General features: G+C 36.2%; 4 protein-coding genes across 25 annotated transcripts; 3 read left to right on the forward strand and 1 right to left on the reverse strand.

Moving 5' to 3' along the window:
* Nucleotides 1-4,935: 4,935 nt before the first annotated feature.
* On the forward strand, nucleotides 4,936-14,481 carry LOC120766361 (28S ribosomal protein S9, mitochondrial-like). The gene is made up of 4 exons (XM_040091791.1): nucleotides 4,936-5,047; nucleotides 13,839-13,864; nucleotides 14,159-14,321; nucleotides 14,390-14,481. Exons 1-4 carry the CDS (start codon nucleotides 4,936-4,938, stop codon nucleotides 14,479-14,481), a joined length of 393 nt encoding a protein of 130 aa, XP_039947725.1.
* Nucleotides 14,482-14,502: 21 nt separating this feature from the next.
* Nucleotides 14,503-16,961, reverse strand: LOC120782818 (probable arginine--tRNA ligase, mitochondrial). Of its 2 annotated transcripts, none has more exons than XM_040115331.1 (4): nucleotides 16,842-16,961; nucleotides 15,304-16,444; nucleotides 14,858-15,227; nucleotides 14,503-14,792 (listed from the first exon to the last, which is right to left on the reverse strand). In XM_040115331.1, the coding sequence occupies exons 1-4, from the start codon at nucleotides 16,959-16,961 to the stop codon at nucleotides 14,639-14,641; spliced, it is 1,785 nt and encodes a 594-aa protein (XP_039971265.1). In that variant the 3' UTR covers nucleotides 14,503-14,638. The 2 variants fall into 2 exon arrangements, with proteins under 2 accessions (XP_039971265.1, XP_039971266.1); XM_040115332.1 differs by lacking the exon at nucleotides 16,842-16,961 and adding an exon at nucleotides 16,540-16,633.
* Nucleotides 16,962-16,967: 6 nt separating this feature from the next.
* LOC120782816 (phosphatidylinositol-binding clathrin assembly protein LAP) lies at nucleotides 16,968-67,906 on the forward strand. 21 transcript variants are annotated; one of them, XM_040115310.1, is made up of 17 exons: nucleotides 17,039-17,247; nucleotides 19,464-19,917; nucleotides 39,689-39,831; nucleotides 43,868-43,943; nucleotides 44,885-44,914; nucleotides 48,465-48,567; nucleotides 48,857-48,978; nucleotides 49,141-49,334; nucleotides 49,423-49,559; nucleotides 51,148-51,310; nucleotides 51,767-52,079; nucleotides 52,293-52,379; nucleotides 53,708-53,941; nucleotides 58,778-59,054; nucleotides 61,284-61,383; nucleotides 64,594-64,686; nucleotides 67,513-67,906. In XM_040115310.1, exons 2-17 carry the CDS (start codon nucleotides 19,782-19,784, stop codon nucleotides 67,717-67,719), a joined length of 2,415 nt encoding a protein of 804 aa, XP_039971244.1. In that variant the 5' UTR covers nucleotides 17,039-17,247; nucleotides 19,464-19,781; the 3' UTR covers nucleotides 67,720-67,906. The 21 variants fall into 21 exon arrangements, with proteins under 21 accessions (XP_039971262.1, XP_039971244.1, XP_039971242.1 ...); XM_040115308.1 differs by having other exon boundaries at nucleotides 17,039-17,180; XM_040115313.1 differs by having other exon boundaries at nucleotides 17,039-17,180; nucleotides 67,516-67,906.
* A 7,925-nt stretch (nucleotides 67,907-75,831) lies between these two features.
* LOC120782245 lies at nucleotides 75,832-83,485 on the forward strand. Its single transcript, XM_040114412.1, has 8 exons — nucleotides 75,832-76,204; nucleotides 76,268-76,575; nucleotides 76,692-76,997; nucleotides 77,839-78,092; nucleotides 82,570-82,716; nucleotides 82,785-82,895; nucleotides 82,951-83,108; nucleotides 83,171-83,485. The coding sequence occupies exons 1-8, from the start codon at nucleotides 76,000-76,002 to the stop codon at nucleotides 83,455-83,457; spliced, it is 1,776 nt and encodes a 591-aa protein (XP_039970346.1). The 5' UTR covers nucleotides 75,832-75,999; the 3' UTR covers nucleotides 83,458-83,485.
* The last annotated feature ends 55,486 nt before the right edge of the window (nucleotides 83,486-138,971 follow it).

The raw sequence follows: 138,971 nt of genomic DNA on the forward strand, positions 1-138,971 counted from the left end.
TAGAATAAGCTTCAACTGCTTCGACTTCGGTTGCGTTCAAGCTCAACTTTAATTAAAGAACCGAAAGCAAATCGTTAAGAAAACGAAAACATTGTGTGCATTTTTGTTGCATAAAGAAGTTTTAACACTCAAAGTTCTTTTTTTTTTAAGTAGCAATTCTGTTAAATATGAAAAGGAAACCCGAAATATTTCGAATTAAGAAGACTAACCATTATTAGGAGTAAGGACATTTTTTATGTGCATAATTCTTCACCAATTCGAGCAAACAAATCCATATTTTTTCCCGCATTTTTGACATTTTTCTTCAGTAAGGTTTGCCGTTCCATCAATGAAAGACATACGATCCAACAACGAGTCAAAATTATTAAAATTTATTACCGAAATTCGGAGTCAGTGGCCTCAACTTTAAGGGCGCTACGTCCAATTTATGGTCGTCATAATCGTCCTGTTAGATCAGAGCGTGTAATGGAAAAATTTGAGTGCACAGGCACGGTGTAAAATGTTCACGTGCTAGTGAGTCGAGAATATTACTGCCGTTGACGAATCAATTGAGTAAGACCCGAATCAGTTTCTCACACGTCATTCTCAAGCGTTGGGCATATCTGTGGCGTCGTTGTGACGAATTTTGCGAAAAGATCTTGACCTACATCCTTACCAGATCAAATTGACGCAAGAACTGAAGCCGCTTGACCAGAATCGTCTTATATTCGTAAATTGGGCTGAGCAACAACTTGAAACCGGATTTTCATCGAAAAATCAACTTCAGCTATGAGGATCATTTCTGTCTGAATGACTTTGACAGTAAGCAAAATATGCGTTATTGGTCAGGCAGCAATCCACACGTACTCCATGAGTCACCGTTGCATCCCGTTGCAAAAATACGGTTTGTGTGGTTTATGAACCGACGGCGTCATTGGGCCGTACTTTTGGGAAATGGGAATCAATGATAACGGAATATTTTTGGCTCGAATTGTATGATATGAACTTGACAATATGTGGTTCCAACAGGACGGCGCTTTTATATAAAATTAAAATATTATTACCGTTCGAATTGCATAAAACATTTGCGTCTTACTTAAAAAATTTCATATCTGATGAATGATCTATAAGGGCTGATGTACCTTAAGGGAGTGTCCTAGGTCCAACTCTAAATATTAGGTTGTTGAGCTCAAAAGAGGCTTCTGAAAAGTGGCTGTCTGAGTTCTTCGCAAATAAGGAGGGGGGCTTCTATGAGGGGGGTATTATGAAGTTGCCGTCTAGATGGAAACAAATTATCGAACGAAACGGCGCACATTTGAACTAGATTCGATCACTATAACACTTTTTATAAAGCATTGAATATAGCGCAAAAACGCGGAAGGGAGATATTTGACAACGTAATATCTTATATACAGCGGATGACATAGCCCTAGTAAGACGTAATAAATGGCCCATCAGTGTGTCAGGGGTACTGTAGGAGCATTTAACTTTGGTCGATTTGAATGTATGGGATGGAATTGTGTCTTATGACTAACACTGATATAATACAGAGGTTCCAGTCAAAAATCCTTAACATAGAGGTATAACGGGTTCATCATAGTACATTTGCAATGAAAATAGTCGCAAAAATTTTGTCATTCCTATGGTAAAGAATGAAGTAGAGGGCAACAGAAAAAACTATGAACGTAAGCATTTTATATTCTTGCAAACTGTTGCTAAATATAAATAATCAAAATTAAGAGACGAGTTGAAATCCGTGCAAACTGCAACTTGAGAAAAAAAATTATATAATATGCTTAAGCACGGTATACCGGTTTCCTAGTACAAAAAAAATTACGTAGATGGGCGTAATCGGAGAACTGCCGGACCCATAAATTTATAGGTGGTCTAATTGTTAATTTAATTCAAGCCAAATAATTAGTACAAACTGACTTGTTTTTTACCTGTTACCCTGTTACTCCTTGTCGTATTTCAAGTTGAATACATTTTGAAAGACCTTTGGGCTGAAAAGAGAGTTCTCATCTATTTAAGACAATTCAAATGCAAATGAAAGTTATCATACGAGTATTCATAAGCCTGCCAAACTGAAATCTTATTAGTTTCATATTCGTATTTGCATTTCCATTAATTTATTGACTCATTCGCGTTTGCAAAAGAATAAAATACACACCATTGGCATTTGTTAAGTAAAAACTTCTCATATAACTTTTAAGTAAAAGAAAACATAAATAAATTAAATGCTTAATAGTCACTTACAGAAGTCAGCGTATTCCAATGAAAGCATGTATTTTACGATTTTGTTTATTGATTTTATGGCGCATAAATTAACAAATCTTGTTTCTGCAAACTACATTATTGTCTTATTGTCTACGGTAGTGTCAAATGTTCATCTAGCACGTTACATGCGTAAATATAAATATTTATTGAATGGTAAATAGGTATGTATGATACATACATACATAGATATAACATTTTCAAGGCCTGTTTAGTTATCGCATGCAAACATACATATTTTATATGCCCAGAAGGGAAATCAAGTAGTTATAAACTACTGTACAACTACTATCAGTCGCAAGCTCAACTAGTCAGTTGACTGGTATTTTTTACCTGTTGATACTTTTTCTGACAGATTTTGGTGAATAAATGCTTGTTTTATACTATTTAAAAAGAAAAGATATCTGTCATAGTTCAAGCGAATTTTCCAGAATTTTTTATGAGAATTTATTGATCCAAAAATGTATACACATATTATGGTATTTTTATACCCTTAAGTTTGTCACGAAGTTTGTAACATCCAGAAGGAATCGTCGGAGACCCAATAAAGTATATATATAAATAATCAGTATGTCGAGCTGAGTCGATTTAGCCATGTCCGTCTGTCTGTCTGTCCGTCTGCCTGTATATATACGAACTAGCCTCTCAGTTTTTAAGATGTCTTTTTGAAATTTTGCAAACGTCATTTTCTCTTCAAAAAGCTGCTCTTTTGTCGGAACGGCCGATATCGGGCCACTATAACATATAGCTGCCATACAAACTGAACGATCGGAATCAAATGCTTGTATGGAAAACTTTCACATTTGACAAGATATATTCACGAAATTCGGCATATGTTATTTTCTAAGGCAACAATATAATCTCCGAAGAAATTGTTCAGAACGGTTAACTATAGCATATAGCTGCCATACAAACTGAACGATCTGAATCAAATGCTTGTATGGACAACTTTCACATTTGACAAGATATATTCACGAAACTTGATATATGTTATTTTTTAAGGCAACAATGTAATCTCTAAAAAACTTGTTTAGAACGGATTACTATAGCATATATGTAGCTTCCATACAAACTGAACACGTAGTTACTAACAGAAATGCACCTGTGAAGGGTATTAAGCTTCGGTGCAACCGAAGTTAACGTTTTTTCTTGTTTTGGAGTAATGTTGGTCACCGACTTTTTAAAGTTTGGCCTTATACTACCGAGCACTTTGAAACGGTTTTTCAAATTTGCGTGTAACTTTGAAAATATTCACCGGAACAAAGTGAAATGTTCTGTGTGTATTCTTAAATATGTATACATGTGTACATTAAGAAAATAACATTCGATCTCTCGATTTCTCGAAAATTCTATCTGTATATAACTGCTTAAGATGCCTATTGTCAGAACTTGTTCGGAACAAATGAATCGGAATTATTTACTGAAATATAATTATCAATTAATAAAGCTTTCTTTTATTGCCTCGAGTCTGACGTTTTTTGACTTGTTCGATTTCAGTCCCGAATTTCTAGTTATACTTGTATAGTATTAGTATATTTCCTGCCTGGTTTTATGCTTTGCTACTGCGCACACTTAGTATATGTGTGTATGTGTAAACTAGCTACCAACAACTTTCCGTTTGATGAAGACAGCCATTATATTGCCTCTGCCAGCATCTTGAATTTCATCGCCAGTTTATGACCCAGACACGAGTTTCGTATATGTTGAAGTTTTATAGGTAAACATTTTTGCCGGGTTTCCCCGCTTAACATATTTTTTTTTCCTTCTCAATTATTGTCATTGATTAATTGGCTTAATAAGATTTGTGTATTTTCGTTTGCTGGCTAGATTGTTTTATTGTTCGTTTGAAACACATATGTACATACATACTTGGTTATCAACAATATTTGGGTAGGCAACAACATTTAACAAATTTGATTGCCAAATTCGCACTATTCACACTTCTTTTATCCATATTAGTATGCATTGCAATTAATTGATCAGCGACAGCTAGCAAAACCGCGGCTTTGGCATATTTTCACGCTTGAAATTCGAGTATTAACTACAGCGAAATTAGCGGGCAAAAGCAAAGCAAGAATTCGAATTGGCTTGCTGTGCAATTCTAATGACAAAATGTGGCAAAAACATAGTAAGACTTTTTGATTTCAATTTTTTGCGAGGTTGGCATGACTGTCAGTGACAACTGTGCCAAATCTTACATGAAAATAATCATTAGTGTTTGATATACGCTTGTCTTTCTGAAGCACATAAAGTCCATTCGGGGGTTTTTGCAATGAGTGAAATTACTCAACAAAGAAGTTCCATAACATTTTGCAGGCGGAATCAAATTTCTGGTGTCGAAACGTTCAGAATATTGGAAAAAGCCTTTTGTGTTTGTCGCGAGCAAGTGCTTTTGATTGCTACAAATTATTTAAAGAGCGTCGAGAACGCGTTGACGACGAACCACGTCCAGAACGGCCGTCAACATCAACTGCACATCAAGACGTCAAAAAAAAAAATGAAATTGGTGCTTAAGAATCGACGATTAACAATAAGTAAGATTACTGTCATCGTTAGAATATCGGAGGGATCAGCAAAACCTTTTGGAAAGATCATTTCGGCCTAAGAAAAGTGAAAGCACGATTGGTTCCAAAAATTACTCAATTTTTCATAAAACAGCGTCGCGTTAACGTCTGTGAAATTATGCTTTTCGACTACCAGGATATCATAAAACGTGATATTACTGGTGATGAGTTTCAAATCTATGCTTACGAGCCAGAAACAAACGTTGAATCGGCCAAATATCGTGACAAAGGTGAGCCATAACCGAAAAAACCACGTCGAAGCAATTCAAAAATAAAGGATATGTTGACAGTTTTCTTTGATTATCGAAGTATGTGCACTCCGGCCAAACTGTCAACATTGAGTTGTATTTGAGAGTTATGCGTCGTTTGCGTGAAGCTATTCGTAAAAAGAGGCCGGAATTATGGGCCGATAGCTCTTGGTTTTTGCACCACGATAAGGCACCGTCGGATACTGCATTGATCCTTTGTGAGTTTTGCGCCAAATTTCAACCAATATATGGCCACAACCACCGTATTCGTCTGACCTTTGGCTATTCAGTAAACTCAAACGACTGCTCCGGGGAAACGGATTGAAGACATTAGATGGGAATCGCTACTCGCTATGAGACCTATTCTGGAAATTTACTTCAACTGTTTCGAGGATTGGAGAAACCGTTGGAACAAGTGTATTGCCTTCGAGGGAGATTACTTTGTGGGGGACGACATAGATTTTGAAGAATATGCTAATATAAATTTAGTTGCAAGTTGCCAACAAAGATGTCACGCTACTACATTCCTACTTTAGAGCTTACGACTTGCCGCATTTTACGTCGAGACTTAAATTAAAAGCATACTAAATCAGCTAGTGCAAGAACTGAAGCCGCATGACCTTCCCTAGCGAGATCGCTTCGCTCTATGGGCTCTTGAAAAGTTGCACGAAGATTTCAAGTCAAATTTTTTTCAGCACTAGGCCCAATTCTGGCTCAATGGGTATGTAAATAAGCAAAATTGCTCCATTTGAGGCGAAGAGCAACCTGAACAGATTGAAGAACTGTCTTTCATGTATGCGGACTATGCCGCTTCGATTCAGACGTTGGAGCAAAATATCACGCGTGTCAATCGCTAGTTCCCAGTCGATATGCTCGAACGAGTCATCGAAAATTGTACTCAACGGGTGGACCATCTAAATCATAGCCTCGGTCAATATTTGAAGGAGATAATCCTCAAAAAAAAAATAAATAAATACCACAGAATGTTCTTTAAAATGAAATTTCTGTGTTTTTTCTTTAAAAAAGCAGGGAACCTCGAAATGGATCAGTCTTTACCTAGGAATCATTTAAATTTTGTTTCAAATTATAATTCAGTGCAATAAAAACAAAAATTTGTTTTATTTTAAGCATTGCAATGATTTAGTAATAGTACTTTTCTTAACAACCGTTTATTAAATGTTTTTTTATTGCCTTTGAGCGCCTCGCCATTTAGTGCAGCCTTGTATTTTTCTTGTTGATTGATTATTGCGGCGGCCAAGCCAATTTTTGTTGTTTTTAAATTCAACTATTTTTTATCTACTGTGTACTTAGCTTAGTTGCCCGCCCTTGTTAAGTTGGATTTATCTGGTTTCACTTAAAAATATATGAAACGAAAGCACCGTTACTATTTCTAAGTTATGTCTGTGCAAATGAAATGTAATTGCCAAATAATGGGTTGTCGTTCAGCTTGTATGCCAGTTATATGCTATAGCAATCCGATCTAAACAATTTCTTAGGAGATTGCATCATTGACTTAAGCAATGTTTTCATACAAGCATTTTATTTCCATCGTTCAGTTTGTATGACAGCTATATGTTATAGTAATCCGATATCGGACCATTCGGACAAATGAGCAGCTTCTTAGTGAGAAAAAGACGTGAGCAAAATTTCAGAGCGATATCTCAAAAACTGAAGAACTAGTTTGTAATTGTCTGCAGCCAGGTCCTTCTCCATCTTTTCTTTCCAACGGAGTGAAGGTATTCCTCTTTCTCTTCTCTCGGAAACTCGTAACGTCAACTCATCAGATTTTGGCATCGTCCATGTCTCTGCACCATATAGCAGGACGAGGATGATGAGTGACTTGTAGAATCCGAAGTAGCACTTGTTGGCAAGAGTTATTGTGCGTTGGATTTCGAGGTTGTTGTGGTGTTAATGCTGGTTCCAAGATAGACGAAAATATCTAAGAATTTATGACTGTCAACAGTGACGTTGGAGCCAAGTCCCGAATGCAACGACTGCTTGTTTGATTACATGAGATATTTCGCAAAAAGCAGAACTAACGGCGTGGTTGTTATGGCCAATGATATCATTGTCACCAGTTACACCAGCAGCTGTACGCTCTTTTAGAAGATTGTTCCTGCTCGATTAAGTTCTGCAGCTCGAATCATTTTCTCCAAAAGCAGATTGAAGAAGTCCCACGATAGAGTCGCCTTCCCTGAAACTTCGTTTGGTATCGAACGGTTCGTAGAGGCTCTTCCTGATCCTGACGGAGCTTTTGGCATTGCTCAACGTCAGTTTACACAACCGTATAAGTTTTGCGGAGATACCAAATTCAGACAGCCGCATAGAGACAGTTCTTTTTCATGCTGCCAAATACAGTCTTAAAATCGACGAATAGATGGGTGTGTCGATCTTTTTTTTCACGTGTCTTTTTCAAGTTTTGGTGCATGGTGAATATCTGGGCAGTTGTTGATTTTCGAGGTCCAAAACCACACTGATAAGGTCCAATCCGTTTGTTGACGGTTGGCTTTAATCATTCACAAAGTTTACTTAAATTCAAATCGTCGGGCCTGCTTTCAATTAGCATTTCAAATGAGTGTTTAAGGTCATTTTTCGGAATGCTTTTGAGAATATCGGTCGTCGCCTTTTGGATAGCTGAAATGTCCTGAAATCAGTGTCCTTTCATGGGCAAATGAAGTTTTCCAAATAGGTAAAAATCACAGGGTCCCAGATCAGGTGAGTAGGGTGAGTGATTAATCGTTAATATGGAGTGTTTTGTCAAAAAAACAGTGACAAGCGTCGACCGATGACACGGCGCATTATCGTGCAACAAGCGCCAGGACCCTGCCTCACGGTATTGTGGTCGAGCACGACGAATGCGAGACAAAAGACGCTTCATAACACCAAGGTAAAACACAGCATTAATCGTTTGGCCAGTTGGGACGAACTCTCGGTGTACAATATCCCCGGAATCGTAAAAACAAATCAGCATTGTCTTTATTTTTGACTTCTGAAGACGACCGACTTCTGATCGTCACAGAGGTCCTCACCACCTTCTTGGAATCGCTTAAGCTACTCATGCACATTACTACGGGATAGGCACTGATCACCACAAACTTTTTTCGTCATTTGAAATGTTTCAGTAAATGTTTTCCTAAGTTTAAAACAAAATTTAATATTTGCTCTTTGTTCAAAATTCATTTTACGACCGATGACCAAAAGCTGCTGTCACTTTTTGATCGATAACATCGATTGTAGTTATCCAATTGTCTTAAAATTTTTACGAAATGTCAATAAGAGATCAAACTTTTTATTTCATATACCCACCAATAGGTGGTGCCATCAGAAACAGTTATATTTAAAAAGTTCTGTTTCTTTTGCGACAGACCTTGTATGTTTTCTAGAAATATTCAAAAGCATATAATCAAGTGTTTTGATAAAGAGTTGAGTCACTTATTCCATAGCAAACAATCGGATTCAAAGTTCTTTGCATTTCTTATGAATATCGCTGCAGTATAGCTAGTCAAGCAGCTGTGGTACTACTAGTTCCAGTCCATCGCAACACAGCAATGCAGCATAAGAATTTCCCAGAGCTGCGCCAGCATTTATGTAATATTTTATTACAATGCTAAATATGGTAATTGCTTTGCATAAGTCTTCACTGTGTTGCTGGAAGAATGCCGTTTAACAGCTACGGCGTTGTTTATAATCACTAACATACATATGTATGTATGTATGTGCAAATGTAATGATTATTTGTCACCGGCCAGGTGGATTTTAGTAAGCGGTATTGGCAAAGCTTGTTTGCTGTCACGCAGATTTGGTCGTAATTTATACATTTTTCTTTTTACTATTCATCGATACTTTGCATTTGGCTTTCATTGGTTCAGTTCTCCCGTACGTATGAGTAATATTTAATTACCGTTTGTCAATTCAACGCAACAAAAAGTAATTACTGTTCACAAACACTTGCTTTAGCATAGAATGGAAGTACATTTATTTCCTCGAAGTTGTTTAATTTTTTTTGTTTTGTTCTATTCTCTGTTCGATTGTTTAAAATGTTGTATAACCGTTGAAGCGAAAAATTTACATATGTACATAACTGTATCTCGCATGTGTAGATAAGTGTAGGAGTGTGTAAATGACGATACTCGACCAAAAAATAAGTACACTTTAAGACTTCCATACAAACAAATTATAAAGGGTGTATTTTAGTGGTGAAGAACAAGGAACAGGGAGGATGGAGTGATGTGTATGAGTTCACGTAAGTGAGGAAAGTTCCCTGACCGCCATTGGGAGTGGCCAGAAGCGATTATTTTACAAATGGCTCAAGCAGTTCACGACTTCCGGCCTTAGACCAAGTGTCCTCTTGGTAGACAAAAAATATCCGTTTGAAGGCGAGCTAATGTGAGAAGGCGAACTATCCTTCGCCAGGGTTGTGCGCTGAGTTTGGGACCCGCCACGTAAAAAACACCCCCCGTGGAAAGGCAACAACAGCCTCGGGCGAAAGACTCTCCTTTGGATGACGACCATGCAAACGCATGATTACTGCAACTCGAATTTCCGGTCCCTTAATTGGGAAGTTGCCGCTGCCCAGTGGGCTGATGTCCTCGTAAAGGTGAAGAGGGAAGCGAGACGCATTTGCAGACAAAAAAGAGAGGCCGAAATGCGTGAGTATGAAGAGGTTGACAAGCTGGCCGACAGAGTTAATGATCGGAAATGCTACGAAAAGCTGCGGTGACTAACAAAAGACCGGAGCATACTATTGTAGAACCCCCAGAGGGGATCTAGTAATACTAAAGTTATGGAGGGAACACTTCTCCAAGCTGCTAAATGGCAGTAAAAGCATAACACCAGGAAATGGATAAGTCTCCTCAACATCACATATAATGTTCTATCGAGTGTACTGTGTGAAATACTGAAGTTCACTGTCAACAAACTGATTGGACCTTATCAGTGTGGCTTTAGGCCTGGAAAATTTGCAATCGTCTAGACTTTCACCATGCGCCATATCTTGGAAAAGATCCGAGAAAAAAGGATCGACATAGGTTGTCAAACATCTCCCTGCCGCCTTTTTGTCTTTTGAATTTCGCGGCTATGTATAAAGCGTTACAGAGCTCGTATCTGGCAATACTATACATCTATACAAATTACGCTATGCATGTTTGGTTTGGATATTGTGAAACGCTCCGTGAAATTAATTGTGTTTTGGAGGATGGTACTCTATCACTTCGAACTGCGTAGGAATGATTTCGACGATTCTGAGCGGGTGAAAACGATACCATGAATAAGCCAGCCGGCGGATGACCTGTGACGACGAATATCGATCAAATCATGGAAAACATCGAGTTAGACCGGTATGTGGCATCTCGTGACATCGCCCAGAACATGGGAGTTAGTTACCAAACCATTTTAAACCATCTGCAGAAGGCTGGATACACAAAAAACCTTGATGTTTGGATGCCGCATGATTTGACGCATAAAAACCTTATGGACCAAACCAACGCGTGCGATATGTTGCTGAAACGGAACGAACTCGACCCACTTTTGAAGCGGATGGTGACTGGCGACGACAAAAGGATCACACACGACAATGTGTATGCTTGGTGGGATTGGAAGAGAATCATCCACTATGAGCTGCTCTCATATGGCCAGACGCTTAATTCTACCATCTACTGCGAACAACTGGACCGCCGGCTTCAGGCGATCGACCAGAAGCGTCCAGAATTGGCCAACAAAAAGGGGTAGTGTTCTACCAGGACAACACCAGACCAGACACTTCGTTGATGACCCGTTAGAAGCTACGGGAGCTCGGATAGGAGGTTTCATCGCATCCACCATATAGCCCCGATATAGCGCCAAGTGATTACCACCTGTTTCTGTCTATGGCGAACGCCCTTGTTGGTGTAAGGTTGAACTCAATAAAGGCTTGTGAAAAGTGGCTGTCCGAGTTCTTCGCAAATAAGGAGGAGGGCTTCTACGAGTGGGGTATTATGAAGTTGCCGTCTAGATGGAAGCAGATTATCGAACGAAACGGTGCATATTTGAACTAAATCCGATCACTATAACACTTTTTATAAAGCATTGAATAAAGAGCAAAAAAGCGGAAGGGAGATCAATTCATCAATTTCAAATCTGCTTTTGACTACATGAAAAGGAGCTGCCTTTATGCTGCTAAGTCTGAATTTGATATCCCCTCAAATACGGCTGCGTGAACAACCGCGCCGGGAGCTCTGCTTTCTCAGGACTGTATAAGGAAATGGGTCTGGTAATGAACGAGGATAAGATGAAATATTTCCTTTCATCAAACAAATAGTCGTCGCGCTCTCGACTTAGCTGCCATGTCTCTCTTGACAGTCAAACATCGAAGTCGTAGATAATTTCGTCTATCTTGGAACCAGAATTAACGCCAATAACTATGTCAGCCTCGAAAACCAACGCAGAATATCTTGCCAACAGGTGCTACTTCGGACTGAGTACGCAATTGAGAAGTAAAGTCCTCTCTCGACGAACAAAGACCAAACTCTATAAGTAACTCATCAACCATGTCTTGCTAAATGGTGCAGAGGCATGGACGATGACAACATCTGATGAGTCGGCGTTACGAGTTTTCGATTGAAAGGTTCTGCGAAAAATTTATGGTCCTTTGCACATTGGCAACGGCGAATACCGCATTCTATGGAACAATGAGCTGTATGAGATATACAAAAACTTTGACATAGTTCATCGAATTAAGAGACAGCGGCTACGCTGGCTAGGTCCTGTCGTCCGTATGAATGAAAACACTTCAGCTCTGACACTATTCATCGCAGTACCCGACGCGGAAAGCAAAGGAAGAGGAATACCTCCACTCCGTTGGAAAAACCAGGTGGAGAAGGACCTGACTACACTTGAAATCTCCAATTAGCGCCAAACAACGAAAAGAGTAAACGACTGGCACGCGGTTGTAAACTCAGCTATGTCAGCGGTGTCTATGCCAATAAAGAAGAAAAACAAGATTAACCACCGTTTCAAGTTTAGCTTTCTGAAAAATATTTGTTTAAAAGTATTTTTCCATTTTTTTTTGGTTCCCATTCGGTGGCCAAAGAGTAGCTAACTAATTATTTGGCGACTTGTGTAATTGCATCGGCAATATCAGTGAGGTACCTAGGTATACATACTAATGTATGTCAGTATAAGCAAATGCAATATATGTAAATGCTGGCACAGGAAATTGTATTGTTATGGAAATTACGAATTTTCACATTGCCATGAAATTGAATTTTTCATTATTTGGCATTTAATCGGTCAAATGAAATACTATTTCGACATTCTATGCGCGAATGTACTACTAGTGTACATACATACATACATATGTACTTGTATGTACCAATATGTACAGGCAGTATATGCAATGCCAATCAAAAAAATCAGATTTGAGCAAAAGCGACAGCCTGTCGATGATTAATTGTACTTATCTGTAATTGTTCTGAATTTTGTGGTTGTTCGTGTTCATTGTGAGACTGTCTGCCTTTGTTCCAAAATGAACTGACCTGGGAGAGTGTTTGTATATTTCGCAACAACAACAAGAGTGTTTATATAAATATATTAACTACCTTTTTGCATCACAACAATTTTCCCGTAATTTTCACACATTTGAGTTAGTTGAAAATTGGATGGCTCTCACTTGTGCAGTTCCATAATTCAGACCAAAAGGAGAGGGGCGTCAAATGAGTAGAGTTAGTATTAAGCGTTTTTGGGGCGCACCATGAACTTTGGCATTCATACTTGTCTAACGACATTCTACATTATTAATAAAGGGATGTGAATTTGGAGATTAAAAACTGCTAGATCAGCATAAGCAGACTAAATATGTAAAACACCAGAACTTTTGTTAACTCATTGCCGGTGCAAGCAAGTGAAAGACTGCTATTAAATTTCTGTCCATCCCGAGTAGACACGACAACCGGTTTGATATCAAATTCGTTGATCATATCTCTCGAACTCGAAGAGGTGCGCGGGCTACCATAGCCGACAATTTATATAGCCGACGGTTGCGCAAAACGCCGAACAACTGCGCAACACTTGCTTACGTCGTAGAAGTGGTTCAAGGAACCATCGTTGTATTGTTGGTCAAAACTCATCGGCTCAGATGGCATACACATGTCGATGCTCAAAATTTCAGGCTCGACGAAAGTAAAGCTCCTTACCAAGGTCCTCCACCTGTCTCTAACCAGTCTTCGGATACTCGATATGTAGAAATTCGGAAGAATATCCAACTACTGCAACCTGAGAAACAAGCGCACCATATCATCATATCAGCCCATCATTTTGCTTTGCTTCTCTCGAACTTCACACGCAATCTGATCCCATCCAGTCACCAACCAACCGTAAAATGCACAGCATCGCCATAGCACATAAACGTTCAGAGAACTCATGGGCTTAATTAAAAATCCCCCTTTAAGCGGATCATCCTAGTAGTGGTGGACTTGTCGAAAGCTTTTGACGTTGTCAATCTCACAACTTTACGAGTAGATATCGAAGAATCCAAGTTTCCTACGGGACTGATAATTTCATGTTCCATGAAGTAATCATCTGTGCTATTACGAGTTCGAGCACTGAAATCAGTAACCGTGAACTCCTACATCCTTCATCTATTTCGCATTTTCACGCAAGGAGCCCAAAACTCTCTCTTGCCAAATCTGCACCGACCAAATTTGCCAACTGAACAAAGGAATTCAAACAAGCGTGTACTGAAAGTCATTCATGGTGGAGCTATTCAATCAATACGGCGTATTATATAACTCGCCCATAGTCGTTAAAGACAGTGACATCAACATAGTAAATAAATTAGGAAAGTTGTTGTGCTAACCTTAGAGAGATTGGTGAGGCTGTTTACATCTCCAACGATCGATTAGGATATAGTATATTTTCGGCTTCGGCTATGAAACTTGTCATCAGCAGACTTTTAACAAAATAAAGTTCTTGACGTCGATGCTTATTCGTCGCATCTCTATTTCCATTTTTTCTTTTTGGTAAATTTAGCATTTTACAACAATTATTGTGCTTATTAGATAGTATTTCTGTCAGTTTGAAAATAAATACAGTAATAAATGAACTCTCTATCTTTTTCAGGTTCTTTTCCCGCTTATATTTGCCGAGATGCTTGGAAAAGTTGATATCGAGGCCAACGTAGAAGGCGGTGGGCCCTCTGGTCAGGCGGGTGCCATTCGTTGGGGCATAGCAATGAGTTTGCGCAGCTTCGTGGATCAAGAAATGGTGGAGTCGATGCGGTTAGGTATGTAATCCCATTGACATATTTAATAATAATAAATAATTCCACCTTTTACAATCCTTTTGTTGTAGCTGGTCTCTTGCAGCGTGACTATCGCCGTCGTGAACGTAAGAAGTATGGACAGGAAGGTGCGCGTCGCAAGTACACATGGAAGAAGCGTTAAAAATAGCCTCCAGCCCAAAGCATTTAAAGTGTTTTTAAATATTAAATAAAATCTATATTTGAAAGCACATTTGTAAGAATCATTAGTACAATAAAAATTTATTTGCTTATACACGCAAAATTAAAAAAAAATATTACTTTGCAAAACTAAACGAAAACTACATTTGTTCCAGTGGACGTAATCCCAGTATACGCATGCCTGTATTTAGGTTACGTTTAGCGGCGCTGAATAGCAGCAACCGGTTTTGTTGTTTACTAAGGCTTTCCTCATTTTTGATATTTAGGCGTTTCAAAGCTCGACTAGTTGAGTTGCTGAAATTGTTTTAAAAAAATATATATCTTCAACGTTATTTAAATAGCACCGCTTAAATTTTTACCAAAGTGTGAATAGGTGGTTCACAAGTACGCATGCTTCTAGCTGTTGCTTCGACATCCACACAGCTTGGTCAAATCGAGCTATTTCATGTAATAGGTTTTGTGCTTCAGGCTCCGATAATTGCGCTACATCCACCTTACAGTTGGAGGTATCAACATGTTTTAGATTCTGTAACAGGCTATGTAGTCGGCAATGTGTGTATTGCAGTTTGATTCCCGTGTCGCCATTCACTTGTAATGCCTTTTTCCAATCGAAGTCATAGTCACGTTGTCGACGTTGTTTCAGATCATTTGTGATGACGGCCGACACACCCAGTATATCGGCAACAGTTTTATAATCACTGGATGAACTGGACAATTCCACTTTAGTTGCTGCCAGTTTGCAAATAAAAGACGAAGTGAGAGAAATTAGTATTAAGTTTAGGGAGTGGATATATTTTGAACTTACTAGCACTTTGCAACTGCTTTTCAAGCATTAAATCACGCGCTTCATTCAGTACGTCACGCAAGAACACTACTTTGCCGCTACGCGTGCTCATGCCGTGTATTCGTCCGAATTTTATATGGACCATACGATCTAACGGTATGTCGGTTGTCAGAGCGGCTGTCGTTTTAAAAAGCGCATTAAAATGATCCGCTTGTCCATTTTCCACCACATAATACATTCGTTCAAAGTTATAACGCCGAAATCGATCGAGCACAGCTGCTATGTCTCGAGTTAAGTATAAGCTGGATCCATCACTTTTCACCACCGGTATACGTCTTCCATCCACTTCCACTACCTTTCTTCCATCACTTTCATCTAGCAAAAGTGCATGTTCCTGCAGACGCTCTAAAACATCGCCGATTTCTCGTTGCGAGTACTGCGATTCCCAATCATATTGATCGAAGCGTACACCCAACCGCGCATAAACCATCTCTAGTTCAGTTACAGTGTGCTTACGATATTCTTGCCACTGCCCCGCCAATTCAGCGTCAGTTCCAGTTTCTAGCTTTGTGAAGCATTCTCTTGCTTTCTCCGTAATACTGGGTTCTGTTTTAGCTAAAGCGTTGGCAGCTACGTATGCGGAATATAGTGTTTCAATTGGTTTAGCACGCATCTGCTCATTTGTTATACCAAGCATTTGAACGCCTAAATGTAGCATACCAAATTGCGTACCCCAATCGCCAAGGTAGTTGATGCGTGTTACTTCATAACCCAAATGCTGGTGTAAATTAGAAAGCACATTTCCAATGATTGTCGAACGTAAGTGACCGACATGGAACGGCTTGGCTATGTTGGGAGAACTAAAATCGAATACCACATGAGATCCTACTCGTGGCGCAGGTTTGTCATTCTCCTGTAGCAACGACTCTGCAAATGACTGCATTTGTAGTTGAAATTCCACACGAGCTGAAGTTTTACCACTAGCTGGTAATAGGTTCACCGTTTTAATTAAGGATTTGTCATATTGTAAGTTTGGTATTATTTGAAGTAATTCGTGGTTTATTTCACTGGGCGGTGGAGTCCATTGTAGTATTGCAGAACGTTTTGCCGGTACCTCCAACTCATGGTATACATTATGAGTAATTTGCGTTGCCTGTGAAATCTGAAAGCAGAATTTACCATCAGGCGATATTTGACATTAGATTTTTATGACTCTTTCAAAATTATTTGAATTTTTTAATTAATAACAATAATTACTTTTTCACAGATAGCACTGCGAATTCGTGCACTCATTTTGACAACTCATATTCGAGTTCTTATCAATTCGAAGAAAAACACAGCTGGTGGTCAGAGTTTCAGATTCATGAAATTTTAATCTAATAAATGTAATGATCGATAAATTTTCATATTATAGTCCTCGTTGAGATACTTTTACTTATTTTGCATTTATTAAAACGTGTTTACTAAATTAAATTAGTCGTAATTCTAAATAAAACATATTATTAAAGTAAAAGTCTGACAACGTACTTAACTGAGAAAAATCGGGTGGCAATACATACGATTATAAATGTCAAACGAAACAGAATCCAATTGGAAGTGGCAGCAGCAGCGCAAGCAGAGGAATCAAAATCGACGTCCAGAAAGTTTTTTCTCCCAAACGATTGACACGAATCACACATACACGGCTAAAAGAAATAGTGGAGAGGTGTTGGAACTCAAATTGGAAAAATCGAAAGAATAAAATTTAAACTCACACAAAATTGTGAGGATTAAACTTTATTTGCTATAGCAATTATAAAAGAAAATATTGAGTGAAAGAAATTTGTTGGTGCAAACTAAATAAATATTTAAAGCGCTGTGCAAAAGCCGAAACCAGTTGGTTGGAAAAAGATAAAAAAGTGAGTGTCAATGTGGATTAACAATCAGTAAAAGAAAGAATGTCGAAACGACGTTGAAAAAATAGATGTACGTACATACATATATCGACAGATATGAATGTAGTGGCAAGAAAATTGTTGTGCAAATAAAAATTGAAGAATAATAATTTTAATAGCCTTAGGTCGTGTGAGTTTTCGGTGCTTCATCTTCGCTGGTAACAAATAAGGTCTAAAGAGCAGGCAAGTGCGTGTGGTACGTGGCTGTGGCTATATCGAATTGTGGCCAACCAAAAGCTCTACATATAGCTAGTGGGTATTACAATATATGGTACTTCTTCAGTTAAATATGTTCTGCAATAATGAGTATTCTGCCTTGTTGGCAGTTTTTGTGCCATGAACTTTTAATTATCGTCATTCTTAAAAAAGTGAAAAATATACTACATTTGAAGTTATCATTTGGAAATTGCGAACGAGCACAGGTGCAGCTGCAGCTGACAGGCATTGATTTTTGTGGCGCCACTGCCACTGCCAACGTCAGCGTCAAGCTTGACGCTTTCAACAACGTCAACGTAGCGCTTTGAACTGCGCCAGTTATTCACGCGCCTTGTAGTAAAGTCATTGTGAAAGTATTCTCCAAGACGATGTTGAGGGTGGTTAATTTGAAAAATTTTGGAGGGAGGAACCTACTCTTTTGATAAAGCTAAATATGTGGTTGTACGAATTTAGTCAGAAGCGAAGATTTTATTTCTATTCAAGGATGATACATATGTATGCACATATTACTACGCTATATGTTGACTGTATGCTAGTACATTATGTCTTAAATGTAGGGGGGAGTTTTGTTCTTTAACGGGGCGTCAGTTTGTCCGACGCTTTAGATTATCGATTTCGTTGGCATACATCATGCAAGCTGTGGGAACATAAAAAAACGTTGCCTAACATATTTCTTTTAATTAAATCTAGCTATCATAATTGTCAGAAATCTCCAAATTCACAAACCATTTTGTTGCATTTCTCTACGAGAATACAGGTTCATTTCGGAAACAAATTGTACTCTTTTCTACCCGCTTCGCATACGGTAAATGATTTAGTTTTTGAATGTCATTAATACATAATATATTTTTAGGCAGATGTTGTACATATAATTGAATAATATTTAGTTAATGTTGAGAGCTAAGATTATCTTTTGTTACCCAACCGAAAATATAGGAATATATCTCCTTAGGTAAATTTTAAATTTAAATGTCATGTTCACATATACACTCATGGACAGAAAAATAGTAGCCTTTTAAAATAAATTATTCGAATCATTTTGTAGTTTTGTCAAATAATAGAATCGCAATAGTTTCCTACGTGAGTATAAGTGTAGACTTCCGCAACATATAACTGTAAGCTGATTCCGTTAAAGGATAATGATTTGTGATGATGAAAAGGACGTCAAATTTTGTAAAAAGAGTTCTTAAGAGTAATAACACTATAATACATCTACATACTTATGTATGTACATATGTCCAGACCAAAATCCGCAATTGAAAGCAAACAAATTTTATTAAAAGGGGCTATTGGAAAATATTGTTAATTTTTTCGTACTTATTCCTCAATTTTTGCTATGTTAATGACAAATTCCATTTGTTTTCATTTTATTACACCCTCAAAGTGTGTTATTTCTCTGTCCATGACTGAATATGTTTGTATGTATGTCTGCAGTAGGTATTATAACGCCCCTTTAAAATATTTAACTATCATTCAGATAAGAAAATATTAAAACGGCTTCAACTTACATATGTACATACATATGTACATATATACAGACATTTGTAGTATTTGTACGCCTTGTTCAATTTTGCTAGTTGCAATCAGCGAATGAAGCCTAAACGCCGAAATCGGATCACAAATTTTAAATTATTAACATTTTAGTCAAGTATTTTTATATGCTCAGTTCTTACAAATTTTTTGTAAGCGCTTAGAAATGTTATAAAAAATAAAAGTGCAATATTTGTTACCATAAAAATAAAATAAAATAAAAATAAACAAGTGCTAAAACGTGTTTGTAATTTAATTTATTATTTAGTAACATGTTTATCTAAAGTGAACCAGATCTGGTTAAAGGAGATAAATTGTTACATATTTTCATTTAAATTAAGTTTTGTATATATGTACATACATAGCATGCAAATATATTTTTTGTCATTATTTTTATAAAGAAAATTAGTGATCGAAAATATAAAATAATATCAAAAAAAGTAATATTTAACTATTTCGATAACCTAAAATCACATATTATTCTTAATACCATAACTACAGATTTACTCAATACTCGTGCTATAAATAAAAAATAAATTGTCACTCAACACTCAATAAGTTCAACCTCAAAATAAATCAAACCATTTGAGCTCAATTTAATTCAATTCCCATCTTCGCCACTAAACGTAGGGCGGAAAGTGATAAACAAAAATTTTAAAAAAGGAAATAACGGAACTTTAAGCAAACAGTAATAATAGTTGTCAATCAGTGAATATAAACACCATAACGATTCCAGCGCTGATTTCAAGTCCAACTTCAGCTTAGATCTGCTAAGATAGCACCAGCAAAGCGCACAGCAAATTAAAAAGCGGCAGCATCATGACTATGGCAGGACAGACCATCAACGATCGGCTCTTGGCAGCGCGGCATAGCTTGGCCGGTCAAGGCCTGGCTAAGTCAGTGTGCAAGGCCACCACAGAGGAGTGCATCGGGCCCAAGAAGAAACATTTGGATTGTAAGTACATAAGTATATACATAATTACTCCTTCATATACAGTTGCCGTAGTACATAAAAACTTAAATGAAACATAGTATACCTAAATGTGTATGTATGAATATGCATTCATAAATTTGTATGTGTGGTCAAAAGCATACGCATGCACAATCACATGTTGCTGCAGCTCAATCTGGTAACTGTAAATATGTAAGCAATTCGTATGCATATTTGTGTTTTCGTTTTTAATGTTCGTCTGGATTTGTATGCAGGTTCGATATATGTATGTATGTATCTCAATACACTTTGTATGTGGACATTCGTTCATACTGGTGTATGTATGTCATATGTACATACATAGTACATCTGATGGAGTGTTTTGGCAATGAATCATTTACATTCAACAGTTTTACCGTTGCTGTTAGTTTTTTTTATTACTTTTTTTTTACGCTTGAAACATGTTGATACAGTGTAAAATAATTTTGTTCACCTAAAGCTATATCGTTATATACATACATATGTATGTATATAAATGATCAGAATGTCGAAAGGAGTTGAAATCCGGGTGACTGTGTCCGTCCGCTCGTCTTGCATGCTGTAACTTGAGTGAATTTTTAATCAAGTTCATTTTTTATCTTGATTAAACTTGGTACAAATGTTCCTTGGCAAAAAACTAAGGAGGAGTTCGTAGATAGGAGTAATCGGACCATTGTCACGCCCTCAAAACGCCATTAACCGAAAACATATAAAGTGCTATGACTAAGTACTAAATTAAGATATAAAACTCTAATTGGACCACAGCCACGCCTGTTTCCATTCCACAAATTCCAAACTTTTACTTTCCCGTATATACATACATACATATGTATGTAATACAGAAAGAATTCAAATAAATATCAGGATAAAACTTTGCCCGTACGGTACTTTAAAGTGTGCCATCTTATGACCAAAAATTGTCGTAATCAAACCAAAACTGTTCAAACCCCTAAGTACCGAATTTGTGAACCCCGGTTCTTATAGTTGACTTTTTAACGAAAATATCGGTCAATGTGTAAGATATGTAATTGAAATTCAGTGAGAATCCTTCCTGATAGTAGTATGTCTGAGTGCTACAAATGGGTTGAATGTGGTCAATATTTTCCTGAGCCTCCATATATGTACAATGTACCCCGTATAAAGATTTTCGAACTTCCGGGTGACTTTATACTGCATATATCGGCCAATATTATATACTTCAATGAAAATGGAATTTCCATTGTTTTAATTCTTGCAAGTTACGAGAGTATAAATTGTTCGGTTATACCCAAATTTAGACCTTCATTACTTGCTTTTTTAATATTTTGTTGTCAGCTAAAAATTTCTGAATGCTGCGGCAGCGATATCGTTGAAAAGTGTTGCGCTAGTGCCGGTTCTTGTTTAATGCATTTTGCCAACCACACATTGTTATATACATACATATGTACATATATGTACATATATGTATATTGTGTGGCTCGAACGCATTCTATTTTAATTTAATACCAATAATTCTATTTGGAGGTTGGAAAAATGCAAATGCATTAGGTGGGAAGAGATCACATACATAGGAAGCAGATGCAGTACCACAATGTTAATAAGATTTTATATATTTTAAAAATAATAAAATTACTAAAAAAAATTGTTGTGCTGCGTTGGATGTCAGTATTCTGAAAGCAGGCCTTCAGTCTCTACATACATACATATGTATATACTTTTCCATTACTATCGGTAACTTAATTAGTGCAAACTTGGGAGGATATAGTAATCCGAATTACTGAGTGACTGCCTATCAAATAGTACCATCACAGAGTACCACCGAAATTTACTTTTGTTTAATAAATATTACCTTAAAACACTTATCTAATTTTAATTTTGTCTTGTGAGATCTATGTCCACTCTCAAAAAATACTACGGGGTTTGCTAAAAAATATGATTTTTCCACTAAATCACGTCGCATGTTATGAATAGCACATTCTATATTGATTTTTAAAGCTTGAAGAGAGTCTGATTTATTGCTAAAGACGAACGACTTCAAAAAACTTCATAAAAAGTAGTCTAATGATGTTAAATTCCTGCCAACAAGTGCTACTTCGGACCGAGTAGGCAATTGAGCAGTAAAGTCCTCTCTCGACGAACAAAGACCAAACTCTACAAGTCACTTACCATCCATTTCATGCTATACGGTGCAGAGGCATGGACGATGACAACATCTGATGAGTCGGCTTTACGAGTTTTTGAGAGAAAGGTCCTCTGGAAGTTTTATGCTCCTTTGTGCATTGGCAACGGTGAATATCGCAGTCGATGGAACGATGCTGTGTGAGATATACGACGGCATTGAGATAGTATGTCGTCCGAATGGATGAAAACACTCCAGCTCTGAAAGTATTCGCCGCAGTATCAGCCGTGGTAAGCAAAGGAAAAGGAGACCTCCACTGCGTTGGAAAGACCAAGTGGAGAAGGACCTGGCTACATTTGGAATGTCCATTTGGCGAAAAGCAAGAACGACTGGCACGCTATTGTAAACTGGGCTATAAAGAAGAAGAATCTTTTTAGCGTATGTAACATATACTGCGTTTTAAAGTTTAATTTACGTTTAAATAAAATATTGGACTTCGAAATATTAATGCATAGCATAAAATGAAAAAAGCACATTTTTGTAACACGAAAATTAACGATTCGTTTTGTTCATAAAGTCAATTTATAAACTGCTAACATCACCAGCGCAATTTAAGTCCGTTAACATTTTTTTAAATAACATTACTACACTTTCGTTATTAAGTTCAAGTTGATGTTTTGGTTCAAGGTCAATTAGGCGCGCTTTGCTGGGTAAACCTCAGTTATGCTCTCTAATGGCAGACTGTGCTACAATTTATAATAACAGTAAAAACAAATATATGTACATATGTATATATGTATGTATGTGACGAGCTTTCCATTTCTAAGCGGTGCAAAGCAATTTCATTTGGTTAAATAACTCAACTTAATTTCCTAATGGGTTCTATCAGATATGCGACGCACCGTCAAGCGTTAGCAAAAATGTCATAAAAAACAATAGTAGAAGCAAAACAAGAAATAAAGCGAAAAGAAGCGCGCTGTAAAATTGCCACTTGAACGCATTGTGTTGTTGTGCTTATTTTCACTTTTCAAATCTCTTTATTACGCGTGTGCATGCCTTATCGCGAGGCATGTGTGTATGTATGTACATATGTACCCAATCGTTCGTGTGCAGTGCCTGCTGTTGTCACTGTGATTGTTGCTGTTATTGCTTCATCTCTGTGACAGCTTCTCTTGGCTTGCTTCGAGACGTTTGTGGCAATGTACGCTAAACTTCAACCGAATGCAATGGAATCAAAATTCGACATACCTACTTATGTGCATACATATGTACAGGTATGCACAGTAGCTCACAAAACAATTTTGATTTTATAATTTATAAAATATATACTTATTTACTAAAATATTTATTAATTCATTTGTTTCTCAAAAATTGTGTAATGCAAAAAACTTGTGTGATCCTCTGACACCGTACCCAATTGCATTAGAAGTTGAGTGAGGTGCTGGCATTTATGTATATTGCTATTGTAGTTCTTTCTTTTGACATTGGCGCTGGGGGGTGTGGAATATGTTTACAAGTGAAAGAAAGAAAGCTCGCTCTCTGTTTATAGAAAAAAATATATTTTTATTTGGCAATATGTTAAAGTAGCTTACAAGCGCTTAAGCTATGGTATTACATATAACAACTTTTAAGACATAAGAATACGAGTATAAAATAAGTGCAGATTGCAAATATGTTTGGGTCATATTGCTGATTCTTGATTTACTGGATTTCCGGCTACTGATTGGTATTTTAAACATGTCAAAAAGCATGCTTAAAAAAATGCATATGGGTGTATATTCATACATTATGCCACAAAAGTATCCGGAAATTGGTGATAAAACGCAAAATGTTTATTTTCAAAGTAACCCCCCAGATGTAATAGACTTATGCCAACGATTTCAGTCCACGAAACACTTTTTTTGGGATGGCCTTCAGCTTCTTCAGCAAATTTAGTTTCAACTCTTCGATCGAATGCAAACGGGAGCGGCAATTTCAATTTGAGGAACAAGAAAAGACCACACGGAGCCAAATCTGGCGAATGCGGTGATTGCTCGATGGTATAAATAGGGGTTTTGGCTTTCAATTCGGTCACAATCGTGGCTCGATGCGATGGTGCATTATCATCGTGTAAAATCTATGAATTTTTCTTCCACAATTGCGGCCGTTTCTTACGGATGTTCTCATTCTTATTGACCGTCTGTCTCTTCGGAACAAATTCATGATTCACCAAACTAAAAATATCGAAAAAATAATACACATCACCTATACTATTGAGCGGCTTTAGCGTGGTTTGTTTTGGTTTCGGTTTGTTTTTTCCCTCCATTACGATGATTGTCGACTTGTTTGCATGTCAAACTCATAAACCCATGTCTCAGCGGCAGTTATGATGCTATGCATGAATATGAGATCGGAATTAGCATGATCAATCATATTCAAAGAGATTTGTTAAAGGTATTCTTTTTCAAAACAATTCAGTTTTATCGGGACGAGTCAAGCAAGAACGCTTTTCATACCCAAAATATCCATCAAAATCACTCGCGAGAGATGTCGAGCTCTCTTGCCAGCTTTCGAACACTTGCCTTTTCAAGCACCATGCTCTTCACTTTTTTTAATATTTTCATCACTTAAAGAGTTCAAAGATCGTCCAGAATGAGGCTTGTCTTCAACGATCTCTCAACCGTCTTTGTACCACTCGTTGGCTTGTGTTTTTGATAAAATTGAATCACCGTAAGCCTTTTCCAACATTCGCAACGATTTCACACACGAAATTTGGTTAGAAATACAAAATTCCGGCTGTAAATTGTAGTTAAAATTTTTAAATTGCAAATTACTTTAAAGTTTTTAAATTGACTCCAGCATTTTAAGAAATTATCTATGGATGCCCCTTAATGTTCCTTTTTAATTTAACAATCTTATTCTTATTTTTTATTTTATTAGTTTTCATTTTTGATTTCCTAATAGTCCCAAATGTTTATTGATTACTGTGTTCTTATATTGTCATCGTGCTCATAAATTGTACTTTCATAAATGTCGATAGTTTCATTTCATCCACATTTCCTCTATTTTTAATTCTAAGTGTTGCCAGTACTCTATTCCGATTTTCATAAGTGTGTGCGTGTACAAATTTCTAGCAATACCCTGCACGAAAATTCTTCACTGACTGAACATAGAAGCTTTTTTGTAGACCCTTCCTAACTCTTACCAACTGCTTCATTTTCAAAGAAGATACTTTATTGTAATTTATATTCTAATAATTATTAAATTTTTAAAATTTCCTCACGCATTTCAATTTGTTAAGTCCATCAAGACATAATGTGAATAATCATGTTTGCTGTTTAAAAGTTTAGGTTGTTGTAAGATGGAAAATACAAAACAAATATCTGAAATTTCTTGAATTGCTGTGTAAGAATATTATTCAGGGACAGTGCAAGCTTGTCTTTCAAATAATAAGTTAATAATAATCACATTTCAACCACTAACTACTGCCCGTAATCACCTGATATGGCACCGTGCGACTTCATCCTTTTCGGAAAGATGCATTTGCCCATGAAAGGAAAGCGTTATGCAGACATAGAGGCCATTCAAAAGGCTTGCACCGGCATACTGGTGGCCATACCGGCCAAGGAGCTAAAACACTCGTTCGACATGCTTTTGGATCGTGCAAAAAGCTGTAGTGAAGCAGAAGGAGACTACTTTGGTCAAAAAAATTGATTTTGCCGAGAAAACCATTTGTTCTGTTTTTTTAAGCACTGTTTACTTTGCGAACGCACCTTGTATAATAATAATAATTTCAGGAAAAAATGGTGGATAGAAATTGGACTAAATTCTAATAGTTTTTTCTGTAACATCATTCCATTTTTTCTCTTCAAAACAGACGGTATTTCTCGCAGGGAATTGCTCGGTTTCTTATATGGTTACATACAAGTACACATATACAAATTTTATTGTGTGGCGCCCCTGGCTTTCTTTCATAATTTTTCATTTTGCTCGCTCTTAATCCTTAAAGTATACAGTTATAATTTGAAATTTCTGTCGCTTGACTGGAGCTTTCATTGTCATTTCTTTTCATTAATCTCTTTTATCGGATTGTTTGAGCCGCCACATACAGTTTTCGTTTAAAGCGATTACTGAAGTAGTTTAAAAATATTTTTTTTTAATAGATCATATTTGTTGATTTTGCTGACAGCATTTGTTAGGTTAAATTTGTTTCATTCACTTCAATTTACCTTGAGGCAATTTGGTTTATTCCCCTCTAGTTGGTTTGAAATTACACATATTATCAATAATAATTTTAACTCCGAAAGCTAAAGAATATGCTTATATTTTGTTTGTCTGCCAAGATCATACGATATAACAATTTCTAATGAACAGTGTGCTAAAAATGATGCACAAAGTCGCATAACTGAAAGTTTTCCTGCGACCAAATTCCATGTGTGTATTTGACATCTCAGTCCGGAGTGACTTGTATATCGCTACAAGTGGTCTTAATTAGGCTCGATAGAGACTGTTAACCTGTCTTAGCAATTTCAGATTATGTTCTACCGTAAATAACTTCGATACATTGGACTAGATATAGAAGTGAAAGTAGGTCATTGCTCCACTCGCAAAATGCAAATCAAGATGTTTCGGAGGGTTTCATTGGAGCCGTTGTAAAAGATGAACAATGCCCATGTTTTGGTGAAATCCCATATCTCAGGAACTTCCGGACCGACATATACCAAATTTGGTGCTTAATATTATACCGACATATTTACATAATGACATTTGAAAAATGGAAAGGAACTTGAACTTTAACCACGCCTACTTCCCATTTATCAAATTTTTAATTTCCTTATGAATCTTTCACTTTACAGCATATAAATTAAGCAACAATGAATTTAGTAAGAAACATTGCATAAAAGTGCCTCTAAGGTTTCATGTCTAAAAATTGTCGAATTTAGACTGAAACTTTTGAAGCCCCCATATACCACATATTCGGACTACAATGTCCATAACTGACTTTTTACCGAAAATATCGGTTGCTGTGCAATTTTTTCTAATAAGCCGAAAACGGGTAAAATGCTCCCATGAACGTATTCATGTATATTAGAGTGATACAAAAAAAAAATTTTTTTTTTCATTTGGTACTCGGAAAAATAGATTCAATAGGTTCTTGGTTTTGTAGGAAATTTACTGCTCTATAAAAATGGTCTCCTATGATTTTTCGATTAAGTTAAGCGTTTACGAGATATTTCATCGTCAAACATCAATGCATATTAAGGTGGATCAAAAAAAAAAAAATCCGTTTGGTACTCTGAAAAATACGTTCCTAGACACCTCTAAGAAAGCCTATAAGTTTCATCATTCATAATAATTTTTTTTCATTGAGTTATAAAATTCATAAGAAATATTCTAAGGAACAAGATATTTTTTCAAGTAGTTGGAAGCGAGATATAAATTTTTTTTATCTGATAATAAGAAACAATAGAAAACTGTATGTAGGAGAACCTTCCCGTTCTAAGTCTAAATATGAGTAAAAACCATTTACAGTTGCGTCGAATAATAAATGCTGTATTCTTTCTTAATTTAAAGTTTGGCCAATCCCTGAAGATATTTCCTCGTCATCGATCCATGTAAATTGTTAGTGTTTAAAATGTTCGTTACTTCTCGAACTTAGCGCTTCCTTATTTCTTTGACATTATTATTGCATAGTGTTTTCATTATGAATATAAAGGCAATGTATTCTTCATTTCAATATCCCGATGGTTTCATCTCACGAATTGTCATTGAACTTTTGATTGTTATTATCACTTTCGAATAGATGTAAGTATATTATACATTGTGACTTAAAAGTATTCGTAAATTGTAAATGAATATTTTATTTATTTTTTCGTCTTCAAAGTAATCCCTACCAGATGTAATATACTTATGCTAACGATTTTTTCAGTCCTCGAAACACTTTTCAAAAGCACTTTTTGGGATGTTCTTCAGCTCCTTCAGCGAATTTCCAGAATTCCGACCGTTTTCGACGGATGTTCTCACGCAAACGCCTCAATACGGCCAAATAGAACTCTTTATTGACCGTCTGATCCTCCGGAACAAATTCATGATGCACCAAACAACGAATATCGAAAATAACAATGATTTTTGAGCGGCTTTGGGGTGATTTTTTTGGTTTTGGCTCGATTTTTTCCCTCCATTTCGATGACTGTTGACTTGTTTGGAAGTCACACTCATAAACCCATGTCTCATTGGCAATTAAATTGCTTTAAATGAATGTGGGATCAAAATTCCCGAGCTCTCTTGCTATCTTTTTAACACTTACCTGACGATTTTCAAGCACCATACCCTTCGCAGGACGGGTCTTCAACGATCTCTCTCGTTTTTTAAATTTAATTTTTTATGCTTTAACACCGAAACGGTCTAGCAAGAAGAAATCTAATATTTTTTCTTTGTTTCTTACTTTATTTACTTTCTTTCTTGTGTCTATTTTTCTCCAAAATATATGTATATATATGTATGAATATTTATACATATGTACATATGTACATACATATATGACTATTTAATTATACATATGTACATACATATGTAGCTAGTTGTTCGTTACTAGGGTCACTGTCTTCTTAATTTATTTAGATTTCTATAATGTTAGCTCCCTTGCTGAAACAGTATCTATCTCTTAGTATTTACATGAGTGATGAACATACGCACATGCAGACATACTTACATACTCACGTTTGTCACACAAATTTATTAAATTTGAATTTTCATTCGCTTCTTGTAACTGCTTGTGTATGTCCGCAGTTCGATTTTCTGTTTCTGATATTTGCTAAAATTTGCATTCTACTTTGCGTTGTTAATCACCGACAAATCTACGTCACATAAAGAGCTTTACGCCAACTGTCAATATGGTTTTCTACATTTCAACGCTAGCGCCTGCGCCTCTCATAACGTAAACATGTTCCGCTAATACATATGTATATTCCATGCTCTCATTATGCCATTTGGCGTGACTCACAGACGTTTCAAGTTGTGCTCTATCACTCTCGGCTCTGCCTCGCTGTCGCCAAGCTTCAATAGGCTGCAGTCGTTGCCAACAGTTTGCGTTGAAGTAAAAGTGGGAGGGGGCAATAGTCGCGGTTGCGTCGCTGCTGAGGCATTGTTTGCAACAAAATGTACGATTTTTCTTATCATTTATTTGTTCGCTTTTGTTTGCTTGCTATTTGTGTTTTCTTACGCTAGTTGCTCTTATTGTTTCGTTTTTATTGATTTTATGTATGAGATTTTCTTTTCTTACTAGGCAAAAGTGTTTATCTATTGCTATTTACAACGTTTCCTGCCTTTTTGACAGCTATGTCACTTCCGCTGTCGCCTCGGTTATCTCTTGAAGGGCTTCCGATAAATATCGGTTGTATGAGATGCTGACGAATTTGTTATTATATTTATACTCTTGCAACATGCTGCTACAGAGTATAATAGTTTTGCTCACCTAACGGTTGTTTGTATCGTCTAAAATAGTCGAGTTAGATATAGAGTTATATATAACTATGTACCATATACATATATCACAAATGATCAGAATGAAAGGACGATGTTCCTTAGTTTGGTATTGTAGATGGGCGTAATCGACCAAGTGCCACTCCCACAAAACGCGATTAATCGAAAATTAAAATGAGATATAAAAATATATTTTTGTACAAATTATGGCATTAAAGAGTGGCACTTGTGGTTTGAAAATTTTTAAAAAGTAGGCGTGGCCCGCCCTCTAATTGGCTTAATGCTTATAACTCTCTAAAACCTTCAAGCTATAGCAACCAGATTTTCACATAACAAATCTTTCAAACATTTCACTTTTCTCTAAGACAGTCTGAATTCACGAATTTTCATCGGATGGATTACATCGGGGCAATATTTCTCTTAGTCCACATATACTTCATGTAAATATTGTCGAACACCCGGTTGACTTTATGCCGTATATATTGACCAATATATAAGTTATCGCAATAAATTTGAGTAAGCTTGTTTTTCTACAGCTTTCTGCCTAAAATGGATAAAATCGGTTGAAAACTTTGCCTAGTCTTAATATAACAGATATGACGATTTTCAAACATTTGTTTGCAAGTGTACGAAATGTTTGGTATTGTAGATGGGCGTAATCGACCAAGTGCCACTCCCACAAAACGCGATTAATCGAAAATTAAAATGAGATATATATCTTTTTGTACAAATTATGGCATTAAAGAGTGGCACTTGTGGTTTGAAATTTTTTAAAAAGTAGGCGTGGCCCGCCCTCTAATAGGCTTAATGCTTATAACTCTCCAAAACCTTCAAGCTATAGCAACCAGATTTTCACATAATAAATCTTTCAAACATTTCACTTTTCTCTAAGACAGTCTGAATTCACGAATTTTCATCGGATGGATTACATCGGGGCACTATTTCTCTTAGTCCACATATACTTCATGTAAATATTGTCGAACACCCGGTTGACTTTATGGCGTATATATTGACCAATATATGAGTTATCGCAATAAATTTGAGTGAGCTTGTTTTTCTACAGCTTTCTGCCTAAAATGGATAAAATCGGTTGAAAACTTTGCCTAGTCCTAATATAACAGATATTACGATTTTCAAACATTTGTTTGCAAGAGTACGAAATGTTCGGTTACATCTGAACTTAGCCAACCTATTATTTATAAAAGACAATAAATGAAAAATATAATTTAATTCTGGCAATCGTCGTGACATTTTGGGTTCGTACATGTCCGCAGTCCACTTAACTATTTTTGACTTTAGACACCCAATTCGCACATAGACCAATAAGGACAGCAAACGACGCCATATTTTTACCGGCTTTTTTGACATATCTCTTCAGTAAGATGTCCATTTCATCATGGAAAGATATACGACCCAACAACGAGTCGAAATTATTAAAATTTACTATCGCGCCACAAGCCACACAGCGAGTGTCACAATCGATTTATTGAAAACCAAGTTTGGGGAACGTGTTATCTCACGAAATGGCCGCTTCCGTCGTGCGATTTGACGCCGTTAGACTATGTCCTGTGTGGCTACCTCAAGTCTATGGTTTATGTCAACAAACCAGCCAGCCAGAACTTCGTACGGATTTCGAACGTGAAATTGGAACAGTATTGGCCGGTTTATGCTTGAAATCCATCGAAAATTGGGTTCAGCGACTGGACTTCATAATGGAATAAAGAATTTCAGTATACAAAATTTATCTAATTTGAGTTTTGTAATAATCATTACTGTATAAATTTTCCTTTTAATTTCATTCCCTTTATTTTTTAAAGATTATCTCTTCATCTCTTAAATCTAAAAATTCACAATCATTTAACAATCTACGTGATTTAAACATTTCAATTAGATAATTTATTGTATTAAAGAAAATAGGTGGCAATTACGTGCTGCCATTATAAACAACTTAACGGTGAATGCTTTCTAAGCACGTGCAATTAGGGAAATTACGTTAAAATCAATAAAAATTAAAAGTTATAATAATAATGAAGTTAAGTTTGAGCGACATGGTGTGTCACGTCGCTTTTGCACGATGAAATCTAAAATTATAATGACTTTTAGTAAGAGTTAGAGCAATGCCAAACCTGCCACTCACAACTTGATGCTAAATCAATAAAAAGCTTGCTTTAATACTGTAAGTACAATAAGTATTTATTTTCACCAGATAAATGTATTATCTCGTACACGTAGTATACCGTAAAAGATGTTTACCGTCAAAACTTGTATTTTTTTACCACGTCTGAAAGCTGGTGGTCGTGGGAAATCGGGTAGTTGAATCAAAGATAGATCGCTTGGATATTTTACCGTGCCTCTTCTCGTTTGCTAGAGACCGTTAAAAAAGGGCTCAACGAGTTTCATAGCGGTTGCATATCTGCCTAGATGCCAGACGGCTACCACGGAGGATTAGGTGACAAAAGTATTGAAGGTACGCGAGTTAGTTGGAAACTCAAATAACTGGATATTCTGCATGAAATATTGAGCATGTTGCGAAGACTGTGCGAGCTTACAGAGGGGATGACTACGGTCTTCCAGGTGTGATCTTCATCGATTACTTTTATAAGGCAAAACAACTGAGTGGAGGCCGAATTTGCAGACAGAAAACATATTTTTAGATAGGTTAAAAAAATTTTAGCTTTGCGTCAGGTGTATTGAGCAGAAAGGTGGCTTTGTTTAAAAATATATCATCTTTTTTTTGCTTATCAATTCTAGGTTAAGTATTATTAAACCGGTCTAGAACTTTAATTAAGTATTTAAAATAAGTGAATTGATCATCTATCGATCTGAACAAGCACATCTGTATATACATACTATAAAATATCTGCACTGATTTATGTATGTAAATACGTTCACGAAGTTACAAATACCATATTCAGTATTACTTAATTCATTACGGAGCCTAGTGGTAGTGTTCAAGCACTTACATTTAATTAAGTCGGCGCTCATTAAAGTATAAACGTCAGAATAAGCATTTAGCGTCATTATGGTAATGAGCAACGCCCCTTTAAAGACAAATCAGCGTAGACGGCACGTTGACAACAGCGACGGGAGTTTAAGTAATGAAAATTTTATTTTTATTTTTTACTTGTATTATTTATACTTGTATTGCAGGCAAAGACCCAGTAGGAATGAGAACGCTTAATGATTTCGCAAAGCTATTCTATCTATTCAATATTTAGGGTACACTTAATTTTATTTTGATGATATATAATTCAATATCATTTAGTGGAATTTCTTTAACAATAGTTCGAGGCCATTTCTAGAATTTAGAATTCACTCGAAAGTTTTTTTTTTAATTATGATTTATTTAATTGTGGTCATTTGTTTTAATATAGTCATTCTTCTTGTTCGCTATTTTTAATGGCATCGATGTTTACCACAGTCAACCGAAATATTTATCATTATACTCTCGTTCTAATTTCATATGTTTACCAATATTTTCCTAGTGGTTATGTATTAATATTGGAAATAAATAGAGCATAAATACATATGTGTTCTCTCGTAAATAAAATCGAAGTACTTAAACAAGGCTGTACCCATAAACATATGCATACCATATGTATATACAATCATGGACACAGAAATAACACATTTTGAGCATGTAATAAAAGGACTTTTACAAGGTGCGTTCCAAAGTAAACAGGACTTTTTGAATCTAGCGCCTTCTGGTGGCGCTATCTATAAGTCGACTGGTGCGTTAGAATCTGCTATCTTTATCGATTGTCCAGTGACATTTCATCGATTGGAAGTGCAGTTATTACGTTTTAAGTGTCAGTATGTTTCTGTTATCAGTGCGAAAATGAGCTTCGAACAAAGAGCCAACATTAAATTTTGTTTTAAAATTGGTAAAACTTTTACCGAAACGTTTCAATTGATGAAACAATTTTATGGCGATCATTGCCTATCCCGTAGCAGAGTGCACAAGTGGTTTCAACGATTTCAAAGTGGTCGTGAGGACATAAATGACGATCAACATGTGGGCCAATCAAAATCCGTGATCATCGGAAATTCCAACGAAACTGTGCGTGAATTCATCAAAAATCAGCCGAAATCATCATTGAAATTCATGGAAATGGAATTGAAGATCTCCAAAACATCGATTTATCGCATTTTGACCGAACATTTCAGCTTACAAAAGATGTGTGCACGGTTTGTTCCGCACAAATTGACTGATGACGATAATGCGCCGTCTCATCGATCGACGCTTGTGACCGATTATTTGACCAAAAATCACATTTTAACCATTAACCACACCCCGTATTCACCTGATATGGCACCGTGCGACTTCTTCCTTTTCGGAAAAATGCATTTGCCCTTGAAAGGAAAGCGTTATGCAGACGTAGAGGCCATTCAAAAGGCTTGCATCGGCTTACTGGCGGCCATACCGGCCAACGAGCTAAAACACTCATTCGACATGCTTTGGAATACAGCAAAAAGCTGTATTGAAGCAGAAGGAGACAATTTTGAATAAAATTAACTTGATTTGGACAAAAAAACCATTTGTTCTGTTTTTTTAAGTCCTGTTTTGGAACGCTCCTTGTATTATTAATACAAACAGCAAAAAAATAATTTTTTTCGTTAGCACAGCATCAAGGGAGGAATAAGTAAGTTATGTAAAAAAAAAAGATTTTTCAATATTTTTTTTTTTTAATTATTAAGTTTTCTTGCGTTTAAGCACTTTTTAGTTAATACATTGTAGTTGTCCATCATTTTGCAAAATTGCTGGCACTAACTAACTTCCGGCACTTACTTTGTGGAATTGCCTACCATGTCTCTTGGATGCCCGTCCAAAGTTCTTCGGCATTTTTGAATTTTTTCTTAGCATTATTCATCTTAACATCGTTCCATACATTTTCAAATGGATTCGCAACGGGATTTTGCGCTGACCCACTCAGGATGTTAACACTTTCTACAGTAGCCAATTCTTAACTTTTTAAGCTGCATGATTTTGTTCATTATTATGCATAAAAATCCAATTTACAGGCATTGATTCAAGCGCGAATGATTCTATAGTATTTTTGAGAATGTTAAGGTATTAAAATTGGTTCATTCTACCATATATCCGTACCAATGGTCCAACGCCGGTTTTTGTAGCGCATCTGTAGTTATATGCCTCTCAACTGGGCGGTGGACAAATGGTTTGCCATCGGGTCCAATACCATTCACCTTTGTTTCATAGCTTAAAAGTACTATTTTACAAAATTTGACGTCTTTTCTAATGTTCTTTAGCAAAGTTCAGTGGGGCTCTTATGGTTTTTTTTGTTTGGGCAGCAATGGTTTTCTTCAACTCATTTGTCTAAACTACTGAGCATAATTGCGCCGCCTTCATACAAGTCTAATGGATACGCTAAATCCAAATTCTTCAATTATTTCAGCTATAATTTCTCGAGAAGTTTTAAAAGAACCAGCCTTGCTTTTTCAGATGATGGCTCTGTCAGTATGTTTCGTTGTTTTTTTATGTATCAGCAAATTAGGATCACTTTTTACAAAATGTATAGCGTTTTATGGCATTTTCCTCGAATAATTTATAATCTTGGTAATCCTAGTTGGGTTTTTGCCGTTTTTATGTACATCAGAAATTATTCTTCTTTTTCCAGAGCACAATGCAAATTTCTACCAATTTTTTAAATATTTAAATTTTATTTAACTAGCTGTTAAAACAATGTCTTTTTTCCACGACTGCAAATTAATAATGAACATTTGTACAAATAACCATATGTGAGCTATTCTTGGCCAATCAAATAATCGTTAAATGCGATTATAAAGAGTAACAACAAAAAAGTAACCGCATCAGTTTACCGTTATGTGTTGTTGAAGTCAAGACATAAGTACTTATACTCACGATAGTAATTACGATGCAAGCGCATCGTGCTTGATGTAACTAAAAACTGAATTGAACCGTTTATTTTGAAAGTGTGCTTTTTCTCTGACCATGACTGCTTAAATGTATATACATACCATATGGTATATAGTATATATGTACATATGTATATATTTTCAATTGCACGCAGCTGGTCGATCCAGAGTGTTGCATTATTGCTTTGCGCTTTTATTTTGTTGACAAGCAATGCTCCAAGGGGCGTTCTTTTGTGAAAATATTTATTTAATTGGATGCTCGAAACTAATCATGTAATTTTAAAAGGTTAGAAACGAAAATACCGTTATCAGAAATGCATAATTAATTTTATAATGCATTATTATTCCAGTGATCTATTAGTACAACAACTGCTATGAAGATTCCACGAGATTGAAGATTTGACGTTAACATTACTTGTTTAGTTTTACATAATTTATTGGCTGATAGCAGCATTTATTATAATTAAGTCATCTAGTCAACAAAAAACTTACACATGTGCCGATTTTTTCCTTGCCGTACCCACTACAGTCGGGTCTAAGTGACCGGAACGGACCGTATTTTTATCCGGTCAAGGACTGTCTCGAAATTACTTCAGGAATGTTTTCTGCCGTTGTACGATAAATACATGAATATAAATAAAAAAAAATTGTTTAGTAATTTGTCCTCCTTTCGAGACAAATTAGATCTCGAAGTTATTGCAAGTCAAACAGCAGTAATTAATGAAAATTTAACGCCTTTATACTGCAAAGGATAAAAACCTTAACTTTGGCTGCACTAAAGTTCTAATCTCTTCACAGGTGTATTTCGAATAGCATGAAAAGGTATAAACGGATCTTTATGTTGATTTGGATCGGTCTGTTTGTATAGCAGCTATATGCTATAGTGATCCGACCTGAACAATATGTTCGGAGATTGTAGCGATACGGTAAATTTCGTGACGATACCTTGAATATAGTGGTCCGATATCTCAAAAACTGCGGTAATTCACGTATATACAGACAAATAAACGGAGATGTCTAAATTGACTCGACACACCGATCATTTATAGATATATGTACTTTATAGGGTTTCCGACGTTTCCTACCGGCAGTTACAAGCTTCATGGTCAACTTAATTATATTATATCTTCTTCTTTACTGCTGTAGACACTACTTACGCGGTTATAACCGAGTTTACAACAAGGCACCAGTCTTTCTTCCTTTTCGCTGTTTGGCCCCAATTGGAGATTCCAAGTGTGGACAAATCCTTATCCACCTGGTCTTTCCAACGGAGAGGAGGTCTTCTTCTTCCTTTGTTTTCCCCGGCGGGTACTACGTTGAATACTCTGAAAGCTGGAGCATTTTCATCCATTCGAATGACATAATTTAGCCAGCGTAGCCGCTGTCTCTTAATTCGCTGAGCTACAAGTATATTATGTCAATCTCGTTGTATAACTCGCAAAGCTCATCGTTCCATTGAATGTAATATTCGCTGTGGCCAATGCGCAAAGGACCATAAATCTTCCGCAAAACCTTTCACTCGAAAGCTCGTAACGCCGACTCATCAGATGTTGTCATCATACATGCCTGTGCACCATATAGCAGGACGGGGATGATGAGTGACTTATAGGGTTTAGTCTTTGTTCGTCGAGAGAGGACTGTACACGACAATTGCCTACTTAGTCGGAAGTTTCATCTGCTGGCAAGAGTTATTCTGCGTTGGATTTCGAGGCTGACATTGTTGCTGGCGTTAATGCTGGTTCCAAGATATTATATTATATTTATATTAATTACAATTAACGGATAAGAACGAAAAAATTGCTAGCCCGAGAGGAAACTGTTTAAATTTATTTTTGTGCATTTATCAATTCCACATGTTCCTATGTGCTGATAAGCGGCGGCATGTTATGCGCTTGTAAGTTTCGCAAAGCGAGTGCAATGTAAATACATACATATTTATGTATATAATATAAGTACATATATGCATATGCACCCGTTCGTGCACTTGCATCTCTTAAATTTATTAATTTTTACCAGATAAGTGCTTATGTACATACATACGTAATGTACTATGTATTTGTGTGGCTATAAGAGTTCAACAATTTGAATACGATTTCCATTATATAAAGTTTTTTAATTATTAATTAGGTTTACAGAGGCGATGTACATATGTGTGTACTTGTATATACTTATATGTATGTACATATACGTAATCTTAGACTATTAAAACGAGAAACGCTGGTTCGAAGTATCTTGCACAATTTTTACAGTAGAGGCGGCCTTTTGTTTATTAGTAGGGGGAAGCATCGAAAGTCGCAGTACGGAACTTTAATCCGCTAAACCTAACCTACTTCCAACTCAAGACTCTTCCACGGAACCACCACATATTACTTCGTGGGATTGACAAGACATTTTACGCCTCCTCTATAGCTCGGACAGACTGACGCCTATTCTGTTGTAACTGTCATAATTTAGTCATGATGGAAGTTGCCGCTTCGCGAACAGTTTCCACTCATCAGAGGACTCACACATATGTACAGTAAAATTTTCCTCCTTTAAACTACCACCTAGTGTAATTTCTAACTTTTCCCTTATGTTTAGAAAGCGAGCACAATGGAAAAACATGTGTTCAGAGTCTTCTATGGACTCCGTACACATTGAACAATACGAACTGATGCCATTTTGAAATTTGTATAGTTAGCCTCTGAAGCACCCATTCCCGCTTAATATTTAGGTCAGGTGGAAATCCAGGTCCCCATTTTGTCTAGATATCCACGTATGGATCTCAGATATAAGTCTGTGGGTCCATCATCCTTTGGTTGAGGTTTGCCACCGTTGCTGCCATATAATTATGCTCTTCTTTCTCTCCTCTCTTTTATTGATTTCTGTAATTCGCCTTGACAGCTAAACTCATCTCCCTGGATGTCTAAGAAGCGGCCTTATCTCGCTAGTAAGGCGTTGAGTGTTTGTTTCGTATTGGTCAGTCGACTATTACCTTCACGAAATTCACAAAACATATTCTTATAGTGTCGAATTTCACCATACAATTCGGTCACGAAAAGTTCACATCAATTATATTATGTACCGGGTTTTCCAATAAGGATGATATGATTCCTAAGTGTCGGTTCGGCCACTTAAGTGCCATGATATGTAGTCTTCTTTCATTGTTCCTCAATAGCAACTTTTCGTGTGTTTTTGGACGAAGTGTTGCTGAAGACTGCAATTCGTTTTGAGAAAGAATTTGGGCCCATCCGTATATAATTTTTCTCACTCAAGAACTGAACACAGTAAACGTCGTGAGTATGCTGATTTTGTTTTGGAACAACTTGAAAACGATTACGATTTTTTTTTACAACTTCTCCGATGAAGCTCACTTTCATCGTTTCTGTTGCGAAGAAAATCCACAAGTTATTCATAAACAACCATCACATTAACCTAAATTGACAGTTTGGTGTGGTTTTTGGTCTGGTAGAGTCGGCGGTCCGTACTACGAGCGAAATGGAGCCAATGACAGTATTACTGTCAATGCAGAGCGATATACATATAGTTGATCGATGATAATCAACTTCTTATGGCCAAATTGGGAAGAAATTGATCATGACAGCATCTGGTTTCGACAAGACATGATTACATTGAATGGCCCCCAAGAAGTTGTGATTCAACACAATGAGACTACTTCTAGAGGGCTTATTTGAAGTCATTGGTCTTTAGCAATAAGCCAGACTCTTTTCAAGTTCTAAAAGTCAATAATGAACTTGCTAACGTTCATGACCTACGACTTGTTTTAGTGGAAAAACTACTCGAAAACTGTGTTCATCGAGTTCGTTCCTTCAAAAGAAGTCGTGGAACTATTCGAATGATGTTATATTCAAAACTAAGTTGTATCGATTATACTTCACATTAAATAAAAACCAAAAAAAATAATGTAACTCTTATTGAGAAACCCTGTACATTTTAGAAACGTACTTTTATTACAGACGATTTATGATACCTTTTAGGTACTGGTATAAATTGGTATAAACAGCATCGATATGCTGAGCGAACTTCTCCGGTATAAGTTTATTACAAACGAGTCGAGGTAGAATTCTGATCATTTAGGTCGAAATATTTCAATAAGTATTACTCAATGGAAATACCCATTTGTCCAAAATCGCAGCTTTTAGCTTAACTTATTTCTCGTGCGCATAAAATCAGCGACTTTTCTAAGTTTATTCCCCACCTAACCCTAAACCCTTGCCCTGAACTTCAGCATAAATAGACGTAAGAGACTGCAAGTGTTAAATATATTTAATTTCTAATTTCGTTTTTTTTCTTAACTTGCAGATTTGGTACATTGCACGAACGAACCGAATGTCTCCATACCGCATTTGGCCAATTTACTTATTGAACGCTCACAGAATACCAATTGGGTGGTTGTATATAAAGCGCTGATAACCACTCATCATTTGATGGCATATGGCAATGAGGTGAGTAACGAAATAAAAATGCTTTATGTATGTTTGTATATGTGCTTTAAATATTTCTTCAATATAATGTTTATATTAATAAATAATATATGTATGTAACTAATGCATAAGAAGTAAATGTGTCGAACTTGTGTAGAAACAACTCGGAATCAACAATAATATCGGGCGAGTAATTGTGTTTTATTGATAGCAATGGAATTGTGTAAGAATAGGCGTATGGCAGCACATATGTATGTACATACAAATTCACATATATATGTATAAGTGGTCATATATTGAAATAAGGGGCGTTTTATCACTTGTATTGCTCATATAACTTTCCTTGCTCGTGGTCAAGGTACTTTTTTTTAATAAAATGCACTAGATATTGAAAAATTTAAAATCGAAATTTCCTTTTAGTTCTGGGGTGCTAATCTGTATCTCGATTCGAATATGCATTTTATTCGAAACTCGGATCTGCCTTAGAACTATACGAAAGTTGGACCGCCCTGAGCCAGAAGAAATACTTATATTTTTATACTCTTGCTAAATGTTGCTACAGAGTATAATAGTTTTGTGCACCTAACGGTTGTACGTATCACCTAAACCTAATCGAGAAGATATAAAGGGTTTTTCAATAGGTACGCTACAAAAGTAGACTGATAGGGATAGCAAACGATGCCATATTTTTGCCGTTCTTTTGACATTTATCTTTAGTAAAGTTTGTCATTTCATCATGGAATGATATACAATGCAACAACGAGTCGAAATTATTAAAATTTACTATCGAAATTCAGAGTCAGTGGCCTCAACTTTAAGAACGCTACGTCCAATTTATGGTCGTCATAATCTTCCTGTCAGATCAACAATTGAGCGCCTAGTGGAAAAATTTGAATCCAATGGCACAGTATAAAATATTCCCGTGCCAGTGAGACAAAGAAGTGCCCGTTGTGTCGAGACTATTGCTGCCTTTAGCGCATCAATTGAGGAAGATTCGAATCAGTCTCTCACACGTCGTTTTCAGACGTTGGGCATCTCTGTGACGTTGTTGTGGCAAATTTTCCGAAAAGATCTTGGCCCATATTCTCACAAAATCAAATTGAGGCAAGAACTGAAGCCGCTTTACCACCAGAATCGTCGTATATACGTGAATTGGGCTGAGCAACGATTTGAAAATGATTCGCATTTTCATCGAAAAATCATCTTCAGCGATGAGGTTCATTTCTAGCTGAATGGCTTAAATATGAGTTATTGATCAAGCAGCATTCCACACGTACTCCATGAGTCACAGTTGCATCTCGAAAGAATTACGATTTGTGCGATTTATGAACCGACGGCGTCATTGGGCCGTATTTCTTCCATGATGATCAAGACCGGCATGTAACTGTGAATGAGAATCTCTACCACTCAATGATAACCTAATATTTTTGGCCCGATATGGATGATAAGGACCTGGACAATATGTGGTTCTAAGAGAACGGCGCCACAAACCACGCAGCGAATGTCATATTCGATTTATTGAAAACCAAGTTTGGTGAACCTGTTATCTCACGAAATGTCCTAGTCAATTGGCCGCCTCGGTCGTGTAATTTGACGCAGTCAGACTATTTCCTGTGAGGCTATGTCAAGTTTATGGTCTATGTCAACAAGCCAGCGACGATTGGTGAACTTCGTACGAATATCGAACGTGAAATTGCAGTAGTATCGGCCGATTAATGCTTGAAAACCGTCGAAAATAACGTTCATCGTCTGGACTTCTGCAAGCGTGATTGTGGTGGCCATGCAGAAAAAATCGAGTTCCATACATAATTACATTAAATGTACTTTCACAGGAATAAGGAATTTTTGTTTTATTAAAAAAAACTTTCTTTATTATTATTATTTTTTTTATTTATTTATTATTTTCTTATTGAAAACCCCGTTTTATATAAATGATCAGCATAAAGAGAGTGAGTTGATTTTCTGTCTGTCAAAAATTGCCCACATCCAACCAAAACTGTTCAGGCCCCTATGTACCGAATATGTGGACCCAAGTATCTATAGTTGGCTTTTGACCAACTTTCTTTAATTGCTTTATTTCCGATAGCAAGAATTCATTGTATCACCGCTGCTCATTGAAGCCGGCTTAAAAAACGGCAAGGCAATAATTTTATTTTCGTTAGAGCAGTCTAGGTACAAGTTCCTAATTTTTAAAACCTTGAACAGGGTATATAAAGTTTACCAAGAAGTTTGTTTATTTGTTTATATGTATATACGGGAATCTAATGCTTCTGTTTTTAAGGTGTTTGCACACGTCCTTTTCTCACCAAGAAGCTGCTCATTTGTCGTAACCGATGAGAACTTTTTAATTTGACAAGGTATCTTCACGAAATTTGGTACGGACGGGTGTTATAGCTTTGGTCAGCCGAAATTAACGTGTTTTCATGCTTGCCTTTAAAAATTAATAATGTTGTCATTATAGACATTTTCATTAAGGGGTTATGCACAGTTAGAAGACCGAAAAAAATGAATTTTCCAGATTTTTTTTCTGAAAAAACTTTTAAATTTATTGATCCACAAATTTGCACACATATAAAGGTATCTTTTAACAGTTAGGCAATTCACAAGCTTTGTTGTATGTCTTATGTCATATTTTAATATTCTTAAAAAATACGACATTTGTGAGCACCCTTAACTGTTGTATGTCATATTTTGTCATATTTCTACACTTAATCAGCTGATAGTGAAATATTAAGAAGACAGAAATGCCACGAGAAAGTCAGAAAAATAAAATTATAGCTTCTTTATGTGAAAATCATGCATTGGCTCTATTAGGAGTTGAATCAAGTGAGTATTTGCATACATTTCTTCATTAAATACAAATCAAACAAAGCAAAATCTTCGATGAAACAACCATAAAAGCTTTGAGCCGTTGGTTTCTTTAAAAAAAATATTATTTGACTTTGTTTTGTTTTTTTTTTAAATTAAAATGACAAACCTCGTAACTTCTATTTTCCATTAGGAACTCCACAAGCGCTTTTTCTTCTGCTGCATTCCACTTATGTACTGGGTTGAAACGGCGGCGTTTTGGTTTACACTGCAATAAAATCATTTGCAACCACATAAACATGCAAATATTTTCATATTTCACTTACATACATATATTCAACTTAATTTACCAGAATATCGTGGTTTCCTTCCACATTAATAACGAAATTTATTAAATTTGTTAATTTCAAACACTTAAACGCCAATAATAAGAAAGTAAACAAATACAGCTGATAGAATAGCGAACTCAAGAAACATACCACGCAGCGTTGTATCAGTCATATTTTAATTTTGCATGTGAAACAACAACAGTGTTGGTATGACAGTCATAAAAAAATATGACAATATGACGATATGACACACTATGACACCTTGTGAATACCTTAAGTATTTTAAGACTTAGTATTGTAAAAATATATATTTGGAAAGGAAATGTAGCTGATCTCCGGGAGCTCCTCTCAGAAAGGAAGTTTTGCAGTGACCACTATATCTTTGAACTGAATCCTCCGAAATTAAAAAACCAAACAGATTTCGTTAAAGTAATGTTAAATCTAGCAATTAATAAGAAGGAATAAGCAAAATAAAATTTTATGACAAAATTACGATATCTGAAAAAAAAATTGATTGTCTGTGGGAAAAATGTTCCATTAATTACTAAAAAATATATTTAAGAAGCTCGTGTTGAAATTTGAGACTAATCGCTTTAGCCGTTAACGAGTAATGTTAGTCACCAACTTTTAAAACACCATTTAAAAAAAAACGGGTTTAAAGTTTGGCATGCACTTCCAAGCACTCTGAGACGCCTTTTCAAATTTGCCTGTAATTTCGAAAATATTTACTGGAACGATATGAAATTTTCTGTGTGTATTCTCAAATATGCTATGCACATCAAGAAAATAAAATAAATATATATTTTTTTTTAATTCTGTTTCTATATAACCTCTTAATAAATATTGCTGCGTTTTATTAAAAATTTAACTTCAACCTTTTATTAAATTTAATTCCCTTTTCTTTGTTTTTATTTTCACAGCGATTCATGCAGTATTTAGCGTCCAGCAACTCAACGTTTAATCTCAGCAATTTTCTGGACAAAGGAGGGGTGCAAGGTAAACAAATAAAAGCAAAAAGACTAAAGAAAAAATAAAATCAACTTTGCACGGGTTGGCAATCATTACACAACACTACACATAATCTATTTAGATTTCCACAACTAAACTGCTCTCACGTTGAAAAACATACATACATACCCAGACATTCCCACATAAATATGTATGTATGTATGTTTGTGAACGCAGAACCGCATTATTCTACATATTTATGAAATTAAATTCACTTTCCAAAATGTGATTGGCATTTTCCTATACATACATACATCCACATCCACACTGGCATACAAATTGAATTCATTATTTCATTCACGCACACAAAATCGCACCCATACACATATATACATATGTATACAAATACACAAACACGTATATTTTAAGTTTTGTGCAAATTTTAAATTCAATCATTTGACAGAAATGAATTTACTGAAGCATTTTTCATAAAATAACCGCTTAAATTGTTTGTTTATTTTCAAACGCTTTATATAAATTATTTTAATATTTGCATCATCATTCATTCATTTATCACTTATTCCACTTTGGCTTCAATTATTTATGTATTAACACACTCAAATGCATTTATGAAAAATTAAAATAAATAATTATAATAACATATGCTATATTTTCTTCTCTCTTTTCTTCATCTCTATTCTTCTCCAACATCTACCCGTTAAAATCGGATCTTTTCACATTAAAAACAAAAAAAAAATTTGAAAAATCTCAAACTGCTAACTTTTCAAATGCTGGCTTATTATGTGCATTGAAATGCATTTAAACTTGAATTAAACGAAAACTGTTATTTAACAAAAAATTACGTAATTAATTAAATGCCGCAAACAAATAATACTCTTCACACACACACACACACCACACACACACATAAATGACTAATTGGTTCTTTGTTGTTGTATAATAAATTAATTGTTAAATAATGTGTTAAGATGGCTTGTCGGCACCGGGTGGCAGAATGGGTGAGTACTTCGCTGTTTATAACTAGATTTTAATATCGCAAATTGTGCTTTAGCTGTATATTTGGTTCCTATTAGTTATATTAGCTGAATCTTAATGTAAATTATTACACTTTATCTGTTGCACTGAGGTTAGTGCTGACTGTTTGTAGAAATCACTGATTTCCTTTTGAAAGTCACCGCAACTATTAGATGTAAATAAAAGAATTTAGTTTGCGTTTTTTTATTTAATTGCAATTAATGTATTTTATTGGTGTAAATACATAAAAAATACTACATATAAAGAGTTTTATTAAATACACTCTTAAGTCGAGATTCATTAAGTACCATTTACAGATATTCAAAAAGATTCAAAATGATTTGTCATGTAGTTTTATGTTTTATATTTTAAAATAATTTTTGAGGATCACATTGATATTTTTTTAAGTATTACTTATAAACATGAAGTTTACAATACCAAAAACGTATTACATTTTCACACTTGTGCCAATGAAATCAGTGAATTGCCATAGTCAGCATTAAAATTTGGATTAATATGTTCCCCAAAATTAATATTATTAAAATTCAGTAGAATCAATTTTTTCCAAATTCGAAAATGTTGAAAAAGTTATTTGCAAAATAAAAAAACGATTCTATTCTAATGGAAATTAAGGAAGATAATATAAATAATATGTCTATAAATAAGCATTATTTCGATTGAAAATGTGCAAAATTAACCTCGCCAACATTCCGTATACTGCTGAAAAGGATAACTGTCTGATAAATAAAACTAGAGCTGTAAATTGGGATAAAATTAATTTTCAATTGAAAATTCATCCCAACAAAATTAAAAAAATATACATTGTGACGAAAAAGTACGCGAAAATTATAATTAAATTCCTCGAGCAAACGATATTTCAAAAAAATGTATTTTGCTAACTTGGTAGGTCTATCCTTGTTTACTATGCCAAATATGAGCGCGATCTGTCAACCAGTTTGTTTACAGCAGCTGTTAAGACGTTGCCATTTTTACAATGGATGAAAATAAGGAACAAAGAATTTGCCTCAACTATTTTGTATTTCAAACCAAATTTCGTTGCAAATGTTGGAAAATGCTTATGGTGTTTCAGTTTTATCAAAAACACAAGTTTACGAGTAGTGCAAAGTCTTCAAAAACGGTCAAGAGGTTGTTGGGTTTATGGCATGCAAACAAGTCAACAATCATCGGAGGGGAAAAAACGAGCTGAAAGCAAAAAAAAAACACGCCAAAGCCGCTCATAAATCAAGGGTTATGCTCATTGTTTGTACGATGTTCGTGGTTTGGTGCATCAAGAATTTGCTCCGGAGAGACAGACGGTCAATAAGAAGTTCTATTTATCTGTATTAAGGCGTTTGAGTGTGAACATCCGACGAAAACGGCCGGAATTGTGGAAGAACAATTCATGGATTTTACACGATGATAATGCACCATCGCATGAGCCACGATTGTGACCGAATTCGAAGACAAAAACGCAATGAATACCATCGTATTCACCAGATTTGACTCCGTGTGATTTTTTCTTGTTTTTCAAACTGAAATTGATGCTCCGTGGAACCAGTTTTCAGTCGGTCGAAGAGACTGAATTCGCTGAAGGCGTTGAATGGCATCTCAAAAAGTGCTTATGAAAAGTGTTTCGAAGACTGGAAAAGTGTATTACATCTGGTGGATATCACTTTGAAGGCGATAAAATAAATATTGACGAATAATTAAATATTTTGCGTTTTATATATTATTTCCGCGTACTCTTTTGTCACAATGTAGTCTCATTGCAGGTCATGACTTAAAGTATATTGTATTGTGTATGGCTACTGATCCCAGTATACTTGAAAACATGCACAAAATCCCTGAGTTTAAAGCCCTGCTTAAAGCAATTGAAACTTCAATTAGTGCAAGGGTTAGTAAAATTAAAAGGAAAAAAGGCACCGACTTTCAAGTCATATTTGAAAACTGAAAATCCAAATCCACCGCATATTGGGCATTAGTAGTTGCTCAGTATTAAAAAATACACCAAAACTGGCGACTAATTACTCAGCGTCCTATGATTGATATTGTTTCTTAACGACTATACCAGGTTATATACATTTAGAAGGCCGAAAAAATCGAAATTTTCAGCATGTTTTCTAAGAAAACTTTTAAATTTATTGATCCAAAACTCATAATATGTTATCTTTTAACTGTATTTTAAGACTTAGTATTAGTAAAAATATTTATTTGGAAAGGAAATGCAGCTGATCTCCGGGAGCTCCTCTCAAAAAAGACGTTTTGTGGTTACCACTATATCTGTGGATCTGGTTCCGCCGAAATTAAAAAAACAAACAGATTTCTTTAAAGTAATGTCAAATCTAGTAATTATTCAAAGGCATATGCAAAATAAGATTTTTTGACAAAAATGGGCGTTTCTCAAAGAAAAAAATTACTAAAATTACTAATCAGTTTAGCCATTTTCGAGTAATGTTGATCACTGATTTTGAGGAACCATTTTGAGAAAAACGCGTTTAAAGTTTGGTTTTAGTTACTTTTAAGCACTCTGAAACGCATTTGCAAATTTGCCTGTAACCTCGAAAATATTCACCGGAACAAAATGAAATTTTCTGTGTGTATTCTCAAATATATGTACATTAAGAAAATAAAATAAAAAAATCAATTTTTTGAAAATTCTAACTGTATATAACCCCCCAAACTAATACTAAAACTATCTATATTTTCTCATAGTCTCCAATAAAGGTGTGAAATAAGAAACCAAAATTGGCATCAGTTAGTATATTCAGGGTTCTAGATGACGGCATTCACTAGAAGTAATCAATTAATAGTTCAATTTTGTAGTTTTATGCTCAAAACCTTGTCCATAATGCAGTTATACTAAATTCTATGAAAAACGGTAAGCAGCATTCTTGTGGAACGCAAGTAACATTGTATGTTTTTTTTTGCCGTGTTTACTGTTTTTCACTAATATTTCCACTAACAATTGTTCGAAGTCACAAGCGTTTATTAATAAATTACCGAAAACACACTGTATTTACATACTAACGACATTGTGGGGCAGCCAAAAAAGTTAAAAGTTAATATTGTTATTTATGAAAACATAGTTTAAGCTTATCTTTCATTTTATTCAAGCTTTTTTCTTTATTTATTGCATAAGTAGTGGTTTTTTTTAACAAACTTTGAATTTTTGATTTGAGTTTATAAAATGAAAAGAAAATATTAATTGTACAACGTACAATTGAATAACGTGCGCAGTGTTTAGCGCCTAAAAGTATATCTTATATTTAAATGTAAATTTGTAGTTAATTTTGAAATTACTAAAATTGTATTTGGAGCCGTTCAATTAATTTTTAGAAGTAAAACTTTTGGTTACTGATAAATTAAATAATAATTTATATTAATCTTATGCTGAACAAAATTTCAAATTTCATACTTCTTTGATATGAAAATTCTTTAATAGCCTCATTTTATGTAGCCTCTTGGTTAAAACAAATTTGTATTCTAAACACTGAATGCAAATGCACTAATTTTTTCCTATACATCCCCCCATAGGCTATGACATGTCTCCGTTTATACGACGCTATGCCAAATACTTGAACGAGAAGTCACTCTCATATCGTGCAATGGCTTTTGATTTTTGCAAAGTAAAGCGCGGGTAAGTTTGATATGAATTATCAAAGTACTTGTAGAATATTCTACACAAGCACAAACAACAAACAACTATGCCTGTTTTTATGGCTGTGCGTTGGCATGATTGCTCAAGTGCGCCACAGACTACACAGTCATGCAGCACAAAAATAAATAAATAATACTGCGGGGATTCACGATATGATTGCTGGATTTGCATATAATAAATTCTAGTTTTAATTATAATTTTTTAAATAAATATTTTTGTAAATTTTAATTTAAATTATTGCCAATTTCATTTTTCTTGCCATCCATAGCAAAGATGAGGGTTCTCTGCGGACCATGAACGCCGATAAACTGCTTAAGACATTGCCAGTACTGCAGGCGCAGTTGGATGCTTTATTGGAGTTCGATTGTCAGGCCAATGACTTGAGTAACGGTACGTTTTTGGCATTTTATACGTTTTTGGTCATCAATTTGTTCGACAACTCTCTTTTTGTTTTTATTTTTTTTTTTTGCTTCACCATTCACTTTCGTTGGTGCAATTTTCCTTCCAAACCAACGACTTGCGCTTAACACACACATGCTCACGCGCCGCCAGGTGTCATCAACATGAGCTTTATGCTGCTCTTCCGCGACTTGATACGTTTGTTTGCGTGCTACAATGATGGCATCATTAATTTGCTCGAGAAATATTTCGATATGAATAAGAAGCATGCACGCGATGCTTTGGATTTGTACAAAAAGTTTTTGGTGCGCATGGATCGTGTTGGTGAATTTCTCAAAGTCGCTGAGGTGAGTGAAAATGAAAACAATAACTTTTGATAACACACATATTTACATATCTTTATTTTCCATGTACCTCTTTTTCCACATAAAACAGAATGTTGGCATTGATAAAGGTGATATACCTGATTTAACTAAAGCTCCTAGTTCTCTTTTGGATGCTTTGGAACAACATTTGGCTACTTTGGAGGGTCGCAAAGTATCCGCCGCTAATACACCAACACAATCGGCAAGGTATTTTTTAAAACTGTTAAAATGTTAGCGAGCATATTTTTGAAAAATATTCTATGGAAAATTGGTAGAGTTTAATTCCTTGTGAAGTAGGTTTTATGTGTGAAATCTTTATTTATTGTTTTTTTTTAAAGCTCGTTCGGGTGCAACCGAGAATCGTTGACTCATGTACTTTCGATACAAACTTAAAACATCACACACTGAGTTTCGGAATTGAGTAGTAGAATATCTAAAAGTTTTAATTTCGTATATTACATTACTCAGTTTGAGTTTTTAAATACTCAAAAGATAATACCGAGCATAAAGCATGGTTGAAACCATCTCCAAATCGGTACGCCATCTAGCGGCAGCTGTCGCATAACTAATCATCGAATGCAATCCAGTTTCACATATGGTTTTGACAATTATGGTACTGTTATCTCATAAAAGTTTATTTCTGTGCTGTGATTTTGTGAGTTTTTGTACGTGATGAAAGTTGTAAATCGAAAACTAATGTGCACAAAATGATTGAAAATCAATCTTGGCCTTGTTCGAAGATTTCAAAAGTTCTGAAATTACCAAAAACAACAGTATGCAATGTAATAAATCGATATAAAAAACATTAATTTAAGAGAGAGCAAAAAAAAAAGGGGCAAAACATTTGGTTGCAAGACTCGAACCAAATATTTAGGTCAATTAATGGTAGCAAAGACGCTTATTGCCAATCGTTCAGCATTCAGCACGATCGGATACCAGTAAAGTTTTGGTCAAATTTAGTCACATGTCATTATTCGAAAACTGTAACTCAATGGTACAAAGATAATGGAAGTGATTAATAAAAGAACTCGCAAATTTATTCCATATAGCGATATGTAATTTTATATTTGACATTATCTGAAAGGTGAATAAATATGCTTGGTTTTTGTTACTCTTAACAAAACGGCTTTTACTCATTAAAATATTAACAAAAGTGCGTACCGATTTTCCATTCTTATCGTGAACGAGGTTTACATAAGATAAAAAAACTAAAATATATTGTCATGTCAAATGTGGGTATTTTGTTTTTATTTACATAATCATTATAAATTTATAAATTGGTTTCTTAACAGTACTCCAATGCAAGCTTGAGCAAGTAGTATATTAAATTTTGAGAAAAAATAAACCTTTACATCGATATAGTAAACTTTTGTTATTATTATAGTTTTAGTAATATTAATAGTAATTTAGTTATTAAAAATTTGTTATTTTATTAATAAGTTGTTATTTTCAATAATTTATTTTCAGTAATTTGTAATCTTAGTTTGATTTATTTTTTTGTTATTTTAGTATTTTATGTTTTTTCTTTTCTTATTTGATTCCATATTTTATACATATTGGTCGTTCTTGTGGTCGTCATAATTTTCGTTACCGTTGCCGTTATCGTACAAAATAATTTGGTTGCTATTTATTGCTCGTTTGGTAATTATTTTCGTTTGAATACTTTGTTGTCTGCGATGCTGGTTGATAAACTTTTATTGCCCACATGTGCTGAGTATTTATAAAATGTTGATGCGTCGTAAAACAAAACAAATTAATAAAACCCCTTGCCATATCGGTTTGAGCACATTTTTAGCAATCAGAAGAATGTTAAATCCGCTGTCACTGCCTTATCTTCCACCAGCTCATCCTTTGGCACAGCCGCCGCATCAAGCAAATTCGACACGACCAATGGCATCGATGAGCAATTGAAAGCCCAGGTATTGGCCGAAGAGGAGGCTGCAATGAATCAATACAAAGTAAGTGGTCTATTGTAAAGCGAATTAATACTTTGTGATAGACTCGAACTCGAATTTTATTTATGCTGAATAATTTATTAATTTTAATGACTCAAATGAAAATTGACCTAAGTTTGAATACAAATTTTTGTTATCACTCAATTGAATATCAGCTGTTTAGCGCATATTTACATTGATGAGGCGTTACCATTCATTTCATTTACGATTTCTAAAATATAATTTTAATATATTCGTCTTCTTCCCAAATTGAAAATTGAAATGAAATTAAATTTGAGTGATCTGGGTTAAATTAGATTATTTATTATATAACTATCATGTAGATTTTTAATTCTAATTCTTGTAGGTTACAAAAGGTCCTATTTAATAATAAAATAAACAGTTCCCCCACTTCAATTTAATGTTAGTTAAATTATAATTCAATCGTATTTAAACAAGTTTTCCTTCTCCATTTTACAGCAGTCGAAGGTCTCTTCACCTACTGCAGGCGGTGCTGGTGCTGCACTAACAAATCCATTCTTATCGTCGCCGCCAGCCAGTGGCGCTGGCGCACCGATAGTCGATCTGTTTGGTGCAGCTCCGGCAACGGCTGCCGGCTCGACTGGTGACACCGGTGCAGGCGGCACAAAAGCCTCCGATGATTTGCTACAATTGGGAAATCCATTTGCTGATATGTTCGATGCACCAGTCGGTGGTGCAGGCGCTGGTGGCGGTGTGACAGCAGCAACAGGTGGTGCACAGAATGCCAATAATATTTGGATGCATAATAATGGTAGCATGTCTTTTATTTGATTTTAATTTTTTTCCATTTTTTATTTCTAGTACAAGCTAGTTAATGTGCGTTTTTTTATTGTTATTCCAAAGTTTATTCTCAAAACACGCTGCACTTGAGTAGTATACAAAAAAAAAACTGCATTTGGTTGCATTTAAAAAAACCTTAACACTGGACTAGAGCAAAAATTAACAAAATTTGTTTTCCATTTAGGTTTCAATGGCGCGCCTTCGGCGGCTGCTAACGCCTTCGTCTCGGACAGCAATTTTTCATCCGTTTTCGGTAACACTGAACCAGCCGGTAAGTGAAATTTGTCTCCTGCTTTGAAAAGAAATGTCTATGCCATCCTACTTCAACGCGTATAAATGTCCTTGCGTGTCTGTGTTTCCTGTATTTAATTTCCAATTCCTTATCCTTCCACAATTTTAGCTTTGGCGCTTTAACTACCCAAAAATGTCCTTTACGATTACTATCCAAAGCTGTTGTTAAACAAATTATCCATTTTTTCTTTAATACAAAGTGTATTTATTTGTTTGCTTAACAAAAATATTTTTTAAAAATACTATGTTTCTTAAAAATTGCAATTTTTTGTAGCAATTTCAATGTTTTATTATATATTTTTACTATTTTGGTGGTGTATACATATTACCGTTAAAAGTGTTGCAATTACTCATACATATTTACTAGTATTTAAAAGATTACTAATAACATTTGCAATAACCGGAATTAGTAAAGATGGTGTGCATGCAACTAATTGCTTAGGGTCACTTTGTTTGTGTACTCTTTATGTTTTAACACAAATATTGTGAGTTCTAGAACTTTAGTTTTTGTTTTAAAATATTATTTTATCTCTAGTAATTAGAAATTTCATAATTTTTTTTATCCAGTTTGTATAAAATCTCTTTCAAAATTACATAATTAAGGAATACACATCTTTGCAAACATATGTACATACATTGCAGATAAATTTGAAGGTTTAATATACAAATAGTCATTATTAAAAAATATATATTGTAATATATCATAAAAATTAGAAATACATGAAAGTATTTAAATGTTTATTGTTTCTTTTATGTAAAAACACTAGCAGTTTACTACCCTGGGCTACTAGAGCCGTACGTTGTATTGTCTATGGCTACTGAGCTCAGAATATTAGTACTATAACTGAAATTGTCTTTACGTTCTTCACATAAAATTTGTGAAGTTTAGATTACGCAGAGATTTCGAACTACTTGAGTGCTAGTATTTTAGTTAAGATATGAGTAGGTACGTACAGCATATAAATGTCAATAAAGGTTCGTGTGTTGTTTTTAGGTTAGGTTTAATGCTGAAATTCATCTCAGGAAATGTATTCTAATTTTTCATATAATTATTATTTTTAGGTTAGGTTCGATGCTGAAATGCTTCTCAGGAAATTTATTTTTTTTTTCACATAATTAATTTATGCGAAATTAATTAATTTGTTAATTGAAATTGTGTGCTTTTATTTTCAATTTATGCACTAACTAAAATACGCGCAAAATCATATGCAAATGGCCACTGATAACTAACAACAACAAAAACAACAATTGCAAAAATTTTCCAAAACCACTAACGGAATGTGAACCTAAACTGCTGGTGTCCCACAGCGGCTGCTGCATCCTCCTCTGCCGCGGCGGCCTTGCCAAACCCATTCTTCGACACCATGGAAGCGCCGTTCTTTGGCGCACAGCAACAACAGCACCAGCAAGCGGATTTTTCAACTCACAGCACCGCCGCTGCCGCTGCCGCTGCTTATATGCCACAGGGGGCACAAGCTGCGCAAACGCTCTTTATGAACACCGCAACTATGGTGGCGCCGGCGCCACAACAATTCCCACCAGGTGAAGAGAAAATATACATGCATACTTAATACCTCAATTTACTATGCGTACAAAATAAACAGTTAGCTGAATAAGAGCAGCTGCTGTTGAGCCCTTATACAATTCATGCTCACACACTTGCTCACTCTCATACGTACTCGTATTGTATGTATGTATAGTGTATGTTTGTGTGACGTGTGTGTGTCCGTCGTGTTATTTACACTTAAAGCTTACTGTGTTGCCTTTTCGTTGCTGCCATATTATATTATATTGCATTGTTGCACCCAAGTTATACCATGAATAACAACAAGCAAAACAGCACAATACAAAGTGAATGCAAAAAAACAAAAAAAAAAATTACAAGATTTATGCACTCTTTGCTTTGGGTTGTTGTTTTTCGCTTTCAGTTTAAACATAATAACGCAGAACCTCAACCAATTTTGTCTAATCACTTACTCTACTGTCATTAAACCTAGTTACCACACACGGCACAGTTGCTTTGGTGGCGTCTGGCCAAGAACACAAGCCCACGCCACTCCGCTGCAGTGCTTCCTTGTAATCTTCTCGCTGTACCTCGCTTTGCCATCCACTGCCGTGCTCACAAATGTGTTTTTATTTTGTTGTGCTTCTGTTCGTCTTCGTGTTCGTCTTCTGTTTCCATGCCCGCCAATCAATGTCTCTACCAAATTGCACTGCCAGCCAGTCAGCTTTGCAACGTCCTTCAGCCCAAGGCTGCGTGTCAGTTTTCGACATTGATTTTACTTTGCAGTCTCTTTCAGCTCCACTTGAGTGATTCCGCGCTTTCTGGTATTTTGTGTGCTGCCATCTCGCTTTCGTGTTTTGTTTTCGTTTATACAATATTATATTTATGGCTTTGTTATTAATTAATTTTATAAATATTTTTAAGTGTAGGCTTGATTCCATTCCATTCTTCCATATTATTTAAAAAAAAATGTATTTTTTTAAGCTGTTTATTATGAGTAGTTAAAAGTATTAGTGATTATTTATACATTTATTTTGTTTATTCATTTTATGTGTTCGTTAGAATGTGCTCCAAGGATTAGCAATTAAATGTCTACATTTCATTTTTTGTGTAATGTTGTTGTAAATAGGAGCTTCATTCCAACTTCGTGAATTTGAAATTCGTAGAATAAATTGAAATAGATATTAGGGTAACCAAATAAAATAAATCGAAATTAAAATATTAATTTTTCAAAAAATATAAATCATATCGATCTTCAATGCACAACAGAGGGGAGGTAAAGAAAAAACTATTTATTATGGAAACGGTTCCACTTTCAATATAGCAGATTAAGTCAATTTAAGGTTATGTCTTATACTAAATATCTTATATATCTTATACATCCAAAATCAGAGATACTTCCAGACGACGATAACTTTATTTTAAGTATTTTTGCTACTCTAACTCACAATGAAATTTTTTTAAATATATTTTTATACCCTAAACGGGATATATTAGGTTTGCCACGATGTCTGTAACACTTAAAAGGAAACATTGGAGGATCTTTAGGATCAGCGTGACGCGCTGAGTCGATTTAGCCATGTCCGTCTGTTTGTGTGCCCTTATATTTGTACGTGAATTAGTCTCTCAATTCTATAACGTTCTGCAGTTTTACACAGGTTCTTTTTTGACCAAGAAGCTGCTCATTTGTCGGAACCATAGCCGTTCCCACGGCAGTCGGGTCTAAGTAACCGGAACGGACCCGAATTTTTATCCGGCTAAGGACTGTTAACTCAGCACCATGCCTCGAAATTACTTCAGAAATGTTTTTTGCTGCTACAATAACAACAACAACGACCATAGCATACTGCTGCCATACAAAGGAACGTTCAAACTCAGCTTCTTGTATGGAAAACATTATTATTTGACAAGGTTTATTCACTAAATTTGGCACAGATTATTGCCCACGGCATCGGTACCGGTAACGAAGAAATTATTCTATTCGGACAACTTTAGCAAATAGCTAACATTTAAACTGTCCGATAAGTCACAGTAAAGATTTTTTATTATTATCTTTTTAAGAAAAGTTTCTGATTTTGCTGCTGTGAACTCTCATCGTCTTCGTTAATTATGCAATAAGCCGTTTTTAAGCTTTGATTTTGAATGATTTGTTCGTTAAGAGCTAATCGACGAAGACTAAGTTTACAAGGCTTGCGCACGATGAAATCTGTGCACGAAAAAATGTAAATAGCTTTTGAAATTTTATTAAAAAAAAAACAGTTTTTTAAAAGAAATTTTTATATTTACATTTATTAAAAACATTTTGCAGACTAACTATTTTTTATAAATAATTGAATTTTTTCCAATATAGCCTCTTAATATTATCTTTTGTAACTTGTTGCTCGATGAAAAGTATTTTTTCGAAAAATTTTTAGTGGTGTCAGCAACTTGTTTTTTTGCTCTTCATAACCCTTTTTACTAGCGCCCAATATCAGATAACGTATCTGAACTCTGAACAGTTAGGTGGATTTGCATATCTTGGCACAAAAGCTATATGGCTCTTCTAGTACCACTTAACCGCCGATTTGCTATAACGGCATGAAGCCAAGTCAGGCCAAAAAATGTGAACACTTCGTGCCGTCTTATGAATGGCCAAAAAACCTTTTTTGCAGCATCCCTGGAAGTATAAATCTGTGTTGATAGTACCAGTTGTAACAAAAGAGCTGCCACAAATTGCTTGCCAAACCAAAAACTTCTTTGGAGACTTTGTATTTTTTGTGTTTTAAACTTCTCATAGGGTAATGCCCCTATGATTCGCAACATAAAAATTCGCACCTGGAAGCTGAAAAAAATCCTCAAGCATATACATCTCATCATTCATAATGCAGCAGTAAAAAAATTTTTGAAGAAAATCAAGGTGAAGCCTTTTGGCTCGAGCTCTTGCCATGCTATTCTTTTTGAAACTCCTGCCTGGAACTTTCTGAACTTTGTTAAATTTAAGCCCTTCTTCCTTTTTAACTTTTCTGACAAAAGTTTCTGAACATTGTATGTAGTTTTTCCTCTACCTTTCTCCCCGGTATGTTGGGATTCTTCTTAAAAATCGCTATTACCTTCTTAGCTACGTCAGCGTTCTTAAAACCTTTCGTTCTACCACTTCCTTGCTTCCTGTTGAAAGTCAGACCTTTGCTGAGCGTTTTAATAACATACGGCACGGTATGCCTGGAAACATTTGCTTTTCTAGCAATTGGTTTTCATAGTCCAATTTGGGCTTTGGTTATAAAATCGCATAATTTTTTTTCGCGCACTTCTAGTTGACAACTCATTTTGAAAGCAATAATAAACTGATTTCATCGTGCGCAATCCTTATTATAAAACGCCTCTTTGATAGTAGAAAAATATATTTTTACTTAATTTTTTAATTAAAATAACTGAATAATGCTTAAAACTAGCGGTATTTGTAAAAGTATTAGTTTTATTTTTGCATTTATTAAAATTATTATTTTTTATTATAGTTATTTTTTTTTTATGAACAAAACGCCTACTACTAGGGTCTTCACCTTTATTTATTTTAAAAATTATCTTTTATCATAAACTTGAGTATAGATATGTACATATGTACGATTGTTTGGAATAAAATATTATAATTATTTCTTTTTATTTTTTTACGATAATTTTTTTTTAAATGCCTTGCCTTTTGAAATCGCATTTTTTATATTTTAGTCTTTATTTTTTGAATTATTATTTTTTCTTAACTTATATTCATGTTGCTTAGAAAATTTTATTTTACAATATTTCTATTAAATAAATGTAATGTATTTAAAATAGCTATTTAGCCAAATACTAATAGAAGCCTCCTTGGTGTTGGGTGTAGATTTGCATGTTTGTTGTTATTCGTTTTCTAATTGATGACTCACAACTACTAACCAAACTTAACCCAAACCCGCTTTCAATACACTTAATTCCTGATTACAAAACATTAAAATAATATACAACTCCAACTGCATACCGCACACATACCCTCAAAACATACATATGAACATTTCAAACATCAAATATAATTAAGCTCATTGATTTCTGTAAATGTTTTCTTTATTCGTAACTAAAGCTCACCTAGTTCTTTTGTACTTCTCTCACTTAAATCGAAAAAAAAAAGTTTCCAAAATATTTTTCTTAAAAAAATATATAGTATATTTAACACAAAAATCGTCATATTTATTTATTTTGTAAATGTATTTTTTCTCTTTCTCTTCTTTTTGTTTGTCTTTTTTATGTAAACTCACAAAACATATTTTGTATCATAATTATGGCAAAAAAAAAAAAACCAAAAACATTTTAAACATACCAAACGGAAAAATGGTGGCACTTATAACAATATTGAAAATAATATAAATTGATTCCCAAATTAAAACAACAACAACACAATGTTATGAAACGTATTAAAAATGTCAACGAAACTAATTAAAAATAAAAATCGCGCAAAAAAATAAATTCAACAATTGAACATTTTGGTGTGGTGAAAAATGTCAACTAACTGTACAAAATGCTTTTTATGTCAAAAATAAAATAAAATGCGTCCAATTATCATCATGCCAAAACTCATTTGTCTGTGTTTCGGGGTTCCACTACATACAAAATCCATTTACACATTATAAAAAAAAAAAACAAACACATTATGGGCTCATTAATTGTGTAACCGTTTCTGCAACAAAAATCTGTAAAATAAAAACCCACCATCATCAATATGGAATATGGTGAATTATGCACACCCTAATGTACTCTAATACAAACACCGCTGGTTAATGAAACATTTGTGTGTAAATTGTAATTACAATTGACTACTAAAACCAAAACAAAAAAAAAAAAACAACAAATATATCGAAAAAAATAATCTGAAGGCTTTGATGCTCTGGGTGATGTACTAAAACCTGGCATCACTGCCACGCATCCAGCCGCTTCCAATCAAACAACTATTGTCACTGCAGGTGCTCTGGGTATGGCTGGTAGTCAGCAGCAGCAACTACTCACCCAACAACAACAGCAACAACAACTGTTTCAACAACAACAACAACAAACACAGCCAACTAATACTGGCAAAATACTCACTGGCGATTTGGATAGCTCGCTTATGTCACTTGTAGATAATCTGAATATAAACAAATCGAGCAGTGCAAAGTGAGTAATAGTAATAATGACAAGAAATTCAAATTTAAATAATCACTGAAAATAACACACTTTCAGAGATTGAAAATAGGGCATGCGCATAAGGCATAGCATACTTGAAACTAAAACTGCATTTTATTTTTTATTGTAAGAGCAGCTCATCAGTCATCGCAAAAACTAGATATTTATTTTGTTTTATCAACATAACGGTAAATTGTACATAAACTGTCGGTAATAATCAATATGAGTTTAAAAATAAGTTTGTTTCAGAACTTCTAGCTATCAGAAAGTAGAAATATGCAAGAATTGACAAGACACTCGCACAAAGCGCGAAATAACGAAAGCAAGAAAATGTCAAAATGTTGTTTATAATAAGCACATCATATCAATACTTCAAAATTAATAAGTATACATTTTATTTTCATAATTCAAAGCTATTAAAGTAAACAAAATCAAAGCAAACGCGTTAAATGACGCTTCTTTACACATGTAAACCCAGTAGCTTCCTACCCAAAAAGCAACTGCGAAAACGCTTTAGTTTATTCCGATAAATGATGAGCATGTCGAGTTAACTCCGTCATGTCTTTCTGTCTGTACATACGGGTACTAGTCAGATATCGATCTCAAATTTTGCACACATCCACTTCTCACTACAATCCTGCTCATTTGTCAGAACGGCTGATATCGAATCATTAAAGCATAAGCCTGCCATGCAAACGTAACGTTCAAAACCAGGTTCTGCATAAAAAAACTGTTTTCTTTGACGTGATAACTGCTTGAAATTCGGCATGAAATATTATCTAAGGTAATGCTACAATCTCCGAACAAATTGTTCAGTTCAGATCGTTATGATATGTAGCTAAAATACAAACTGATCGATCAATATCCAGATTTTGTATGGAGAATTTTTGTATATGACGAGATATCTACACGAAATTTGGCACGGTACGCAGATCAGATAACTATAACATATAGCTGTAATACAAACTGATCGATCAAATTCAGGTTCTTGTATGAAGAACTATTTTATTTGATAAAGTTCTTCTCGATTCTTTTTATTACTTAAGTCATTGCTACAATCTCCGAACAAATTGTCCGGATCGGACGACTATAGCATATAGCGGCCTTGCAACGAACCCATTAAAATCAAGTTTTTATGTGGAATCTTTTGTATTCGTGAAAGGTGTTGTAGCCGAACTTAACGGTTTTTCTGTTTGCTTGTGATGGTTAGCCGTTCTGAATCAAACCTAAAATTTTTATACTCTTGCAGCATGTTACTACAGATTATAATAATTTTTGTTAACCTAACGGTTGCTTGTGTCACCTAAAAATAAACGAGATAGATATAGGGTTAGAAAATTTAAGGGATCAAGATGACGAGACGAGTCGTAAACCGGATGTCTATCTGGCCGTTCGTCTATGTATATGTATTATTTGGTATACGTATTCCTTAGACAAAAAGAAAAGACGAATTTGTAAATGGGCGTAATCGCGCCACTGCCACGCCCACAAATGGTCGTCAAACGAAAATTTATAAAGTGTCATAAACAAGCACCTGATTAAGATACGAAATTTGGCACAGGAGGTTGTAGTAGCAAGGGTCACCTTTGGGCTAAAAATTTTGTAAAAAATGTGCATGAACCCGCCCTCCGAAAGGTTTAATTGATTGTCAAATCTCGCTCAGAACAGATATCCTGAGCACCCTTGCTGATCAGATGATTAATATGAAAATTTGCCAACACCTGAAGGGATTTCCAAGGCTTTGATACTTGCAAGTTGCAAGCGTATAAAATGTTCGGTTACACCCGAACTTAGCGCTTCCTTACTTATAAATGTATACGTATCAGTGTATAAATTTTCTGTCCAGTTCCTTAACGGTTATAACAACGGTTATAATAACGGTTATAGTAACATATAACTGCACCTGATGCAATTATGCACAGCTCTCTCTCTTCTAAGGCAGTTAAAGCACTTGAGAAACGTATTAAAAAATGCTCAATGTTTTATATATACAAATACCAAAGAGATCACTTACCTTTTCATAGAAATATCGACAACGTTTCTGGCAGGAAAATATATTCTTTAATATATGGTATTTTTTTTTTTAATTCAAAGTTGAAATTTCATATATAAACAGTAATTGTCACACATTTTAACACAAAAACACACATAAACACTCACATAATAAGTTAATTCATAATATCAAAATGCCATATACCATATTTACTTACTACTGTATAGACCCGTGCAATGGAACTCACCGAAAAATACAGCGAAACCCGGTGCTAATTGGACACCTCAACCAATGGCTGCTACAACTGGTGCTGGCTATCGTCCAATGGTGAGTCTCAATCGCTTCTACTAAACTACTAAAAAGCAAAAAAAAAAGATCTTTTATTTCACGTTTAACTCAGATAAAACAGTACTACTCCTACTCTACTGCTACAGGCACTACTACTACTACTACTACTACTAATTATACAATTCGTACTTGAATATACGATACCAATTTGTATATGTACTACTTACAAAACTACCTATGAAAACACCTATTGTCCAACAAAAGAAAAAATATGTATAATTCAAGCCAAAAGCGACAAATTGCAGAATCGAACAAATTTGTGCCAAATATATAAAACATGTTGTAATGCCAAGCAACAAGTAAACTGAAAAATATTATTGATAAACATACAAGATGTTTGCATAAAAACAGTTACAATTAGAAGATACAATTTTTATTAGTATTCTTTTACACGTTTTGCTATATTTTTTCATAATTCTTTAAAGTATTTTTCACGAAATGTTTTCAAAATGCTGTTTTGTATTTACCTTTGTCACAATTCCCTCAAAATTTTTATTTTTTTGTCAAACTTGTTTTAAATGTATTTTCAATTATTTTAAATGTTTTACAAATTAATGTATTTTTCGTGTCATCTGCTCTAAATTCTTGTTTTCGCTGAATTCGTTGTCGTCAAACACTGGCGCTGCATTGAGCAGTTTACAAGCAGTCTATATCGTCACCTGAAATGCAAAACAACAAATGAAAAAAAAAAAATAGAAATTGAGTTCTTTATCGCTTATTATTCACTATTCATATTACATATATGTATGTACATATGTATGCAGCATAAAATTTTCGGCTGTCGCTGTCAGTTATAACCAATTTATAACCATTTCATAATCAAAACCCAAATTTTCTTTCAATATGAGTGGTTTCATTATATCGCCTTTCCTTCGCTTAAAAACTTATGAAAAGTGATGTTACGTTATTTTGCATTTTAAGTGACGATATATTTTTCAAACAAACTATACGATATTTTAATCACTTATTTTGAGGTTAAGAACAGGTCTTATTCATTTTCATAAACTATTTTAAGTGAAAGGGTGTTTAATATTCAGGAAAGAATTATTTCTAAAAAGCTTCTGTCAAAACCCATACTAAAGGAGATTTCATTCACAGCTACATACATAAGTGTAAAATCAGCTTATAGAAAATGAAATAAATACATACATATATGTATATAATAATAAATATATATTTTTAGACAATCAAAAGCTGTAGATTCTGTTTCTCCGCAGTCTCAAGACTTCAATGTTACTGAGTGCGCGTGCTGTTTAACGAATTACTAACATACCTTGTGACAAAAAAGTACCCGAAAAATGTAAATAAAACGCAAGATATTTAATTATTCATCAATATTTATTTGGTTGCCTTCAAAGTAATCTCCATAATCTCCACCAGTTGTAAAACACATTAATGCAACGATTTTTCCAGTCCTCGAAGCCGTTTTGAGAAGCACTTTTTGGGATGGTCCTTCAGCGAATTTTGTTTTATCTCTTCGAACGACTGAAAGCGGGTTCCACGGATTTGGTCACGATTGTAAGCTTTTTGGCAAAAATTTCGCTTTATCAGGACGAGTCGAGCAGGAACGCGTTTCATACCCAAAATATCCACCAAAATCATTCGAACACGAGAGATATCGAACTCTCTTGCCAACTCTCTAACACTTTTCGGACGATTTTCAAGCATCATATCCTTCACTTGTCTAATATTTTCATCAGTTGAAGAGGTCGAAGTTCGTACAGAACGAGGCATGTCTTCAACGACGTCTTTGAAGGCTTTATACTTCTCATAGGCTTGCGTTTTTGATGAAACTTAATTACCGCAAGCCTTTTCCAACATTCGCAATGATTCCGCACACGAAATTTGTTTAGAAATACAAAATTTGAGGCAAATTTTTTGCTCGATATTTTTATTCATAGCAAAAATCGTAACGCACTGCTGAGGTCTACTGACTTAAGCTGCTGTAAACAAACTGGTTGTCAGATCGCGATATTTGACATAGTAATTAAGGACAGTGTTAGCAATACAACTTTTTTTGAAAATAATTTACCAGGCGAATTTAATTACAATTTCCGGGTGCTTTTTGTTGTACTGTATGGTAAAAAAATTAATTTGAAAATTATAATTAATGTAAAAATTTGAATGTTTTTACCTTCACGATTTTTATTGACAGTTTCTGTAAGCAGTTAAAAATTATAAAGAGAAAATGAGCGTTATTTTGTTTAGTTAAAAAAAAAATAAACAGTTATTTTGTATTTTTCGTTACTTCTCTAAACTCATTACTCTTAAATAGGTACATACATAAACATTTAAAATTTATTCATTATATTGCGTTTACATTTAATAATTTTCAACACTTTTACAAATGTCGGAAGCCACATTAATATATGTACTTAATCTACAAAAACTACATACAATAAACAACAAGTATACAAACTTATATAGATTTCCACTATCACGCAGAACATAATGAAATACGCAAACACTACAGCCGGACACAAAATTTGCTAAGAGAACCAATTTTCGCTAATTGCTTTGAGAACTTGTTTTTTTATCAAATTTTCCTTATCATCTATATGTTTATACATTTGTATATTATCTCCTCTTTTAATTTGACTAATTTAATTTTGTAATTTATAATTTTGTTAATTTATGATTTTTTCTCTTTTATCTTCTCTTTACATATGAATACCACCACCCTATACTACCCCCACTCATACGCTGCGTTCATTCGTTTAACTACATGCACACGAATAATACTCTCGTTCACGCGAAACTCCCGCTCTTGCCAACAAACATACATACATAACCACATATATGCAATAACAAATAATACAAAATTCACATTAAATAATTATATACTCCTTCTTACTATTGCAAATCGAAAAAATATAAAAAAAAATATAACAAAAACTTATTTCAAATGATTAAACATTTCATATTATATTCTCTTAATTTTTCTCTGTTCATTGCATTCGTTTTCAATAAATAAAATAAAAAAATTAACTGCTTTAATTAAATCAATTTCAAACAATTGATTTCCATTTGCCATTCATTGCCGATATTTCTCGTGCGATTTTCACGAATACTCGACACGAATGAATCTCTGTGTGTGTATGTACCTTGTTCACTCGTACCACCTTTACTACCACAACCACCACCACCACTACCACCACTACTACTACTACTACTACCGTGTTAACTTAGGCACATGGCATGACAGTAAGTCCTGCGCCTATCACAATCCAAAACCATCAGTATATACACGCTAGTTATCCTGTTATACCAAATTATATGCAGGTAAGCTGTCTTTTATGTTTTTCATTTGTTTTATATTGCTCCTAATTTAATTGCATTATTTACATTTTTTATTTTGTTTTTATTTTAATCGTTTTATTCGTTCTGTTTATTGCCCATTTGCGTTTAATTTTCACTACTTAACGATTCGACTAAACCTCCTACTCCTCCGATTGCAATTTATGTAACCTTAAGCTTGGTAGTTAGTTTGTTGGTCCCTAACGGCATTTCATAAAGTCAAATAGCGCGTTTGAAAGCATGTCTCCTTAACTATATAACCTTAACACTATCTATATTTTCTTGACCCCCTAACAAACCGTATAGTTTTTGAACAGCAGTGCTTAATTTTTCATTATTCTTACTTACATTTTAAGAAACAGCTCAAATATGCAGTTGAAGTGAAAATTCCTAAATAAAATTGACAATGTAAAGGTCTCGCAACCCTTTGCGTTACTTTGACTCAGTTTATCGAACCTGCAAAGCGGTTTTGTGAAAAGAATTTCAACTTAACCTAAAATTACTTACCGTACAAAAAGCTGACGTGCTCAAGCATGATAAAGATCAGTTTTCGACACCCCACGGCATAAACGAAACGAACTGTCAAACTGTCGTATGTAATTGTAGACAAAAGCTCCATTTCGTTCGTGACCTTAAAAGCTAACGCGTTTTCTTGTCAAAGTTAAAGGGTTTTTCAATAAGAGCGCTACAAAAGCTTGGGATATCAATGAAATTCTTTTTTCCTGTGAAAGTATATTCGATGCCATTATGTATGGAACTCGATTTCTTTTGGCCACCACGGGCACACTTGCAGAAGTCCAGACGCTGAACCCAATTTTCGAGGGTTTTCAAGCATAAATCGTCGTACTGCTGCAATTTCAAGTTCAATATTTGTACGAAGCTCATCAATCGTCGCTGGCTTGTTGGCATAGACCATAGACTTGACGTAGCCACACAGGAAATAGTCTAACGGCGTCAAATCGCACGACCAAGGTGACCAATTGACTGTCATTTTGTAAGATAACACGTTCACCAAACTTGGTTTTCAATAGATGTTGGAACCACGTAGTGTCCAAGTTCATATCATCCAATTCGGGCCAAAAATATTGGGTTATCATTGAGCGTTAGCGATTCTCATTCACAGTAATTTGCCGGTCTTGATCATCATGGAAGAAGTACGCCGCCGGCCCATAAACCGCACCAAATCAAATTTTTCCGGTATGCAATGGTGACTTATGGGGTACGTGTGGGTCACTGAAGATGATTTTTCGATGAAAATGCATATAATTTTCAAGTTGTTGTTCAGCCCAATTCACGAACATACGACGATTCTGTTGGTCAAACGGCTTCAGTTCTTGCATCAACTTTAACTTGTAAGGATGTAGGCCAAGATTTTTTTTTACAAAATTCGCCACAACGCCGTCATAGAGATGTCCAACACTTGAGAACAACGTGTGAGCGACTGATTTGGGCTTGCGGCAGCATTATTCTCGACACTACGGGCACTTCTTTGTTTCAGTGGCACGGGCACATTTTGTAATATGCCTGTGTGCTCAAATTTTTATGCTGAATTGTTGATCTGAAAGGACGATTATGACGACCTTAAACTAGACGTTGCGCCCTTAGACTAATTTATTCGTTGTGACTCCGAATTTCGGTAGTAAATTTGACTAATTTTTACGCGTTGTTGGATCGTATATCTTTCCTGATGAAATGCAAACCTTTCTGAACAGAAATGTCAAAAGAGCGGGAAATAATATAGCGTCGTTGCTGTCCCTATCGGTCTACTTTGCGACGTCACTATTGAAAAACCCGTTAATTTACCGGGTTATACCCAACTTGTTTACCATTTTGTTTACCGTTATTTAACGAGCGTTAAGCAATTTTTTCTATAAAAAATATGCTTATTATACCCGTAGATTCAAGTATTGGATAGCAAAATCTCACATTTGCTAATATGTCATATTTGCTCATATTCTTCTTCTGAAATATTACAGTAATTAAATAAATAACTGTAAAGCTTGTAAGTACGCTTAACTCAAGCATTGAAGCTTAAGGAGTAATTTGTTGAAGTATTCAAACATAAACTTTAGGTTTTCTGCGTATATCCTTATATATCTTTTGTGCTTCTGGAAACTATTTTTTTCATTTTCTTATTTGTATTTTTTCTTTTTTCCCCGCTACTGTTAATTGATTAATGCCATTATTTGAAACTTTGTTCTCATATTACTTTGAAAGAATTCATTTCGATTAGCGAACATTAGTTACGTAAAAGTATCGGAATTACTTATACTACTACTACTAACCAACCACCCTGTAATCACCTAAATAATCAGTAATCAAGAATTTTGCATAGATACAGTTATTTGCAGTATTTAACATTTTCATTGATATTTCTTTCTATTTAATTAGTCGCAAAACTACGTCTCTCTCTCTCTCTCTTTTAACCTCTCTCCCACTTTCTTTACCGCTTATTTTCACTAATTCGTTCTGATTTGAGACCATTTTTGAGTTTAGTTTGATCTGTGACTTTCTTGCCTCATCTGAAGGCAAACTATTTGAACGTAGCTCTCTGACAGTGTTGCCCTTTTTGTGTACGAGAAAACGAAATGGATTATTCTCTACAAAATGCATGTTTCCTTTCGATTCTCCCTTTAGTAAAACTTTCAATAATTACTGCATGGAAATATTTTAATATTTTTGCTAATAAAATGTTTCAATTTTATTTTCTTCATCACTCGACAACAACTCGGAACGCACACACCGTTTGCTGTGTATCTGCGCGCGTTGCCAACTAACTGTGTGCGGTGGTCATGCGTGTGTGTTGTTTAGCAGGGAATGCCGGTGATGGGCCAACCTATGATGGGCCAAGCCCCTTTGACTGGCGTACAGCCGACGATGGCGCCAATGATGGCAGCGGCGCCGCAAGCGCTGCACAGTAGTGCGATAACAATGCAACCGCAATCGATCCACCACCAACCGCAACAACACAATGGCAGTAATAAGGGAGCGCCACCGGATCCATTTGGCGTATTATAAGTTGGCTAAACCGATCGGCCGGACATGAGCAACACTAACAACACAACTACGAATAAGCGCAGCAGAGCTGCTGCATAGACGTGTGTGGCGCCATCCAACAACACTAACAACACTTCGTATAATCAAACCACATCTAAACCGATGGCAGGGGGGTATGCAAAAGAAAAAAAAAAAAAAACAAAACAAAGATTGCTAAAATGGCTAGCAAAAAGCGCTGGCAAGCGGAAGGGGGCGTGGCCGTTAAGTGGGGGTGCGTAGATAGCTTAGCTGTGGTAGAAACTGTTGATGCCTTCCATTTGAAAGGGGACCGGGTGCGTGTAGAGCAAGTTGTGCATGTCATTCATAAGAAAAACATAATAAAAAGTATAATAATAATAACAAAAAACACGTTTGAAATTATAAATTAAATACAATTGAATACTATTATGATTATATTATATTATATTATATACAATTAAATGCAAGCAAACATCAAGAGAAAACAAAATGTAATGAAGCAGCGTTAAAATTAGTAAATAAACAAAGAGCATACCATAAAATACATTATTGTATTGTACTATTTCTTATAAATATAATTATTCTATTGTATTATGTAACTGCAAATACCATTACCAATCACAAAGAGCGTTCAATGAAATGCGTAAATTAGCAAAAACAACAAAACCAACAAAGAGTTATACAAAATAAACGACAAATATATATATAAATTAAACGCAGCATACTTACTATTATTATATATATGTATACATACATATATGAAAGAGATATTCGTATCTAACTATATAAACATACACAGATGTATATGAGTAATGCAAAAACTTCTATAAATTAGTGATGTAAGTGACACTCAAAGCTGGCACGCTAATGTTAAATTACCCCAAAAAAACACATAAAAGTTATATACAGAGAAGCATACGCAAAGAAAGTAGTTCAAAACAACAACAAAAAAAAAGAAAATGATGTGTTATAAGTAAAAGATACTAAAGGTATTTGTTGTAGTTTGTATAATGTAAAGTTGGCGTCAAATATATGTATATGTATCTAAAAGCGTTAATGTATAAATTACATAACACGCGAAAGTAGCAGCAAAGCGAAAAATAAACGCAGCAGCAAATATAGCGCAGAACAAAGCAAAACCAATTATATTGTCCCGTTGAATATATGCAGATTACATTTGTATGTATGTGTATACATAAATTATGTGTGTAAATATATATAAATATATATTTGTAAAAAATGCAGCAACCGAAAGTTCAAGTTGATAAGCTAAAGAGAAACGCTATAATAATTACTGTTGCTAAGTGCAGTGTACTAATCATAAGCATATACCATATGTGTACATACATATATAAATTTTTTTCCATTTTGCATGCAAGCAAATGACCACACAGCATGCGCATTATTTTCTTTGCGCATAACAGTTTTTTGTTTTTTTTTTTATTCAAAATAATTCTAATCAAAATAATTGTAATGCTGAAGCGCCTGCAACGAATTTAACTTTTGCAAAATTCAATTTCTGACAGCGTGCAGCTTTTTCAATGTGCTTGGATTTCTATAAATCGTATTGTAATGCAATTATGACAAAAAATCGTTGAGCAGCGCTGATTTTGACGGTTAAATTACGCAATGGTTTTATGTGCTTTCTACAACTCCGCTGAATATATTCAGCATACAAGTTTAGAAAGCTCTTTTATGCTGAATATGATCAGATATATTAGATACTTCTTTTATGCTAAATTTATTCAGAAGCGTTGAAGAAAGCTGAGATAAAATGACGCATTAATTTAAGTTTGGCAACATAAACACACAAATTGCGCAAACAAAAATCCACAGTGTTTGTTCTGAAGTTTGTGATCATCATGTCAGAATTTCTTCGATACTTGCGCTCAAGCGATTGCAAAATGAAAATACATGTATGTGAACGAGATTAAGTATGCTGACTAAGTAACTCTGCTTTCTTTTCTTGTCTTTAATTAATAAGTGTCAGTCAGGCTGCCTCAAAATTACTTGTTGACTACTTCCGGCACATAAAGTTTAATATTAATGACATATAATGAATTGTGTGCTGACAAATGTGCTTGATTTGCAAGCCAGTTGTGTGTATAACGTCAGCTAAAATGCAAAATAACATAACAGCACTTTTCATAAGTTTACAGGCGTAGGAAAAACGATGTAATATAAGCCACTCATATTGAAACAAAATTTTGTTTTGGTTATAAAATGGTTATATATTGGTTATATAATAGTTACGTATTGGTTATATAACAGTTATGTATTGGTTATGTATTGGTTATATAATGGTTATATCTGACAGCGGCAGTTGAACATTTTATGCTACATATATGTAATATGATGTAGTGCATTGTAAGCAATAAAAAACTCAATTTCGATACTCTGATGTTACGTTATTTTGCATTTTAGGTGACGATATGTAAAATAAACTGTTTACTTAAATACTTAAATTAGCTTTGTTTGCTGAACGACTGCACAGCAAATCTGTTTGGCGTAAAAATTTGTTGTTCATTAAGTATTTTGTCGACTCTAAGTAGACTTCTATGTATGTACCTTACTACTTCAGGATTTTGTGCCTAAATTATATCGCTGCTTTAGATACTTTTTTAAAATCACACATCATACTTGTGCCTGACTGTTCATCTTCGCTTATGTGTCTGCATTCTATTGTCTGCGTTCGAGCCTGTTAATAATTGTGTCTAGCGCATAGTAGATTTCTAAACAATAATAAATAATATACTTAATCATTTCTGTTCTCAAAAAAACGCATTCCAAATTAATAACAAAAAAAAAACATTGAGAGAAAACGTGCTTAAAACTTCGTCTGTTTGGTATTAAAAATAAATAAATTATATTTTATAAATTTATTAAATTAAAAAAAAATTAGTTAAATATTTTTTATTACGTCAAGTTTTAATTACCGTAATTTTGCAACTTTTTTGTATGCTTATGTCAACGTTTTCAAAAATATTTGTAAAATATTTGGCGCTAAAAACTGTAGTTGCTCTTTGAAAAAGTTCTAAAATGTGTGATTTTTGCCCTTTTAAATAAATTTTTTTAGTATTTCAGATAATTAGTAGCACTGTGCAAATGACGCAGCACATACTAGTGAGTAATGCGTATATTTAAATGTTAAAATTTATTTCTAGTTTATATATAATATTCGCAGGTATGCTATGTAATTATGTTAAATATTATTATGTATCTGTATGTAAATTTGCAAATTTTGATGTAAATACAACAGAAAAACAAAACTCTTTACAATTCTATTTGAGAAGTGAGTCGTGGCAGTTGTAGAGAACGATAATTTATATTACCATAAACGACCAATAATTCTGAACTGTTTTGTGTAAGTTAATTGATAATAACGAATCGTAGCTTATGATTGTAATGATGATGATAATAAAAATAAACAACAACAAACGTACGTTCACTATACTTCTACAATTGCTGTGTGGAATTAATTTGGCGACCCTGGTAAAAGAGTAATTGACTGTGAAAGAGTCTGTCGCTGCTTATCCGATCATTTTGCTGTTTATTTTGCTTTGAAAACTTGTTCGCATACGAAAATAAATCCTATCGTAGACACCGTTTAAGCGGTGATAGCCTAGTTTACAGCGCGCCAGTTGTTTCTTCTTTTTGCAATGTGGCGCCAATTGGAGATTCCATGTGTAGCCAGATCCTTCTCCACCGGGTCTGTCCAACGGAGTGGAGGTCTGCCTCTCCTCTGCTTCCATCGGCGGATACTGAATCGAAAATCTTCAAAGCTGCATTATTTTCTTTCACCCGGACAACATGACCTAGCAAGAGTAGCCGCTGTCTCTTGATTCGCTGAACTATCTCAATGTCATCGTATATCTCATACAGCTCATCGTTCCATCGAATGCGATATTCGCCATTGCCAATGCGACTTTCCCCCAAATTCCGCAGAACCTTTCTCCCGAAAACTCGTAACGCTGACTCATCAGAAGTTGTCACCGCCCCTGCCTCTACACTATATAGCTGGACTGGAGTAATGAGTGACTTATAGAGTTTGCTCTTTTTTCGTTCGAGAGAGAACTTTCCTTCTCAAATGCTTTCTTAGTCCGAAGTTGCACCTGGTGTTAATGCTGATTCCAAGATAGACGAAATTATCTACGACTTCGAAGTTATAACTGTCAACAGTGAGGGTGACCACTGTTTGTTTGGTGTTAGGAGATATTTCGTCTTGTCCTCGTTCACTGCCAGACCCATTTGCTTTGCTTCATTATCTAGTCTGGAAAAAGCGGAACTAACGGCGCGGGTGTTGAAGCCAATGAGACAGCTCGAATTATTTTCTCTAAGAGTAGATTGGAGAAGTCGCACGAAAGGGAGTCGCCTTATCTGAAACCACGTTTGGTATGGAACGGCTCGGAGAAGTCCTTCTCGATCCTGACGGAGCTTTTGGCGTTGTTGAACGTCAGTTTGCACTGCCGTTTTGCAAGGATAACAAATTCAGACATCGCGGCATTGAGGCAGATCCTTTTCGTGCTGTGAAAAGTAGCTTTAAAATCGACGAAGAGGTGGTGTGTATCGATTTTCTTTTTACAAGATTTGGAGCATGGTGAATATCTGGTCGTCAGTTGTTGATTTTCCAGGCCTAAAGCCACTTTGATAAGGTCCAATCAGTATGTTGACGGTGGTCTTTAATCTTTTACACAGTACGCTCGATAAAACTTTATTTGCGATGTTTAGGAGGCTTATCCCACGGTATTTTACAAAGAAGCTGATATATTTCTCTTTATCAATTCTTCCGAGCAATTCAAATGCTCGGTCGGTAATAATCGATCGGGGAATCGGGTTCACCATCTCCTGGTGTTATGCTTTCACTGCCATTCAGCAGGCTGGAAAAGTGTTTCGTCCATAATTTTAGTATGCTCTGGGCATCAGTCACTAGAACATCTCTGGGGGTTGCACAAGAGTATGCTCCGGTCTTGAAGCCTTCTGTTAGTCGCGGTCGGCTAGCTTGTCAAGCTCTTCATACTCACGCATTTCGGTCTCTTTCTGTTTTTGTTTGCTGATACGTCTCGCTTCCCTCTTCAACTCTCGGTATCTATCCCATCCCGCACGTGTTGTGGTCGATCGTAATGTTGCGAGGTAGGCAGTCTGTTTTCTCTCCTCTGCGACAAGGCACTCCTCGTTATACCAGCTGTTCTTTTTGTATTTTTCGAAAATCAATGGTTTCGGTTGCAGCTGTACGAAAGGAGCTTAAAATGCCGTCTCACAGTTCCCTTATAGCGTGTTGCTGACGAGTGCTCTCAGAGAGCAGAAGCGCAAGTCGAGTAGAAAATCATTCGGCTGTCTGATGTGATTGGAGCTTCTCGACGTCGAACCTTCCTTATGTTTGTTGACGTGCGTTTTGCTGCACAGAGGCGGGTGCGTATCTTGGCTGCAACAAGATAGTGGTCCGAGTCAATGTTAGAATCTCGGAGCGGACGTACGTCTAAAACCCTGGAGACGTGTCTTCAGTTTATCATAACATGATCGATTTAGATGGTGGCTTTTCGATCAGTAATCAGTCAGATAGCTTGATGAATTTTTCTATGCTGGAATCTAGTACAACAGATAGCCATATTGGTTATACCCTTTACTGTATTTATATTTGATTTCAAGCAAAATGAAAAAAATAATAATATTGAATTTAAACATCTTCGTGTTAAAAAGAAAACAAAATTTGTGCATACGCATGTTTTTCATGCGTTCACTACTAGTATCTTGCGCATAGCTGTAAGTAAACGTTTGTATTTGAGTGTAGCAGAGAAAAAATACTATTGCCTGCTTTTAGGCACTTCATCTTAAAAGCGAAAAATGCATAGCAATCAATAATTTAGCGGGAAATAGGTTAAGAGTAGTTAAGCTGGCTGAAGTTTTTAAAACTCTTTGAGATTTCTTGCTCAAATTTCGTGGGCGGGTAGTTGTTACGTAAGCGGGGCAAGAATAATGATAAATACTTTATATATGATATTCCACTAAGTGCACTACAAAAAAAATTGCAAATGGGAAACACAATGGCAACAAGTAAGGAAGAGCTAAGTTCGGGTAAAACGAAACATTTTATAATCTTGATCAGAGCCAGCTAAATACCTTTACTTGTAGGTGAAATGAAAATGCAGCGAAAGCGTTCAACTTCATTGTTCGACAAAATCGTGAATGGATTACAATCAACGCGAAAAATATTCTTAAATCATGCTTAAGGGGGTATTCTGGTCTAGGATTTTGAAAAAAATCGATTTTATTTGCATATTTTGAAAGTTTAGACTTTCAAAAATATGACCTTGGAAGGATTTTTCAAAATTCGACTTATTTTCGGAGATATAGCCAATTTTGTGACGTGGTGTCTGTGTTCACTAGAATTGTCTCCTAAACTTTAAACGCGTTTTTCTCGAAACTACTTTTTTTGAGGTGGTTGACAGGATATCTTAAGTTCTACTGAACCGATTCCTTTGAAATTTGGTATATATCTTCTTTATACAATGCTATATCGTGTTTGCCTTGGATTACCAAAAAAAGTATTTTTAAAAAATTCGAAAAGGTCGAAAATATCGGGTAAAAAAAATTTTTTTTTTCAAGTCGACGCCATTTTGTTATTTTTTTCTTTTTTTGAAAATGGTCAACCCGATAACGACATCCTTACTAATGAAGAATCTTCTTGTTTTTTGTGTTTTAGATCTCTACAAGGGTTGAAATCACGTCAACCAGGACGCACCGTTTTTTTGAAGCCCCCACTCCACCGGCCCGTATCTCAACGAATTTTGATTTTTTTTCTTGCAATTTTCTTATATTTTTAAAATGTCAATAAAAAAGATATGAAAAAATGGATAGTAAAAATGTTCTTCATTTTTTTATCTTAGTTTAAAAAATGCTTAAAATTCATGCGTCTAGACCAGAATACCCCCTTAATCGATTTTAGCTACTTTAGCCAATACCATATAATATGCTACCTTCTAAATAAATGTTCTGTGAAGAAAATATAGCAGCCGTAGGGGAGAGTTTACACGAGCACCCTGTAAAGTCAATTCGGCGCCATTCGCAGCAAATCGGACTGACGTATGGAACGATTTGGCGCATTTTACGCCGAGATCTCAAATTGAAAGCGTACAAAATACACACAAGCACAAGGGTGCAAGAATTGAAGTGATCTTCCCAAGCGACATAACTTCGCTCTATGGGCTCTTGAAAAGTTCCAAGAAGATCCGACGTTGCCGAGTCAAATTTTGTGCAGCGATGAGGCCCATTTCTGGCTCGATTTCAAACTTTCTGAAGGAGAGATTCAAGAACTGCCATTTCATCCAGAAAAAACAACGCTTTGGTGTGGTTTGTAGGCCGGTGCTATCATCGGCCCATATTTCTTCAAAAATTATGCCGGTGAGAACGTAACCGTTAATGGAGACTATTATCGCGCCATGAAAACCGACTATTTGAGGCCTGACATTGAAGCTCGTGATCTCGGCGTCATCTGGTTTCAATAAGACGGCGCCAATTCCGACCATCGTATTCGTCAATGGATTTATTGAGAGAATACTTGGCTGAGCAGATACTACCAAGATCGTGTGATGTCACAGCGTTAGACTTTTCCCTGGGGACGTGTAAATGCGGACAATCCCGCTTCGATTCAGGTCAAGGAGCAAAACATCACGCGTGTCATTCGTCAATTAACAGTCGAAATGCTAAAATGAATCATCGAAAATTGGTCTCAAGGGATGGACCATCTGAGACGTGGCCGTGGCCAACGTTTTAAAGAGAGAAACTTAAAAAAATAAATGCCAAAGAATGTTCTTTCGAATGATAATAAACATTCCTCATTAAATTTGAAGTTTCTATGTTTTTCCTTAAAAAAAGTAGAAAACCTCGAAATGAATCACCCTTTATAAAATGTCGTCAAATTTTCATAGCAAACTGTTATCAAATTAGCTAAAATCTTATATTAAATTTACTTTAAAGTTTTTAACAAAAAATACTCAACAAAAAAGCCATCAAATATCAAGTAAAAATATGCTCAAAAGTTTTCAGAAATTATTTGGTATTTAAACCTTTGCCTTTTTATGATCTTCAGAAACGATTCAAGTTACAAATAATATTCATTGTCACATGTGAAAATTTTTATAAGAGAATTGTGACTACGTGATTTTTTTTCAGAAGAATAACAGCAATTAAATACGTGAAAAATTGGCAAATAGCAAAGCAAATAATAAATTCTGAAGAACATAAATTGTTTAGTAACGCCTTAAAGTAATTCTCAAGCAAATAAAAATGGTTGGAATCAAGAGTTTGCGAGAAAAGCATGCAGCTCGGCAGCCAGCAAATCTTATAATGGCACCGAAGCCAGTACATCCGCGCGCCGTCCGAACACACGGCTTCTTCGGTGTCTCATTTGTGCGTCAACATATGGTCATTGATGATCGCTGGACTCCAACCTCCTTGACGGAGCAATTCAAGGGCATGGCTGACTTATTATGTAAGTTTTTGACTCAAATGAAAATCGAAGATGTGATCATAACTGCAATCCTACATTGAGCAGCAAAGCGTTTGGTTTTCAAAAAGCTAGAAGCGGCAGCTAATCACAAGCGTTACATACGCGAAAACCGCAATTTGAAGCGTCAATGCCGCGACGGACGTACGAAGCTCTCCAATGTGCTCTACGGCGACAATACCAAGAAGATACGAAATTTTCTAATCAACCACAAGGACATGCAGCGCTTGTATCAGAAGATGCCCGTTGAACTGGTTGTGGACAATATTAATCAGCGCACATTTGTAATGCGCAAGGAACGGGATCGCTTAAAGTTTCGGCTGGATCAGTTGAAGAATGTATACAAGGAAAAACTGGTCGGCATTACAGTTTATATTATTTCCGATATTTACTTTACTAAAAAATATTTAATTCACCGCCTTTGTCTATCTCTCGCTCTCTGTATAATTAATACTGCCTCTCTTCCTCTCAGCTCGAGCGCGCTGTTTTGCAAAATCGCATCAAGTACGAGAACGAGTTCGTATTGGAGGAGGAGTTGAAGTCGCGCGTTTTTCGCAAGAAAATTGAGAACTCCAACGTACGCTTAAAGGCGATAAAAACTATTAATGGCACTTACAGGAAGATGATCCAGGTGCTGCGACACGATGGCATTTTTTATGAGCCAATTTTGCGTTCGCTCAGCCAAGACATTGAGGATCAATCCAATTTCATTAAACACATTCTGTATTTGGGCATGCCGGCGATTGCGAAGTTCAAGGAACTTAGTGAGGAGTATAGGGTAAGAGTTTATTTTGTGGTGATAAAGTTTAGGTTAGCTTAATCTGGTAGGCCAATAAGCCACGCCGTAGACCAGTTTTGGTCCTTTGCGATGCCAGATGGAAATCTGTTGATAACGAATGACGCGAATTTTTACGGACCTTGCGGCTTCACTATCGATACCTCCTATAGATATCATACCATGGGGACCCCAGAAGCTTACAGCGTAGTCTTGCCAATGCGGGGCAAGTGCAGAAGAGATCTTGCATTATTTCTCTGGTGCCGGCTCTAGACATTTCCAGTATCTGACGGCGTGTGTTTCCACCAGAAAGTGACCAATTAGTATTCCCATCATGTTCCTACAGTCTTTTCTATAGAGTATCAATTGGAATTTTGTGAACTTTCGATCTACCGTTTTGCACATGACTTTTGCTGTTTTGCACCCAGGTAGCTCGTCACATCGGGTTTTGATTTTCTTTACCATGCTTTTGTCGACATCGTCGTATAGAAAAATTTCAGTTCTAGACATTAATTTGGTTCATTGAAGGTATAACATTTAAGATGTTTCAACCTCTGTCTAACGTGAAGTGATCAGAACAGCAGAAAGTGACGAAATGTTTCTACGACATTTTATACAGTGTTCATCGAGCGCACGCAAGGCCCTTCGACGTATTTCCAGTCCGACCGCTCCCTTAATGTCGTATAGTTCTTTAGCGATTGTTGGATTCAGGCTAGCCAGAAGAAACTTGATATTCTAATGTAGGAGAAACATCAAATCTTGTTATCCCCAACTCTTATCAACTATGATTAAGCTTTCTTCAATCATATTTTCAACTGTATATTTCATATTGACACTAATTTAGCAAATGGAAGATAAATCGCGTAAAAGTATGCAAAGTAAACTCCAAATGATGTCTCAATACCGCAAGGAGGGAAAACGGGCAAGTGTACCCAAACTTGCACAGAAGCCGGAAGACCCCTTATCGAATGCTAAACGTTATGTCCGTGAAACAGCGAGTATGTTGTTCCTCAAGAATGAGTTGGAAGTCATTGAGGACACCATAAAACAAGTAAAATTCGCAACGCTTTGCTCTCAAGCTAAAGAGATTTACCCAAGGTGAGAGAAAATATTTATAAAGTTTTATTCATTTTAAGTTACATAATATGGGCTTATTTAATTATTAAATTTGCATGCTACAAATGCTCGGTTTTGTACATAATTTAGTTGCTACTTTCTTATGAAGGATACTGGCAAAGTAAGATCAACCAAAGAGAGGGATATGTTGAATTATTCTAAACACACTATCCATCACTACACTGCGTTGAATTTTTATTCCATTTGTGTATATTACGCTGATATCTTCACCTCCTTACCTCCTTTAAACCCCACTCCTTTTTTGAGGACAGTTTTGATTTTGTTCTTATTAGCCTGTCTAAGATTTTATTGTGACCACATTAACTTTGCTATTTGTTTCATATTAAACGGCTCTCTTGCTCTCGCTCTTTAATTTCCGTCTACTGAGGCTTAGCAAATGATTTGCAATATTGGGCCAGCTGTCATAGTACGCATACCCACATAGTGTTCTTTTATACTCTTGCAACCAGTTGTAGTTTTGTTCACCTACAGGTTGTATGTATCACCTAAAACTAATCGAGATAGATATAGGGTCATACTATATACATATATGCATGATCATGATGAAATTTAGCACACGCGTTCCTTGGCAAAAAAGTAAGGCGTAGTTCGTAGATGAACGTAATCGTACCAATACCACGTTCACAAAGCGCCATTAACCGAAAACGTAAGTTTAAAGCGCTAAATTTAGACATAAACGGATGATTTTTATTTATTAAAACATTTGCAGTATCGTGTTTATAATAATTTTAGTATTATACCGAAATATAAAGGTGGTAATATTAGTATAAAAATTAGAAGTAAGTACAAAGTACATTCCAAAATAAACAGGACTTTTTGAATCCGGCGCCACCAGGGTGGTCTATATGCCGACTAATGCGTTAGAAACTGCTATTTTTATCCATTGTCCAGTGAGAATTTCATGACATTTCATAAATTGGAAGTGAAGTTATTTTGTTTTAAGTGTCAGTATGCTTGTGTTATCGGTGCGAAAATGAGCTTCGAACAAAGAGCCAACATTAAATTTTGTTTTAAAATAGGTAAAACTTTTACCGAAACGTTTCAATTGATGAAACAAGTTTATGGCGATGATTGCCTATCCCGTAGCAGAGTGCACGAGTGGTTTCAACGTTTTCAAAGTGGTCGTGCGGACATAAATGACGATCAACATGTTGGCCAAACAAAATCCGTGATCGCCGGAAACTCCATCGAAACTGTGCGTGAATTCATCAAAAATCAGCCGAAATCATCATTGAAATTCATAGAATTGGAATTGAACATCTCCAAAACATCGATTTATCGCATTTTGACCGAACATTTGGGCTTACGAAAGGTGTGTGCACGGTTTGTTCCGCTCAAATTGACTGGCGATCAAAAATTGCTCAGAATCCAACATTCGAAGGACGATTATTTGACTAAAAATCACATTTTAACCATCAACCACTCGTATTCAAATGCATTTGCCCATGAAAGTAAAGCGTTATGCAGACGTAGAGGCCATTCAAAAGGCTTGCAACGAGCTAAAACACTCGTTCAACATGCTTTTAGACCGTGCAAAAAGCTGTATTGAAGCAGAAAGAGACTATTTTGAATAAAACAAATTGATTTTGCCGAAAAAACCATTTATTCTGTTTTTTTTCTTTGATGTCCTGTTTATTTTGGAAGACACCTTCAGGGCTTCCTTCGGAGCTGCTTGTCCTCTAGTTGTGTATTCAATGATTTCCAATGTTTGATATGATATGATATCAGAACCGATTGCCGTTTGAATTTAACCTTGTTTTGGATTTTTGTGGCGGGAGGTATGATTCGCCTTCTCACTTTAGCTCGCCTTCAAACGGATGGTTTTTGGCTATCCAGAGGATACTTGGCCGAAGACCGGAAATCGTGAGCTGCTTGCGCTATATGTTAAAGTTTCGTTCTACTAATCAACTACTGACCAGATATTCACCAAGTGCAAAAGCGAAGCAAATGAGTTTGGTAGTAAACGAGAGCTCGACGAAATATCTCCAGTCATCCAACAAAAGTCCTTTCTCGACGAAAATAGACCCAACTTTAAAAACCCCTAATCATCCCCGTCTTGCCATATGGTTCAAAGGCATGGACACTGATAACAACTGATGAGTTGGCGCGAATACCGCAGTCGATGGAACGATGAGCTAGCCGTACGAGATGTACGACGACATTGAAATAGTTCAGCGAATTAAGGAACAGCGGCTACGCTAACTAGGTCATGACCGAATGGATGAAAACGCTCCGGCTCTGACAGTGTTCGACGCAGTACTCGCCGGGCAAGCATAGGAAAAGAAGACCTCCATTCCGTTGAAAATACTAGGTGGAGAAGGACCTGGCTTTACTTTGAATCTTCAATTGGCGCCAAACATTGAAAAGGAAGAACGACTGGAGCGCTTGTGTAAACTCGGCTATAACCGCGTAAGCGGTGGCTATGCCAATGAAGAAGAACATGCAAACTTATATGGTAAGGGATGATCAAAAATCGAAAATATTTGCTTTTAAGCAATATGATGATTTTACAATATTTGAATTTCGTGCCCATATAATGTCGCATACATTCCGAATTCCTTCTGGAATCAGAACGAAAAATACCACGTCTCATCAATCCTGAAGACTTCAATAAATAAAAAGACTTAAATCTATCGAAAAATGAAGCAGAATTATTGGTACCGCGTTTAAAACAATGGAATTTACTAAATTCTGATGTTCAAATATCCCATCAAATACAATGGTATGAAAGATTCTCAGGTTTATTCAGTAAAGAAGAAGGATTATCATGACGTGAAAGTCTTATTTGAAGGTATTCCTTGTCATTCAACTGAATGCCGCCTTATCTACAATTGAATGAGCCAAAAATATGTATTACTGCGCCAAAAAAATAAGGTGACATTTGAATCTAAACTGCGCGCGTCGAAGGATTTGGAGAATTATTATTTTTTAGGTTGGTAGTACTGTCAGTCACATTTATGTCAAATTTCACGTCAAAATATTCATTAGTGTTTGAGATACGTGTCGTTTTGTGAGCTGTTAAAAGTGAGTTTTTCGTTTTTTGCGATGTCGAAATTTGTTGAGCAAAGAATTTGCATTAAATTTTGTTTACGGAATCAATTTTCTGCTGCGGATACGTTGAGGATGGTGCAGAAAGCCTTTGGTGATGAGGCTATGTTTACAAGTGGTATAGTGAGTTCCAAGCCGGCCGTGAACGTGTGGAAGACAAAGAGCGTCCAGGGCGACCATCAACCTCAACCGACGAAGCTCACGTTCAACAAATCAAAGATTTGGCGTTGAAAAACCGTCGATTAACAATTAGAGACTTTGCTGATGAAGTTGGCATATCGAAAGGCTCAGCCAATACCATTTTGAAGGATATTTTGGGCCTCAAGCGCGTCAAATCTCGACTGGTACCGAAAACATTGAATTTTTTGGATAAAAAGCGTCGCGTTGAAGTGCGTGAAACGATGCTTTCCGACTATCAGGGTGTCATGAAACGCATTATAACTGGCGATGAGACTTGGATCTATGCTTACGACCCCGAAACAACAGATCAATCGAGCAATATCGTGCCAAAAGAGAGCCGAGACCAAAAAATCGCGCCAAAGTCGCTCAAAAATCAAGGTCATGTTGACTGTTTTGTTCGATTATCGTGGTGTTGTGCATTATGAATTCCTTCCAACCGGTCAACCAGTCAACAAGGAATATTATTTGAACGTTATGCGTCGTTTGCGTAACGCTATCCGCCTAAAAAGGCCGGAATTATGGAAAGAAAATTCTTGGCTTTTACACCACGATAATGCACCATCCCATACTGCCCTCGTAATTCGTGATCATTTCGCCAAAAACTCGACCCATATCGTTCCGCAACCACCGTATTCACCTGATATGGCGCCGTGCGACTACTGGCTATTTACCAAGCTCTAAAGACCGATCCGGGGACACCGTTTTTATACGATAGAGGAGATTCAAGCAGCAGCGAAGACGGAAGTGAAGGCCATCCCGGAAAGTGACTACAACCAGTGTTTCGAAGATTGGAAAATCCGTTGGCATAAGTGCATTGCATCGGGAGGAGATAACTTTGAAGGGGATGAAATTGATTTGGAAGAATAAATAAAGAATTTTCAAAATAAATATAATGTCACCTTATTTTTTGGGCATTTGGGTGTGTAAAATCGTATTTTCTCGAGTTTCGAAATGGCATGCTTTTTAAAAACTGTTAAATATACAAAATTAAATTTTTACTCTAAATTTATTTTGCAGATAGAACATGTTATCAAAGCAGTATCTCCTCAAAGTTCGAAATAGAAAATTACCAAACTTTTTGTCCTCAAATATAAATTTTTTTATAAGAAAGACAAAATGTGGTTAGACGATATAAGTCTCCATATTGCGTTCCTAGCAACACTACTTGTAAATTGTTTCTGTTTATTTCATTATTTGCCTTCTTTCCTAGGATAAAATCACAAGTGGAGAATAACTTCAAGTTGAATAAAATGATCGAGAACGATATGCTTGGGCATCAAACGCTGGAAACAAAGATGAAGCGTGCTGAGGTGTTGGAGGGCATTTTGGTCAATAATTTGTCGGAGCAGGAGATTGAGTGAGTCTTATGAACTATGTCGGACGTTGTATACTTTTCATTAACATTCGTGTTCAACCAAAATTTAGGCGACTCGATCGCATACAGGAACTGAAAGACGCCATTAAAGAGGAGGATAAAGAAGAAGAGAAATTGATTGCGTACATCAAGAATCGTGCCGATGCATATGTGATGCTGCGGTATCTGTCAAAATTTTACGTAATTCATTTTAATTTTTTGTGTTTCCTCTCACAGCTTCTCTTTGTGGAACTTGAGCGAGATACTCCGCCATGTCGATCGCCCTGATAAGCCTTCGCGTATAAAATATCCAAATTCGTATTTACGCTTACCGCTGTTGAAGTTCGAGATGTTGACCATGCGCGCTTGTCCCCCCGAACATTACGAGGAGAATAGTAATAATTTATACTCTTTACATGAAGTTGTCAGAGTAAAAACTAGTGACTTTTCCTTTTAGTTGATACAATTATGCATTCGGTTATCCGAAAGGTGTATAAGTTAATGCGCGCCTACAAAGAGGAGGTGCCAGCCGCCACAATGGAGCGCTACATTGATAGCTACCAGAATGAGTTCCTCGATAGCATGGAAATCGAAGATGCCGGCGATAGCAACGAGGTGCAAGAGCAGGAGGAAGAGGAAGATCTATTGCAGGAATCGAAACCTTTGCAAAATGTTCCCAATCGCAAGCAGATCAAAGCACAGAGTGCAAAACTGGTCGAAGAGCTGTCTAAAAAAGAAGATTAAATTTTCGTTCTTTTATGGATTGTTGGAGTTTCTAAATTGTGTATACATAAATATATTTGGTAAAATTTTGTAGTAGAATTCATATTCACATAACGAAATATTTTACAATTAATATGTTAATATATCTATATGTATTTTGACTGAAGTTTTGTTACAATTATTAAAATTTATATATACCATAAATTTATCAGCTACTAATAATTTACATAGGCTATATTGATCGATATAATATATTTCGCGTAAAGTCTAGAAGAATAACGATAACACTATATGGGTGTATGGGAAGTATTGAACCATACTTAACTCATGCTTTGTATGATTCCATCTATTGTCTAAGAACGTTTTGTTGAAACCAAATGTCGGCGAAATCACGAGCTTCAATTTCAAGTATCAACTAGGCGGTTATCATGACGCGATAACGGTCGCCATTGACAGCTACATTCTCACCGGTATCATTTTTGAAGAAATACGGACCAATGATTCCACCGGCCCATAAACTACACCAAACCGTTGTCTTTTCTCGATGAAATGGCAGCTCTTGTATCTCTTTAGGTTGCTCTTCGTCCCAAATGTGGCAATTTTGCTTGCTTACATACCCCCTGAGCCAGAAATGGACCTCATCGCTGAACAAAATTTGGCTCGAAAACGTCGGGTCTTCTTGGAACTTTTCACGAGCCCATAGAGCGAAGCGATGACGCTTGAGAATGTGGAGCGGCTTCAGTTTTTGAACAAGTTGTATTTTATGCGCTTTCAATTTATGATCTCGACGTAAAATGCGTCAAGTTGTTCCATACGATAGTCTTCGGTCTTCGTCTTTCAGCTACGGCTGCTATATTTTCTTCACTGCGTGCTTGGCGCGGGCTATTCGGTCGAATATTATCCAATAATGAATGCTAGGTCTTAATAAAGGTGATGGTTAAACAATTAGTACGCCAGTAGGCCGATTAGGTTGGCCATAAATTGAACGAAACGTGCAAAATAATAGGTTGTCAAAAAAGTCTGGCGGTATTTTCGCTAGTTGGCGCTGAAAGCGCGTAGTTCTAGTTTTATTCGTCGCATCGGGTCATGCTATACCTTTTTGGAAAGCTCATTTCACGCGCTAACACGTGCTTCATTGATTGTCGTTTCTTTTAAGTCGTTCGTGAGTTATAGCGTCGCAAACATGGAGCAAAATAAAGAGAGAATACGGCATATTTTCCAGTACTACTACGATAAAGGCAAAAATGCATCTCAAGCCGCCAATAAAATTTGTGCAGTTTAAGGACCCGATACAGTTTCCATTTCCACCGCACAAAGATAGTTTCAACGTTTTCGTTCTGGTGTAGAGGTCGTCGAAGATGCGCCATGCTCCGGAAGGTCTGTCGTCGAAAATTGCGATAAAATCGCTGAATTGGTCGAAAGAGACCGGCATAGTAGCAGCCGTAGCATCGGTCAAGAGCTGGGCATGAGTCATCAAAAATTCAATTTCAATAAAAAAAAATCAATAAAAATACCGCAAGACTTGACAACCCATTATATTCTTTACAGGTCGTGAATTTTCGTAATAAAGTTGAACAATTTGTAAACGTTGTTCAGGCGCAAGTCTTTCCATGATGAAATGTCAAAAAATACAGAACAAAAATAACAAAACAGCTTGACGCGACTCATTCGTGATCTGTCAAAAAAGGGCTATTGAAAAAAGCACCTCTACTTGGATCACACGTTATATCAAATTTACAAGAATGACAAGACGAGTTGAATTTCGGAAGTTGATTTGTTTGCCTGTATATAAGCTTTAACTTAACTTGAGATTACTTAATGAAACTTGGTGGACGTATTCCCTAGCAAATGGGGGAAGTCGATATTGCCGATCTACGAAGTGGAACCGTTTATAACCGTCAAATTATTATTTGTGGTACGAAAGAGCTGCATAGGAAGCACCGACAACTTTTTATCTCATATCTCAGGAACAACTCGACCAATTATAAACAAAATTTGAGATCTTAATATAGAAAATTAGCAAAATCGGATAAAAGCCATAAATATTTTACTATTTTAAACCAAATCTGATTCTATCGTTTTATATAATATATGTAAGTCAGGCATCGAAATCTTGCCAGAAATTGCCACCGTGGTGTCGGGCATTAACTTTTCAATCCCCATTTATCGTATACGGAGACCACAGTGTCTACGGCTCACCTTTTATTGAAAACATCGGTCACATTGTGAAGGGTATCACTGAAATTGAGTGAGAATCTCTTTCTGATACGTATGTATGTCAAAAATGGGTCATTTTTTTCAATTTTGAACAATTTTTATTTATTTATTTTATTTTATGGCCTTCAAAGTAATTCACACCGGATGTAATACACTTATGCCGACGACTTCTCCAGTAAACCCATGACATTGACAGTTACATTCAGCATTTGGAGGAAGTATATGAATCCATGAAATGTGGGAACGGAATCCGTACGATCAAACATGTCCAAAGAGACATGTTTACGGTACTCAGCTTTAACAGGACGAGTCGAACAAGAACGCGTTTCATACCCAAAATGTGCACCAAAATCATTAGAACGCACCCGTGAGAAATGTGGAGCTCTTTTGCCATCTCTCTTATACTAGCCTGACAATTTTCAAGCACCATATCCTCCACTTTTTTAATATTTTCTTAAGTTGAAGAGGTTGAAGGTTGTCCAGAACGAGGCATGTCTTCAAGATACAAAATTTAAGTTTAGCAGTTGCTGTAATAATTAAGGACAATTCTACCATTTTTTGAAATATCTTTTGCCCAGAGAATTTAATTACAATTTCTGGTTGCATTTTTGTTACAATGTATATAAATTATTGGGGTAACAAGCTGAGTCGATTTAGCGTTGTTCGTCTTTATAGTTATACCCGAACTAGTCCCTCTTGTTTTTGCCATATCTACTTGTATCTGAAATGTTGCACGTCTTTTTATCGAATCATGCAAATTTATCGATTACAATCAATTTGTTGTAAGCAAACTTTTGCATTTGTGAGGGATAATATTGTATTTCACTTGCAATAAAAAACAAAAAGCATTTTGGTGACTAAATAAATAGATCAAAACTCTAAATGACAAACATTGCCAACAGTCAATTGAGCAATAAATGAAAGTACGGCTCTGGGTTAGTGGGTCGGTCGTTGTTAGTGATGGAATCAGAAAAATTTCAATTTTTCCTCTTTGAAACAAAAATTGTTGCAATTGCAAAAATCGTTTGTGGTTGCTTTGTAGCAACGAACTCGTGAGTAAAGTTAAATGTTTAAAGTTGTCCATAGTACGCTACATATCTATAGCTTAATACTTACATACACACATACAGCTGACATGATTGCAATAAGAACAAGAGAACATCAGCAAATTGCGATTGCAAGTATCGAATTAAATCGCAACATTTGTTGTTTACTCTATAATTTCATTCATTATTTTTAGCAGCGGTATGGTAAATTCAGCTCAGAAGCAGCAGCTAACATCAGACTGATCAGTAGCTGAAAAGGTTGTCTTTTCGTGGCTGGATTACAAAAACCAACTGATTTACGGTGGCAGCAACACAACCACCATTAACTATACACAAGAGTGGCGCGCAATTGGGCAGATTTTGTTTTTTCTTATTTGTAATGTTTTTAGTAGGAACTTTTTTGTAATTGCATACATATGTACCTATAAATATACAATATATTATATAATATATATTATATACATTATATGTTTATTTTTTATTGTGCTAAGGCACTACTTCTTATTTTAGGGAGTAGGCACCCATATCCCAGCACCTACTTTATCGATTTCTACTAAATTCGGCAGGTAATATTATACTGACATTCCTACATGTAGTGTGAAATCGAACTACAAACACACTGCGAACCCGATTCCCCAACCGATGACGATGGAGCAGAAGTTCCATTGCCCGACTATGAAGAAGTTCGAATAGCAATTATCCGTCTGAAGAACAGCAAAGCGGCGGGGGCCGATGGATTGCCGGTTGAGCTATTCAAACACGGCGGCGAAGAACTGATAAGGAGCATGCATCAGCTTCTTTGTAAAATATGGTCGGACGAAAGCATGCCCTACGATTGGAATTTAAGTGTGCTCCGCCCAATCGACAAAAATGGAGAGCCCACAATCAGCGCCGACAACTGTGGGATAAGTCTCCTAAACATCGTGTTTAAGGTTCTATCAAGCGTATTGTGTGAAAGATTAAAGTCCACCATCGACAATCAGTGCGGGTTTAGACCTGGCAAATCAATAACCGACCAGATATTCACCATGCGCCAAATTTTGGAAAAGGCTGGTGAAAAGAGAACCTCTTCGTCGATTTCAAAGCTGTTTTCGACAGCACGAAAAGGAGCTGCCTTTACGCCGCGATGTCTGAATTTGGTATTCCCGCAAAAATAATACGGTTGTGTAAGCTGACGTTGAGCAATGTCAAAAGGTCCGTCAGTACCGGGAAGGACCTCTTCGAGTCGTTCGATACCAAACGATGTTTCAGACAAGTCCACTCACTATCGTGCGACTTCTTCAATCTGCTGCTGATGAAAATAATTTGAGCTGCAGAACTTAATCGAGCAGGTACAATCCTTTACAAAAGTGTACAGATGCTGGCGTATACCGATGATATTGATATCATCAGCCTCTACATCCGCGTCGTTAGTTCTGCTTTCTCCAGACTAGACAAGGAATCAAAGCAACGAACGAGGACAAGACGAAATATCTCCTGTCATCAAATAAATAGTCGTCGCACTCGCGACTTGGCTCTCACGTCACTGTTGGCAGTCATAACTTTGAAGTCGTAGAAAATTTCGTCTATCTTGGGACCAGTATCAACACCACCAACAATGTCAGCCCGGAAATCCAACGCAGAATAACTCTTACCAACAGGTGCTACTTCGGACTGAGTAGGCAATTAAGAAGTAAAGTTCTCTATCGACGAACAAAGACCAAACTTTATAAGTCACACACTATTCCCATTCTGCTGTATGATGCTGAGGCATGGACGATGACAACAACTGATGAGTCGACGATGCGAGTTTTCGAGAGAAAGGTTCTGCGAAAGATTTATGGTCCTTTGCGCGTTGGCCACGGCGAATATCGCATTCGATGAAACGATGAGCTGTATGAGATATTCGACGACATTGAATGGACGAAAACACTCCAGCTCTGAAAGTATTCGACGCAGTACCCGCCGGGGGAAGCAGAGGAAGAAGAAGACCTCCACTCTGGTGGAAGGTCCAAGTGGAGAAGGACCTGGCTTCGCTTGGAATATCCAATTGGCGCGACGTAGCGAAAAGAAGAAACGACTGGCGCGTTTTTGTCGGCAATAATCGCGTAAGCTGTGTCTACGCCAGTAAAGAAGAAGAAGTACAAGTAATTAACGCCCTACCCATCAGTTAAAGATTAAAGCAAATATATTTAAAATTTGTTTATTTATCCCTCACTTTCAACCTCTGATATATCAGATTCTGTGTTTGCATTTTCAATAATTTCGGCGCTGGTATATACTATATTAATATTTTGTGCATAGTCGGAGTCATGGGATGCCATCCATAGAGTTCAAAATACAATCTGGCCGTTGCCATAGCATGCTCATCAAATCTTTTGGTGTCTATTTTATGTCCACTTGAGATGGTTTCCAATATGCCATCATTGGTATTGCCGAAATTTGCTTTCAGCATGTCTATCAATAACCCAGTTTCTATACGAAATCTTTCCTAAATATTTCCTTTTGTTTGTACTTCTACCTCTTTTTCTTCTTTCGATCTCTTTTGTCAATACTTTTTTACGGGTAACTTGTATGCCAGATGTAAAATGCTTTCGAAAAATCGAATCCTGGCATGCAGTACAGATAGTCGCCATTCGAAAGCGAATAATCTGAGTCAGATTATTAAAAGCTTTAGATGTGGCTCCACAAATATAACATACATAGTACGTTCAAAGAAAAATTGGTTCTCATGCAATTTAACTTCTGTACGCGTCAACTTTTTGACAGCATCTTGAACATAACTTATTTCCTCTTTTGTTACATCCACGAATTCTTTAACAAACCGAAACCTAATTGGTCTACAATATCTAGGCGATGACGGTGTAGGGTTTTGCCGTATATTTTTTTCCTTCCTTTCCACAAGTTTTTCTAAGAGGAACAAACGAGCTCAGAAACATATTGGAGTCTGTGTCTGCGGCATCTTCGAGTTCCTTTCATTATCGTTAAGGCAGCAGAGGATTCTTTCATTCGCAATCGATAATTTCATAATTGTGCTATTAATTAGGCTTTGTAAACTGCTTTCCCTTTTCTATAAAATCCTTGGGTGGGTAACATTCTTTGTTTTGCTTTGATTAACAGATCATAGCACGGGTAAAGTGATTCATTTGTGTTTCTAATTATTTCATATTGTCGCTGTGTTAAATCGGCTTCAACAAACATTGATAGGTCTTGCTGTGGTGTAAAACAAGAAACTTCTGTTCGATCTGATTTTGCTATTTTGAAATCTCTTCTGTATTTCCCCGCACGTGTTGGGGAATTTTTGATGTCTCAAAGCATTTTCAAAGCGTTTATTTTTCCTTGACCCAGTAGTGTGGTGTATGCAGCGTGAACTATGACGTCCTCACTAAAAATATATCTAATTTTTTCCATTCTTCTGCGCTTATTTCTTTCAATACAATTGCTAAATGATTTTGCTACATACCCTGTTTCAAAATTGAACCGTTACTATGAAATGAAGTTAACACAGTTGAAATACCATATAAAATATAAAATATGTATAAAAATCTTAGCTGAATTACTCAAATGCATAACAATATTTGCGAAACAATAATTAGCCTTTGGTGATGAGGCTATGTCTAAAAAAAATGTTTACAAGTGGTATAGTGAGTTCCAAGCCGGCCGTGAGCGTGTCGAAGACGAAGAGCGTCCAGGGCGACCATCAACATCAACCGACGAAGCTCACGTTCAAAAAATCAAAGATTTGGTGTTGAAAAACCGTCGATTAACAATTAGAGACCATGCTGATGAAGTTGGCATATCGAAAGGCTCAGCCAATACCATTTTGAAGGATGTTTTGGGCCTCAAGCGCGTCAAATCTCGACTGGTACCGAAAACATTGAATTTTTTGGATAAAAAGCGTCGCGTTGAAGTGCGTGAAACGATGCTTTACGACTATCAGGGTGTCATGAAACGCATTATAACTGGCGATGCGACTTGGATCTATGCTCACGACCCCGAAACAACAGATCAATCGAGCTAATATCGTGCCAAAAGAGAGCCGAGACCAAAAAATCGCGCCAAAGTCGCTCAAAAATCAAGGTCATGTTGACTGTTTTCTTCGATTATCGTGGTGTTGTGCATTATAATTTCCTTCCAATCGGTCAAACAGTCAACAAGGAATATTATTTGAACGTTATGCGTCGTTTGCGTAACGCTATCCGCCTAAAAAGGCCGGAATTGTGGAGAGACAATTCTATGTTTTTACACCACGATAATGCACCATCCCATACTGCCCTCGTAATTCGTGATCATTTCGCCAAAAACTCAACCCATATCGTTCCGCAACCACCGTATTCACCTGATCTGGCACCTTGCGACTTCTAGCTGTTCACCAAGCTCAAAAGACCGCTCCAGGGACACCTTTTTTATACGATAGAGGTGATTCAAGCCGCAGCGATGACGGAACTGAAGGCCATCCCGGAAAGTGACTACAACCAGTGTTTCGAAGATTGGAAAATCCGTTGGCATAAGTGCATTGCATCGGTAGGGGATCACTTTGAAGGGGATGAAATTGATTTGAAAGAATAAATAAAGAATTTTCAAAATAAATACAATGCCACCTTATTTTATGTATATAAAGCTTCGCTTAATCGGTTTTAACCAGTAAAGATTTATATTCTAATTTCGAAATTTCGTAAAAAAAAGTTTAAATATGGTTTAAATCCATGCTTTTACCTCATATTATGTTTAGTGTATATCACCGATAGAGGCATTTTCCGCAGTTAACTGCTTTTTTGCTTAGATAAGATCTTGTGTTCCAAAAAGCTTAAGATAGGGCTTGGATCGTTTTTAGCCAGTTGTGTGTTTGTCGTACATAAAATTTCTAAAAACCCTATTTTATTTATTCGATTTTTACCATAATTTTATATTTAAAGATTGAAGGTTCTGACCTAATCTTCTTCCCGTCAGTTTTTTTCTTTGCAAATATAACTTCATGTTGCACATTAACCTCTTCCAATAATGATTATTAAACCATGAAATTCTCTACAGGGTCTCGTTATGTATTAGTAATAGTCTACTGTAATTATTGGATGCAGCAAAATGACGGCACTGAAGACAGCATCAGAAGCTCTAACTTCAGCTACTGGAGCCGAATCAATATTTTTTCCGCCTTCCTCTTTTGTTAGCTCATCATAATTGAGCGACTACTAGTGAAATTAAAAGCAATTGTTGTTTTTGTGTTCTTCGCAGAGCCTGAGCCGTGAAGCAAGCAATAATGCTGATTTCAACAACTCTGAATGCTTGCAATAATCACGTCTACAATTGATAAGTTTATTACTTAGTTTGCTTGGCAGTGGCCAATCAATAGATTTGTTTTAAGATTTTTTCCACCTCAGAGTAAATTGCAAAGCTGGAGTGGTGGATTACTTTTTCGAACTATTTGTCATTGGATTTACGTAGGTACATATATAAGGGGTTCCCAACCGGAAGCGAAGACGTGGGTTAAGGAATTACTTATGCTTTGCGTTGCTATTTGTTATATTTGAGTGCCAAATAGCGCATTGAAACCAGAGAGATTGAAACATCACGTATAAACGGTACATTCAAATTTGTCTGACCTAGTGTTCAGAGAATGGTGTCATTTCTGTGGTAGGTCACGCAAGTGGTGAAAGTTCTCTGAGCGCCAGTCACTTGGGATATTTTTTTACATATGGCTCAACCAATTCACGACTTTCAGTTTTAGACCAAGTATCTTCTGGGTAGACAAAAAACGCCCGTTTGAAGATGAGCTAAAGTAAAAAGGCGAATTAGCTTTCTCAAGGGTTGTGCGCTGAGTTTGGGACCCTCCACGTAAAAAACTACCTCCAACGGAAAGGACACAACAGCGTCGTATGAGAAACCTCCCCTTTTGAACGACTACAAACGTACTAAGGATAAGGATAATGAGTCATGGCATTCACTCCGGTGGATAAACGTCTAGGCATATTGCTGATTTGCGCTCACGCCCCGACGGAGGAGAAGGACGATGTGACCAAAGATGCCTTCTATGCCACGATGTCAAAATCGTGCTTTGCGACTTTAACGCCAGAGTGGGCAAGGAAGGTATCTTCGGCACTACGGTCGGTAAATTCAGCCTACACGATGAAGCATCCTCAAAAGGGTTGAGGCTGATCGACTTCGCCGGAGCCCGAAATATGGTTATATGTGGTACTAGATTCCAGCATAGATGTTGTGATAGACGGAAGACACTTCTCCAGTGTTTTAGACGTGCGTACGCTCTGAGGTCCTAACATCGACTCGGACCACTATCTTGTTGTAGCCAAGATACGCACCCACCTTTGTGCAGCAAAAACCGCACGTCAACAAACACAAGGAAAGTTCGACATCGAGAAGTTGCACTCACAGCAGACAGCCGACGGATAATCTGTTCTACTTGCACTCCTGCTAAGATCACTCATCAGCAAGTCGCCAAAATGCGTGAGTGTGAAGAGCCTTACAAGTTGGCCGGCAGAAGGTTTCAAGAACAGAGCATACTCTTGTAGAACCCCCAGGGATGATCTAGTGACAGATGCCCAGAGCATACGAAAATTATGGAGGGAACACGTCCCCAGTCTGCTGAATGGCAGTGAAAAGCTAGCACCAGAAGATGGTGAACCCGGGTTCATCAATCAATGACGATGGAGCGAACATTCCATGAAGAAGTTCGAATTTCAATTACCCGTTTGAAGAACAACAAAGTGCCGGGGGCCGATGGATTGCCGGACGAGCTGTTCAAACGATGTTTCTTATACTAAACTTCAAGATATCGCTTTGCCCTATTTAATAGTTTTCTCGATGACTTATTAATGTGAGTTCTTGAAAGTTAGTGAGAATTTATGTGTAGTTTGGAGTAACAATATTAATCCTAGAGTAATCGAACTTTTTTTTCTGGGTGGAAATTAAAGTCTTTAATTTTGCTATAAATTGCAAAATGTTCTCCGTTGGATGCAGATCGTGCCAGTTACGTTTTCAGATTTAGTTATAAATACTTATTTAGCAGTTGGTATAAGATATGCACCTTTAGAGGGTGGTAAAGCTTCGGTGCAGTCGAAGTTGACATGTTTTCTTGTTTTTCTAATGAAGTTCGTTCCATCCAAATCATGTTTACTCACCTATTTTTTGCATCACTTAGTTTTAGTGCACTCGATAATTTTTTTGTATTACCAAAATCAAGCCTTACAGTAGGCAGTAATGAATGTTTAGCAATTAAAGTTTTACTAATGAAACTTTATGGCGATTTGCTGATTGTCAGCAACAACGGTCTCCATGTTGTTTTGATTTTTTCAATGTCACCTTCAAGCACGATTTTGCAATAAAGTAAAGTTTAACTAACTAATAAGTAAATCGAATAGCTTAATCAGTAGTGTTTTTTATATTAGCTACATTAACAAAGCTAAGTGCTCAGTAACTTTAACATTTGATAAATTTCTGTAGCGATCAACTATTAGTATCCGGTGCAAAACATTAACTAATATTTCAGTTAAAATGTTTTATCTCAATTTTCGAAACTACGAGTCATACACTAAAAATATATACGGCAATATTATAGAAAATGAAAAGCTCAAAAGCTTTTCTATACAGACGTTTTTAAATAACCTCAAAGTTTATGTGTAAAATTCACAAACCCAGTTGTGGGTTTTTTTTCTCATGCACAAATTTTTTTTCTTTCACGAAATTTCGTGTGTACTTACCCCTTCCCAACTCAAACAAACTTTGCAAATATTGAACTGAAATCGAAAAACCCTAATTAGCAATATAAAAATCTGAAGTCAAAATTTCGGATTTTTTAAAATGTGGGTAGACCTTAAGATTGCTGAAGTCTCTACTTTCTGATAGTATTAAAAATCTATACACCGGTGGTCACATAATTACGGACACTGCTTTTTCTTATAAAAAAATTAGTTGATTTTATAATTGAAAAACGACAGATATTTTTAAACGTAAGTTATCATATTTATTTTGTAAGTATAGATTAATAGGAAATTTTACAAAACGCAAATGTTTTCTTAGCAACTGGCGACATAAAATGAATCATATACGTATTTATATCTATTTAGACTTGGACAAGTAATAACAGACACTTCAGGTTTTATTGTAACCAACACTAAAAATATAAAAAGTATCAATAATGTTATCAGATAATGTTTGAAGTTAGTATTTAGTCGGATAGCCTTCTAATTCCAGCACTGTTTAGCATCTGCTAGGCAGATTACCAATTAAACGCTGTGACCGCCTAGTTGATAGGCGCAGTTATATTTCCTTGAGATTTTGAAATTATTCGTCAGCATTTTTATTTGATTTCTTTTCCAAGCTACTTTTGACATCTGCCCAGCGGTTTTCGATTTAATTTAAATCCGGACTATGGGGCAAGACTGTAATATTCTCGGAAGAAAACCAAGTTCTAGCACTCCTAGCAGTGTGCTTGGGATCGTTATCATGCATAAAAATGTATGGTACAGGCATGTGTTCCTCTACAAATGCCTTTATTGTACTCGGTAACATATGTATGTATCTTTATATAAATATTGCTCCATTTGTTGAGTTATTCGTCGAATAAGACCTATGCCGCACCACGAAAACCAAACCATAATACTTCCTTCACCATTTTTAACCTAATTAGGTTTTTATATCTTAATTAGGTGTTTAGTTATGACACTTTATAGATTTTCGGTTAATGGCGATTTGTGGGCGTGGCAGTGGTCCGAATACGCCCGTCTACAAACTCTCACTTTTTTTATCAAGGAACACGCATACCAAATTTCACTTATTATTTAACTTGAGTAACAGCTTGCCCGACGGACAGGCAGACAGTCGCCCGGACTGTGCCCAAAAAATAAGGTGACATTTGAATTAGAATTTTTTTAGGTTGCTAGTACTGTCAGTCACATTTATGTCAAATTTCATGTCAAAATATTCATTAGTGTTTGAGATACGTGTCGTTTTGTGAGCTGCTAAAAGTGAGTTTTTCGTTTTTTGCGATGTCAAAATTTGTTGAGCAAAGAATTTGCATTTAATTTTGTTTACGGAATCAGTTTTCTGCGGCGGATACGTTGAGGATGGTGCAGAAAGCCGTTGGTGATGAAGCTATGTCTAAAAAAATGTTTACAAGTGGTATAGTGAGTTCCAAGCCGGCCGTGAACGTGTCGAAGACGAAGAGCGTCCAGGGCGACCATCAACCTCAACCGACGAAGCTCACGTTCAACAAATCAAAGATTTGGTGTTGAAAAACCGTCGACTAACAATTACAGACCTTGCTGATGAAGTTGGCATATCGAAAGGCTCAGCCAATACCATTTTGAAGGATGTTTTGGGCCTCAAGCGCGTCAAATCTCGACTGGTACCAAAAACATTGAATTTTTTGGAAAAAAGGCGTCGCGTTGAAGTGCGTGAAACGATGCTTTCCGACTATTAGGTTGTCATGAAATGCATTATAACTGGCAATGAGACTTGGATCTATGCTTACGACCCCGAAACAACCGATCAATCGAGCGAATATCGAATAATCGAGAGCCGAGACCAAAAAAATCGCGACAAAGTCGCTCAAAAATCAAGGTCGTGTTGACTGTTTTCTGCGATTATCGTGTTGTTTTGCATTATAAATTCCTTCCAACTGGTCAAACAGTCAACAAAGAATATTATTTGAACGTTATGCGTCGTTTGCGTAACGCTATCGGGCTAAAAAGGCCGGAATTGTGAAAAGACAATTCTTGGTTTTTACACCACGATAATGCACCATCCCATACTGCCCTCGTAATTCGTGATCATTTCGCCAAAAACTCAACCCATATCATCCCACAGCCACCGTATTCACCTGATCTAGCGCCGTGCGACTTCTGGCTGTTCACCAAGCTCAAAAGACCGCTCCGGGGATACCGTTTTTATACGTCAGAGGAGATTCAAGCCGCAGCAAAGACGGAATGGAAGGCCATCCCGGAAAGTGACTACAACCAGTGTTTCGAAGATTGGAAAATCCGTTGGCATAAATGCATTGCATCGGGAGGTGATCACTTTGAAGGAGATGAAATTGATTTGGAAGAATAAATAAAGAATTTTCAAAATAAATACAATGTCACCTTATTTTTTGGGCACATTAGTATATCTAAAACTATATCTATCTCGATTAGTTTAAGGTGATACGTGCAACCTTTAGTTGAACTAAACTATTATACTCTATAGCAACATGTTGCAAGAGGATAAAAACATTGAATTGAAACGCGCGCTTAATTTAACTTTATTTTAGCCACCAGTGTACAGGCCACATAATTGGGGACAAAATAAACTGTCTATAGACACAAGGACCGTTGCAGATTCGTATGCAGGCGGAATAATTTGGAAAGGCTTTATTAACCAACAATAAGTGCTGTGACCGTAAATGTTCTATGGTCTTAGATATTATTACATGCTTATTTATATATGTCTGTATGTATGTATGTATTAACTTTAATTATCTTTTAAAAATATTTATATTTTAAATTTGTTATGAATTCAATATCATTATTAAAGTGTGATCAAACTGAATTAATAGATTGAGCTATTTATATACACAAAGCCTTTAATATTTTCTTATTCCTTTTGTAGCTTTGGCCTACTGCGCGCCATCGCCAATTCTTGTAAATGTTAACGCCTCCATTGATGCACAAGTATACTGATATAAATGTTACATAATCACAAAATTCTTTTGCTGCTCATTGTTTAGAACTCGCTTTTCAAATTCACACTCTTGTCTTTTGCTACCGCTGATTTCTTTCACGTTTTTTTTTCAGAGTTTTGATTTGTTGTTGTACTTCAGCCTTCTTAAAATACTGCACAGCTTCAGCAAAGTGCTGAGAGATTCTCACGCCAATGATTGACACGATTTAAAAAATTGTCAGCTCATTAATTTTGACAAATTGGCACTAGAAATTGTTTACGATTATTTAATGATTGTTTGTAATGTGGCGATTAGTTAACGTACACTTTATGACATTTTCCATATTTTAGTCTGACAAATGAAGGGAAATATTATTTTATATGGGTGAGTATGTGCAATACTCTTTTTTTCAACTTCAATTTATTGCTCAATTTTTTATACATCAATTGGAAGTGTTCACATTAAAATTATGCTGTGTGTTAGCATAAACACATTAGTACTTATGATTAGTTGTAAGCTTCATAAGCCTGCTTTTAATATTATCATCTATTAATTGGTATACTAGTGTAGTTATATTCTGTAGAAAATACTTGGCGTTTAAATTTCAGTTGCAAAAGCAACGTGTTATTAGCGAGTGTTGTCATCTCACTCGCACATCCATCGCATATAATCGGAATAGCGGTTAAGAAAATAAGAAAAACAAGAGGAACAAGAAAGAACTTGAACTTTGGCTGCACCGAAACGATAATACTCTTCGCAGGTGCATCTGTTATAATATCTTTATCGGTAATTTTAAAGAGCGATTCCCTACAAAATCCATAAAACGAAATATGTTTTCAAGTAGTAGTTGGAATCGAAATACAAATTTTTGTATATGGTAATAAGAAGAAAAAAGAAAACCGTTAGTCGGAGGACCTTCCAGTTACAATTAGAGCTCATATTTAAAGAGCCTGTCCTCACAGGTGTCTATTAACCAATTTTTCAGAACACTAAGTGAAAAAAGAATCGTTTTTCCCCACCTAAATATACATTTTATAGGGTCTCAAGCTTAATATAAGCTGTTTAGGGTATAAAAAACGTGTTTGATTGGAAGTATACATTTTATGCAAAACTAAGAAATATGCCAATTTTTCGACAAATTATTTGAAAATGCCACCTATAGAAAAGTTTCGTTCTTTTTCTTGAGTGTCACGTCTTGACGCTGCTCGAAAACTTTCTTGAAGTAAGGGGTGTTAATACAATAATGAATAGAAAATGTATAATATAAGGTGCGTTCCAAAGTAAACAGGACTTAAAAAAAAACAGAACAAATGGTTTTTTCGGCAAACTCAATTAATTTTATTCCAATTTAACTCAAAATGGTCTCCATGTCGAACGAGTGTTTTAGCTCGTTGGCCGGTATGGCCACCAGTAGGCCGGTGCAAGCCTTTTGAATGGCCTCTACGTCTGCATAACGCTTTCCTTTCATGGGCAAAAGCATTTTTTCGAAAAGAAAGAAGTCGCACGGTGCCATATCAGGTGAATACGGGGGGTGGTTAAGGGTTAAAATGTGATTTTTGGTCAAATAATCGGTCACAAGCGTCGATCGAATGTTGGATTCTGAGCAATTTTTGGTCGTCAGTCAATTTGTGTGGAACAAACTGTGCACGCATCTTTCTTAAGCCCAAATGTTCGGTCAAAATGCGATAAATCGATGTTTTGGAGATGTTGAATTCCATTTCCGTGAATTTCAATGATGATTTCGGCTAATTTTTGATGAATTCACATAGAGTTTCGATGGAATTTCCGGTGATCACGGATTTGATTGGACCATATGTTGATCGTCATTTATGTCCTCACGACCACTTTGAAACCACTCGTGCACTCTGATACGGCATAGGCAATCATCGCCATAAACTTATTTCATCAATTGAAACGTTTCGGTAAAAGTTTTACCAATTTTAAAACAAAATTTAATGTTGGCTCTTTGTTCAAAGCTCATTTAAGCACCGATAACACAAACATACTGACACTTAAAACGTAATAACTTCACTTCCAATCAATGAAATGTCATGAAATTCTCACTGGATAATCGATAAGGATAGCAAATTCTAACGCACTAGTCGAAATGTAGATGGCGCGAACAGGGAGCGCTAGATTCAAAAAGTTCTGTTTACTTTGGACCGCATCTTGTATGTAGTCTATATTCCCATATTACTATATATGTGCTATAATCTGTTATCTACAATGTGACAAAAAAACTAACGGAAATTGTAATTAAGTTCCCAATAGCTGCGCTGGGATATGAGTTTTGAGTTTGACATGGAAAGAAGTCAACATTCATCGGAATGGAGGGACGAAACGAAAAATGCTCACGGCTTTTTCACTATTCGTGTTGATGTGTTTGCGTGAGAACACCAGTCGAAAATGGCCAAAATTGTGGAAGAATTCATGGATTTTACAGGATGGTAATGTGCCTTCGCAACCAGCCACGATTGTGACCGAATTTAAAGCCAAAAACGAAATGAATACCATCGATCAACCATCGTATTCACCACATTTGTCTCCGTGTGATTTTCTCCTGGTCCCAAAACTGAAATTGCCGCTCTGTGGAACCCGTTTTCAGTCGACCGAAGAGATAAAACAAAATTCGCTGCAGGACCATCCTAAAAAGTGCTTCTGAAAAGTGTTTCGAGTACAGGAAAAATCGTTGGCATAAGTGTATTACATTTGGTGGGTAATATTTCGAAGGCGACAAAGTAAATATTGATGAATAATTAAATATTTTGCCCTTTGTTTGCAATTTTCGGGTACTTCTTTGCCACAATGTATAATTTGAGAACATTTTTTTTCAGGTCGCGAAGCTCCAATACAGGCTTATCTATTACAATTGATGATTTGATTAGATATTTAAGGCGGATTGGAATATGCAGCAGATTTTTGAGTGCTTCCTTTAGACGTGTGGTTTCCAAAGAGGAAATACCTTTTTGGAGGTGGTCATTTTGTCGGCTGTTACTTGGCTTATATGTAAATAGTTGCGTTTGCCATTACACAATGAACAAACTGACTCATCAAGAACTTTTGAAAATTACACAAGTCTATTACCAAAATAATAGTTCTGTTCTCACGACGTAATGCCGTCGGCGTCGATTATTCGGTAATTCGTTTAGTCCGGTGGATAATGCGCATCCTCAGATGTGCCAAACAGTGTGCACCGAAGACGCTATTGCTGCTGTGGGCCAGAGTATATCAAAGAACATCCGAATGAGTCCACCCGCCATTGCGGGCAACAATTGGGGCTGTGTCTTTTCATTTTATGGAAGATATACTAGTACAAAACCCAACTCTTGCAAGAATTGACAGACCATCAAGCGCGTATCGTGGGCCGAAAAAGAGATGGCCATCAATCCCGATTTTCGCAAGATAAATTTGTTCAGCTCACTTTTGGTTGAATCGGTACATTAATTAATAAAGTTGTCGAACTTAGAGTGATGATAGTCCCCAAGACATTGTTGAGACGCCGTTACATCCTGAAAAAGTCACAGTGTTGTGCTCTCTGTCGATTGACGCATTGGAAGAGAATGTTTGGCACATTATTGAAGGCAGTGAAAAGTAGTCGAAAATTGGTCTTATCGGTTGGAATTCATTCAAGCCAGTCGCCACGGCCACTTGCGCGAAATTATTAAAAAAAAAAGACAAACCCTTATCTTTGTAATGAAGCTAAATTCTCTGCCATTAAATTAACCTATATGCGTTTTATTTCTTCCAAATTTTTCGCCTCCCCAAGACAATGAAAAGGGTATAAATGGGTATTAACTATGTTAACTTCTACATATGTTTGCATTTGGGAAGAACTCTTCAAAACTATTACAACGCAACATTATGGGGGTATTCTAGTCTAGAAATGCTATTTAACAGCATTTTTTAAAGTCCAATAAAAAAAAAGTAAGAACATTTTTACTATCCAATTTTTTATCAGATATTTATTGATATTTTAAGAATACAAAAAAAAAATAAAAAAATTTTTTGTGATAATTTGATTAATTGCGGTGTGGTGGCATGGCGGGGGTTGAAAATGAGGGTGCGAAAAAAAAAAATTTAATCAGTACAAATGCCGCTATCGTCTGAACTAGGATAAATAAAAAAAAAAATTTGGCCGTTTTTTGGCAAAGATCAAAATTTTTTAAAAATAGTAAAAATCAAAATTTTTTAATAATCCTAGTTCCAACCATAGAGAGATATATAAAGAAGGTCCACACCAAATTTCAAGTTAATCGGTTCATTAGAACGTGAGAAATCATGTCAGAAGTGTTGAAAATAGTAGTTTCGAGAAAAACGCGATTAAAGATTTGAGTCTAACTGCAGGCAGTCTATACTTACATTACTAAAATAGCTATAAGTCGGTAAATAATAGGAATTTTAAAAATTCCTTTGGAGAATATATGTTTAAAGGCCCAGTCTTTAAGAATATGCAAAAAAATAATCGATTTTTTTCAAAATTCTAGACTAGAATACCCCCTTATGTTATGAGATGGGTAATTATTTGGGAAACTAATTTGTTCTGGCGAGATCTCATGTTTTAATTTCTAGATAGAAGATTTTTAAAATTCACCGACTCACATTTCAACGGAAACAACGGAAAGTTTACCTGAATTGGGATAGAAATAGTTTCCGCATTAACCATTTTCTATGGATGAGGCACTAAGATACCTACCCTAAGACCTCGAGTTAATGTTTGCTGTCTTATAGCAGCCATCGCAGAATCATACATCCACTTTTAAGATAAAGGCTTTACTCAAGAAATGATTGTACTATAAAACGAATTTGGAAGTTCAATAATACTTCGTTATTAAAATTCAATCAATATAATTTAACAATATTCTAAAATGATTTCATAGTGTTCGATTTATACGGATAACAATAGCAAATAATAAATTGTTGACTATTAATGCGCATAAATTTTCGAGAGTAAGAATAAAACATTGTTTAAAACAAGTTATTATTAATATATTTTCATATTAATATATTTTATAATAATAACACTGAGATGGTGATATCAGAAACTTGTATAAATTTAGGGGGTTACGTTTGTTTAATAATAGAACATTTAGTCTTTTTTCGATTTCTTTATTTTAAGTAGTTAGGTGTAGTTAGAAACATGAAAAAATTACAATTTAAAATTTGTAATATATAAAATTTAATAAAGTAAATTATGTTATTTTATGAAAATAAAAACAAAGCAATAAATACCGCAACACGTCAACCAGATGATCGGAATCCAAGCAATTTTATATGTGTTATACTCATACACTGACCGCCATATTTGGCATAAAGTTAGAGTAACGAACATAATTACATGTAGTTACTACTATATGTCAATTTGGGTAATTCGTAGACTCAATTCACATATTTTTAATATTTGAGTTATTAAAGTTAGCCGAGTATTCGATAATCCTGATATTAGTTATATGGGAACTATCTAAAATTTTTGCTCAATTTTAGACACAAACATACACTGTTATGAGTAAAACACGCTCTCTCAATTTTATTTAGATAATTAATATATTGGATGGAGCAATGTGTAGAAGTTCACGTAGGTGAGCAAAGTTCTCTGAGCGCCATTCACTTGGGAGTGCCCAGAAACGTTTTTTTACATACGGCTCAAGCAGCTCACGATTTCTGGTCTTAGACCAAGTATTATCTGGGTAGTCAAAAAACATCCGTTTGAAGGCGAGCTAAAGTGAGAAGGCGAAACATCCCTCCCCAGGGTTGCGCGCTGGGTTTGAGACCCACCATGTAAAAAAGCCTACCAATGAAAATGAAACAATAGCTTGGGGAAGGACCTCTCCGTGTCGTTCGATACCAAACGAGGTTTCAGACAAGGCGGCTCCCTGTCGTGCGACTTCTTCTATTTACTGCTAGAGAAAATAATTCGAGTTGCAGAATTTAATGGAGCAGGCACATTCTTCTATAAGAAGATATTGATATCATTGGCCTCAGCATCCGCGCCGTTAGATCTTCTTGCTGTAGATTGGATAAGGGAGCGAAGCAAATGGTTCTGGCAGTGAACCAGGGCAAGAGGAAATATCTCCTTTCATCAAGCGAACAGTCGTCGCACTCGCCTCTTCGCTCCAACGTCACTGCGGACAGTCATATTTTCGAAACCTCGAATTCCAAACTATAACTAGAATAACTATTACTTACAGGTGCTACTTCGGGCTGAGTAGACAATTGAGAAGTAAAGTTCTCTTTCGACGAATATAGTGCAAATTCTATAAGTCACTCATTGTTCCCGTGCTGCTATATGGTGCAGAGGCAAGAACGATGACAACATCTGATGAGTCGACGTTACGAGTTTTCTAGAGAAAGGTTCTGCGGAAGATTTATGTTCTTGCATGCGATGGAACGATGATCTGTATGAGTTATACGACGATATTGACATATGTAGTTCAGTGAATTAAGAGACAGCGGGTAAGCTTGCTAGGTCATATCGTCTGAATTGATGAAAACGCGGAAAGACCAGGTGGAGAAGGACTTGGCTTCGCTTGGAATCCTCAACTGGCGCCACATAGTGAAAAGAAGAAACCAATGGGGCGCTGTTGTTAATTCGGCTATAACTACGTAAGCGGTGTCTACGCCAATAAAGGAGAAGAAGAATCTAAGGCTTGATCGAAGCTGAAAATAACAAGATGGCGGTCTTAAGAATTTTTTTTCCAGATTTTTGGGAAAATCCAACAGTTCACTGTTTATAAAAAATTTAAATAAAAAACTAAGGAAAATAATATATAGGTTTCTCTGCTATTTAAATGCATACCTTACAGTTGTTATCGCTACTTGTGTTGCAAGTATCTGCATTTTATGAATTTTTTTCAATGACAAAATTAATGCTAATTCAAATGCTAATAAATACATAAACAACACTTACAGAACTCTGATGTGGACAAAGAATGTTAATTTTCTGTCAATTTCATATCTTATTTTGGCTGTGTGATTTTTCTGTGCCTTGTATTGTTTGAGCTAAAGGTCAGATGTGGTGAGTAGCTACCTAACGGTATTCTCGAGCTTCTAAGTTGCCGCACTCGCCGCTTGCGCACACTTCTCATTATCGCCAAGACGTATGAGTTTAGAAAAGCGTTTTCTTTGTTTGTTAATTGCGACAACATTAAGTTAAGTCAACGTTTCTTAATTACTCAATCACCAAAATGTCTGTGCTGCCTAGGCATTGCCTAGTCTTGTAATGTGTTGCAAGCTGTTCGCCGACGTTGTGTTCTTGAAAAGTGGTGAGCGCATTCAGAAGCCAAAAGCAGCTGCTGTGCTCATTAGTAACGGCCTAGCCACACTTTTAATAAGCCACAATGAGATAAGCAAAAGCGGAAATTTGCTTTTGTCTCCAGCCGGTTTGGCGCTTAAGACTTTTGTTTGTCGCCGAAATTATTCGGAAAATCGCTTAATGAGCTGGCTTGAGAATATAAAATATACAAGATTCAAATAGTTGTCGATAAAAGTGATTTTAATATATTCTGACTTTATTTGAATTTTGCAAAATTCTTGTGTGCGGTCATGCAGCTTGTTGCTCTCTTAATTAATGTCCTCATCATCATTAAATGATTTTGTCTAATGCAATTCATCACTAATTAGCAAAACAGTGCTATAAATTATGTTTAATGCCTGATGTTCGAACATAAAACTTAAATGTCTAAATTGAAGATGAGGAGTCATTTCGCAGTTTTGCCGTACCGTTAATTGCATTTTTATATGACATGATGCGATTTTTCTAAGTCTTGTTCCATTTACGTGATTCTGAATGGGTTGGACATTTATTGCCATCTTTGGAATTATGCTCAAGATAAAAACTGCAAAACCTTTTGAAACTATAAACATATTAAAATTTTATTAAAAATTGAAACTAACTACAAGATGCGTTCCAAAGTAAACAGGACTTGAAAAAAAATGTTTTTTTTTTTGGGCAAAATCAATTTATTTCATTCAAAATAGACTCCTTCTGCTTCAATACAGCCTTTTGCACGGTCCAAAAGCATGTCGAACGACTGTTTTAACTCATTGGCCGGTATGGCCGCCAGTATGCCGGTGCAAGCCTTTTGAATGGTCTCCACGCCTGCATAACGCTTTCCTTTCATGGGCAAATGCATTTTTCCGAAAAGGAAGAAGGGCCACGGTGCCATATCAGGTGAATACGGGGAGTGGTTAATGGTTAAAATGTGATTTTGGTCAAATAATCGGTCACAATCTTTTGGATTCTGAGTAATTTTTGGTCATCAGTAAATTTGTGCAGAACAAACTGTGCACACACCTTTCGTAAGCCCAAATTTTCAGTCAAAATGCGATAAATCGATGTTTTGGAGATGTTTCATTCCATTTCCATGAATTTCATTGATGATTTCGGTTGATTTTTGATGAATTCACATATATCTAGTTTCGATGAAATTTCCGGTGATCACGGATTTTGATTGGGCCACCAGTTGATCGTCATTTATGTCCTCACGACCACTTTGAAAACGTTGAGACCACTGCTACGGGATAGGGAATCATCGCCATAAATTTGTTTCATCAATAGAAACGTTTCGGTAAAAGTTTTACCTATTTTAGGAGAAAATCTAATTTTGGCTCTTTGTTCGAAGCTCATTTTCGCACCGCTAACACAAACATATTGACACTTAAAACGCAACAACTTCACTTCCAATCAATGAAATGTCATGAAATTCTCACAGGACAATCGACATATAGATGGCGCCGCCAGGGGCGGTTCAAAAAGTCCTGTTTACTTTGGAACACACCTTGTATAAACCCATATCTATACCGATTAGTTTTAGGTGATACGAACAATCGTTAGGTGAACAAAAATTTTTTTACTCTGTAGCAAGATGTTGAAAGAGTATAAAAAAGGGAAAAATTCAATATAATTAAATAGACGTTTACGGAATGTGCGAAGGCCGTAATATTTATTATGGCGCAAGACTTTCGTACTTTACATGAAAGTGCTTAAATTTGGAAGAAAGGCAGTCTCATCCAATCATCACCCATCACCCATACCAAGTGTAAAAATTAACGAACAAAAAAAAATTAAGGTGTAAAAAATAAGCATATGTATGAGCGAAAGAAGAAAGGAAGACGCAGTAAAAAAATAATAATAATAAAGTAAGAAATAAAATAAATAAAATGGAATATTGCATAAATGATGCAAAAATTAATAACCGCAATGTTGATGGGTGCGTTTGATTGCGACCGGAGTTGGATGTCGGCGCACTCGGATGGTTGATAGGTGTGACTTATTGACTTCATTGACAGGCATGCACGCTAAAATTGGCGCTTATTGATTTTGAGGTTTCAAAGGTTTCGATCGCATTCAATGCTCATTGCCACATTGTGGGGGGTACAATCATAAATACTATTTATAAAAAGCCAGTAGCTAGATATAGTATACAGATCTATGTACACTCAACTGTTTGAACAATATGTGGTTTGATTTTAGACAAAAAAAAAAAGTCGCGAAAAATTAATTCCAATTATCGGCACGGTAGGCCGCGGTCCAATGAAAGGCACATGCATATATGTATGTATGTATAAGTATTTGCAACTGTTATTACCGGAATGAAAATAATAAAATAAAATTAGGTTAATAGCTTATGTGTATACATAGATTACGCCAGTGAAGTTATTTCAGCCTCCAAATCGGTCGTTGCAACGTGCAGCTGGATAAACTTTTAGCGGTAAAAGTTTTGTGAGCGACGAAAATGAATCGCCCCTGGAAGTTCGCATATACTGCGTTAAAAAAGGGGCTGAAAAAGTACAAAGAATATTTCACATTTAAATAGTTTGAACAATAACAAAAGATTTATTCATTATTGCATAAACGGTTTGGTTAATTTTTGTAACCTGTACTTATTTTATGTTTGTGGTTTCCCAATAAATGGCAAATCTTTCCAAAATTTTTTAAGTATAGAAATCAGTTTTTAGGTTTTTTTTTAGTTTTTCTGCTTAATTCAATACTTCTTAAAGGATGGTCCATTTCGAGATTCCCCACTTTTTTAAAAACAGACACAGAAGCTTAAAGTTTTTTGGGGAATTTTTATTATTATTCGAAAGAACATTATTTGCCATTTATTTTTGTATATTAGCTCTTTCAAATGCTGGTCAATTCGTTGAATCCTATTTTCGATGACTCGTTCGAGCATTTCGAGCAAACGTGACATTATCTGCTCACCGAAGTGTTTTCTTAATAAATCCATTGATTGATGCGATGTGTGGGAGGTGGCGTTGTTTTGTTGAAACCAAATGTCGCTGAGATCGCGGACTCCAATTTCAGTCATCAAATAGTCAATTATAATGGCGTGATAACAGTCACCATTGACGGTTACGTTCTCGCTGTTGAAGAAATATGAAGCGATGATTCCGCTGGCCCACAAACCACACCAAACCGATATTTTTTCCGCATGAAATGGCAGATCTTGAATCTCTTCAGCTTGCTTTCCGTTCCAAATGCGGAAATTTTGCATGTTTGCATAACCATTGAGTTAGAAATAGGCTTCATCGCTGAACAAAATTTGGCTCGAAAACGTCGGATCTTCTTGGGACTTCTCAAGAGACAATAGAGCGAAGTGCTGATCTTCAGTTCTTACACAAGCTGTATTTTGTACGTTTTCAATTTAAGATCTCGACGTTAAACCCGCCAAGTCGTTCCATATGTCAGTCCGAGTTGCTCCGAACTGCCCCGAATCGACTCTCGTTGGTCTTTGTGTACATTCTCAGCTACAGTTGCTATATTTTCTTCATTGCATGCTGTATGTGGTCCATTCGGTCGAATATAATAATGCATGTTGTGTCTCAAGATGGCTGATGGTGTTGCGAATAGTACGCTCAGTGAAACACATTCTTTACAGATCGTTGATTTACGCAATAGAGTTGAACGATTTGTAAACGACTGTTGTTCCGACGAAAGTCCCTCCCTGATGAATTGCCAATCAATTCTGAACAAAAATAGCGTCAAACAAGTAAGGAAGGGCTAAGTTCGGGTGTCGCCGAACATTTTATACTCTCGCATGGTAAAGTGATAATCGAGATTTCATTATCCGTCATTTAAATATTTTTCAAATACCGTATTTTTGTAAAGTTTTATTCCGCTATCATCATTGGTTCCTAATGTATATATTATACAGAGAAGGCATCAGATGGAATTCAAAATAGCTTTATATTGGAAGAAGGCGTGGTTGTGAACCAATTTCACCCATATTTCGTACATGTCATGATGGTGCTAAGAAAATATTATATACCGAATTTCATTGAAATCGGTCTAGTAGTTCCTGAGATATGGTTTTTGGTCCATAAGTGGGCGAGGCCACGCCCATTTTCAATTTAAAAAAAAAGCCTGGGTGCAGCTTCTTTCTGCAATTTCTTCCGTAAAATTTAGTGTTTCTGACGTTTTTTGTTAGTCGGTTAACGCACTTTTAGTGATTTTCAACATAACCTTTGTATGGGAGGTGGGCGTGGTTATTATCCGATTTCTTCCATTTTTGAACTGTGTATGGAAATGCCTGAAAAAAACGGCTCTGTAGAGTTTGGTTGACATAGCTATAGTAGTTTCTCTCGCAACAATGTTGCTAACGAGAGTATTATAGTTTTCTTCACATAACGGTTGTTTGTAAGTCCTAAAACTAAGAGTCAGATATAGGGTTATATATACCAAAGTGATCAGGGCGACGAGTAGAGTCGAAATCCGGATGTCTGTCTGTCCGTCCGTCCGTGCAAGCTGTAACTTGAGTAAAAATTGAGATATCATGATGAAACTTGGTACACGTATTCCTTGGCTCCATAAGAAGGTTAAGTTCGAAGATGGGCAAAAATCGGCCACTGCCACGCCCACAAAATGGCGGAAACCGAAAACCTATAAAGTGTCATAACTAAGCCATAAATAAAGATATTAAAGTGAAATTTGGCACAAAGGATCGCATTAGGGAGGGGCATATTTGGACACAATTGTTTTGGAAAAGTGGGCGTGGCCCCGCCCCCTACTAAGTTTTTTGTACATATCTCGGAAACTACTATAGCTATGTCAACCAAAGTCATTTTCTTCAGGTATTTCCATATACAGTTCAAAAATGGAAGAAATCGGATGATAACCACGCCCACCTCCCATACAAAGGTTATGTTCAAAATCACTAAAAGTGCGTTAACCGACTTAAACAAAAAACGTCAGAAACACTAAATTTTACGGAAGAAGTGGCAGAAGGAAGCTGCAGTTCTGGCTATTTTTGTAAAAATTGAAAATGGGCGTGGCGTCGCCCACTTATGGACCAAGAAGCATATCTCAGGAGCTACTAGACCGATTTCAATGAAATTCGGTATATAATGTTTTCTTAACACCCTGATGACATGTACGAAATATGGCTGAAATCGGTTCACAACCACGCCTTCTTCCAATATAAAGCTATTTTGAATTCCATCTGATGCCTTCTTTGTATAATACGAGTATAAACATTAGGAACCAATGATGATAGCGGAATAAAACTTTACACAAATACGGTATTTGAAAAATATGTAAATGACGGATAATGAAATCTCGATTATCACTTTACCATGCGAGAGTATAAAATGTTCGGTGACACCCGAACTTAGCCCTTCCTTACTTGTTTTCATATATATACGTGAAGCAGCAAAAATTAATGGAAATCCTATCTTTTTAGTTGGATTAATGTACAAGTTTAAATAGAAAATAAAAGGCAGAAATGGTTTTTCAACGGAAAACGATTTAAAAATGTTTACATATCGAACATTTCTTACACGCCCTCTTCTGTCTGCATGTTAGCGCTAAAAATAAACTATTATACAAACTATTGATTAGTGGATATCGCGATGATTTTTTATTATTATGGAAAGTGGCCATGAATCTTCGAAAATTGTTTGCTGATGAAGCGAATGTAGGTTCAGACAAACATAGTATTAAACATTTATTTGCGTACATATTAGTATTACACCCTGTAGGTAAAGAGGAACTAGTCCAATGGATCTTTAAGTCACATGTTGAGTTAAATTTATTCGAATCTTATAGCCTTGACAGACGGCAGCGTTAATCCGAATTAACTGCGCACTTAATCAGATCCAAATTTGTAGGTGACAGACGGCAGCTATGCGAGTTTGAAACTCTCATAAACAGCTCATTGACCTTTTTATAATATTTTCAACGAAAATTGATAGAAGATAAACATTACGGTTGTTAGCCGACCAATTTTCACCAAACCATTTTTTATTACAAAAGCATATCAACACATTATTTGTAAAACTGCATCATAACATAGAAGTTTTATTGATATTATATTGAGAATTTGATAAACAGCTGTCAGGGTTGCTTGTATTTCATTCACAATAGATGAAAATTGGCCATTTTTAACAATGTTGCCAACGAAAATCTCACAAACTTCCTAAAATTTTGAGAGTTATTTTTGGATTCAGCAACGGAGTTAGCTGTGGTAACTCCTGAATTAATCCCGAAAAATGCAATTAATCTGGTTTAACGCTGCCGTCTGTCAATGCTATTAGCAGCTTAAAATATACTACATTTTATGCACTATTTTCTATCTCTTCTCAGATTAGAGCCTTCTTTGTCTACTTTATACCAGTTCGTATGAAGTTAGAATCTACCGACACTACTCAGGAGATACCTGTAGAAGAGTTGTAGTGGTGACTGGAGCACTTGAGTTGTAGCTGTTTTAGATTTGTACATTTTTCCATTGGGTACACACTTGAGTGAAATGGAACTCATGGAAGGGTAGGCGTTAAAATTAATTCAGATTCGTGAATATTTTTTTTACTTTTCTTTATAAGTATATGTTTTTATGTTTTCAATGTTTTATTGTTCAAACATTGATTTTATACATAGCATATTTTGGTTCAATCTGTTAAAAAATGAAATGAATATACATACGTAATAGCAAAGTATACAGTGCGTTGCTGCACTGTGGTTAAAATTGGAAAATAATTTAAATCCACAAGATTAAAATTTGTTTTTATTTTAAAACAAAAATTGATAGAATTGAAGATAGTAGTTAAGCCGCTTTAATGAGCTATTCACCTAATCTCTTATATCTTCAGTTGCCAATGCGCAAAGCACGATAAATCTTCCGCACAACATTTCCCTCGAAAGCTCGTCATGTCGACTCATCAGATGTTGTCATTTTCCATGCCTCTGCACCATATGGCAGAACGGAGATGAAGAGTGACTTGTAATATTTGGTCTTTGTTCGTCGAGAGAAGACTTTTGTTCTCAATTGCCTACTCAGCCCGAAGGAGAGTTACTCTACGTTGGATTTCGAGGCTGACGTTGTTGTTAGTATTTCCTCTTGCCCTCGTTCACTAAAAGACCAATTTTCATCGCTTCCTAGAGAAAGCAGAACCAATGATATCGGCGTGGCCATCTCTATTCAGATCAGCAACTCGAATGAGAAGCAGTTGAATGACAGGGAGTCACCTTGTCTGAAACCTTATTTAGTATCCAATGGCTGGGAGAGGACCTTCCCAATCCTGACGGATCTTTTGATATTCCTCAACGTATGTTTTCACAGCTGTGTTAGTTTTGCGGAGATACCAAATTCAGTGGTAGCGCGCTGTCAAAAAAAGCAGCTTTAAAATCGACGAAGACGTGATATGTGTTGATCCTCCTTTCACGGGCCTTTTCCAAGATGATGAATATCTGGTCAAATGTTTGTTTTCCAGGCCTAAAAACACACTGATAAGGTACAATCAGTTTGTTGACGCTGGGCTTTTCGATCCGGAGACAGCCAGGTAGTTTGATGATTTTTCCTATGTTGCAATCGAGTAATACAGATAAACACATTTCGGGCCCCGGAGAAGTCGATCAGCCTCAAGCCATTTGAGAATGTTTCATGATGGAGGCTGAATTCACCGACCGTTGTGCCAAATATACCTCCTTTAGCGACGGAAAATCTTTGCCACCACGAATCCCACACCGAACTTGCGCTCCCTTATAGGGCCACTGTAGTTAATGCCACAAGGACCTACTCGCCTCAGCCATTGTCCCTTCCATTGCATTTTTTGGACGGCGGTGTTGTCAGCCTTTATTTTCATGAGGACATCAACCAGCTAGGCCGCGCGACTTTCTCCGTTAATGGACCAGACATTCAAGGTGTATGTCCTTAAATCGTAATCCTTAATACGTTTGCAGTGGTCTTCATAAAAAGGAGGGTTTCTGATCCGAGGCTGTTGTGGCCTTTTCTTGGGGGGTATGTTTTACGTGGCAGGTCTCACACCAAACGCACAACCCTGAGAAGAGAAGATCCACCTTTTAACTTTAGTCCGCCTTCAAACCGATGTTTTTTGGCTACACAGAGGATGCTTTGTCTTAGACCGGAAGCCGTGAGCTGATTGAACGATATGTAAAAGAATCGTTTCACTCCCAAGTGAATGAGCGCTGAGAGAACTTTCCTCATTTTGGTGAAGTTCCACGCATGGCCTCATTCTTCCATGATTTATTTTTGCTTTCAAAAATTATCAACTATTTTTCTATTTTTTGTAACTATTATCTAATAAAAATGTAGATTTGAAATGTTTTCATGGAAGTGAATTGCAATATCTATTATTTAAAGGAGATTTTCGAAATATTTTCCTACAACTTAAAGCTGAATTTTGATATCATCCCACTGTGGTATCTTAATGGAGGTCACATGCTGTGTTCAATGTGTCGATGACCAGGTCATTTCGCTTCGATCATATTGAACATGTGCAACAGTTTACAATGGGCGATGCATCTTTGGCTGCATTTACTTCTCCGTTGACGTAATTGGTTGACTGCATGTGCGCATGCGCCCGTCCATTGACCGCCCAAGATTCACTCCAACAAGCTCATGCTGTTAATGCAATAATAGTTGAGGCAACATAATGCACGACTACGTCTCTGTAATACACCCTCGAATTTGTGTGTACAAATTTAAATCGATGACCAACACATTTATTGACACAAAATTTTTGACTGAAATGAAAATCGTAAAATATGAGAAGTACATTTGGCCTAAGTAATGTCCAATAAATCCGCAATCGTTTTGTTTAATTTTCGTTTTATTGTTTGCTTGACTCGCACTAGTTACTACATTGTTAACCAACTGTGCCACAAGAGGTGGCATGTTACCATCACCGACGTTACAAGCGCCACGAACAACAAACGCAGTTGTGGCTAGCGCCAGCATCTGGTGTTCCATAGTTCACGAAAAGTGAAATTAAAACTGCGAAACACACATAAACGAAAAAATATTATATCACGCACATTCGGCGACGACAGCGACTGCGCATGCGTCTGGCGGACTGGCGAGTAAATGTGGGTAAAGAGGAAAAAATTATGAATATTCATTTACGAAATGAAATGAGGCGAGATGAATTGCACAATGAGCGTAACAAAATCGAGTACAAAGCAAATATGTGCATATGTATGTGTGTGTGTATAAGCTGGAGAAAGATTAATGCTAAGACAACAATGAAAACACAAAACACTACTCGGTAAAAGTGAAATTGAAGTGCGAAAAATGAAAATAAATTGTTTCTTCATGAACAAACGCAAAACTAAGTTAAGACCAATTTTGTATGATCTCACAACCTCAACGCCATTTAAGAACTGGCGTTTAACCGAAAGTAGACTCTCGAAACTGCTGCTTCTTTAATAGCGTAGCCATCATAACCGCTGTCTTTTAATTCGCTGAACTATGTCAATGTCGTCATATATCTCATACAGCTCATCGTTCCATCGAATGCGGTATTCGCCGTGGCCAACGCTCAAAGAACCATACATCTTTCGCACAACTTTTTTCTCGGAAACTCGCAACGTCGACTCATCTCATCATCTGTTATCATCGTCCAAGCCTCTGCACCAGACATTTTCGTGCTGTTCGGTCCTTCTGTTAGTCACCGCATCTTTTCGTAGAATTTACGAGCATTACCCCTGTCTGACAGCTTGTTAAGCTCTTCGTACTCACGCATTTCGGCCTCTCTTTTTCTTTGTCTGCAAATGCGTCTCGCTTGCCTCTTCAACTCTCGGTATCTATTTCATTACGCACGTGTTGGGGTCGGTTGTCACATTGCGAGGTAGATACTTTGGAGGATGGAACCATGTGTAGAAGTTCACACTAGTGAGGAAAGTTCTCTGAGCGCCATCCACTTGGGAGTGGCCAGAAAAGTTTCTTTTACATATGGCTCAAGCAGCTCACGACTTTCGGTCTTAGACCAAGTATCCTCTGTATTTAACATTTAGTAAACTACCAAAGCTAGAGTCGAATCCTGAAGGTGTACAGTGCTGCTGCTTCGGTCTCCTAACAGCACGAATGTTGGTCTCATGCTCTTAGTTTTTCAGCAAACAACTCCCACAAATGTTATCTATAAACTAACATATAGACCTCAACTATGCAGTAAAAGTTGAAGGCATCACGCAGCTGGACACCCAGACGGTGGCACGCACCAACCGTCGTACGCTCATTAAACAGTCATCAAGCGCTTGATTGCCGGCACAGCTTGCTCTGGCCACATTTTGAGTTGGTCTTTATTGCTTCACTGATGTAGCAGCTTTCATTGTTATTAATACTCTTGATGTAGCGCCGCAACGGCTTTCATAGCGCCAACAGATGCCCTAAGCTTAGCTCTGAATACCGTAGTGGTACAGTCACTAACACAAACACAATTTTTCGGATTTCACGGTATTTTGATTTGATCCGCTACACTGTTATGCTAAATGGGCCAATTAAAGGTTACACAGATGCCTGCATAAAAGTAAGACAGTACGGATACAAAAATAAAAAATAGCAACGCAAATTATAATATACCGAAATAATATCAAAACCTCATTGAAAAATAATGTAGGTGTTCAAAACAAACGAATTGTGACCCCAAAATACCAAATTCTGAATTAATTGGAACATCAACTGCAACTGTTGCTCTTCTTTTGTGAGGTATGTCGTCCTAAAGCGTTTTTTTCTCAATGAAATTGTTGCCTCTTGACATGGCAACTTCTTACAGACCAAATTTGGCCGAAATTGGCCAATTGGTTTGGAAACGTAGGATTTCATCTGAAGGTGGCAGTGCCATGCCCATTGCTCAATTTTTGAACCTGCACCCATAAAGCCCTTTCTTGATGATTTTATCCATTTTCACAGTGTATGACGAAATGCTTAAAATTTTTGTTTTCAGTAAATTTAGTTGATTTATCTTCAGCAGTTTAGAAGATATGTACAAGAAACCACGCTCACTTTTAAAAATATATTAGCCAATAGCTGCCCTTGCTACTATGATCCTCTGTACGAAATTACAGTTTTGTATTTATTGCTACGTGTGCGAAGTTTCATCAAAATATCTTAATTTTTACTCATACCTAGGTTGCCTTTTACATTTCGATTCGAGAACAAACGAATGCTTGTCCCACTTATGCCTATAGTTGTCTCAATCTCACGATAAGTCACATGACGATCTTGCAATATCAGTTTGCGCACAGCATAAATAGTTCCCGGAACAAAAATTGATTTTGGACACCTTCTACGACCTCGATTGAATTCATCATATCGGGTGATTTTTTAAGAGCTTGATAACTTTTTTAAAAAAAAAAACGCATAAAATTTGCAAAATCTCATCGGTTCTTTATTTGAAACGTTAGATTGGTTCATGACATTTACTTTTTTGAAGATAATTTCATTTTAAATGTTGACTCATGTGGTTTCAACAAGATGGCGCTACATGCCACACAGCTCGCGATTCTATGGCCATTTTGAGGAAAACTTCGGAGAACAATTCATCTCAAGAAATGGACCCGTAAGTTGGCCACCAAGATCATGCGATTTAACGCCTTTAGACTATTTTTTGTGGGGCTACGTCAAGTCTAAAGTCTACAGAAATAAGCCAGCAACTCTTCCAGCTTTGGAAGACAACATTTCCGAAGAAATTCGGGCTATTCCGGCCGAAATGCTCGAAAAAAGTTGCCCAAAATTGGACTTTCGAATGGACCACCTAAGACGCAGCCGCGGTCAACATTTAAATGAAATTATCTTCAAAAAGTAAATGTCATGAACCAATCTAACGTTTCAAATAAAGAACCGATGAGATTTTGCAAATTTTATGCGTTTTTTTTTTTAAAAAGTTATCAAGCTCTTAAAAAATCACCCGATACTATCAATAAACACTGATCTTTTATTGAGCTTCATCGTCAAAAATTTAATCAATTTCATCTGTGTACTCTTGATGAATTAGTCTACGTTGGTAATAAAAATGGGGTGAAAATGATAGAGATTTAATTTTATTTTTTGATCGAGAAGAATATTTTAAGTTACTATAAACAACACAAATATAAAAGGCAACCTATGTAGCTGAACAAAATTATACTCTCTGTTGAAACATATTGCGAGAGAATAAAAATAACTATCAAGACTTAGCTCAACACCTTTCCTTTCCACTAAGCGCTGTAGAATCAATATCATTGCATAACACTTCTACGAAAACTGTATCACACGTTTTGATCAATTTAAATGGTTTAAAGTCAGCTGGAAAGTCGGAAATCACTATGAAGCGTATATTAGAGACAGAGAAAGTTTTGGACTGATTGCTTTAACTTTTTCGATTACTAAAGTACACTCAAGAGCATGTTCCTCTGCAATTATGTGAAGATAATTCACACCCTTATCGACATATTGGGCATGTAATGTATAGGGGCTGGATAAATACCAATTTCACTTATCTACGGCATTAAACTGTAGTGTATCCAGTGTTACGTATACAGCCAATCGGAAATCAAAATTCTTATATAAGGTATGCAGCTAGGCAGTTAGGCAGTTAGGCAGTTAGGCAGCTAGGCGTTGTGCTGACATCATTTTATCCATTTTTGGCATTATGACCTATCAGTGGCAGAAAAAATGCTCTCAGAGTTTCATTAATATAGCTCCACATATTGAACAACATATGAGGTGTAAAATTAGTAGGATGTTTGAAAATCTTGATATCCGATATTAAAAAACCAAGCCTACTCAATTTCATGAAGATGACTCCCATTTTGGGTGATATATGCGGTTAAAAGTCAGCCAAAAGTTCAGATATTTGGCTAAGGGAAGTATTGACCCCAGTGAAATAATTTTTGCCAAAAAGGATACATTATTACCAAAAAAATATTCTTTTCGAGTTTTATTTATATATCTCACACATTGACCAATATTTTCGGTAAAATGTCTCAAGCGGTTGGGGTTCACTTCTTCGACATCAGGGGCCTTGAACCATTTAAGTGTAATCCAAGAAAAGGTATTTTTTTAGTAGCCTTTCTTTCATAGATCACAACGTTTAAAAATTATTCAACTTTATGTTTTGTAAAGAACGTATTTCGCGTGTATCGCTCAACTTATGGTCAACATAATCGATCCACTGAGCTTATTATTCGCAACACCATCACCATCACATCGGATATATAGCAGCCGTAGCTGAGAGTGTACACGAAGACCTGGAGAATCTATTCGACGCTGTTTGCGGCAACTCGGTCTGACGAATGGAACGATTTGGCGCATTTTACGAGATCTTAAATTGAAAGCGTTGAAAATAATGCTTGTGCGAGAACCGAAGTCGCTCGACCTTCGCATACGGCATCGCTTCGCTCTGTGGGCTCTTGAAAAGTTCCAAGATGATCCGACGTTTTCAAGACAAATTTTGTGCCTATTCTGGTTCAAAACATATCCATTGACAATCAAAATTGCTACTGAAGAGGTTCAGAAGCTGGCGTTTCATCCAGATGAAACAATGCTTTGGTGTGGACCGGTGGCATCATCGGTCAATGGCGACCGTTATCGCGCATTATAACCGGCTATTTGATACCTGAAATCGAAGCTCCTGATCTCGGCGACATATGGTTTCAATAAGACGACGCCACTTCCTACACATCGCATCAGTCAGTGGATTTATAGAAAGAACACTTCGGTAAGCAGATAATTTCACGTTTTGTGCCGGTCGATTGGCCACCATGTGATATCACACCGTTAGACTTTTTTCTGTGGGGATATGCAAAGTATAAAGTATATGCGAACAATCCCGCTTCGATTCCGGACTTGGAGCAAAACATCACGCTTGTCATTCGCCAGTTATCAGTCAAAATGCTCGAACGAATCATCGAAAATTGTACTCAACGGATGGACCACCTGAAAGAGATAATCTACGAAAAATAAATGCCAAAGAAAGTTCTTTCGTATAATAATACTTATTCCCCATTAAATGTGAAGTTTCAATGTTTTTCTTTAAAAAATAGGAAACCTCGACTTGGATCACCTTTTATAATCCGATTTCGAAAACTTTTACACCTGAGATGACACATGACTGTGACGCATTTAGTCATTGATTTTATATAACCGTTACATTGAGAGTGGAAGGAGGTCCAGTTTTACTTATTTTCACAGTGTACTACATCACCACTTATGGTGGCGAAAAGATTTATCCTGCACCCTGGGTGATATAGCTTGACTTATTTGTGAGAAATATACATTGGACCTATTAGGGTGCGGATTCACGTCACTGTTTACATGGTCAGACGGACGGACAGATTTCTCCCGGTTTTCTAATCGTCTTGTCATCCTAATCATTTAAATGTATGTAGCATTCTGTCTACCTCGGTTGGTTTTAAGTGATACATTTTACGCCAGGTGAACAAAACTATTATACTCTGTAGCAACATGGGCAAGAGTAGAGTTCAAACGCGCTGAATTCGTTTCATACTCAGATAAAAAAATAAATTTTACTTAAAAAAGACTTTTAATGGTTTACGAGTAAATATAGCACATGTCCTTAAAGACTCTAATAATATAATTGTCATATAAGGCCAACCCACACGCATCACCTTCAATTATACCGCCAATGAAGCGTTGAAGTAATTTGAAATTCATCTCAAACTTTAGAGTTACGAACTACGGAACTTAAGATTGAAAGTGATTCTCACACTAACACACACTTGCAGCATACTATTCCTCCCTTATTGCTCTCACAATCAAATCAATTTCCTTCTGTTGCTAAGAAAGACTTATTGGCAAAGACAAAAGCTTATCGAACTTTTGTAAGTTTGTTAGTCTATCAGAAAGTAAGGGGCTGAGTTAATTCTGTTTTGGACCTTCATAGTGTAGATTAAGACTATAAGAGTATACACAGTAATAATATTCTGTATATATACATATGTATGTATGTACATTGCTACATATTTAAACTGTTATTGCCAGCAAAAATACCAAACTGTCGTGTTTGTCTTCTAGTCTTTTGTTTATTGTCCACAGCGTGGAATTCTTGCTTGGTTTGCCTAGTCAAATAAACTTTATTTCTAACGCGATGATTTCATTGATCTCTTCACACAATAGGTGCTAACTGTAAATTGTTGATTCATTGTATTTTTCCACGAATAATAAAGAACAGAACAAATTCCAGATTTAAGTCTTCTGAACAATTCAAAATAATTTCCTTAACCAACATACATACATGCATATACACATATACACCGTAGTATAAGAAGCAAGCTTAAATTTATAAAGCACGATTTGTGTTTTGTTGTAGTAATTGATCAGTGGTAAATAAACAAGCGAAAGACAAACATATGGCAAATGATTTCGAGCAGTCGTCTACATTTCAGGCGAGCGAGGCGGTCGGTCTGTTTTTTTGTGCCTCCATCAAACAATTTGAAGGAATGAAATTACTGTGGAAGGGAAATCAAACTGCAACAGCATTGTTGTTGTTGGCGTATGGAGCTCTGGAAATGCATTTGCCGCCACCGCATGCAAAGTCTTTGTGAAATCAGAAGGAATTAAAAAATCTTAGCTCATCAAGGCTGCTGCGCTATTATTTGCATTCAAGTGATTTTCGCTGCCAAGAGATATCAGAGCTGATTTTGATGGACCTGAAAAAATTGTCAAGATTGCCTTTGTCAGCTCGACATGCAGATGCTGACGTTTAGAGGATTATTTGCTATGAAAATCGTAGAGGGATAATTGCCATTGTTTGCATTTTAAAGCCGCTCGGCTACTGATTTTCGACCAACTGAAATATTCTCTTAATATCTTAATTTCATCATTACTTACAAATTTTTATTCACAAACATTTAAGTTGAAATTAAATGTGCAATAAAAGCAGGTCGATGAAACGAGTGGAGTTTCGGTTAACTGTCTGTCCTGTGAAAGCGGCGGCTTGAGTAATTATTGAGATATCGCGATGAAACTTGATGAAAAACGTTGATCGCTTTTCCTAGGAAAATTGATATTGCAGATAGGCGGAATCGGAATATTGCCACGAAAACCTATAATGTCATAATGATTGTAAACGGGTGATAGCCAAGCTCTATTAATTGTTAAGTTGAAAACTACTAGAGAACGCTAACTCACAAAAGGCATACATACGTCACAAGCATTAGATTTCGCTACAAGATTGCTATGAATGCATAAAGTTAAAATGTCATATCTCAGTAACGACTAGACCGATTTCAACGAAATTCAGTGCATAATATTACTTTAATCATATATCACAATTTCTAATTCGTTATGATTGTTTACTTTTCCATTTTTAAATCAAACACCAACGAAGTTGTCGCAATAAAATCTTGCTCTTGTTCAAATCAGACCACAACTGTTCAACTTCCAGATACCAACTAAGTTAATCACGTACCCATATCTGTTTTCTTTCCAATCTGTGAGCTAAACCGAATTTCAGAGATAATCTTTTCCAGATAATATTGTATTACTGTGTCAAAAATTGGTAAAATGGTGTCAATATTTCCAGTTGTCCGCATTATAGATACCATATATAACAATTTTAGAACTAACTGTAGGGTTTTCCAATAGGATGATATTAGTTATTTTCGAAAAAAAAAACACACTAATTGTTAAGAAATTTCAAATGTTTTTTTATTTAATGTGAAGTCCCAGCGATACAATTAAGTTCTGAATATAACATCATTCAAATGACCTTCACGACTACTTTTGCAGGAATGAATTCGTTGAATTCAATTTTCGTGTACTTTTTTCACTAAATTAAGTCGTATGTATGTCATGAATAGCACGTTCAATATTGACTTCTAAAGCTTAAAGAGAGTCAGGTTTATTACTAAAGACAGAAGAAGTATTCTAATGGTGTTAAATCATAACTCATGGAGGGTATTCAACGTCACAATTTCTTGAAATAATCGAAACTCAAAAATGTTCTCGCAATAATTCGGTTGTGGCACGTGCTGTGTGTCACGTAGACCCGTCTTGTTGGAACCAGATGTTATCAAGATAATTTCTTTCAATTTTGGCCATAAAAAGTTGGTTATCATAAATCAGTAATGGTGTTACCAGTCGTTTCGAAAGAAGAACGGAATGGCTGATTCCTCCAGACTAGAAACCACACCAAACTGTCAATTTAGGTGAATGTAATGATTGTTGATGAATAATTTGTGGATTGTTTTCACACCAGTATCCACAGTTTTGATTATTTACTGCTTCACTCAGGTGATAGTGAGACTCATCGGAGAAGAGGAAATTTTTTACGTATGCAACCTTAAATCCTATCTTAAAATCCACCAGATTGTGGGTTGAGACTGTGCTAATTCTTGAGAACGTCTTGGAATCGACAAATTGCTGTCAAGAACACTTGCCTGAACGGCCGCAATATTTTCATTACTTCTAGCGGTTCTTTGTGTTATTGGTACATGAACATTACAGAGGGTACAAAAGTAGACCGATAGGAGCAGCAAACAGCAGCAATATTTTTTCCCGCTCTTTTGACATTTCTGTTCAGAAATGTTTGCTATTTCGTCATGGAAAAATATGCCATCCAAAAACGTCAAAGTTATTAAAATTTACTACCGAAATTTAGAATCAGTGGCCTCAACTTTAAGAGCGCTACGTCCAATTTATGGTCGTCATAATCGTCCTGTCAGATCAACAATTGAGCGTCTAGTGAAAAAATAATAGTATAAAATATTCCCGTGCCAGTGAGTCAAAGAAGTATCGATAATATTGCTGCCGCTAGCGCATCAATTAAGGAAGACTCAAATCGGCCTCTCACACGTCGTTGTGAAGCGTTGGGCATCTCTGTGACGTTGTTGTGGCGAAAAGATCTTGGTCTATATCCTTAAAAGATCAAATTGAGGCAAGAACTGAAGCCGCTTTACCACCAGAATCGTATGCTCGTGAACTGGGCTGAACAAAAACTTGAAAATGATCCGGATTTTCATCGAAAAATCAACTTAAGCGATGATCAAGCAGCAATCCACACGTACTTTATATGGGCCGGCGGCGTCATTAGCCTACACTTCTTCCATGATGATGGAATCGCTACCGCACAATGATGACCGAATATTTTTGGACCGAATTGGATGACAAGGACTTGAAGAATATGTGGTTCCAATAGGACGGCGCCAGCGAATGTCACGATCGATTTATTGTAAACCAAGTTTGGCGAATATGTTATCTCACGAAATGGACCAGTCAATTGGGCGTCTCGGTCGTGCGATTTGGCACCGTTAGACTATTTCCTGTGGGCCTAAGTCAAGTCTATGGTCTATGCCAATCAGCCAGCGACGAATTTTTTGATGAACTTCGTACTAATATCGAACGTGAAATTGCAGCAGTATCGACCGACTTATGTTTGAAAACCGTCGAAAATTGGGTTCAACGTCTGGACTTCTGCAAGCGTGCCCGTTGTGGTCATGCAAAAGAAATCAACTTCCATACATAATGGCATCAAATGGACTTTCTCAGGAATAAAGAATTTCAATGATATCCCAAACCGTTTTTGTAGCACTTTTGTTGAAAACCCCTTTATAAAGAAAATGTATTTTCGATTTTTTTTTAATATTTTTTAATACATACCATCTATAAAAATTCCATACAGCCTTACTTAAAAAGCCAAATATCTCGAGAAGTATTAATGAAAGCGATTTTGACCTCAAACCCTTTTTGTAGCAAATTAAATTTCATGTATATTTTTTCTATAGCTCTTGTTATTTACGAGATATATACAATAAAATGCGAATTTTGTGGAAAAATTAGGTTTAGACCCCCTTTCTACATCGCCGGTGTGAGTTTTGTCGCAATAGGCACTTTTGTAGAGTGTTCAATTCTGAGAATTATGTGTCTAAAGTCAAAGTGATGCCATAAAATGCTTCTGAAAATGGAAAATTTTTACATGCCTTGGTCCAGTCCTTAATGTTAATATTAAGGGCTCAAATTTTCAGGGAACTCTTTTTAGGTTATTTCCAAGGAAATTTCATGATGGGATTGAAAAAATGAATAGTTCAAAAAAAAACACCCTAATACATATGTATATACCGGTCAATACCGGTTTTTGCAGAATTAAATAAATGCGTAATACTGGATATTTTTATACTCTCGCAACAAAGTTGCCAAAGAGAGTATTATAGTTTTGTTCACATAACGGTTGTTTGTAAGTCTTCAAACTAAAAGAGTCAGATATAGGGTTATATATACCAAAGTGATCAAGGCGACGAGTAGAGTTGAAATCCGGATGTCTGTCTGTCCGTCCGTCCGTCTGTCCGTCCGTCCGTGCAAGCTTTAACTTGAGTAAAAATTGAGATATCATGATGAAACTTGGTACACGTATTTCTTGGCTCCATAAGAAGGTTAAGTTCGAAGATGGGCAGAATCGGCACACTGCCACGCCCATAAAATGGCGGAAACCGAAAACCTATAAAGTATCATAACTAAGCCATAAATAAAGATATTAAAGTGAAATTTGGCACAAAGGATCGCATTAGTGAGGGGCATATTTGGACGTAATCTTTTTGGAAAAGTGGGCGTGGCCCCGCCCCCTACTAAGTTTTTTGTACATATCTCGGAAACTACTATAGCTATGTCAACCAAACTCTATAGAGTCGTTTCCTTCAGGCATTTTCATATACAGTTCAAAAATGGAAGAAATCGGATAATAACCACGCCCACCTCCCATACAAAGGTTATGTTGAAAATCACTAAAAGTGCGTTAACCGACTAACAAAAACCGTCAGAAACACTAAATTTTACGGAAGCAATGGCAGAAGGAAGCTGCACCCAAACTTTTTTTAAAAATTGAAAATGGAGGTGGCGTCGCCCCTTGTGGACCAAAAACCATATCTCCGGAACTACTTCACCGATTTCAATGAAATTCGGTATATAATATTTCCTTAACACCCTGATGACATGTTCGAAATATGGGTGAAATCGGTTCACAACCACGCCTTCTTCCAATATAACGCTATTTTGAATTCCATCTGATGCCTTCTCCGTATAATATATACGAGTACATTAGGAACCAATGATGATAGCGGAGTAAAACTTTACAAAAATTCGGTATTTGAAAAATATGTAAATGAAGTATTATGAAATCTCGATTATCACTTTATCATGCGAGAGTATAAAATGTTCGGTGACACCCGAACTTAGCCCTTCCTTACTTGTTTTTTTAATGTTTAAAGCTATGCAACTTTTACAAGGACTACATTCCGGTTGGATTCTTTTGATTTTAGTAGCGTGTCTAAAAAGTTTGGGCTTGCTGTTTCCAAGAGCTTAGTTAGAAACAGAATGCGAATATGTACACATAAGAAATTTGTCTAAATTTACACATCAACATTATTAGCCTTAGCTCGATCCAGGGCCATAAAACATTGGGTTACCGCATTTACGACTTTCGCTTTGTACGTGCTTCGTAACAACCACCTAAGGTTGCACACCTCCAAATTATCTTGTCAATGTGTCAGTAGGCAACACATTTGCCGCCCCACGTTACACCGACGGCTCCTACACCAACCACAGCAAACCATATTCAGTGGCGCTGCCACTTGCTGAAACTTGTTGGAGCTTGATGTTGCTATTGTTACTTATTTGTTGCACGAAATTGCAAGCATATGTAGACCCGCTTGTGTATGTGTGTGTGTGTATGCATGAGAATGAATGTAACTGTGTATCTCTGCGGTGAAGCTGGCGAAATGCAAATCTTTTGTCAGAAATCTTTACACGCTTGCAACTAAACTCACATGGCGCACAGCAGCTGACGTCGGTGATTTGTTGCTGATATGCCACCGGCACGAACACGAGGTGGCGAAGCTGTTTGGCGACGACAATGTCGCGCTTTCAATTGATGTGGCCGCAGGTGATAAAATATCCACACATACATACATACACACCCACAGGCATGGACATTCCGCATTTGCTTGATGTGTTGATGTGATGCTCTGATGGAGTGATGTACTGTCCGATTGATGGGCTGCATTTCACCACTCAGCGCTTGTTGCCAGCCAACGGACTCAATTCCCATGTCCATATGTATGTATGTAGGTACAGTTATTTACGCTTATATATTTATGTATTCATACACGTCATCTAATTTATGAGCGTGTGCGCGACTACACTTTATGATCGTGTTATAATTTGCAATTGAATATTATGCAGTCAAAGTACAAGCATATGTGTGCGCGTGCATGTGCATATGTGTGTTCGGGAGTGTGTTATATAAGAAGTATGCCGCTTAGTCACTGATGATGTTGAATTGATTGACAGCGACACGTTGCTGTTATGGTGTGACGGAGTAAGTATTTAGTCACACTTTGCAATTACTCGAGCTCACTGATATACATATGTATATACATAGCATGCGACGGCTTCTGGTTGCAACAACTCTAAAATAGGTCTTCATAATCGGTTTAGTGTTATAACACTTTCATTTGCACTATTTTGTTGTGTTATTTCATTCTATACATATGTACATATGTAAGTGAATTTACTGTTCTTGAACTTTCTCAGCCGAATTAAACTTATGGACTTTAAAAATACAAGATTTTATGGAAAGTAACTATACGCATTCTTGCGCTCATAGCACTTGTCTACATACAGTATTTTTTTAGACCTAGATATTACGGTTTTGGATATATTTCTGCTTCAGTTCATGAAACTATAAATGGTCTTGTAAGATTTTCTCTTCTTTATCTTTGAATCTTTTACAGTTGAACAAATCATTATCATTATACCGGTAAGCATTCTTTTGAGCTCTGAGAACAGGTAAAAAAGCACTGGGGGCCAGATCTAGAGAATACGGTGGATGCGGAAGCAATTGGAAGCACAATTCATGAATTTTATCCATCGCTTTCACTGATTTGTGAAACAGTCCACTCGGATAACTGTTCCTTATCGCACACCGACGCAAAAACCCGGGTTTGTTGCGCTGGAATAACTCCAGAAACTGCTCTGAATCATCAACTCGTCGTCATTTTTGGTCAAAAGTGAGCTCGCGCGGTACCCACAGAACTTTTCCATAGCCACATATTCGGGAATGATATGATGTACACTTTCAGTTGATATCTTCACTTTACGCCATTTAAAATTAATTTCCGGACTTTTTTAATTTTTGTTTTCGGTAACAACATCTTTTGGGCGTTCACTGCATTTACCGTCTTCGGTGATCATTTCATCACCATTCCCACGACTGTCGGGTCCAAGTAACCGGAATGTCGATCAACGACTGTCAACTCGACAGAATTCTACCGCTACAACAACAAACACGGCGGCGAAGAACTGATAAGGAGCATGTAGGGAGACCCTACAATCTGCGTCAACTACCTTGGGATAAGTCTCCTAAACATCACATATAAGGCCCTATCGAGCGTATTGTGTGCAAGATTAAAGCCCACCGGCAAAAAACTGATTGGACATTATCAACATGGCTTTAGACCTGGAAAATCAACAACCGACCAGATATTCACTATTCGCCAAATCTTGGAAAAGACCCGTGAAAAGAGAATCGACGATTTGGTCTCCCCGCAAAAGTCGTGCACTCGCGACTAGGCTCCCACGTCACTGTGGACACTCATCACTTCGAAGTTGTAGATAATTTCGTCCATCTTGAAACCAGCATTAAGAGCAACAACAATGTCTGCCTCGAAATCCAACGCAGAGTAACTTTTGCCAGCAGGTGCTACTTCGGACTGAGTAGGCAATTGAGAAGTAAAGTCCTCTCTTGAACGAACAAGGACCAAACTCTATAAGTACTCATTATTCCCGTTCTGCTATATGGTGCAGAGGCATGGACGATGACAACAACTGATGAGTCGACACTCCAGTTCTGAAAGTATTCGATTGGACCAGTTGGAAGAACCAGTTGAAGAAGGACCTGATTTCACTTGGAATATCCACGTCACGTAGCAAAAAGAAGAAACGACTGGCGCGCTGTTGTTAAGTTGGCTATAATCGCGTAAGCGGTGTCAACGCCAGTAAAGAAGAAGAAGAACTCTAAAAAAACTTCACAAATTGGTTTCCTAGTCCCAGAGGGACATCAATTGCTCTGTATACAAGTAGAATGTGAGAAAATGGATGTAAACGAAAAAATCTGAATTTGATTCAGCCGCTTTCTCATAACTGTACATATTTTATGACTTCGATTAAGCTACACCTATGGCCAAAATAAGAACTCGACTATGAATAAATTATGGAAATTGTGTGAAATAATTTATTCAGATTATTGACCTGTTTTCAGTGTTGAAATAAGTCGCAAAAATCGCAAGCTTGCAAAAATAAAATATAATAATGAAGAACAACAACCGTTATAATTTCGAAAAAAATAAAAAAAATGTTGGACCAATTTTAATATTATTATATTGGAGAAGAAATCATTATAAATGGAAATGAATGCACATAAGCTACACAGTCTCTATCTAGGGAGGTATTTATTATTCGCATATATGTATGTATGTATGTGTGTCTTAGCAGCATTTAATGTAAACAAACAATATTTATGCAAATAAAATGATTTTTGAGCTCCAAGCACAGTTAAAATGTTGATTATTCTTTTAATTTACATTTTTATTTCTTTTTCTATTTTTCTAGACGAAAGTTCGCGAAAGGAGAAACATAAAAACAGACGAATGAATTAAAAACGTTTTAATCTCTACTTACGTAATTTATGCTTATGTAATCTATGATTTAGTTGACCAAAACAAAATAGAAAACAAATTTGAGATTCTTTCGCATATTTAAAAGAATTGTAAAAACTCAGATTTGTAAAAGTTTTTTTTTTTTTTTTGTATTTAAACACATGCGAAGAAATAGAAGTGATGAAATTTTGAAAATAAAACTAATGAAAGAGTTCTTGAAGTTAATGGCATGGCAGCTGGGTGCGAAAGAATAATGATATGGGCTTAAGAATCTTAAATATCATATCTTATAAAATACAACAATAGAAAACATATACATATGTACATATTTGTATTACTATTTATATAACTTATTACGAAATACCTTATTAAAAAGAATACTATTAGATAATATTTATTACTACTTCAAAGCAGAGATCAAGAAATAAAAATAATATTGATTTGTAAGAAATTATAGGCTCAGATAAGTTTGCTTTGGGAGATTTGGCAAACAAAGTAATATTTCATAATTTAGTTAAGAAAGATTAAAATTAAAGACTGCTTAATGATAAAATATTATGTCATTATATTGCAATCATAAGTATTGATCTTTCAGACGGTACCGGCACTACTTAATAAGTTTTATTTAAGACTAGCAAACAGCACTCCTGCTTCGTGGCGACTAAATAAATATTCAAGTTGTATGATGCTCACCTTTAAATATTAAAGCTTCCCGCAATTTTTTTTTTGATTTTTTCGCAAAAAGATATTCTTCATTTATACTCAATGAGCGAAAGGTATTAAGACTTTGTTCATAATTTTAAAATTATTAATTTATTCTTCAAAACACATGTATGTCGTCAGCCTCAAAAAATACCACCTTGATTCCAATACACTTGTGCCAACGTTGCTAAAGACATTTTCGGGAGTAGGCTTCAATCTGAGCAGCGATTCACGTTTAATGCCTTCAATTGGCTCAAAACGGTTTCCCCGGAGCGATCGTTTGAGTTTGCTGAATACGCAGAAATCACACGAAGCTAAATCAGAGGAACACGGTGGTTGCGGCACGATATTGGTTAAAAATTTGGCGAAAAACTCACGCAGAATTAATGCTGTAAAAACCAAGAGTTGTTGGCCCATAATTCCCTCATCTTTTTACGAATAGCTTCGCGTGAACGAAGCCTAACACTTAAATAGTATTCCTTGCTGACAGTTTGATTCGGAGTGCACCATACCCCGATAATCGAAGAGAATTGTCAACATAACCTTAATTTTTGACCTGCTTTGGCGTGGTTTTTTCGCTGCGGCTCACCTTCGCCACAATATTTTTCAAATTGATTGTCTGTTTCTTAGTCGTAAGCAGGGATCCATGCCTCATCGTCAATAATAATACGTTTCATGACATCCTGGTAGTCGGAAACCATTGTTTCACAGACGTTAATTCGACGCTGTTTTTCGAAAGAATTGTGTGTTTTTGGAACCAATCGTGCTTTCACGTTTCTTAGGCTCAAATGATCTTTTAAAATGGTTTTCACTGATTCTTTCGATACTCTAAAGATGCCAGTAAGATCTCTGACTGTTAATGATCAATTTTCAAGTACCAAATACATTATTTTATTGTCCTGCTGATCATGAGTTGATGTTGATGGCCGCCGTGGACGTGTTTCGCCGTCAACGCGAAAAAACAACAAAAACACTCGCAAACAAACAATTATCACTGAAGACCTTTTCCAACATTCTGAACGGTGCAACACCAGAAATTTGATTCCACACATAAAATTTGGTCGAAATTCTTTAACTCATCGTAAAAATCGCTAAATGCACTTTATGCGCTACATAAAGACAAACGTATACTAAACACTAATGATTATATTGAATCAATATTATTGATGTCATATTTGGCACAGATGTCACTGACGGTCATACCAACCTAGAAAAAATATATTTCGACGAATGGGTTTTCGCGCGAAATTTAAATAAAAAATCTTTATTTTTTTGCCCACAGTAGCAATCTTCATATGATCGCTTTTAGTAAAAATCAATTGTAGATGTAGATATCTTGTATTTGAACGGTCAACTTTTATACTTTGATGAAGTGCGTTGATCTTATGAGTGATTTTTTTGTTCATCCTAATGGAATAATAAAGGAAAACATTTCGGTTTCTAAACAGCATTTTTTAGCAAGTAAGGGGTCTAAGCTCGAGTGCAACCGAATATTTTATGCGCTCGCAATTTGATCAAAGTTCTTTCAAGATGTTGCAAAACTTTATAAGTTCCATAAAATTTAAACATTCATTACACTAGTTTACAGTAATATTGTGACTGTTGTGTTAGAGGCTATTTTTGGGTTGCTAAAACCGAAAATGAAAATTTCCTAACACGTATGATTTTTTCAATCATTGACGAGCGCAGTTTGAAGAGCTGATCGAAGCTTTCTGCAATACAGGTCCCAATTGGTATTCCTGAAACTTCTATAAGTTCTCCACATCGGGCGCACCGCGTCCAAGTTAAAACTAATGTATTTATGATCAGAGAAGGATCAGTTGCTTAGAGTCCTCCTTAGTGAAATCAATTGAGTGATTTCTCTAGTGATTTGTCCTTTGCATTTGTGACCTATCTTCCTTAGACAGTACGCCTGGAGTTGGCATCCGTACCGATTATTATGGCGGCTCGTCTTTGCTTGGAGATGTTCTTAACAGATCCTCGAATTTACCGTCTGCCTGTATTACTGGCCACAAAAAGCTTGTGGTCCTCTGTACTTAATCCAGAGATGCCGTTGCTGTTCAGCCAAGGCATTTGGATAAGAACAACTTTGGCTTCGTTCCTGCCTAGATGAAGCTAGAGATCGGTGGATGCCGCCTAAATGTGCTAAAGATAAATTTGAAGGATCTTCATCCTTCAAACTCTCCCACATCGTTATTACTGACCTGATCGGCTACGAACAAGCACTCAAGACTGAAGACGGATTCAACTAATGACGATCCGCCGTCCGTGCTCATCGTTTTTGAGGGGATAGAGTTGATTTCCATTTCGTCTTCTCTCTCATCTTTTTCGACTTCACTGGGCGCAGCCGGTCATCCGCTCTGGCTTCCGTTAGGAGTATCCTTAGGACCACAATCTCGAAGCCTTAGCTTATGGGCCCCTTTGCACCAATGAGAGGAACGAGAGACTCCTTGTTTAGGAGTATTACAAATTGATGATATGGTGCCTCGGTCCTCTCCTACCTATTCACCCTCCATTCTTGAGTAGGTAGAGAAGGATTGCAGTAAAGTAAACCTCTCTTCGATTTCTGCCGGGGTAAAGGATTCGGCTGGAAGCCTTATCCGGTGTGCCACCGCCTAGAGCTTCGCTCTACATCCCATGAAACATTTTACTCACCCTCAAATTATACATATGTATTACGAGTGTATATAATACTTGGCTGTATGCAATCGTAGCTTGTCTTTATTTGTTTATAATAAAATTTACTGCACATAACTTTTGTTGTACGTTTTTTGAATGCAATCTAATTTGAAGATGATCGAGGTCATCAAAATTTGATATAAAATATATGTATACATTTACATTATTGTTGGCAATAATGAAAAGTCAAATAATAATTATTTTTACCACATTTTGAATAATTACATGTACTTGTATAGATATATGTATTCACATGTACCATACATACGAACATCCATTTGTATTTGATTAGGAAATCAAGCAAAACCAAAGCATAGAAATAGCCACGGAAATTAACTACTTATATTGGAGACTATTAATAATATAATATAAAGCACATTTATGTATATACATATATACTCTTGGACTACATACATACTTATATAGGTTTATACATTCATGAATTGCTGCTTGACTTAAAGTTAGTTTGGAGTCAACTAATTCTCTCGCATAAAATGGGTAATGAAGTGTGATTCCCATGAATTATGGGGCGATATTTGTGTTCTGAGTTTTATAGCATTTCATTTATTAGTGTAAATTTAAGAAAAGATATTGTTTACAAATAATAATAAATATAAATTTATTGCAGTTTAATATTTATGTAATGAAAATATGGCAATAGAATTATCTCGTGAGACGTGTTGCTTAACTCCCAAATTCGATTAAGAAATAGTGACAGCGTAAAAGTCTATTGGACAAAAATCAAATGCACATGAGTATTTATTTGGCTAAGTAGGAGCTGATTGCAAAATATCATTTCGAGATTATTTCAAAGCAAATATGTGAACTAAGATGTGAATAAAGCAAATAATAAGTGTTTGAAGGGCATGCTGGTGATTTTTATTCGTTATATGCGTTATGGGAACACAATATACTAAGTTTTCTAAACATTTGGTATAGTGATAAAAGCAATATCTTGCATTCTCTTCATTTTAGTTTTACTAGCCCTCAGCCTGAGCAATAAACCCTACGTTGACGCTAAATCTCTTTCTCTAGCATTAGCTTGAAGGCTGAGAATGTAGAAGACACAATTTTGCCAGTTCACTCTCTTCGTTTTCATCGCGTGCAGACTACTCGGTTGAGGTATTCTTGCCTTGGATTTTGAAAAAATCGATTTCTTTTGCATATCTTGAAAGTTTGACTTTTAAAAATATGGCCTTGGAAGGATTTTTCAAAATTCGACTTATTTTCGGAGATACAGCCGATTTTGTGACGTGGCGTCCGTGTTCACTAGAATTGTCTCCAAACTTGTATCGCGTTTTTCTCAAAACTGACTTTTTCGGAACGATACCCACGATTTCTCAGGTTCTACTGAACAGATTTACTATGGTTGGATCTAGCCCCATCCCCAAATTTTGATTGTTATTATTTTTAAAAAATTCGAAATAGTCAGAAAAAGTGATCCAAAAATTTTTTTTTTCTGGCAGTCGCCCTTTTGTGAAAAATTTTTTTTCCCGCTTTTCCGTAGTTCCGGCCATTGCGACATTATTCTAGATTAATAATCTTTTTTTTTTGGTTTCAGATAACTAGGAGGGTTGAAATCATGGTATGGCCACGTGGAAATTTTGGAGACCACCACTTCGTCAGCTCATAATTTTTGAAATTTTTTACTTTTTTTAGTTTTTAATTTTTTTCTGTATTCAATACAAAATTACCAAATAACTAATAAAAAATGGATGATAATGCCTTTTTCACGACACTTTAAAATTCTGAAGTTCATGCTTCCTTCTTCTAAGCCTTACACCGTTGACACATTTGCAGATGTTAAATTGTATTTCGAGAGCTATACGTTCATCTACTTTTACGGTTAACAAAGCTATTTTCGGGATAAGCTGGGAGAATGCTTTTAAGATATATATATTGGGAAATTGGCGTATTTAAGTTAACAACAGCGCACCAGTCGTTTCTTCTTTTTAGGTGGCGCCAATTTATTCAAAAGCCAGGTCCTTCTCCACTTGGTCGCTTCCCGGGTGGAGGTCTTTCATGCTCTGCTTAGTACCAGATACTTTCCAGGCTGGGTGTTTTCGTCCCCTTGACCTGCCAGCGAAGCCTTACACCGTTGACACATTTTGCAGATATTTCCAATATTTTAATTAAGTGTATTTCGAGAGCTATCACGTTCATCTTCCTTTTACGGTTAACAAAAAAAATTTTCGGGATTAGTTGGGAGATATGCTTTTAAGATATATTGTGAGCACTTATTGGTTGAAATTTACAATTTGTTGGACGGTTTAAGTGCAATGTTTTGTTTGTTATCGTATCACATACATTTAATTGTAGAACAGGGGTTAGCTACTCTGTTTGTTCAGATTAAGAGGCTTCCTAACACTAAAATTCCACCTTAAAAAATTTTAAGTGGATATGGTGAAAACAGAGCTTACCTGGAAAATGATGAGATACCTTCCATGTCTCCCGATGATCCAACTTTAAAGACATTAGGCAGCAGAAGTGGTAAAAATTCTTGTACTTTATCAAATTCCCTGAGTTTTTCGGAGGCACAGTGGGCCTTATGAAGGATTTAGTGCGGCCGCCTGCGGTCTGGCGCCTCTCTGCCTGCCTTTACAACTCACGCAATTCCACACGCCAACAATCTAGCATGCTGCTGTAGGCTCTTGCAGTGACTCGTGAGCAAAAAATTTTTAAAAAATTTCAAACTTTGCCCATTCAAAACGATTAAGTCGTATCTATTAAGAAGATAGTTGAGTAATGATAAATGTTCTATTGCACAAAGGAGATGATAACCAGCAGACCAATAATTACTGCTGATACTTAGCTTGAAGTTTCTAATTTTTTGCAAGCAAAATCCCGCCTATCGATTAGCCATGCGAACGTTAACGACGCAATCGATTTCTAGAGAGATCGCAACACTGATGCATACATATATGTATATACAGCGTCTACCAATAGGGATGACGTGATTGTGACAGCTCATGGTGGCCATATCTGTTTACGGATTTGTGTAAAATTTTGTTAGTGTTTGTAATAAAGTGTAAGTTTGTTATGTAAATTCATGTTCTAAAGTGATCACAGTATGAGCTTTTCGCGCAAAAAATCATCATCTCCGAATGGGCCTCATCTGGTTCAATGGCTTCGTCACTAAACAAAATTATAGCTATTATAGTCGAAAATTGATTTTTTGGAGCGGATTGTGGTATGGTGGCATCATAGGACGTTATTTATTCGAAATGAAATGGAAGCAGACGATCTCTATTACCTATAAGACGGCCTCATGTTTCACGTGTAAACATGGATACATTGCGTGCAAAGTTTGGTGACTCGTTAATATCGAGAAATGACCCATCAAATGGCCTCCAAGGTCATGCGATTAACCAATCTAGATTATTTTCTCTGGGGAAATGTTACATCAAAGGTTTACGTCAATCAACTAGCAATGCTTGACGAGCTCGCAGTCAATAGCCAAAATTTCAGCTGTTATCGAAAATTGGCGTAAACGGGCGGAGATTTGCAAATGGAGCCGTGGTGGCATATAATTTTTTGCATAACAGAAAAACAGAATGCATTTTGACCAAATTTGAGGGTTTCATTTCATTTTAACATCACGTCGTTCTTGCTGGAAGACCCTTTACAGAATTTAATGGCCTCATCAATCTTCGACCACGTCAATCGACCATAATTCACGGTGCACAAATACTTCAAATAGTTTAACTGAATTCTAATACTGAATTTCTAAGTCATACTAAGCTATATTCTTTGTGCTTTATATACCGATTCCAGAAAGAACAATTATGACTGCCAGAAACCTACAGACACCGAAGTCCGAAAGGCGTAGAAAAGCCGTTGTGCATGCAGCTGAAAAGACAGCGGCACTGACGTTGCAACCGGAAAATATGAAAATGCTGCGTCACACAAATTGTACAGCTACATTTAGGCAACAACAACAGCAGCACCCACCAAACTTTATTGCTAGTAGCTTTGCTTGGGCACCGCTATTTCTTACTAAATAAGCTGAAAGCATCACCAAAAAGTGACCGTTAATTGTTACCACCAAAGTGTCTATTGAATGTCAGATTGTTTGTTTCATCCACTTCGTGCACAAACACAATTAATTTGCCACCGTCGACCATAACTAATAGTCTGCGGACAAATGAAGCCGGTGGTCATTTGTACATTCATCATCCGAGCAACTCAATCGGATGCTCAATAATAAATAAAATTGTGTGAATATATTTTTACATATTGAAGAAGAAGAAATAATTAGAAAATAAAGAAATTGGTGCATCGAGAGAACTATTTAGCATAAATATTTGTTTTTGTATGATTTGATTTGCATCATTGCTCGAAAAACTCTGTTCTTCATAAGAGAAATATTTAAAAAAATAAATTTTAAGTTATATACTATTGAATTTGATATTGAGAGTAAGACCAGACCGTTTTATACTCTGAACAGGCTATACAAACTGAACGTGTGCTAAACCTTTCTATTGGACGAGATATCTTCACGAATTTCCGCACGGATTATTGTCCAAGGTAATAGTATAATTTTGTCTTCTTCATTGGTACTGATTTTTACGTGCCGGATCCCTGAAGTAGGGATGGTTGGCCACGGCGAATATATCGATGGAAAAAGTACTATACGACGCAATAGAAATTAGTCTTCAGTTCCTTCGCTGGCTAGGTCAGTGTTTCCTTTCCAGCTCTGAAAGTATTCGACGCAGTCCAGACCCGTGGATATCTTCGCTTAAGGAATTTGGAGCCACGTAGCGAAAAGAAGAAACGACTGGCGCGCTGTTGTTAACTCGGCTATAATCGCGTAAGCGGTGTCTACGCCAATTAAGAAGAAGAAGAACAGTATAATTTGCGCGGAAATGGTTCAGATCAAAAAGCTATAGCAAAAGAAAATAGTCCAGATTCCTTTAGTGTGGCCGTACTCACAATGTTCAAAATAACCAAAAATAGTACAACTCTGTAAAAAATAATAATACTTTGACAAAAGGGTCACAGAAAAAGAAGTGAATCGAAGTTTCAAAATGTTTAAAAAGAGACCTAACCGAAACCATATTCACGGATATGACAAATGAAAGTGTCTCAAAACTCAGTTTCGTATAAACATAAAAAGTATACATAATATATAATACATACCATTTCAATTCAGGTCATTTGGTAAAAATAGATGTGTTTGTAGATATTAGAAAGAGAAATATCTATGAAACTGGGTTACAGAGCCACTCTAATATTTAAGTAAAGTTAGTTTTCCTAGAACCAATATATTTTAATATATCTCTGGATATATCTGTTCTGATTGCATCAACTCTGCATTACTCAAGTATACATTTTAGTACATATTTCCACGTAATTTTATGAAAATAACTCACACGTAGAACGGCGTATTCAACTTAAACTAAAGTCTGTTAGAATAACGAATATCATGTGTTTAAAAAGTATCGCGAATTTTTTAATTTTCGCGGGTTACGGGTTCATTTAATTGTTGACAGCTGCTTTGCCTGCACGTGTTTTGGATCGTCTTCGATTTTTACCTATTCAAAAAAATGGATCAAAGAACCTGTATCAAATTTTGTGTGAAAAACGAAATTAAGTGCGCGGATGCATTCCGAATGTTGACTGTGGCATACGGAGAAGCTACCTTGGACCGAAGCAACGTTTATCAGTGGTACAAAATGTTCTCAGAAGGCCGAGAAGATGTGAACGACGAAGAGCGTGCCGAACGCCCGAGCACTTCAACAACAGATATTGGCCAATCTTCGAATCACCGTCAGATAAATTGCTGAGGACCTAAACATATCGATTGGCAAGTTATGCGCAATTTGCGCTAAGCAATCCGCCAGAAACGCCCGGATTTGTGGAAGAACAAAAATTGGCTTTTGCACCACGATAACGTCCCTGCTCACACATCGTTGCTTGTGCGCGACACGCTAATGATGCGGCAGCCACCGTATTCCCCAGATCTGGCCGCCTGTGACTTTTTCTTGTTCCCTAAACTGAAGAGGCCCATGAAAGGACGACGTTTCGCTTCTCTTGACGAGATAAAGACGGCATCGAAGGAGGAGCTGAAGAAGATAAAAAAATGATTTTTTTAAGTGCTTCGAAGATTGGAAAAACCCTTGGCACAAGTGTATACTATCTCATGGGGATTACTTTGAAGGGGACAAAATAGATATTCATGAATAAATAAATAATTTTTGAAAAAACACAAAATTCGCGATACTTTTTTTGAACACTTAGACTTTAGACTTTTCAAAACGCTCCAAATGTTGCTTAGGAAGTCGCAATCGAATGTGTTTCTGTTCCGTTGTTAGCGAATGCGGCCCCCATTGTGAACACAGCTTTCTAAAACCCAAAATTTCACTTAAAATATGGCACACACACGCTCTACTGAATCCCTCTCAGTCAATCGGCGATCTTCCAAAACCATATATTGCACTTTGGCTATGATTTCAGGTGTTGACGCGCTTTTTGGACGTCCTTCACGTGGATCATCTTCAAGGCTTGTACGACTACGTTTAAATTCAGCAACCCTTCTTTCTATTATTCTAATTGTATAATAGGTGAACAATCATTATACACTTTTAATATTCATTCGTGAGCTTCTTTTGGTGCTACACCTTCTAAAAATAATAATTTTATCACTGCAAGTTTTTCCATCGAAAAAAATACTGTGACACGACGACACTATATGGCTTGAGTGCTATTGCTAATGCTTTATGCAAAGAATGAATTGACAGATTGAAATGAAACTTCAAACAAAAAATTTGGGCTAGCAGCAACGTCCTCTCTTATCGCACGACACAACTTACTGAACAACCTGGTATTATAACAAGAAAAAACGTTAACTTCGGCTGCACCGAAGCTAATATACCCTTCACAGGTGCATTTCTTTTAGTAACTATGTGTCCAGTTTGTATGGAAGCTATATGCTATAGTTATCCGACCTGAACAATTTTTTCGGAGATTACATTGTTGCCTTAGAAAATAACTTGTGCCATCTTTTGTGAAGATATCTTTTAAAATGCAAAAGCTTTCCGTACCTGCGCTAGATTCCGATCGTTCAGTTTGTATGGTAACTATATGCTATAGTGAGCCGATCTGAATAACTTCTTCGTATATTGCTTTATTAGTTCAGAAAATAACCTGTGCCAACTTTTGTGAAGATACATTGGCAAATGTGAAAGTTTTCCATAAAGAACTTGATTCCGATCGTTCAGTTTGTATGGCAATTAAACGTTCTAGTGGCCCAATACCGGCAGTTCCGACAAATGAGCAGCTTCTTGAAAAGAAAATGACGTTTACAAGATTTCAAAACGTTAACCTAAAAACTGAGAGACTAGTGCCCAAAAAATAAGATGACATTTGAATGTAAACTGCGCGC

This window comes from Bactrocera tryoni, chromosome 1 (assembly GCF_016617805.1).
Source record: "Bactrocera tryoni isolate S06 chromosome 1, CSIRO_BtryS06_freeze2, whole genome shotgun sequence".
Lineage (NCBI taxonomy): Eukaryota > Metazoa > Arthropoda > Insecta > Diptera > Tephritidae > Bactrocera > Bactrocera tryoni.

What these genes read in the sequence shown, in the direction of transcription:
- LOC120782245 (XM_040114412.1), top strand. Translation starts at nt 76,000, where the DNA reads ATGGTTGGAATCAAGAGTTTGCGAGAAAAGCATGCAGCTCGGCAGCCA. An exon ending in GGGCATGGCTGACTTATTAT is followed by an intron (nt 76,205 to 76,267) that starts GTAAGTTTTTGA and finishes TACATTGAGCAG; the next exon opens with CAAAGCGTTTGGTTTTCAAA. An exon ending in TTGTCGGAGCAGGAGATTGA is followed by an intron (nt 82,717 to 82,784) that starts GTGAGTCTTATG and finishes ACCAAAATTTAG; the next exon opens with GCGACTCGATCGCATACAGG.
- LOC120782818 (XM_040115331.1), bottom strand. Translation starts at nt 16,961, where the DNA reads ATGTGTGATTCGTGTCAATCGTTTGGGAGAAAAAACTTTCTGGACGTC. An exon ending in AAAGCAGTTGCAAAGTGCTA is followed by an intron (nt 15,228 to 15,303) that starts GTAAGTTCAAAA and finishes GCAAACTGGCAG; the next exon opens with CAACTAAAGTGGAATTGTCC. An exon ending in AACCACCTATTCACACTTTG is followed by an intron (nt 14,793 to 14,857) that starts GTAAAAATTTAA and finishes AAACAATTTCAG; the next exon opens with CAACTCAACTAGTCGAGCTT.
- LOC120782816 (XM_040115310.1), top strand. Translation starts at nt 19,782, where the DNA reads ATGACTATGGCAGGACAGACCATCAACGATCGGCTCTTGGCAGCGCGG. An exon ending in CTGCAATGAATCAATACAAA is followed by an intron (nt 51,311 to 51,766) that starts GTAAGTGGTCTA and finishes TCCATTTTACAG; the next exon opens with CAGTCGAAGGTCTCTTCACC. An exon ending in GCCACAACAATTCCCACCAG is followed by an intron (nt 53,942 to 58,777) that starts GTGAAGAGAAAA and finishes AATAATCTGAAG; the next exon opens with GCTTTGATGCTCTGGGTGAT.
- LOC120766361 (XM_040091791.1), top strand. Translation starts at nt 4,936, where the DNA reads ATGCTTTTCGACTACCAGGATATCATAAAACGTGATATTACTGGTGAT. An exon ending in GGCCAAATATCGTGACAAAG is followed by an intron (nt 5,048 to 13,838) that starts GTGAGCCATAAC and finishes ACTCGCCCATAG; the next exon opens with TCGTTAAAGACAGTGACATC. An exon ending in AAGACAGTGACATCAACATA is followed by an intron (nt 13,865 to 14,158) that starts GTAAATAAATTA and finishes TATCTTTTTCAG; the next exon opens with GTTCTTTTCCCGCTTATATT.